Source organism: Protomyctophum bolini (genome assembly GCF_963924005.1).
Source record: "Protomyctophum bolini genome assembly, chromosome: 17".
Taxonomy (NCBI): Eukaryota; Metazoa; Chordata; class Actinopteri; order Myctophiformes; family Myctophidae; genus Protomyctophum; species Protomyctophum bolini.
In genome coordinates, this window is record NC_137878.1 from 17,415,898 (window position 1) to 17,540,532 (window position 124,635).

Genomic DNA, 124,635 nt, shown 5'->3' on the forward strand with positions numbered 1-124,635 from the left:
CCAGTCACTAGTTTAAAGTCTCATTTCTAATGTCATAATATTCTTTTTGGAAAATTATGGTCCCATTTATAAAAAAAATGACCATAAAGTTGCGCATGTTCTGAGGGGCGTGGCTACCGTTACAGTCTATGAACGCACCCCCACCCACTCGAGTCAAAATAAAAACCAACGAAGAAGAAGGGGGGAAGTCCCGCCTCGTTGTCTGGGCCAGCCAATGGGCCAGCTGGCCTGAGCTGGGCCAAAACGGATCTTGAAAGATGGCGACTTCCATTGCAAGGACTTACAGGCTTCATTTTACATTCATGTTAGACCCGCGGAACGCTTTGTCCATATTTTTTACAGTCTATGGTCCTCACTAATAATCATGATAAAATGGCACGATTATTTTCTACTCTGTATCTCATAGGAGGTCTGTGGACAGTTTAGAAACCGTCCTCCAGTGACATCATTAGGCAGATTATTTTTAAACAAGATGTTTTTACAAAAATGTTTAGATTTTCATTATCGTGAGAACGATGGCTTCCATTTTCCTGCTGTTTCTATTAGCTTGTATTCCCCATCGATGATGTCGCTGGAGGACGGTTTCTGAACTGCCCAAATCCCTCCTGTGAGACACAGACCGAGTAATTTTTTTTTTTTTCAAGTGAGGACCTATTATATGAAGATAGGTTGAAAAGTGGTGAAGTGGTCCTTTAAAGGACAACTTGAATTTATTTCAACCAAGTATCGTGTTTTAGGTTGTTATTAGAGAAAGTAAAAGGTGAGTATTCATTTTTTTCTTTCGTTTAAGCGATTTTAGCTATTCTTTACAGGGGGGCGAGGGCATTCGAACATGGGGCAAAATATGTATTTCTTTTACAAAATTGTATCGCGATTTATTTTTTTATTATATACTATAGTCCTACTAGAGACCCCAGAAAATCTGGCCACAAAAGATCACAGGATCTATTGAATGTGAAGGGGGAGGTGACAAACTGACATATTGAGCCTACAACACAGTATGGCAGCTCCCCTAAGGTACTTCCCTTCACATTCAGTAGATCCTGTGATCTCTTGTGGCCAGATGTAATTTTGTGGGGGGACTATAGTAAATAATAATAAAAGAAAAATCGCTATAACATTTTGTAAAAAAAACATATTTAGCCCCGAATGCCCCCGCCCCCCTGTAAAAAAAACGAAGCAGCAAATGAAAAAAATTAACACTAATCTTTTACTTAAAACAACTTAAAACATTAACCTTGGTTGAAAAAAACAAAATTTGTCATTTAAGCACCTGATTGACTGACCACAATTGAATACTAATCAGACAGACTCAATATCCACTTTTAGCTATAATAGTAATAATCCATCAGTTGAGAAATGTTTTGAAAACGCACACTATGAGAATGCCTGGTGCAACAAAACAGAATTCTCGTCACTGTATTGCTCTTGTCGACAAAGACTGAGTTATTTAATGCCAAAGAAGTTCATTTGAACTTGAACTTAATGACTCTGGCCATAATATATGACAATGGGGATTGCCTGTTAATCAGGACAGTAGGCTAAAGGCTTATTATATATTACCTACCGTTAGGTATGTCCTGATGCCACATGCCATTGAGGCTTTCTTTGCAGTGGGGGCACGTTTGGCGGTTAGATGGAATTTCTACAATTTATTATTTTCAGGGAAAGGGAAGAATTACTTAAAGCAGCACTATGTAACCTTTTTATTGAATACAATGTAATTTTGTCCAATCTGTATAGAGTTAGAGTATATGTTAATCCAATACATTTATATTATGACTTTATATAAAGGCCGTCTTTGTTTCTGCATGGTGATGTATACAATACAATGTAACCTATACAATTGGGGTGGATGTATTTGGTCTCCCTGCTCTTCTATTGAGACATTAGATCGTGCCAAAGGTCATGTCTCACCTAGACACAGGATCTGACACCATTTTTTACTTGAAAAGATGAAATATGGAGATACGAGATCGATTAGTATAATACTGTATATTTACATAGTATCATATACTGTATTTCCATACTAAACTACACCTTGTTTGTACCATGTAGGCTACTATTGCCACCACTTTATTCTGTTATTCTATTAAAGCATTATTTGCTTTAATCAAATGTGGTTTTAAAATGGCAAAAAAAAACGTTTTTTTCCCCAAAGCAGGAACATTCATACACCCCTGTTTAGGTTTTAACATACATTAGGTGAGCTGACATCATTTGTTACTGGGTGAAAAAATTACATCCAATCAACTAAGCATCAGCCCCTATGTATGAACTGAATCAGTGGACTGACATGTCAAGTGGACTGTGACGTTTGGCAGAGCTGGGCAGGCGTCACTAAATCAGAGGACTTTTAGCTTGGCAAAGGAATTACGCATTTAGGGGGTTTCCAGTGCTGTAGAACTGTTCTGTATAGCATGGGTCAATGTAATTCTGGACCTGTACCACCAATCCTATTAAGACCAATTTATTGCACACTTTAACGGCGTTGCGACGCATTGTGAGCTTATAGATCTGTTGCGGTCGTACACCGGAGCATTAAGGCATTATGGTTCTGTCTTCTGTTATCATCAGCACCTTCATCCATCTTCAACCGCTTATCCGGAGTCGGGTTATGGGTCATCAGTACCTGTCACTACATTTCTGCTTGTGCGCCAATTTACAAGCTCACAACTTATGAGCTATAGTAGATCAGCCTTTTATTTCAAGCTTTCCCTATTCCCCTATTAGTTCAAAACATTTCTAACAAATGTACAATAAATATGTGGACCACTGGTTAAGAAACAGTGCTTGACATTATGAGTGAACGGACTATGAAGGACTGAAACCACCTTAATATGGGACCCACATTCTCTCTGGACTGAATGGCCTGTAAGATAAGTGTACTGTAGACAACTGAAATGTAACAAATATTGAACTGTGTTGCCCAACCTGGACCTGCCTGTTCTAAAAAATATATATGTATATGAAAAATAATGGGAAAAAAAAATATATATATACTGTATATGAAACATTGCTTGAAGTACCAATTAAATGACCAAATACCCCTTGCCTCACATCACATCCATAGCAAACCAAACTGTGAGCACAACATGAAGGGAAGAACATGTCATTAGTGTCGTGCAGGAACCTATTGTAGAAACCCTGGGGCCAAGTGGTTAGCCTATATCAGGGGCCAGGGCACACTGCAGTGGACAGAACTCATTTGGCAGAGACAGCATTGAGCCAGGTGAGGGCTCTGCGTGGGTATGAGTCACCCACATCGTTACGGAAACAGAGGATCGTCATTTGTTTACCTGCCCAAAGCTGGCTCATAAATTACTGGGTCTTAACAAATAATGTAATGCAATTGGAAGGCGTTTAGTGCAGCAACATTACACTAGCCAAACAATCACTGGAGAAGAATATCAGAATGGGAGTTTGAGATCACCTTATTTGCCAAGTACAGCAGCTGTGCAGTCTCGTTGGCATTGTTGCAGGAACATATGGACAGACTCATGCAGTGCGATATCCCAGGGGTTCTCAACCCATGGGTCGCGAGTCGCGACCCCTCATTAATAAATATATTAATATATATTAATATTAATAAAATAAAATAAATCGATTTTCAATCTACATTTTTTTAGAGGGGCTAGTGAAATGTGTGTGTGTGATATGAAATGTGAGCTATAATCATATTCCATCATATTCAAGTGCTTTTGGAGAGAAATTTGTCACTTACAGTAGTAGAGCACTGTAGAGGGGAGCTGTGTGTGGGCCCAGGTGATGGTCGTTGATGCTCATTAATACATCAAGGAAGGCAATTATGTTTCTGCACTGTCAAATAGATTTACATCTATCCTAAGATGCCATCAAAGAAAGCTTTTTGTTAACTTGAGCTAGGTTCTGTATGTGTCCATCGCAGTCGGCCACCGGCCTACTTGGGAAGTTGGGAACTCAATTGCCTCAATTGGCTGAGGCAGAGGCTGGAAATTGCACAGGTGAAAGGAGTTGGCCTCATTAGGCCCCAATGGCAGAGCCTGGCCCAGGTGAAAGGAGTTGGCCTCATTAGGCCCACTGGCAGAGCCTGACCAGAGACTTTTGTGGTGGTTCTGGAGAACCGCGGGTCCGATACCTGGCACTGCACTCTCTGTGGCGGTGTGGAACGTGTGTGTCAAATGTGAAGTCGGTGGGTCAAATGGTTCTCGAGTTACGTGCATTACAACTGTACACACAAGTACGCACGCACACACACATTGTTCAGCATTTGATCATAATGTACACTGCAACCAGGCAGCAAGCATGCAGCGGTGCATTAGGGAAGCAGCCAATTATATTGCACTGTCTTAGATGGACCTGCATGAACATCGTGTAGCGCAGACGTGCACGGATTCTGAGGTTGAGGTGGCGTAAAAACAAAAACGCAGACTGTCTCACCTCAACCTCGGCCACAAGTAAGGAGAGAAGCAGCTGTGAGAGAGAGAGACGAATGTGGTCAGCGTATTCTTGATTCCATCCACACTGCTTAACTGTGTCATTTCTCACAATGAGGTCACTGCAAGACGGATGGTAGGTGGTATACAGATGACTGTTTGAGTGAGCTCAACTAGTGCCGCGTTGAGGAGGGTGTGTGTGTGTGTGTGTGTGTGTGTGTGTGTGTGTGTGTGTGTGTGTGTGTGTGTGTGTGACAGAGAGAGAGAGAGAAGAAAGAGGATAATGGAATGAGAATACGAACAGGCAGTGAGAATAGGGGAATTGTAAAAGTAAGAGAATAAAGAGAGAAAAAGAAAGGCAGTGAGAGGTAGGGATACAGAAGGGAGAGGGAGAGCGAGAGAGAAAGAAAGAGACAGAGACTGTGTCTGGTCTCCATGGCTCCAGCTTAACCCCTAGATTCTCCGCATTCCAGCCCAAAGTCAGGCACAAGTCTCGCCGCCGGTCCGTTTAAGGTGATTGACGTTATTTGCTACCATTAGGCACTACTATGTAATTGACCTCTGACCCCTCACAAGCGACCTGTTGAAACAGCTTTAAACCAGATCGCCTAATCTCCATGGGAAAGCCCTCCATCGAGACTTAAGGCCCTAAAAGCGATCAACACCTTAAGGTGAAGGAGGTGAGTCCAGGATCACTGGTAGCAGAACAGAATTCATATCGTTGGGATTAATATCGATATATATCGATATACGATATATCGTTACATGCCTTGTCGCAACCACTGCCCTGCCGCCCCCCCCCCCCTCAACCATAGTCTATTCCTATAAGGCTTCAACATAGTTATACTGTATCTTTGTGTGTTGTAGTCCTGGTGAAGGGAGAGATAACCTCTTTATCATTTTGTTGATTGATTGATTGATTGATTGATTGATTGATTGATTGATTGATTGATTGATTGATTGATTGATTGATTGATTGATTGAATATAATACTATCCGCCAAGTGGGAAATGCAGCGTGTCACAGCAGAGTAATATTAAAAGTATAAAATGCACAGTAGACAAAGTAAATAGGAAGAATCGTCATCCAACACACTATTTGAAAACAATACTTCCATCAGTCTTTTGAGGCTTTTGTGTCCTCATTGCCACATGATAAATGATGCCTATATACTTCCAGATAGACCTCCACAAATATGGAGTTGATTGACAGCCTTATCACAGGTCAGTGTGTGAACAGGGGAACTTTATTAGACGAGTACATTCGTTGTGGGAGGTCCGCTTGCCGTGGCGTTGGTGCCAATCCACAGTGACCTCTCCCAGCTAGGCCATGTGCCTCTCAAATCCAAATATGAAAAGTGGCTTACAGGTTGAGTAGATCAAAACATGCTTTCATCATCCCCCTGTCGCACTGCGGTCGTTTCTGCCAAGTTTGGCACAGTGGAAAGCCATATATGTAAACAGTAAACATTACCATCATTGAATTAATATTAACATTAAACATTGAAGATGCGTGTCATTGCCCCCCTAGCGGCTGGCCCCCTGCCAACCCCTTTCTACCTGCACTTGATCTAGTTCCTTGTCTTTTATATTGTTGGACAACATTTGTCAGACTGGTTCTTTGTATTTCATTATTTATTTTCCTGACACAATTCTACAAAAGTCATCCAAAGATACAGGGCATATACAGTATTATGTTTTATTTTACTGTAGCTTTGAGCCATTTAGCTCTCACTATTGGTTGCTGTAAGTCATAGTGATGTACGATGTCAGTATGTTAATCTAACTCTTTTCACACTGATAGAAAAAAGGGGTCTGTTATTTCACTCATATAACTTAAAACCTCCTTTTCCAACTGCACATGGTGTATTGCAGCTGGATAAAGCCTGATTTATACTTTGTTGTACTGCTTCGCTCAAATTCATGATACATCTTTTTAGTTGAAAGTCAATTCTTCTCTGCAAGTGACATGCTTGTAAAAATAAAGTATAAATCAGCCCTAAGAGTAACAACTAACTGCTGACTATAAATGTGCTGTAAAATCCTGAATGTCTTCAGTAAAAGGCTGAATGCCGTTTTCTTTTCTGAGATAGGCTGTTGACCACAGTGACTTTACTGTTGACTGAAAAATGCCATAGGGGAAAGACCAGTTTTGTAGGTTGTGTAGTTACCTTGCCATGATGTAACTCCAAATGTGGACAAGAAATCAAAAAGAATTGCGCCAGTGTTTAGAAATTGATAATTCAAAATATGCTCCTCATTGACTTACATTGTACGCTGAAACAGCTTTCAAAGTCACTCTTTTAGTACGTAAACAAACACAAAGTTGATTCAGACAATATAGACTTAGAGCATCACCAAAACTCATGCTGTTTTATATATTTTTTAAATAAAGTTAACTTTAATAAAGTTAACTTCCTGTTGATTTTACTATTTGAAGATCTGGATCCGGATCCAGTCCGGGGTTATAAAAATGGCAAAATGAGGCCTGAGGCCGATTCTACAAATGCCTTCTAAAGTTTTCAGAAATGTGTGTGTGTGTGTGTGTGTGTGTGTGTGTGTGTGTGTATTTATGCATGCTTTCCCAGTTTGAATGGGTTAAAAAAGAAAATTTATATTTGCAAATAACAAAAAACTGCTTTTACAATCCTCGTTTACATTATTATTGCTCCTGGTGTGAATGTGTTCCTCGTATGGTTGGTTTTACGTTAACACACCCTCTGTATATATTTCTTGTGTTTATTTAGTGTTGCTTGCCTGTGTGGAAACCCCTCTCTACATACGCTGCAGTTTATTCACTCAAAGTCAGCTAAAGTAAAATTCCCTGCCATCAGAGCTACGACATGTAAAATATTTCCTCTAGGAGTTACCATACATTTGCTCAGACAGCTTAGAAGCAGTAATTGGAAACAGAGAGTGTGCGTAGTACTGAGTTACAGTAGCCTGAAATGTGTTTAAAGCTACGTTCATTTCTCTTTCGTACCAGGGGGATGAATTAGACGCATTTATGGATACATTCCTTTAATTAAGCTTTTTGTTTGATTTGCAGTCTGTTCTCTGGGAAACATCGGTGAGGATCTGTAATCCAATGAAATGTTGAATTTGATGGCCACTGTAAGAAAAATGTTTTTAAAACCCTCACTTTTATTATCATCCAAATAAAAGCCTGGGTACCAAGGCTATCCAAGTTTAAACTTTGACCCAAAGTTTATGTTTCTTGCAAGAATGCATGGGAAACATGCCCAAATGCTATGACAGACTGAATGCTATATATATATGTGTGTGTGTGTGTGTGTGTGCATTTTTGTGTCACTGTGTGTGAGTGCGTGCGTGCATGCATGGGTGCGTGCGTGTGCACACACATGTATGTGTGTGTGTGTGTGTGTGTGTGTGTGTGTGTGTGTGTGTGTGTGGCATAGCAGCGGGGGCTTTTCCGTCTTGTCAATGGAAAACATTAGTGTCACAGACCCCCACCCCCCCAGCCTTTTCCCCCTTGTTTAATTCAGTCCATCAACACTTCCTCCTCCAGCCTGTTAGTGTCACAGTGCATTTCCTCTTCGTCCTCAACCAGCCCGGCTCACCAGAAATGGTCCGGTTTTGGGTTTCCCTCAAAAGGCAAAAGGGCTTCAAAGTCAATAACAGCTTTTTGGATTTTTATTGACCCAAAGACTCATTTTTTATTTTTTTTAAACCACACAAAATACCACTTACCCACATTTTTTAAGGGGACTATATTACAGTAAGGGAAATGATTATGGTTAGGGTTCAAACCTAGCATTGCACCTGCAACTAATTCTTTTTTTACTAAGGTGCTCCAAAAATGTCCAGCCTTCAGCACCTTTGGACGATTCTTAATATGGCAAAGCCACGTTTGATCTTCACACCAATGCATAAAAGGCTCTCCAGAGGTTCAACACAAACAGAATCTCTTTTAATAAATCAGATAGGTAGTCAACAGGGGCTAACTCAGCTGACCGATGGTTATATTAATCCGGGTGTGTCGATATGTTCCCACCGCTCTCGTTGGTGGGAAAGGTGGAGAAAAGGCAGACAATCTGTTGATAATCAAATGGCCAATGAATGCCTCTGTGATGTTGTTGGGGAAATCGACTCACTAATGGTTTGCCCTGTGTCCTGTGTCATTTCCTTTTGATGCGGAGGGGCAGTGATGATCGGTGATGCGGGGCCATGTGTGGTGGTAGTACAGAGCTCACAGCAGGCACTTTTAATTACCGGGGAGGCTGATTTCACTGCGGAGCCCAACTCATCTGGTTCGCATTTCCAGCGCAGACTGACTGTAAAACAACACTACCACCGCCTGTCACCGAAAACCGAGCTTCTAATGTACAAAAGAAGTCCAGACCCCCTGATTATCATTCTGTCTCCGAGCGTGCTGAACGAGGGGTCGCCCTGTTTTTGCTTAAGAGCCCCCCCCCCCCCCCAACCCACCCTCCTCCAACTCCCCTCCTAACCACAACTGTTTAAGTATCACTCTCCACACGTAAAGAAAAAAAATCTAATGTCAAGTGCACATACTATACACAATCTTGAGGCAAAATCAGAGCCAGGTGCTTTCATATGAGAAGGTTCATAATGCAGAGCTATTACAAACATCTGTGTGTCCTGTACTGCATGTCCTCATCGCTCTGATCCCCGTATGACAGTAAAAGGCTGCTGGGCCAGGCAAGGGAACACCCTTTATAACTCTACTGGTTTGTTCTGTTGCCAGCACCGTGAGTGATGGGATGGCTCGCTCAGGGACAGGGAGCTTTCGTTCCCTCTATCACACACACACACACACAGACACATCCCGCTCTCTCTTTTTTCAATTTTTGACTCTCTATATGTCCTCTACTCTGGTTCAATCGGTCTTTGTATGTCTTCCTGTGTCAGTGTCACTCTTTGTCTTATTTGTTCCTTATTCACCATTTGTGTTTTTCTATCTTTCTTGCTCCCACCTTCCCCATTTCCCTTTCTCCTGTTCCCTGTGTGCATTCTGCTTTCTCTAGCTCGCTCTGCGTGCTCTCCCCATACCCTCAGGTGGATCAGTGAGAGCAGAGTAGGACCGAGGCCCAGCTCTATAAAACTTCACCATTATGAGGTGTTGTGGATAATGTGTGTCTTTAAGATATCGCAAAAATGTGGATACGTGCCCACTGCCCTCTCATGAAACTTTCACCTCCGGTTACAATGTGGATCCAAGAGAAAGGAAGATAAAGCATGGGAAAAATACGAGAGTAATGGAGTCAAGCTCAGATTTCTTTTTCATGGAGTTTTATAGTAAAATACATGGATGGGTTTGGATGTCTCTCTCTGTGGACACACTGAAATGAGTGGAGTTGTGCATTGCTGAGTTCACCCCAATTCATCCTTTGTGCTCAAGAAATGCTGAGGATGAAGCTTAAATCACTTCCGTGGCACCAAAATATAACAGTTATTTTTGGCAAGAGACAGGGTTGTAAATTAGTGTAAATTAGCCGTGCAGCAAGCAATTTCCTTTTGTTAAAATACGTGTTAAATAGCTATCGTGTTTGTTGTCCCCGTCTCTACAGCTCTTCAGTAAACTGAAAATTAGTTTTAAGGTTGGGATACCAATCAGGATAGAGCTAGGAACTCATACAGGGTAGCCCTACAGAATAGACATGGAATTAGAAGTGATGACACAAATTAAATGGCCGAGGTCGCGTGCACGCATTCGCGTCGTTGATGGCAGACTGCTGGGCGACCGCTGGCACTTTGGCATGGGGTTCAGATCAACAACTGGCCATATAAGGACCATGTCTTGAGTGTACAGGGTTTGATGAGGTCAGATCAACATCTGGATATGGAATGTCAGAAGAGGTCAGCTCCATATATGGAGATCTAAGGGTGGTAGCGGGGACATTCTCTTGAGTGTACAGGGTTTGATGAGGGCCAGGCCTTAATTTTCGGGCCTGTTGAGAACTCTAGTTTTCGCCGGCCTGCTCTAATAACTTTGGGGCAGGCGGCAGGCCCGTAGAGTTTGAATGGACAGATATCAGTCAAAAAGGAGACATCGAAGAGGAAGGAACAGGTTCTGACATATATCCATATATGGAAATCTAAGGGTTTGAGGTTTGAGATCAGACGTAGAGTTGCTAGCCAATATTGATGACATCAGGGATCTCCATATATGGTAAATGGTGCATTTATATAGCGCCTTTATCCAAGGTGCTTTACATAGATTGGATGCACATTCACACACCGATGCCGGAGGAAACCATGCAAGGCACCAACCTGCACATCGGGAGCAATTAGGGGTTCAGTGTCTTGCTCAAGGACACTTCGACACTAACACGAAAAACACTCCTTGGCCTAAAAACAGCTATAGCAGTCATCACAAATGTAATGAGGTCAGCACATTTGGGCAAGTGGATATGGCCAAATTCAGGCCAAGGAGTGTTTTTCGTGCAAAACTAATGCTTGGAATGGATTCAGACTCATGAAAACCCCCTAGTTTGACATGTCACATTCTACTTAAAGTATGATGAAATTTTGCCTTATATTGGTCGTCTATGGTGGGGTATACAAAAGTTTCCGGCAGAGCAGACCTCTCATTCTGTGGACCTTAACCCATTCTGACCGGGCACCCATTTTGGTGTTAGCATCATGTTATGCTTTAGCTATTGAAAAATAGCAGATCTACAAGCTCATAGCGCGCCACCGAGTGGCGCGCTACGAGCTTGTAGGTCTGCTATTTTAGAAAAATCGAAGAGCTACTGACATTTTTAGAATCTGATCTCAGGTCAGAATGGGTTAATCAGACCAGTGTGTGTCCAGTGGAAACCTCGTATGAATCTGATCTCAGGTCAGAATGGGTTAATGACCAAGTGAATAGAAAAAACACAAATAAAAAGTCACACAGGTAAATCCTTAACCGTTGAGCTTTTGGGCTTGTGCGCTCCCCGGCTATATTCTCCCCATCCCTCCCAGCAAATCAAACCCTAAAGTTTCATGTAGATTTCTCCTATTCTGGGATTCAGGTGATTTTGAATGTGATGGAGGCATGCAGGTTGGTTTAAGTCTGGGATCTGTTTGGGGATTGGGGGTGGGCTTCAAGACAACACTGTTTGCCCACTGCATTGACCCATGAAGGACACCCTTTATTCTGGGATAAGAAAGAGTGCCTCTGGCCTCTTGCTTCCAAAATAGACCTCCTCCATCTCCTCCCTCTTCATTATTGGCGTTGCCACATTTCTCACTCGGCTGTGCAGCCCCACTCTCAGTAAGAGCCAAGACGTTCTCGTCAATCTGATTTTCCTTCCCGTTCTTGGGTGCCATTTATGTTTGTGTAGCAGAGCTAAATTATGAAATGACTATACACCACCCTCACAATTAGGAGTGAGGAGCCTACAAACACATTAACCATATACTGTATACTATACTGTATGCTGGACAATGTAACTGAACAAGGTAAGGTTCCACAATTTCGTTCGGGTTCAGAATGAGCAGAACCAGAGGCTGATGTAACAAAAGTGTTTGATTGAAAATTGTATTAAGTTTGTAGAATGGGTACAGTTCAAGGAAAGTACAGGTCAATACAAAATCTGCTAAGAGGATAAGACTTGTTTACATAAGGGTCCTCTATTTTCAATTCATCAAAATATTTAAAGACATACAAATATACACTTATTAAAACAAATAAAATCATATATAGACCTTTAGAAAAAAGGTGCCAGACAGGGGCCAGTTTCATGCAGCCGCCTACTGCCCATAAGTGCTCCTTTTGAGCAGTTTTGAAGGAGTCCAGACCGGATTCACATTTCTTAACGGCTGTTGGTACTAGGGCATTCCACAATTTAGTGGCATAGGAGCGAAACGAATTTAACCCCTTGTTTGAGCCATGTCAAGTTTATTCAACATGAAGTAAAAACACAAAGGGAAGAGGGGTTATTATAGCTGAGAAATCATGATCTAAAACTGGCACTGAGCCAAAGGGCAGGACTGTAGGCCTGTAGGGTGAAGACATTAGGCCCTTTAGGCCCTACTGGGTCCTCCGAACTAAACCATTCAAAACAATACAAATACACAAAACCAAAAGCAAATAATGTAATCACAGCAAACACAATCCAAACCATGTACTTTTCATCACCACTATGGCATTATGGCCCAACAATCTGATAAAACCCAGCCTCAAGTAAAATATGGCAACGTGGGAAAACAGTGAAAGGTTGTAGGTTGCAGGGGCAGCGGGTGGCTCAGGGGTAGAGTGGCCGGATAGTAACCGCAAGATTGCCAATTCGAACCCGGGCTCCCCCAGAGTTAGTGTCCAAGTGTCTTAAATGCCTAAATTGTCCTTGAGCAAGACTCTGAACCCCCAATTGCTACTGGTGTGCTGGTTACTCTTGCATGGTTTCCACCGCCATCGGTGTATGAATGTGTGCGTGCATGTAATGCACAATCTACGTAAAGCGCCTTGGATAAAGATGCTATATAAATGCACCATTTACCGTTTTAGGTTAGGTAGGTTAGTTGTCCTCCTACAATAGAAATAATACAAATACAAATTCATTATTTAATTGAATATAATATATTTATATACACAATATAGAAAAATACCCACGTGGAGTGTGGATGTAAAAAAAACAGGGATGCCAGGTTGAAATGCTGCATAATTGCCTAAACCGATGTCCTCAAAAAAACAAATACTGGCCCATACATCTGTCTTGCTCTATACTGCATAGTGTGGCAACCCAGGGGAGAATAGGCACAGATTCACAATAAAATAAGAGGCTCAGAGTCAGATTCAACATAAACTTAAATTGTCTTTTATTAAAGAGTTAGGGAAAGGGGAAAACGGTGCAAAACGTCACAGGGTTCCTCTTGTCAGGGGCTTGGGCTTCTATTCACATGCAGTCCTGTGGGCAGAGCAGAGAGAGAGCTAGTGACTACTTTACTTTACTCATTTGGGGGAGAGTGCTGTAGGCTCTCCCTTGTGGAGTTCGGCCTAGGAGGGAGGGAGAGAGAACGAGACCAGGTGAGCCACAATACACGCACAGCACATCCAAGTGGGTCCAAAGGTTTGAGTTAAGTCTTGTACTCACTTGTGAGATCTCCCTCATACCAGCCTCCTCATGAACAGAGTGATTCCTCCTTCCTCACTCCTCCATTAGTTCAAACTGACTCATCAGACAGCTTGGGCGTCGGCTATTTAAAAGCTTCTGGTGATTGCTTTACCGGCTGCAGGTGCGTCCATGTCCAGGCTCCCATTGGCTGCAATACCTGTACAGGGTGATATACTCCCTCTATCACCTCCCCCAGCCTCATTCTGTGGGGAATAGGCCTGGCTGTTTCCCCTGGTTTGCATAGTCAACATTGCAAAAAGGTCTTGGCTTTTATCCTCTGTCCTCCACATCAGTGTCAGTTACCCGTGAAAAGTGCGGAAATATTTCTTGCAGAATTTCAAGTAGCAGTACTGGTCCTCAGGGGTTCATTTCACTTGGCACTCACAGAGGAAGAGGAGTTGTCACTCTAAATTAATCAAAAGGTAGCTCAGAAGTCAGAAATTGCTCAAGTGCTTTGTTAGTTTTGTAGGACATATCATTAATATTCTGATGCATGTCCAAAAGTCTTCCCACTCAAAAAGTAAATGCTACGTTAGTAATAATAATAATAATAATAATAATAATAATAATAATAATAATAATAATAATAATAGTAATAGTAATAGTAATAATAATAGTAATAGTAATAGTAATAATAATAATAATAATAATAATAATAATATTTTTTTTAAATAGTACCGGTAAGTACAATTATGAAATTGATATTTAGGAACGGTCCCTTGTGTTACTAAGTTTGTGAAAAGTAGAGTAAAGAAAAGAGTAGTTGTAACGAATTACTCTCCCCCTATCGGCTTTGAATCTGAGACCATTTAACTGGATTTCCCAGTCTAAAGCCCTTCAGAGGCAAGGGTTTACTAGAGCAAATAGAAAGGTCAAGATGATGGGACATCACTTTTGCCTGTGACTAGAAGCTAACAACCGAAACGCGTGTAGGAAATATACTGTGTCAATACAGTACTTGGAGTACAATACAATGGAGTTTCTTTGTGCCCAAAGGTCAGTTGAAGAAATATGTCTCAGTTTGTGGTCCACTTGACTTTAAAACTCTTCATAGACAAATTAAGAAAAGGCCTTTCATTAGCATTACAATAATGCTTGGACTTCAATAGAATCCTTCCTACAAATAGTAACTTTTTGAGCAGAAACCTTAATATCTCCATATTTCATCTTGCATGTTTTCTTTAATTCATATTTCATATTGTGAAAATGTCCCTATAATGACATGCCCAAAATTGGGACACCAGGATGAAAGTGTCTGTGGTGACCTGTATTAACAGAGCTTGTGACTAAATAATAATTGCATGGATCCATTGGAGCACAGGTTCCTTTTTTCCATTTCCCGAAAAGTAGCGGTTTATTTGGACGTACAGGAATTCCGCAGCGACAGCGACAAAATAATACCCGACCCCAATCTCGCAGTGAAACACGAGGGAGAAAGGCCTCCAGATGCCCCCATAGAGGCTGTGCATTCCAGTCTTTTGTTCCCCAGTGGCTGTTCAGGGCAGCTGTTTAAAACAGCCTCCCACCACTTTTATATCTTACCTTGTTGTATAGGGCATGGGTGTGACAGGCAACGCAGAGAGCATCACATTCCTCTCCCTTGTCCTCCCTTTTGTCCCCCACTTGATTGCTGCCGCCGTTCTATGGATATGTGTACGTTGTTGAATGTCCACAGCCCCACTGAGACAATGGTGCCACTTCACCTTTGACCCCCAGAGGAAAAGGCATGCTTAATCTGATGTTAAGATCCTCTACAGCCATTGTATGCATTGCTGGGGACCAGTGGTGGGCATTGCATCTGCCCACCAATTTGTTTGTCCCCCCTTACAGACAGACACACAAATCCAGCCCACCCATGGCTCTATCCCGTTGTCTCCTGACCCTGCTTTCACCCCAAGTGTCACTTATGTTACCCTTCCCTTTATGTGAGAAAATCACTATTTAACAACTTAAGTCCTATATATTCAAATTTTTACAAAATCTGTAGGAAAAAAAGAAGAATAAAACTTTTCCCAATTTTTTAAAAAACAATTTAAAAAGAAGGCGATCTACATGTTCAGTTGTTCACATGTATAGCAATGCGTTGTGAGGTTGTAGAGTAGATTAGTTATTTTTTAACACAAAAAAGCAACCTTCACACACTGATATTTGATATTTAACTGCAAGCTTTCTTCAGGTATAATGAAGAAGGTCTATGTTCTTGCAATAAACATAGATGTTTTTCACAGCGTTGAGTGTGCAGAGGTTGCTTTTAAAAAAAAAAAGGTTCCCTTTTGCTCCAGCACCTCACCCATGTTTAGTGGTGTGTATGAGCTTTCACTATTCTGTCAGATTGTCTATTTTCATGTGTTGTGTTGTAAGCTTTCAGTTTTGCTAATGACATGCCCAAAATAAGGACTCCAGGGTTAGGTAAGTGAATTCAAGCTCCCAAAACGCATTATAGTACAGTACATCACACACATACATAAGATAGCTAATATTCTACTCAAATTGTGCTGGACAGGAAATGTTGATGGCATTACAGTAGCTGTCGGACATGTTCCCAACACCTGTCCATAGTTTATTGGTTTGATTAAGAGTGCAGATAAAACAAGTAACAGATTTGGTTGGGTGAACTCTTAGTGGAATGCTGTTAGTGGTTTATGTATTTATGGCAATGCTGTTACAACTGCACTGTAATGGTGAAAGACAGCAGACAATTAAGGAAGTGACAACATACATTATGTTATAATGTTACACAGTAAGTTCTTGAATGTTAATTTGAATCTGAAGTGTACAAATGTATCCTTGCACATCTTTGAGAGTTAAATTAACACTGTATTTTGCTGTGTAAACCAGGGATACTCAAATAGATTTACCTGTGGGCCACATTACAAAAATGGCAAGGGGCCAGGGGCCAGTAGATAAAATTACGACATTAATGATACTTGATAACTTCTCTCTTTCAATTGCTTTATTTTTATTTCCATTTCCGCAATTTCCATTTCCGCAATTTCCTCAATTTCCATTTCCGCAATTTCCGCAATTTCCATTTCCACCATTTCCGCAATTACCATTTCCGCAATTTCCGCAATTTCCATTTCCGCATTTCCGCAATTTCCATTTCCACCATTTCCACCATTTCCGCAATTTCCGCAATTTCCGCAATTTCCATTTCCATTTCCAACTATTAATGGCAGCTGGGTTTCATCATTCAAATAAAATAGAATTCTGTCCGTTTAGCTATAAAATTATGTCAGGGAATAGGGATACACAGTATATATGTCTTTCATTTGCATTGCATCTCCCCTCCCCCAAGCTTTTATTTTCGTTCGAGTAATAGTACAAATCTAATAGTATTACTTATAATAATGTAATTAAAGATAACTTCATTCAGATTTATTTATTTTTATTTCATTTTCCAGATTTGTTTTTCTTCTTTTTTTTAGATTTTCATTGGTGGGCCAGTCATAATGGTCCCGCGGGCCTGATGTGGCCCGCGGGCCTGAGGTTGAGTATCACTGGTGTAAACTGTATATGAAGTAAAACAAACAATGAAAACACAAGTATTTACAGTATATATTTCAATTTACTTTAATTTATCTATCATACATATTACACACAACATTTCTATATTTAAATTCACTGGCATAAAAAATAGTATAATTTGGTTAAGCAATTTCATTGATTATGTAACTTGTTGGGTTATAAATGGAACATTGCTCATCTAAAAAAATAAGTAAAACTTAAGATTTACAATTTGCAAGTGTAATAGGTACAGCAATTCCTATTTACCTTGATGAAGGATGGCAATGCTGAGATTAAATTAAACATTTGACATAAAGTGGCTTTTGTCCTTTATGAGGCAGTGTGTAATATATTAGTTTCAGATTTCAGTCAAATTATGTAAAATGCACGCATAAAATACAAGAGGCTAAAATGAGATTACAAATAGTTAAACAATGGTATAGCCTGTGATCATAAAAATGTTTCGTGAATAGTTATTTCCTATTTTGTATTTGAACATTAGTGGTACTATTTCACATTGTGTGACTAGTATTTTTCATATTGTGGAGGCCTCTCATAAACATTCCCGTTAGCCGCATTTGTTCATTTGAAACTTAGAAATCAAGTGTCAAATACATGCAGTCCTGAAATTCTAAGCAATAATATTGAACCCCCAAAAAATGCAATAATTTATTTATAGAACATAAATTATAATCTTCATATCTAATATTTACATATCGTAACTATGAACATCAGTGCATTACAGAACAAAACTATTTTTTGCCTTATAAAAACAAGCAAGCTGGCCTTGGGAGATTTGTTAATGAAACATACTTGAATTAGGACTGGTGTTTCAACTGGACAGGGCCTCACATTCTGTCTAGCACTGTATAAGTAAGTATACTCCCTGAGTCACAGACCATGTCAAGTGCTTAAGATATTCTAAAACTTGGTTAGGTGAAATTACAATCCAATCAGTTAAAGTGTTATAATGTTGGCAATAAAATGCATATTACGTCAACTAATATCCTTTGCAAAGGAGGACAATTTGAGGTCTTGTGCTATCAGGTATTCTTGAGTGTGTATTCTTGTGCACATTTATAAGTGATATAAAATGGATAGTTCAAGTTTACGATTAACAGTCTGTGATCAATCTTCAATTGAATTGGTGGGAAATAACCAAAATCCATGAGGTAATAAACACGGCTTGACAACATTTTTAAGAAATTCATCAGATTGTGGGAAACTACCTGGTGTCAAGTAAAACCTTCCGACCAAACAGGCTGTGATGGACTTTGGCTTTCACTGCACTATGAGGCCATGTTTCCAAAGAGTTGGTCAGCATGAAGCATTGCTGCCTATAACCTGGCAACACTGTTACCTACAACCACATGACTCCACCACCATGTCCTCGTACTGTTTGTAGACCACGTTGTTCCCTGAGTCGATGTAGAGGATGCTGATGGGGCTGAGCTTGGACGGGGCGCAGCAGCTGGGTGGCATGTTGCTGGGGTTCATGGAGTTCATCAGGGTCTGGATGATGGCGTGGTTAGTGGGCTCCAGGTGTGACCGGAGCGGGAAGTCGCACACTCCCTCGCAGTGGTACGCCTCGTAATCCAGTGGGGCGATGATCCAATCGTCCCAACCCAGCTCCCTGAAGTTTACGTGCAGGGGCTTCTTGCTGCACCTTGACTTGGACTTCTTGCCATGCCGCTTCCCGTGCCGGTTTTTTGACCCCGAAGAGGACCCCGCTGTCCTACGTCTCCTTTTGGCTTTGCCACGCGGGACCCTCTCTTTTGCCCCTACTTCCACCTTTCTTCCCAGGCGCGACTGTGCCATCCCTTCCCTCCTCTCACCGTACAGAGTCTGCCTCTTCTTGGACCTGGTGAACACCACCAGGATGGCTTTCTTCTGCTGGGGTCGTCCATGCCTGTGCAAGCCCAGGAGGTTCAGGTCCAACTCCCTCTCAGGGTTGTCCAGCATGGCCCGGAGCTCCAGGCAGAAGTGCTTCCCCTGGCTCAGGACCTGTCGCTCCTTGAATATCTCCCACACGTCTAGCACCTCCCATCTCAGTCTGTGGGAGTCCTGGAGGTCCAGTGTCTTGGAGTCGAGCAGCTGCTGTGTACGGCAGGACAGGAGCTGGAGTTCCACAGGCTCGGTTTCCGATATCCTGAAATTCCCAGACACTTTGGTGTATATCCTGAGCTCGGCTCCCAGCACTTCGGCTTTTTCGGAAAGGGTTGACACGTCGAACAGATACTGCTGTCTTCGCAGAGGAGAGAGTGGGAGGTCATCTGTGGAAGGCATTATAAGCATTCTTGGTCAGATGGATTCTCAAGGAAGATAATGCACATGCCATCAAAACTTGATTGAAACCTCACAAATGATTAAATTGTTTAATCCAGTTTAATGTCAAACTGAAGTTTGATTTGTATATTTATGGAATCAATGATAAGCAGTCCTACCTGTGTGCATGCAGTGCAGAGTAGACAGGACACAGACAAGACAGACAGACACACGCACACACGCACGCACGCACACACACACACACGAGCGAAATTATCAAGGTCGTCCGACAGGGCTATCTATGAGAATTATACATGTACATACCTTGTCCATTGTCCACAAAACTTGAGATAGTGTTGGCAGCTTTTGATGACCGAAAAAAACTTGCATTCAGTCCCAATTTCTCTGCCGTGGAGAATGTCTTATAAATAGAGAGCATGTAGTCATGAGGCTCAATAACGTCTTTAGGGCTTCCTTTGTTATGCCCCTCGCTGGACGAAGGTGTGTAAAGCTCTTTAAAATATTTTGACGCGCCCTGCCCATCAAGCAGCTTCGTAACTTTGCTGCTCCTTGGGGCAGACGGGAGGAAAATGGCAAGTGTATGAAAGCATGGGCTTGCCCATGCAAATATAAGAGCCGCATAGAGTGTAGTTATATGGTGGAAATCCATCATCTGGCTCCACCGGCAACTTCACTGTTGCAGCAAGAGATGCCGAGTGGTGGCCGGAGGGACCACGCGGGCAAGGTTGAAGCTGGACTCTACATCCACTCGCAGCAAGTGCTCTGCAAAGTATGCACCGCTTCGACCAGACAGTCTGAAGTTAAATGGGGGCAAGAACACGCCCACCATGTACTGTTCTTGTAGACCTAAATGGCGGGACCAAATGAAGCCTGTAAAACTAATTGTCCCATTGTTACTCACTCTCACTGTCATTCTTCTCACTATAGGTAGGGAGGGGCAGATGTTCAGACGATGACAGGACGGAGAATGCTGTGAAAAGGGGGCACGTCAAAGCTCAGTTTAACATGCCCAGCCCACCTCCTTGTCTTGGCTCGTTGTGGTCGTTTACGTTTATACAAGACGAATATCAAAATTAGATGCTGTGACTTTTTTTCTTCTTTTCGCTTTTCTGTAACAAATTCCATTCAAATGCAGCTCACGCTTCATAATGTCATGTCATGGCATTTAATTGTAGCCTGCTGCTTGCAAAGTTAGAAGACCAGCCCAAGGAGTGGTGCGCCCTCTAGCGACCCTCGTCCAAAAAAGCAAGCGTTTGACAACATTCGCCAATCACGTCGCCTTCATTCAGCACCCTGGACAGAGACTTCACCCCACATGCAAAACGTGCTCTTGAAATGAAAACACAACGAAAACATTTACTTGAATTTATTAAAAATAGAATTTATTTAAAAGATAATCATTTTATTTGCAATCAACAAGATTGATTAAAAAAAAACAATCTTCTTTGACACAGATTTTAAACTGACACTATCGCACAAAGAGGTGGTAGGCCAATATGCTATGTCAGAAATAATTTAACCCATTTGCAATCCATCTATACATTCCAGGAATCTCTGTCTGTCTGTCTGTCCTTCGTATATCTCGAGCACTGTTCATCCAATCGAACTCACACTTGGTGGGTGTATTGCTGAGGAAGCAAGTAAGTGCAGTGCTGAGTGTGAAGTTGATTAGATGTGCTCTTCTCAACAAAGTTCAACACATCATTCAGGCCAAGCTATCTGCCCGCTCCAAACAGGCACACATTCCGAATGGCCACATGCTTCGAACAGGCATATCCCTTTATAATGCTGAAAGCAGCAATATCGGGGGCCAACCTATCAGCCCATTCCGAATGAGCACATGTTCTGAATGGGCATCCCAGTATAATATAAAATAGAGTTCAGCATCATGAAACATTGAAACAGAAACAGGAACTCCAAGATTGACTAGAAAAGAAACCAACAACAATGTGCGTATCCGTATAACTCCATAGAATATACAATCCTTCATTTGGAAGAAGACTTGTTTTTAATTGCCAAAACCCTTCATCCCTCATGGCCCTAGAACAGGGATGTCAAACTAAAATACACGGTGGGCCAAAATAAAGAAATTGGTAGAAGTCAGACTGTGTTTCAACACACGGGCACCGCGGTCAGGAGGACGTCCCAGGTAAATGGCAAAAAAGTAAATGCATTTAAAACTGAAAATGCATTATTATTAAGCTCAGTTTCCAGTTCTATGATCCTCACAAAGCAGGACTTGTAGTATTATGGTGGTCCATGCAATATACCAGAGGGCCAGTTCTTTTTTTTGTTTTTTAATTTTATCCCACGATTTTACAACCCAGTTTTTTCACCCAGTGCCAATTATCTAATGTAATCCTGGGCGCTACACCAACCTGGGGGGGCAGCGGACTGACCTCATGCCTCCTTCTATGCATGAGGAGTCCAAGCTGCTTCTTTTCACCTGACAGGGGGGGATTTCCGAATGGAAGGTAGTTTTAGAGACCAGGATTACTGCATGTTTTTGTGAGGGTACCTACCCTAGGGGACACGGGGAGAACATGCAAACTCCACACAGAAAGGTCAGAGGGCCAGTTCTAATACTAATTAAATATCATCCCACGGGCCAAAGATAATTCATTCACAGGCCTGATGTGGCCACCGGGCCTTGAGTTTGACATATGTAATAATTTCTTACAGGCCTCTTAAAAAGAAGCTCAGAACATAGATAATGCTAATCAAACATAGAGCACCGGAGGAGAGATTAGTGCTCGAATTAAAGATGCTGTCGTCATCTGTGGTCGACTCTGTAGTGAGTGTAGTCCAAGAGATGGTGGTGGTGCCCATGGTGGTGCCCATGGTGGTATCAGTCATAGGTGACGCGGTGGTCGGTGTCTGAGTGGAGGTGCTGTTGGGAGTGGTGGTAGGGGCCAGAGTGGTCGGGAGATCTCTGACGCTGAAGGCTCGCGACTGAGCACCCCAGTCTTTCAGAGTAAAAGCCATGGTCAGATCCTCACCTACAGGGAAGGGAAACAGTAGTTATCTTAGGAAAGAAGGACTATGCTAGGAATAACGCTATGGTATAGTGTAGCTAAATCTCAAATTTTCACTTCTCCTTTGGGAAACTAACAAACTAATAATCTATCATATTAACCACTTGAACCTCATCGTCCATATTCTTGAGGAAACATTAGCCAAGAATAGCAGATCTACAAGCTCACAATGCCAATGGTCAAAGCGACTCATTGTGAGGTCGTGGATCGGCTATTTTTGGCGTAGATGGATGGGGGGGTGACGGGGGGTGACATCAGTAAAGGTGGAAAACCTACCACTGTTGAGGATGGCCAAATCTGTGAAGTTGGCCCAGCAGTCACTGAAGAGGATGGTGGTGTTTCCAGTTAGGCCGTTAACAGGGTTTCCACTGGAGTCTTTCAGGGACGCTGTTGCCATGAGGGAGGTGACTCCCACAGAAACACATTTACCCTGCAGACAGAGACCATAGCCATAATATTATATTTGTTTTAAAAATATCTTGCAGATTCATTCAATTCATTCAGATTTCACAAAACCCCTATTCATATAGTGAATATAGACATAACCTTTAAGATACAATACTGTATGTTGTGTGCAGGAAAATGCAGAATTTGATACATGGGAAGCCAATTGCATAGTAGTAGTGCAGGCCTTACCTCCTCATCCACAGCCATGAGGCTTGGTTGCTGGTACAGAGGACCAACATATTGCCCTGCAATGGGCTCCATCATGAGCAGTAGGTCAGACACACTGGACACAAAGCTCACTGTAGGCTCTTCCCTTGTTACCTCTTCCATGGCCACCTAAGCAGAGTAGAAGCAAGAAAAGAAATGTCATGAGAAATTCCTCCTGTATGAGCTGAGCATTCGCTGTTGAACAAGAAACAGTACTTCGTCACAGGTGATGTAGTGTAGAATAAGCCTAATTAATAGCCTACAACATAGTTGCTGTATGCCAATTCCCAAAATGTCATGTAAATTGGTAGTGGAAAGAGGCATGAAAGCTGCTCGGTTATTTAACCCATTCTGAACGGGAACCCCTTTTGGTGTTAGCATCATGTTGTGCTTTAGCTATTGAAAAATAGAAGATCTACAAGCTCATAGCGCGCCACCGAGTGGCGCGCTACGAGCTTGTAGGTCTGCTATTTTTGAAAAATCGAAGAACGACTGACATTTTTAGAACCTGATCTCAGGTCAGAATGGGTTCATCAGACCAGTGTGTGTCCAGTGGAAACCTCGTATGAATCTGATCTCAGGTCAGAATGGGTTAAGCACTTAAACTCTATATACCTCACTGGGTCCCCCAAGTTTACTTGGTCTCTTCCTTTATTTACCTCGCTTGTAGAACCTTTATTTTTGCTGAATGTTCTACTATTATGACATGTTCAGAATAGAGACACTAGTGCCCATGGGGTTAATGTATTATATTTTCAAATACAACAGGGTCTTGAGATAGAGCTCACCTCATTCCAGGCAGGGTCAGATGATGATGGAGGAGGTGCAACGACTCCCATGGAGGACACGTTTAAGCCAGTGGCCATAGACAGATTGCCAGAAACTGCTGCCTGTCCAAGGTCATTAGCAATGTTCTTCAAAAGAGCAAAGTCCTCCTCATCTGGAAATAAAATAGGATATAGAGTGATTCTGTAGTAGGTGGAGCTACTGTAGCAAGTCCATATTTCCTGTATGCTGTAAGGCAGACTGATACTTTGTCGATATATCAGTTATTATTTAGACGGTAGCGGTATCAGCAATTATGCAGCCTATGGATCTGGATTTTAACCACTTCCCTATTTTGAAAAGTTTAAAAGGTTTTCAGAATCAAAATGTTTTGTATGTTTTATTGTTTTTGTATGTGAGCTTACCACTCCCAGCATCACAACACAACGTGAACTTGTAGATCTGAAATTTCTGATTTTCTATTTTTTAATAGGACTGTGGTCAATTAAAATCAATTCCAGTTTATCCGTGTATTTTAAATTTACTTCGGTCAAAAACATTGGTAATCGGTGGACTAGGATTGGAATCTAAAAATTCAGGATCAAACCCAACAATCTGGCATCGGTCGGACTCTATACATTAGAAGTGTCTCTACTAACCATTAGTGGTGTTCGTGGTCTGCTGTACAGGGGGCTTTTTAATCTCCACCTCCACTGTCATTCCGCTGGACCTCCTCCTCCTGCGCTTTGAGCTGTCCTCGCGGACAATGTTGGTGATACGGATCATGTTGGGTGGGACCTTGAGGAACACTGCCAGGTTCTGGACCAGGTTCGCCCCGAAGAACTCGTCCACAGTCATGGCCGGCAGCTCGAAGGAGATGAAGAGAACCGGGGAGGTTCGGATTTCCACGGGTGTGGAGCCTCTCAACAGAACCTTCATCATCTTGAAGTCCGGGTCAAAGTAATTTGACCCCACAGTGGCGTTCAGGTGAGGAACATATTGTCCTTGGGGTGTGCCAAGACAGATGGGTGTTAAGTATATCAGTTGAGAAACAAATTGCTCAAATTGTAAATACTAAAATAAATAGATTTCTTTTTAAACATTTTGATGATGAAGAAACCACAGTGAAACCAAACTAAAGATGCCAAATAGAGACAAAATGAGCAGTTGAGACAAATGACCATCTAATCGAAGTCCATAATTTATTCTGACCCCTCCCCAAAAAGGTCTATCTGTCCTGAATCCTAATCCTAATCATAATTTATAGTTATACATTATGGATAATTAATATGGATTTAGATGGTTATTCTTCTCAACTGCTCAGCAAAATACATATCAGTAATGCTGGGATTAGGTTGTAGATGTAATAATGATATGTATCAAGTAATGGGCTACAACAGATTATTATTTGTTGATACTTTTTTTGTTGCTAAGAAACACAAGTGAATTCATAACAGGCTAATGTTACAGTAGCAGGGTGACAGAAAATGCAGTGCTGTTATACTGTATAATCAGAACTCATGTAATGCCTCTTGTCCAATTAAATTACTTAACCAGAACTAAGCATAAACCTCTAAAATCAGTTTAGAATGCATTCTACCTGGAGATATTGGCCTTTTCAGTATATAGTCAGTGTTGTCAGAGTTCCATTCAGCATTAGTTGGAGCGACCAATGCGTTGTCAACGTACACATCCAAACGCTGGGGATTGGAGTAGAAAATCGAAACCACGACACTCTGTATGAACGAAAGCAAAAGTTTAAGTTAGATCAATAGGTGAAGGGGGAAATGCTTAAAACATACAAAAATGTGAAGGATGTGAACTACTTGTATAAAGAGCTCAAAAGAACAATTTATGAGAGTTACATTATATCTGGCCCTTAGAGACACAAAATGTGTCATTTTCAATGTCTGACCACATTCAAAATATTGAAAGAAGATTGTGTTAGCTTTTCCTGTTGGCACCTGTACTCTTTCAGGGCAGAGCAGTTCAATACACACATACTGTACCTCAGAGGGTTCACCATTGATCATCATGAGGCGTAGTTTCTGAGGTGTGACGCTGCTGAAGTAGATATCGTAGGAGCGTCCGGTGGCCACGATGCTGTGGAACAGAGACACTCTCTTCTGACAGGTGTAGCCTGCACACCAGCCATGGTCCTGCGGGCCTGTGAACCAACAATGATGAGTTTTGTTAATTTCTTTGGAGGTTTGTCAGGAACACTATATTAAAAATCACCCCCAAACAAAAGAAAAAAAATGGAAATCATTTGAAAAAATTAAATACAAAATATTTCCAATGTTGCAGGGAAGGGAAGTATCTATTATATATTTGTAAAGTTGGTCACGTGGCCAAAAGATGTGCGGCCCAGCCAATGACAACATGTGCGGCCCAGCCAATGACAACATGTGCGGAAAAAGATGTGCGGCCCAGCCACTGAAATGTGGCCAGCCAATCAGAGTCACCAGCTCTCAGCCCACACCAGGCCCGCCCCCACACTAGCTTGAGAATGTCATCTCGCGCAGGAGATTGAGGAGAAGACAAACAAGAGGAATTCTAGGCTCGCGATTTTGCTTATTCCTTCTAAATCTTTGTATATAAACTATATCTCTCTCTCAGCGATCGTCTTAGTTACATCAACATTGTTGTTTGTCAATAGTTGTTTTTTGCCTAAGTTCGCCTGCCAGCCGACAGCCGAGTACACACGCACACGCACGCCTGCCTTGCACACACACACACACACAGGCGCGATTACATACAGTTTCATTCATGCAAACACGGCACTTCTGCCGCGGAGTGCGTGGCGAAGTAACTCTGGGATTGAGTACACGCGAAGCGGGCACGAAATTCTAGTATATATATATATATATATATATATATATATATATAGTTATAGTGTGTGTGTGTGTGTGTGTGTGTGTGTGTGTGTGTGTGTGTGCGCGCGCACGCATGTGTGCGTGCATGTTTGATTGAATAAACAATTAAAATTTGCAAAATGGATAAAATGACAGAAACGCCATAGGCTTGTTTCCAATGTGGCACCAAAGTGATTATATTTGCATGTGTGCATAATTGTGGTTGGACTTTGCACCAACTATGCTCACCATTAATCAGATCCAGAAAGCCATTCCCCAGTACAGCCACAGGAGACAGGCGTCTGGTCTCTGTGTCTGCATCCATACTCTCAATCGCCACCATCCTGTAGTTCAGTCCAAAGCACTTGTAGCTCTGCCAGGGGTAGACGTATGTGCAATCTCCCCTGATCACACCTGAAGAAGAAGATTAAAAGGGGTCATGATACAAAACTAAAGAACACATGGGTTACATGCATCTGTTGGTGCCTATGTCTTTGTGAATTTACTGTACAGAAAAGTAACACAAATGTGTACTGTTGCAAACATCACATTAAAAAAAATACATCAGCAACCCTAGATTGCTATGAGTGAGATACTATGAGCGAGTTGCACTGGACCTTTTGTAATACGTGAGCATTTTGTAATATGTGACCAATTGACCATGCCCTAATATTACTGTAAAAATGTTGTGTCTGTCTATAAATAAATTGAACAGGGATTGCGTTTATTCAAATTTAACCAATGTACTTCATTCACTTGATCTAAGTACTGACACATCCAGAGGAACTAAAAAGTATAGCAATGGGTAAGCTCCAATTCCTTAAATGACTTCTTGGCATCGAAGTCACAACTGACGCCATTAAGCGAGAGTTGAGAGTGTTCGTTTAACTCAGACTAAGGTTGGCTACCTTTGTGCGGAGCGATCTGATCCACAGGGATGCGGCTGCCATTGAGGAAGGTGAGCATGACACTGGGGATGCGGTAGTCACCCAACCCTCTTCTGGGATCCCCATTCCACTCATACTCTGACTGGGGGATTACAGCACCCACACTACCCAGGAAAGACCCGTCCAAATCATTCAGCATTGTCTTCTTCTTAGCATCACAGTCCATGTCCACACAGTCAGAGGGGTTGGCTTTCCTGAGAAGAAATAATGCAAATAATATTAATTTCTATTCTACTGTGTGTACGTACCATGTGTACTCGGGTAAAGAAAATAAAAACACAACTTTGGTTGGGCAACAGCTAAGGGACATCTTCAGACATAGACCATAGTATTGTCCTTTGGGCACCAGTCTAGTATTAGGCAGATATTAGCCAATTTTAATATAGGATTGCTTGGTTAAATCCCATTTATCTTTATCTATTCTAAAGTTTCCAAAGTTTCCAAAGTCAAAATGTGAAAACCTCAAAGACAAAAATAATCTAACGCCTGGGTGTAGCTCAGTGGAGCTTGCTGCATGTGTCCAAGGTTAGTGGATCAAATGCTGCTCTCAACTGCTCTCACTAAGAGGAAGTCCAAGTTCGAGAGCCATATAAATGGTAAAGTGCATGTATATATAGCGCCTTTATCTGAAGCGTTTTTACAATGTGCATTTTATTTATTTATATACATATATATTTATCCCACAATTTTGTAACCCATTTTTCACCCCTGTGCCAATCATCTACTGTGATCCTGGGCTCTACACACCCTCCGCCAACCTGGGGAGAGCAACGGACTTAACTCATGCTCCCTTCATGCCTGAGTGTCCAAGTTGCTCCTTTACACCTGACAGGGGGGAGTTTCCCTGGTTGGACATAGCGCGTGGAAGGAACACGTTATTCCAACCAGTTCCTTTATAATGTGCATTATATTAAAAATTAAAAACGTTCCTACCAGTGATCTTGATCTTTAACTAAACCACATGGTTTATAATAAATAAAGCATTACGATGTTCTCCATCCATGCCTTTAGTTACACATTAAATACATCTTAGTTGTATACTTTGCAGTCACAAGACCACACAGACATACGTGACGTCAGCCCTGTGGATGTAGATCTGGGCTCCTTCTGTGCTGTCAACCAGCTTAATGCCACGGACATGCACTGGGTGCTGCAGGTCTTCACTTTCAGGGTTGGTCATGAACATCACGCTGGTGTCACTGGAGCAGATGTTCCGGAAACCAACAAATGTGGTGTCTGGACAGGGACAACATGGAAACTGAGGTTATTTATTATATTATTTAAGTTTGTCCCACAGCAGGCAGCAAAAAGTCTGTATTTACATTGTTTTGATTTTCTTATTGGCTGCCACTGGTTTTAATTGTAGCCTACTTATGGATTTATTCCTTAAATTGATCTAATCAAAAATAGGCAGCACTCACCGATGACTCTCATCAGCCCTTTGATGGTAGTGTATGACAGGACTCCGGTAAGGCTCATTTCGGGACCGGCGTTATGTCCAGATTCAAATGTAGGCCAACAGATCCCAGACGTGCCACCTGTACAAAGAGGAGACTTGAAGTTGTTTAGTGCAACTTTGACATTGATGTTTTCAGGCATAATAGGCCTATACAGTGCACACACACACACACACACACACACACACACACACACACACACACACACACACACACACACACACACACACACACACACACACACACACACAGAATGTTTACATATGTATCAAAGTGTGTACCTGTGGTAGGTCTAGGTGCACGGTGAAATTCACTTTGTTGCATGTTCCAATCGGACATCGGCATGCTGTCTCTGGCATTACAGATGAAGTTGGGACTGCTGCCTACTATCAGTGCATTCTGGGGATAGAGAAGTTTCCATTACGTTTTTTTTTAATCATACGTATATTAAAAGAACAGATAATCTTATAAAATAATAGATCAATTATCAGGTTTTAAAATGGCTGTAGCCCAGATTAATCTGAGCCCAGATTAAGGCTGAAATAAATGAATTAGTTGTCTCACCTGGACTTCAACAGTCTTGTCGGAGTACAAATGGGCAAGTGAAGGAGGACCATAGACGTATGATATGATGCCCATGCCGTTGTCCACCAGAGTAACATTGGAAACAATTATTTCCATACTTGTCTGAAATCAAAGATAGGGGAATAATAATTACAAGTGAGACTGGCACAATGATCCTTTCTATTGTCTTCCATATAATCTATGTATCTCTACAGTATCTAACCACAGTAGCCTCACCACCAACGGATGAGATTGTTTCATCCTTAGACACTCATATCAAATGCCTTAGCTTACCTATCCCATTCTTTTCAAACGTATATCACCATATATATGAGAGAACATATTACTCCAGTTTTGGCTTCACTGCACTGGCTTCCGGTTGTTTTTAGGATTGATTTTAAAATTATTTTACTTGTGTATAAAGCTCTCAATGGTCTCGCACCTTCCTACCAACATGACTGCCTGCTTAAATATGCCCCAAACCGCCCGCCTAAGGTCTTCCACTGCTGGCCTGCTCGCTTTGCCTAAAAAAATGGCAACTAAAAAATACGGGGAAGCAGATTTTTGCTTCTACGGGCCGACGGCATGGAACAAACTCCCACTGTACCTTCGACAGGCAGCCTCTGTAGACATTTTTAAAGCACAGCTCAAGACCCACTTCTACACCATTGCTTTTAATTGATCTTTTATTTTTTGTCCTAACTGTATTGCATTACTGCTTGTTTTTTAATGTTTATGCCTTGCTTTTCTTTTTTTCTCCATTGCTCTGTAAAGCACTTTGAGCTGCATTTCATGTCATGAAAGGTGCTATACAAATAAAGTTTTTTTATTATTATTATTATATAGTGTGCCTCACTAATGCTCACTATAAGACATTTCTGTCTACTTGTTCTGTGTCTCAGAGGTGGACTGTGGAAAGCTTGAAAATATACCCGTCAGTGGCAGTGATTTCAAGCTAATGGAAAATTACATTCTTTCTCTTGCTGGAATGTTAGTATGTATAAAATAGTAAAACGTAAAAAGCTCTTGTTTGAAATCCCAACTGTTGATATCATCAAAAGGGTACGTTCTTTAGCTCTAGGTAGCCCTACTCTGAGACAGAGTTAATAGACAATGGTACTGTCCAATAGTTAATTCCATGACTCCACCTCTTGGCAGCCTAGTAATAACATGCCTCTTGATAACTTAATTTATATCCAAAATGTAGGTTGATCAAAAAGAACATAAAAAAGGACATTAACACAAAGAGGGACACAAGAGTGTTACAGTTAAAAATCTCAACCGTTTCCATACTTGGAAGTAGATGCCAAAGTCAAAGTTCCTCCAAACATTGAAGCCTTGGATAAGACTGCAGCTAGGGAGGCCGTCTTTGTTCATGAACACGCCGTAGAGACCGCCATGGGCTTCGTTCTGATGCCACCTCTCGGTGTCACTCTGAACACCTGCAAATCATGTACAAATCATGTGAAAGAGCTCCTTCCTCCAATATCAACGCTCCTCATTACATCTGTACAATAGAATAGGTACAATGCATGATACTTTACAAGATTGTTTGTATGATACTGTAATACATAATTTATTATGATACGTTGTGAGCTTGTAGATCGACGATTTTCGGTTAGCAACACCATTATATAATAAAGTATAAATCAGGCTCAATGTTTGCAAGGGTGTTCAAGAAAACAACTTCATACACAACACAACAAACAACTATTAGATAGCATATTGACAAATTATTTATTGGCTGGATTTGAACAAATTACCTGGGCACGGTTCACCATCAATGCGATATCCAACTCTCTCATAGCCTGCCACAATGTTACCCTGCAACACCACGTTTGTCCCCTCACTGACCTGAAAATAAAGTGTTTGATGGATGTATTTATATAAATGATCTTACAGTAATTGAGTAGTTACATTTCCAGATGGGAATTGAATGCCCCTGTATTAGAATTTAACATGGACAATAATTACAAACAGGCAAACACACATGCATAAAGTGAGTGGCAAATCCATTGAAAAGTGAGTTTAATGTTGTTTAATGCAATCAGATCAGACTTTTCCGTTTGCATGTATGGGCTGTCAAGGCCAGAAAGTAGTTTTTTGCCACTGAGTAGGCGGATAACTTCTAGGTACGATGATGACACACATACCCTCTATACTGGCAGGGTACACTACTACTTTTTCATTTTGCAGTGTGCTCTTCATTTGTCATGCTGTTACTGTGAGTAAGAATCTTAAAGAAAGAGTGGGTGATTCAAATCATCAAGACAGTAGACAGACCTCAATGGCAGCATCCCAGTGAAAATTGAATGTCTCTTCTCTGTCCTGATAGGATCCTGGCCACAAAGTTAGCGTCACTAGGTTCCTCCGCACTCTTATGTTGTTGCCCCACACTCTGATACCTGTAATTGGAACAATGTGACACGTTCCTTGTTGAGTGCTACTGCTCTAACATTATCACAGCCCAACCCAATCCCACGGTTCCCACCTCACCCACCATCAAAGTATGATGTGACGTAACATGTTTTCATATAATAATAGCATACAACATTTATCAGAAGAGCTTTTTAGTAGCACAAGTACACATATATTTTTGCATGATTATTGTGACGGCCCCCTAGGCCTTTAGTCAGGGTTCTCTAGTGGGAACGCCATTCCTGCCTAATCATCCCCTTTGCAGTGCTGGTTTGGAGAGTGGAGCCAGAGATGATCAGTGGAAGGAGAGACACCTAGCCATTGTCTCTCCAAACACTATTTAAGTGATCTGCTTTCACAATGCTCTCTCTTCATTCCCCCACAGGCTGCGGGAGTGGCCACAGAAGAGCACCCATGATCATTTGTTTTGGTTAAAACTTTGGGCAGCATGTTTCCCTACCTTTATTTAATTATTCAATTTTTTCAACCATTTGTTAATAAAACACTTGGCTCTGCTGTGTTCGTGCCAAGATTTAACATACTGTATACTTGCTTGGTTTCTCAACAACAAAAAAGATTATATAGATCCTATTTTTGGCAAACTATTAGTTAATTAATAATATAACAAATTAGGCAAATCTCTCAGTTGAATCATGCAAAAGAATAAAAATAAAAGAGATTGGCAGTCGAATCAGCCTCCCTCGATCGATTGGTCGACTATTCGACGTCAGGCCTACTACCCTGTATGTAGAAATTCCTTCATGATTTCCTTTACACGACAATACATAAAGGGAAATGTACATTACACAAATAAGCATCTTACCTTCTCCGACGGTGTGGTGGATGACATTGTCATCAACATCTATTCCGTTTGTCCCAAAGACCCCAATTGCAGGAGAGAAGCCATTGTGGAAAGCACAGCCCTGAACGTAGGTGTCGTCCTGTGGAACCTTTAAAAGACAGTTGAAAAGTTAATGCTATGATTGATTGAAATGTTTATTTCACAGTATGTGAAAAAACGCTCTCAAAGGGGAACTACGGATGGCTGCAATTCGAAACTGTCCCCCATGCCTGAAGAAGACTAAAAAGGCCGAAACGTTGCTAATTTGCTATGACTCTTAAATAAATAAATCTCTTGAACCAGCAAGTGGCAGTGTGCAGGCTTCTCTCCTTCTCCATACAGAAACTGGGCCCCGTAAAATCTGAATTTTAACATAAACAAATAAAATAGCATGAGATGCGATGAAAGAGTGCAGACTAGCACCGACTTGGGACTCCTGAATCACGGATCTTGGCTAAAATAACAAAGAACAACCCTAAAAACTGCTCCATAATTTTCACATGATATTCCTTGGCTTTAGAATTGGTATATTAATGTGAACGTGTTGTACTACTACAGTACCTCTTCCAGGTTGATGAAGGCCACAGAGTAGCGAGGGTCAGTGTAGTCATTCCATCCCAGCTGACCAGTGTGGTAGAACTCCACGTTCCTAATCTGGGCTTTGCCTTTATGGACAACAAAGGTGGAACAATACATTAAACCTAATTGAGAACATTATCATATCAAAATATATTTTCAAGTCATGACATACACTGTATATCATAGCATGTCATGTATTCACATCAATATCATATTATGTTATGTGATGTCATAAATCATAATCATATCATCAAATTCTGCATTTAAAAATAGTGTACCTTTGTAGTCGATTCCAGCCCATGAGTAGGTACCAACCACCACCCTGGCTCCAAATGATTCCTCAAACATGGCTGGGTAGTCTTGACCAATGATCTTAATGTTCCTGGTCAACAGACCAACATCAGCTGCAAGGGTGTAGCTCATTGGAGTACCTGAGACGCTATGGGTCTCTCCTGCAGAGAGAGAAAAGAGAGCAAGAAAGAGATAATAAGAGTTAATAACATCCATAAATCCAGGAATCTGTGTGAGCGTGTGCGTGTGCGGAATGTTTGTGCGTGTCTATCTTTCAATATTTTTCAAGCTTTGCAAATTGGCCAATTCAGGTGTTATATGTCATATATCAGGGACAAAAGGAAGGGACGAAGTATAGACCTGTGAAGGACAACACCGTATATATGGTTAAACTGACCAACATGAGTGTGTGACAGAGACTGGTTGAGGGTGAGGGTGCGGGTGTCTGATGACACAGCAGTGATCTGACGGGTCTCCGTCTCCAGGGGATTATAACCAGTGGTGGAAATGACAATGTCGTCTCCAACCTGCATGCAAAAACAAAGGAATTAATTAATATACATAATGGGAAAGTGTTCAATAGATCTTTTGTCCCTTTGACATCACATGCATCACAATGAACTGTGGAACTACTCAAGATGTTGTAAGAATACTGCATGTAAGGAAGTTAATGTTTCTGCACCAAGGTCATGAAGACAAAATACATTTATAGTGCTTGGCAATTAGAATAATTTAATAATTGAATGAAGAATAGCGAGAGAAAATAAATAAATAAATAAATAAAGACTGTAATAACTTGATATGATAATATGTGTGCGTCTACAATGGACTGAGGGTACTGTATGAAACCAGGCATACAGTCTAGTGCAGTGGTCAGTATATATTATTATTAATTCATAGTATTTAGTCATAGAAAGCCATCTGTTACTACAGGTCTTTGTGTCCAACTGGAATGTTGTAGTGCATGTATGGTGAAATCAATTTTAACCACATGAATCATAGTGTGATAGCGTCCTTATTCTGGGCATGTCCATACCTGCCAGTCCACAGACTGAGCCAAGGTGAGTGTGTTGGTGCCGGCAGAAGCAGTGCTGGCCAGCTTGGTGTGGTACACATTATGAGGGATTCCATACAGCTCCAGTGTACCAAACACACCTGTGGTAGAACAGATATTGGTCAGTGTAAATGAGTCCGTTTGATGAGGGCTAGGTGCACAGAAAAATGACATACCAAAAGATCTCCATCGTTGCCAAAGGTTTATTTCATCAAAGGTTTCCAAAAATTAAGGTTCAAAATAATTTCGCAGGAAAATATGTTTCACAAAAATAAAATATAACTTTCAAATAAAATGAAAATAACAAAATTAAATGACATGCTTAAATTCAAGCATCCAGTGTGGACATGACCAGTCCCTACACTGTCCTAGGGCAGAGCTTCCCGCATTGTGCCCCTTTTCCTCCCATGTCTCACCATGGCATGCACTGACTACATGAACTCAAACCCAGGCCTCTGACTATTGGCCCATACCATCTGTCTAGAGACAGGTTTCCCCAAAGCATTCACTTACAAATCTAGTGAACAAGCAACACAGAAAACATTTCCCAACATTTACAGTATATTTGTCGATATCAAAGTAATCAACAAACCAGGTCTTAAACAACCCGTCTCGTTGTAATCATACTAAATAGTATGTATTACCAGACCCATGCACCCCTGCAACTTGGTGCAACCCAATTGAATCCTCCACCTATAAAAGGCGCAGTGGATTGAGTATTGACTCTTTTGTGAAACTTTGACCAGGAAATGAGGATGGTGTGAGTAGTGGGAGTTATCATTACTATGTTGTCAAACTGTTGGACTTTGAAAGGAATAAAAGTATGTTTGACCAACCAATTGTCTTTGTCCGAATGATTAAATGAAATGAATGAATATATGCATATAAAACAAACGGTAGAAGTCAAGATCAACTGATTGCTAACTTAGCCTGCATAGTTAAACAGCAAACTGTTGGATAATGACTGAATACCGACATGTGGGAATAGTGAGTATGAAATGAGGTTATGCCAAACAGATGGCTCAAGAGGAAAAGTGAGAAAGCATTGTCTTTATCACAGTCAGTTATACAAAATGTCAACCAGCTCAGTGGCCTTCTGGTTAGAGTGTCCCCCCTGAGACTGGAATATCGGGGTTCAATCCCGGCCGACATACTAGCGTCATGTCCAGGGGTGTACTGTACATGAAGCTACCTCACGCTACAGAAACAGGAGATAGGCTCCTGCCCTATGGGCCTCATGGCTTGGCAAGGCTTACTTACTTACTATACAAATGTCACACACTGAACTAGCACAAATGGAAGCTTTCTACTTGAAAAGGTTGACGTTGCCCACCCTACCATACCTCACCCCCTTTCCCCCCTTACTGTAAATGTTTTTTCCATTTTTTACTTTCTTTATAAGTTTATATGATTTCCATTTTTATTAAATGTTCTGATTAATTGAAAATGGTGGACCCTGTTAACAAGTCTTTGTGCTTTATCATGGTGTCATCCACAGAGTGACAGTTTTTGTATTTGAATTGACTTAGTTTGAAATGTACCCATTCTACATAGGCCTACTGTGAAATAAAACAATCAATCAATCAATTGCATGCATTAACTGAGTGACCAACCAGCATCCAACACCACATGATATTCTTCTTACCCAGAACCTTGGATCCTTGGTTGGGGCCTTCTGGCAGAGGCCAGTCAGGGGTGTGGTGGTTCCCTCTGAGCTTGATGTGAAGCTGTCCTCTGAAGGGCTCGTCATCCCACCCGGCAATCATCCTGCCTCCCTGAAGCAACAGGAGACGGACAGATTTCAGTTTACGTAATTTCAAAGAAAACATGACTAGGCCATCATCAGAGCAAATAAGGCCCAAAGCAGTTGTATTGTATCATATTATTTTGTATTTTACTATATATTGCATTTGTTCCATCTCATCTCGTGATGTGTACTGTATGTCATTACATAACGTCATATAAAATGGTAAATGCTGCAATTAATTTAGCACCTTTCTCCTGAGCATTTCACAATGAGCATTACATTCACAGATATGACAATGAGTCTGGCCGCGTTTATATGAAGGGTGATCATTCCGAATAAATACTTCAGAATAAAATACTTCGGAAGTAATGTTTTTTGCTGTGAGTTTCCATGGGAAATGGTCCTTCCGAATGAGTGTTTATATGGATAAGTGATATAAGACATGATACGTGAAACTACGCCATCTGTTGGACACATAAAATATAGGCAGTTAATTCATTGTGACTGTCTCAACAATACAAACATTACAGACGAAAGACGATACTTTAAAATCCCATCATTTAATTCCGTAGTAGCTTTGAGGCTGCTGGTTGGATAGGGGCGGGCATATATGTTTACCGTCTTTTTTTCCCCACCCGCTGTGGCTCCCCTTCTCCGCTGGGAAGGTGATCATCTCGTTTTTATTTGTACTTTATTATCTACAGCACGGCCAGGGCACGCAACACACTGATTATTATTGTATCGGGTCGCTCGTTATTTTTGAGAGAGAGAGAGAGACCGTTGAACACACACACACACACACACACACACACACTGACACACACACACACACACACACACACACACACACACACACACACACACAGATCGGGGTATCATCATCTGCTGCTGCTCCACGTTTTTTTGTGGATTTCGGATCTTCAAAATGCACGAAATAACTCGCTCTATGTGCAAACTCCTCGGCACGCCTTGGATATGAGCACCTTGGAGCATGCTCAGAAAGACCAGAATTAACTTACATCCGAAGCAGTGTATACATGAGTCCAATTTTCTTTCAATCGCATTGAAGTTGAACATTGGAATAATCCGGCCAGTGACATCGGAATGGTTTTTAGATCGCATCAAGCATTTTCATTCGGATTTAAGTTTTTGTAGGTGTTTACATGACAACGTGTAATAGGATTGAACTTCTATTCGGAATGAAAAGGGGATTTAACTGCCCATGTAAACGTAGCCAGTGACACATCAACACGCAGTCAAGAGGACCCAGGGATTGAAACGGGAACATCCATATTCCAAGACAGCCGCTCTAGCTCCTGAATCACCGCCACACACCCATGTCGTAGATCAATATAGATCGGATCAGATCATATCAGGGTTGTTCTTGAAAACGCACCTGGATAGAGATGTAAGTAGCATCCAGGACCACTGTCCGGTACTGGGCAGTAGACCGTCTCCTTCTGCTGGAGCTGGAGGTCTCATTCATGGTGTCTGGAATCTCCAGAACGCCAATGACCGTCAGTTTGTTGAGGGGAGGGGTTTGGCTATCCAGGACAACCCACAACCCTGTGGTTGGAAAAGATTTGATTTATCACAGGATTAAACTCCAGGAGCAAATGACAGCGTAATTTTAATCAAAACATTAAATATCATAATAAGAAGGAACCACCCATCAATAAATGTCTTATTGAATTATATAATCAAACAACTAGCTAATATGAACAATACAAAACAATCAAATAATAATTAACTGTGAGCTCTCATCTTGATATAACTTGTTTGCACTGTTGAGATCATTACCTGGTGGAATGACCACATCAGCTCCTGCTGCTGGTGCAGTGAAGTTATTCTCAGCAGAGCCTTCCCAGAAAGAAGCATCGGACCAAAGACTGGAAACACAAGGGAATCCCATATTAAGACCTTTTTACAGTCTATGATTAAGACTTACAATACAGTCATAACTAATGTAACTCAACTCAAGATGTTATATTATCACTCATAACAACTACATGAATAGCTGTGGTAGGGCTAAAACTATACTAATACTTTGTCAAATGAGAAATTAACTGTTATACAGCAAATAATATGCATATTCAACAGAGAAATGAATGAATGAATGAACGAACGAACGAACAAATGAACGAACGAACGAACGAACGAACGAATGAATGAATAGTTGAATACATGCTCTCATAACAGACTGTTGTATTTGAGTATCATCACTTTGTCTGGCAGAAACTGTGGGTATTAATATTATTAACAAGAACGTATTGACAAATAAATAATTACATTGGATCTATTGGACAGTTATTTTGTTTTTTCATTTAATGAAAAGCAACGGTTTTGGACATGCCTGGTTTCCACCCAACATCTACGATATACTCTTTTTTTGTCATACAGCATGGTGGTCATTTGACACACCATGAAGTACAGTATATGAGCCAAAGCAGTCATGTCAAAATTGTGTGGAGAATGTGTGCAGACATACATGAAGTCGTCTGGTCGTCGGCTGGGAATGGGGGGCAGGGTAGCCGGAGGAGGAGGAGTTGGTTCGATACAGTTGGGGAAGAAGCAGCGATACACCTCGAAATTCACCGCCACATCCGCCATGGAACGGTCAGCACTGTCACGCCGTTTGCGTGAAGTTGTCTTACCAGACACTAAAGAAGAAGGACAGGGCAAGGTCAATGAAGATTCTGATACATGGAGACTTCAGCTTCATTTGTACTGCACATTGCAGGCTGGTGTTGTCTGCTGAAAATAAAACATTTACAAGCTCACGACTCGCCGCAACATGTTGTGAGTTTCTAGATATGCTATTTTCAGTGCATGACACCTTCATACAACAGAGTGTAGGATACCGTTGTGAAATGTGATGTCAAACGCACTGTAATATTGAACTAAATGAGCTGAAGGTGCTGCCTGTGTTCTATTTGCATAGTAAGTTGATTAAAGAACTTAATTGCCCAAAGTGGCACAGTTACAGTACTCGGTACTGCGGTACTAACCGAGGTAGTAGAGGTCATTTGTGTTGTCATTGAAGTACCAGTCTCCGTTGTTGTTGTTGCTGTATGTTAGTAGCTCTGTGGAGCTGTTCCTCACATCCACTATACGGAACTTGTCTGGACTCTGAGTGAAGTTGTGGTTTATGATCACATATTGATTTTGCTGTAAGGGACAAATAATATGCAAAATAAATTAAAGTTTGATTAGTGTTTGAAAGGGGGTTGAAAATCAGTTTTGTAATTATAGATTATTGGCACACTGGCGTGCCTTGATTGGTCAGCTACAGCCCCTGTTCCTAATAGTTAGGATGGAGAAATAAGGAGGACAAATTTAATGTAATATCCCCAAAGGATTGGGGACCATACCATATTATTTTATTATTATTTACTGGCACATAGTAATTATCAACACTAAGGGCTCACATCAGGTATCACCCTCTTGGTTATCTCTCCCCTCAGCCATCAGCCATGGAAAATAAACATTATTTTACCCAGATAGTGATTTCTAGATGTTAATATGAGACAAATCCATGTATGGAAAGAATCGTACCTTAAAGCCATAGAACTTTGCATTGTATGTGATGTTTGTCACATGGTCCACGTCATCAAAGTACCAGTTATATGTCTGGCGAGAGGGCAGCAGCGCCATCCACCCTTTTTTGTGAGTCATCCGTTTCTTCAAATAATTTACCATGCTGGTGCCTGCAAAAGACAGATTAAAATTCAAACAAGGCCTTCACCATGTCTGTCTAGACTAGACTGGTGCCCGGCTGTAGAGCACTGAGTTGGTAACGATGGAAGTTGGAGATCCATGCCCCACCCGGCTATGCAATACCCGTTGTACCCGTGTCAGAGTACCTGTTCCACCCATCTGTCCGTGTCCCTTTTATGCCCATATATGGAGGTCTGTGTCAGGCATGCCCAAATATGGAGTGTTGTGATGTCAGAACAGGCCATATATGGACCCTGGGCAGGGTCCCTGTCCAGAGCCCGGGCAGAGGCCTTTTGTGGTGGTTCTGGACAACCATGGGTCTGACCGACTCGACACTGGGCACTGCACTCCCTGTGGGGTGTGGAACGTGTGTGTCGAATTTGTCACATTACATTACGTACAGACAGACAGACAGAGACGTGGTGCAGCAGCTTTGATAGATAGATAGATAGATAGATAGATAGATAGATAGATAGATAGATAGATAGATAGATAGATAGATAGATAGATAGATAGATAGATAGATAGATAGATAGATAGATAGATAGATAGATAGATAGATAGATAGATAGATAATGTGTGGACTTTGTACCATGGAGTTAGTCAGAATTATGTCCTTGGCCTCCAGTGAGGACGGTGATGGATTGTTGAGTGCTAGGCGGTGGAAGTCAACTGTCTCGTCACACACAGCACCAGGGTAACCAACGCTCCACTCAGCACTCTCAGTACAGTGAGCTGGGTCTAGCAGCTGGCTCTTTGGCACCACCTTGTGGTTTATGTGTCCTATTGGAAAGGGGAGGAAAATGAGAGCATAACAGTAAGCTACATTATGTGATACATAGACATATAAAGGTAGACGCCTCTTCCGGCTCTGCGGCGTCTGTATCTCGAGGGAAAGAAACATGGAGGCAAGCTTATCCGAGATTCCGAGGAAAATACGTGCTGTGATTGGCCAGTAGTCACTTGAGTGGCAGCGACGCAGACTTCCTCCTCATGTTGGAGACAGGTCGTTCCAACGAACTGCAGTGACCAATGAGGCATCTATATGTTTTAATATCTATGGTGTCTTGGTGTGATACACATACCAAGAATTGGACACTTGCCGGTTCCTTTTCACACTTTCAGATTTAAATGAACATTCAGTATTTTACTGTACAGGCTGTATCAGTTTTGTCATGTCATGTTACAGGTATATTTTAACAGTTTGACTGCGGAATTAATTCATCGCAATGAACCGTTGACTGCCTAGATTTCACTAACTTTTTTGCGGTGATGTCATCCGAACGTGTCACCTATCCCACTCTGTAAACCCCATAAGTCTTAAAACGTATTAAAACTCCCAATTAAACAATGAAAACGTAACTCGTGTAACTCATGATTGGGAGGCCATTCACGAGTTACACAAGTTAATTGATTGTAGAACAGCTTCCCTCCCAATAACGAGTTACACAAGTTACGTTTTCATTGTTTAATTGGCGTTTTAAGTTTTAAGACTTACTGGGTTTCCATCATTGCCATTTTTATAACATTATTATTATCAACACATTTTGAGATGTGTTGACTTCAGCTTTCCAACATTAAGCTAATCCAAATGCATGACTTACCTAATTTGTAATGTATGAATGACTAATAACAATATACTGACTGGGGTGTAAAGCAACCAAATGAGGACCAAGTTGGAGTGTTCTAATATGACAGCCTGATGATCACTCACCTGTGAGTGAGCCGTCGGTGTCAATCAGCTGCACCTCATGTTCCCATCTGAAAGCGGCCTTGTTAGGAGTGTTGAAGTACTGCACACCGCCGAACCTCACTGCCCAGCCACCGCAGCCATGCGAGCAAGTCCCGCTGATCGCAGTCACGCCGATAGCTGCGCAGGACGAGCGGTCGAAGTTGATGAACTTTGTGTTGTGGATACTCATGCCGTCATCGAAAGGTGTGATGATGCCCCGATGTGTACAGTAGTTATCTCCCAAGCCCAGCTCGTCTACATGTCCCACCATGGTGGAGTTATACACGCCGGCCCCTCCTTCCTCCCCGAACCCGCTCACTGTCCTTTGTATGATGCGCTTTGCCTCGATGCCGGCCTTCTCGTTGTTGACCGCGACGAAGCCGTTGAACTGCACAGCACCCACGTTCACCCACTCTGCGCCCTTCTCGCAATTCCACACGGTGAGCGTTCGGAAGACGGCCGGCTCGGGCGTGGTAAGGCGACAGCCTCCACCCCTCATTGGGAAATACGTCTGGAAGATCCAGATGCCGAACCAGCCTTGGGAGTGGACTGTGTTGTTGGTGAACTCCCCCAGGGGTTCCTTCTGCTGGCAGATGCTAGGGTCATAGGAGGGACCGTCGGGGTGTTCGTGCATGCGGTACCAGAACCCAAAGTGGGTCCCACCTGCAGCGGCGTTGTGGCGGATGATGTTGTTGGGGTTGGTGACCCAGTAGGCAGCCGGGGTGACGTCGTCATTCAGCAGGCTGGTGCTCTGCCTAACAAACACGGCCAGGTTGTACTGCAGAACGTTGCCCGTTTCGATGCCGTCTTCGATAAAGAAAGCACCACCCATGATGTTATAGATGACGTTGTGCTCCACCAGCAGGCGGTGGGTGTTGTGGATGGTCACGGCCCTGTTATAGGTCTGGTGGATGGCACAGCCCCGAACGTAGGACTTGAAGTTAATGTCACCCATCAGATGCCAGTGGATGGGGTAGCGACCCAGCCTAAAAGCTTGCCCTGCGTGGAATAGCTGTAGGGTAAAAACAACCGTTAAGAGTTCATCTTTTTGCAATGTGCGGTTGATATGAGCACCAACACAAGTAGTATACATCACTTTTAAAACGACAGTTTGACTGATAAAACATTATTAAAGCTTGGCAATGCTCATTCATACTGTTCAATTGCAGCTTTAATGCAATTTTGCTCTACAAATTCTTGCATTATTATGACAAGTGTGAAACCATTTCTTACCTCAATATATTCCAGTCTTCCGATTGCCAGGTTCTCATTGGGCCTGGGTGCATGGAACATGATGCAGCCTCCAAACTGGTCACTGCCCGTCTCCTCACCAAACCTTCCCTGGAAACAGGTCTGGGTGGCAAACTCACCTACAACACACAAAAGAACGAAGATGTAAATGTAACACACGACAGGAACAAAGGAGATATGGAGCGTCCATTTGGTATCTAACTATCAATCATTAAGCTGGGGACCGGCAGGAACTCTGTGAGTTTATAAATGGAACCAATTCCATTTATAGTAATATTGTGGATTTTGCTATTTTTCCCCACACTAATCTTCTGGGGAGTCTCTGGCACAAAACAAATTCAAATGGAGACCTGCAGCAGTCCGCCGGAAAGAGTTTGAGAACTACTGATTTAGAAGGCCTTTGTAGAATCGGCCAATGGGTTAATCTAAGCCTCAGTTCATGGATTAACCCTTTCACAAAATATGCGATTGTTGTACCATACCTGTGTCGAAGCCATCAGGACAGGCCTCAATCGGGTCCTGCCATTCTTCGTGTTGAGAACCTCGCACCACAATGTTCCTGGTGAGAAGTCCCACCTCTGCTCGTCCCTCAAACATGGTGCCATCAGGCAGCGTGACAGACACCCCCAGATGAGTGTACTCTAGCGCTTCAGTGAGGGTGAGTGTCCTTCCATCAGACGACACAGAGGCGATCCTTCTCACTTCATTCTCTCTCTGGCTGTGCCTGGAAAAATGTGCGTTCAGGAATTAGTAGGATACATTTTCACTTCCTTTTTTCTTTTCTTTTTTCTTGTTTCTTTGTACAATTTCCCATATGTATTGAGCTTAGATGTTTTCATAAGGTGCCTGGTTGTTGTATTGTTGTTGTTTTATCTCTATAGCACAAATTATTAACTTGTTTCCTTAATGTTGAAAACAGAAAATGCATCACATAATACAAAAGTCATTACCCAATACACAATTACTGTATTATGAACAAATGCATCATGCTTGTATCCACACAGGTTCTTAATGATGTACAATCAATATAAATGGTAAATGGTGCATTTATATAGGGCCTTCATCCAAGACGCTTTACAGAGATTGTGCATTACTTTCACCCATTCACACACATTCACACACCGATGCCGGAGGAAACCATGCAAGGCACCAACCTGCACATTGGGAGCAAATGAGCAATTAGGGGTTCAGAGTTTGGCTCAAGGACACTTCGACACTAACTCTGGGTGAGCTCGGGTTCGAACTGGGAACCTTGCGATTCCCATCCTGTCACACCGCCATCGCCGCCCCACAAATTAAAATAAAACATTTTTGATTGTGGGGGCCTTTTGTCTATGGTCAAAATGTGCTATGTGGTCAGTCATGATGTTACTGTTGAAACAGTAACGAACCTCACTGGAGGTATTTAATTAATTAACCAGGTCCAATTGTTTAGTTAATTTACCTATGGCCTGTGGATGCGATGACGATCTCATCGCCGGCCTTCCATGTGACCTCCTTCATCAGGGTCAGTGTTGTGGACCCATTGGAGGCTGTCTGAGCAAGGTGGGTCCAGGGAACAGGAACTGGGATACCTGGAGAAACATGTTCACAGCAATGACTTGCACCTTGCGGACAGGTGAGAACTGGAAAAGGATTGCTAATGGTTGCATGTCCCTGCAGACACATGCCTTAAGAGAAACATATTCATAACTATGACATTGTCACCTCCTTAAAATAAAGGCCATGTTTTGAGGATAATACTTTTTACCTAAATCAGCTCTTCGTGACACTTAACATCTCTGGTAAAATCACCTATCCTAATTGAAAAACATCATACTGTATCGCAAGAGTGACATAATGTACCTGAAAACTTGAGTTTTGTAAGTCAGTTACTCCACTACTAATTTGGCCTAAGTCAGGTTTATAATTAGTCAAAATACAAATTGGCAAGTCATTTAATCCTCTCTTCCTCTTAATGATTAAGAAATATCCTATAGTTTGTCTTGGTTCAGTTTCTTAAAAACTTAGACATATGCCATTCTTTTAAGAAGGTGACGACATGGGTGGGGTCTGAACAACTACTAAAGCCTGATTTATACTTAGTTGAACTCTTGTGTCGCACACCAAACACTGCAGCTCTACAAGCTTGCACCCATACTATCTATTTTGGTGCACCACTACACAGCATGCAACCAACTATAAGGTTACATTACAACCTGCAGGACACAGAAACAGGTTCACAATTTTGACAGGCACGTCAAGGACTCTATGATCTAAGTATTATGTCACAGGACAGGGGTTTTCCTAGACTATTTGGGTCATGTTAATTTTCCCGATCTGTTACATAATGCTTTTTTGTGGTAAATGACAGTTGACGCCATTATCTGAAGTACACATAAACAGACGATTACAATACAATGACATACATTGCCGTGGGCACGGTAATAAATATGAACCCTGTGTGTGAGTGTGTATATCCATTTTGACTGTTTTTCCGACTATCCTTGGGATTGTGGGTGGGGGTGGGTGGGATAAGGGATTGAGTTTTATTTTTTATTTTTATATTTGATATGTCTGTTTAATACTTGCCCCTGGGCTTGTCACAAAAACTTGAATAAAAAGATTTTGAAAAGAAAAGAAAAGAGTGTGTATATCCATACCATGCAGATCCAGTACTCCCTCTCTGACGGCCAGAGTCTTGGTTCCATAGACAGGGAGCTCTGGGGAGCGGAGGTTTCCATGGAGTGTGATAATAGCTTTGTGCTGGAACGGTGCCCCCTCTTCGCCAATCTGGAGATGCCCACCATCTGTGATCAGGATGTTCTCTGCCTGTAGCTCGATATCCGCCTCATCAAACACCAATGTCCCTCCTGAACGCAAAGAAAGGCTAGGTAACACATGGAAACTGGTGTACTTGTGCGTGCATGTGCATGTGCATGTGCATGTGCATGTGCATGTGCATGTGCATGTGCATGTGCATGTGCATGTGCATGTGCATGTGCATGTGCATGTGCATGTGCATGTGCATGTGCATGTGCATGTGCATGTGCATGTGCATGTGCATGTAAGATGGAGTCCCATCTTCCTTACATGCACACACTATGTTGGACAATAATTGACATTGCCGTACAAGACAAATCCTGGTGCCATTACTGCACTTGGAGACTGTAGTGTAGTGAGTGGTTACAAGTGGTTTGGGTATACTGTACCTTGAATGAGGAGCAATTTGAGCACTGGGGTGTTGGTGTCCAATAGGATGTACTGTCCTTTAGTGATGACAGCTAACGTGCCCCTCTCTGGAGGAGACAGTCCTCCCCAGGTGTACCTCGATGACCACACATCGATATAGAAGAAGTCAGCATTGTCCTGAGAGAAGAGAACCATTGACATTAGGCAATAGGCACACACCATGCACTCATGGTCATGATAGGTCATGATATATATATATATATACTAGAATTTCGGCCCCCTTCGGGGGCCTCATCCCAGTGTCGTTGCAGCGCAATATGGGAAGAAAGAAATTGCGGGAGTTGACAGATTCCACTTCATGTTTCAGCTGTGTTTTTAAACTCAGTAGTGTGCCCTGCACACAGCGCACACTCGCAATTGCAGCTGGAGGGCGACGCGACACACACACACGCCCACACACACACAGAGCGATGTGTGGATAAATCACTGAGATTTGGGAAATGTGTTCTGAATGGGCCTGAATATATGTGTGTAGGCTGCAACAATGATTTCATTAAAAATGATTTAATCCAGACAACAGTCTTGTCAAAACTTGACTATTGTAACTCCCTCCTTACTGGCCTACCAGCATGTGCACTTAAGCCTCTCCAGCTGATCCAAAATGCTGCAGCTCGCTTGGTCTTCAACCAGCCAAAATGCTCACATGTCTCCCCCCTGCTCCGCTCCCTCCACTGGCTCCCGGTCGCTGCCCGCACAGAATACAAAACTCTGATGCTGGCATTCAAAGCAACCAAAGGTATGGCTCCCCCATATCTTGCAAGTATGATCGAACCCTACAAACCCTCCCGCTCACTCAGATCAGCCAACGCAGGGAAGCTGGAAGTACCCTCACTAAAAACGCCGGGACAACACTCCACACGTCCCAAACTCTTCTCCCTTCTGGCTCCAAAACTGTGGAATGCACTTCCCATTGCAGTCAGAACTGCAGCATCACTCCCAATCTTCCGCCGTAGTCTGAAAACCCACCTTTTCAGACTCCATCATGGCCCATAGTACTTACCCCACCCCCTTAGATAGCAATTCTGTAGACTTAGATAGCATTTGATACAGACTTATAGCATGTTATGTAGACAGCATAAGTGCATTGTATGTAGTCATAGCACGTCATAGTACATATGTGTAGCATAGTAGTATAGATGTATAGCTTATATGTATAGTTTCATTATAGATATTCCACTGTTACTTTCTTAGCTTACGCATGTTTCATGATAAATGTCTTTATGTGATGTATTCCCATGCTTTTTTGTTCTTGCTTAATGTAAGTCGCTCTGGATTAAGAGCGTCTGCTAAATGCCTAAATTGTAAATTGTATAAAGTGTAGTTTAGTTTTGAACAGGCAACTAATGTAGTGATAGATTAATTGAATGGGCCTGAATAGATAGATAGATAGATGTCTTTATTTTAATGTGTGTTTACAATAACTGTAATGTAACAATAATACAAATAATGTAATGTAATAAATATTTAATTAACGAATTAAATAACCTTATTTTATTCTGAAGGCAACCGGATGTCTTAAATTAGCTAGCTCTCAAACAGGAAGTTCTAAATTTGCTTATTAGACGGAGCCAACTCGCAGGCAGTGCCTCCCTCAGCCCAGATGCAAGAGGATCGTTCGGTTACAGGTTTCTATAGGACACCAGTTTTGGTGTGACACACACGGCTTCCACATTTTGCTTCATACTGGGTGAAAGTGTCATTCCAAAAATTATTTTTTCGCTCGAAATTGTTATTCACAATGACATTGAGTTGAGGTGCTTGTGTTTTAGGGTAATTGTTGCATAAGCGCTATATCGCACTCGAGTCATCTCCCTCCCCTCCCCTGTGTCTGGAGCAGCTAGCATGGATTGTGGAACCTTTCCCTCCGATTGCACACAACCATGCCGTTAACCCGTTATCCACGCGTCCATCCGATTGCTGTAATGTAAATGTCCCATCCACTGAGCAAAAGCGATATACCGGTAAGCGCCTTATTCATTCACACACACACACACACACACACACACACACACACACACACACACACACACACACACACACACACACACACACACATGCACGCACGCACACACACGGCCGCCTCAGACCCAGCTCCCAGCGAGTGCTGCTGCTGCAAGCAGTGAGTATAGAGTAGGCGTGGCGCAGAATTAGAAGGGCGCAGCAAATACGACATTGAGGGGTAGAAACCATCCCGGGCGCGTGGTTCATGTAACATGTGTGTCACTGTGAAAGCCTGGCCCCATTAAGTGAACATGGTTGGCGTAGTAGACGCCAACATGACGATTTTGACGTAGGCTGTTGGAGGTTGAGCAAGAATAGCGTGTTTCAGAAAAGTAATATTTAAACAGTAAATAAGACATTTTTGGCGAATGCAATGTAGTCTATGTTCTTTGTGGGAGTGTGCAGGTTTTATTTGGCATAGAGAGATGTGTGGTAAAAGTGTGGTTCGGTCGGAGATAGAGCACAAAGAAACTCACATGTGCTCATGTACCCCTGTCTATTAGGGTAGCAGGATATATATATACACACACACACACACACACACACACACACACACACACACACACACACACACACACACACAATGAATTGTACAACTAATCATTAGTAATCAGAATAATATTTGTCGACAATATTGATGTAAATTTAATTTAGAAACCCCTTCAAAAGATATCATTAGAAAAGGGTAAAGACTTGGTTTCTCACCATCTTGGCGATCCCTCTGTCTCCGATGCTAACTCGGACCTTGGTTTTCTGGGACCTGGGCTGAGCGTTGGTCACACAGATGATGTGTGTGCTGTTAGTCGACTGGATGTCACAGACTGATCCCGCAATGGTCACGTCGATGTCATTACTGTTGGTACTGCAAAACGAGAGAGTAAATGAATGAAGAATCAAACGAAGTGCTGCCATGAGTTACAATGTTGTAGAGAAGAGGAAATAGACTCTAGAGGGAGGATGACACTGTAAACGGTTTCTTCTTTCTGCACTGATAAGTAATGCCTTATTTACAGTATACTAACTTTTTGACAATTATTATTATATGTTTTTAAATATGTGCTTACAAGCTTCATCTAAAAAAGCCAATTCAGTGTGTTTAGAACTACATTCATATGAAGAACATGTATTTCAGTATTTCATTTAATGGCAAGATTCGTTGTAATGAAATCATGTTTCATCTAATCACCTTCATCTCAGGCACCGACTAGTGTGAGCGCTGTGACCTACAATGCTTTTATGAAATAAACTTTATTTGCATACGTAACTGTCTTGATTGAATCACCACATGTGGTCACGCCAAATGTGTCAGGAGAAATGCATTTGTATTGTATTTATTAATATTTATTATATTTGTATTGCCTTTGTATTGGTTGTCAACAAAAGAGACTCACATAAAGAAAGGAAATGTAAGCCAGGGAAAATAGTACATTGTGCTGGAGTAAAGTGAGCATTTAATTAATAGTCGTTAGCCCATAATCTGGGCGTGCTGCATTGTGCCATAAGCACACTATGTGGTTACCAGCATGGCCTTTTCCTAAAAAAGAAAACGTACCTGAAACCTGAGCCAGTGATTGTGAGTGTGGTGCCTCCAGCGGTGCCTCCTCGGCGTGGGGACACGTCAGAGATCACTGGGGTTAGTGTGGTTTTGTAAGTGAAGCCATTTGATAGGTTTGCAGCACTGAGCCAGTTATGGATCATTACCTCACAGCTCACCTCTGACTCAATGCCTGGAGACAGAGAGGAAACCAGACGCAACACGGACAGACACAAACAGAAAATTAGATGCAAGCACGCAAAACACACAAAACGACAACCACACCCACAGCCACTCACGCACAACGTGGGAAACACATGGGGCTGTCACCATCTGACATGCTCAGAACATTCCACAGAATATATAAAAGATACTTCAGCAGTTCACACCATGACAGGACTGGTTGGATTTAAAAGGTCAGTCTTAAAAATAAACTGGTAAACAGAATACCTTCTTTCCAGACAAAAAGATAAGGCAACTCCCCCTAATTGGACATTTAAAAACAGTACATTCATCACACTGACATGATCCTCACCATTGTTGAATGAAGACTGACAGCAGACTTGTTGCAGACTTAACAAAGAAGATCTACTGTAAAAGCTCACAACGTGTCGTGAGCTTATAGAGTAGCTATTTTCCATTGTTGAATGGAGACTAGTACATTCATCAATAAGTGACAACTTGAACATTGATACACTCACCATTGTTGAATGGAGACTGACAGTAGAGACGTGCCGATGTGGACATATTTCTGTCAACCTCACATTCCTCCCCACAGATGCTCACAGTGGAGGAGTGAGGATCAAACCCAGAGCCCATGACAGTCAGCCGAGCACCGCCACCGAAGCCCCCTATATCACACAGGAGACACTTTATGTACCGCGTCTCTGGACATTAGCATCACCATTACAGAATTTGTGCTAGAACACTATTACAAATATTATTATTAGTATTGTATGTCACCCTTACAAAGAAAAATCTGGATTGTGAGTTTAACTCTGATGGTCCATTTATACACTCACCCATTAAACGAACACTCCGGATTGCATGCTAAATAAACCCAGTTTTTGAGCGGCGCTAGCCACTCCTTTTTTTTAAATATATCCCACGATTTTGTAACCCATTTTTCACCCCTGTGCCAATCATCTACTGTGATCCTGGGCTCTACACACCCTCCGCCAACCTGGGGAGAGCAACGGACTTAACTCATGCTCCCTTCATGCCTGAGTGTCCAAGTTGCTCCTTTACACCTGACAGGGGGGAGTTTCCCTGGTTGGACGTAGCGCGTGGAAGGAACACGTTATTCCAACCAGTTCCTTTCCTCTCCATCAGGCGCCCCGGCTGGCCAGGGGGAGGCAGTTTAGAGACCAGGATTACTGCATGTTTTTGTGAGGGTACCTCTACCTACCCTAGGGGACACAGGGAGAACATGCAAACTCCACACAGAAAGGCCCTTTCGCCAACCCCGCCTTCGGGTATGGGCACTGATGACGCGGAGGAGGAAACACGCCGCCAGCACCCACAGTGCCCCGAGCGGGAATCGAACCCAGGACCTTCTAGCTGTGAGGTGACAGCAATACCAACTGTGCCACCGTGCCCCTTGGCGCTAGCCACTCCTATATGCACAGCTTTGTCTGTCCGTCTGTCTGTCCGTTTAACCCATTTTGAGTGGGAACCCCTTTTGGTGGTTACATACATTATGTTAGAATTTAGCTATTGAAAAATAGCAGATCTACAAGCTCATAGCGCGCCACTCGCTATGAGCTTGTAGGTCTGCTATTTTTTTTAAATCGTTAAAATGTGCCTCAAATCTTTCAGAAAATTGTCATGATTCTTTTAATTTCGACGTCAGGCCTGAATGGGTTAAGAACTGAATGTGCTCAGCTGATTGGCTGAGCACGGAATGTGATGTATGATGACGTTCTCATCATCATGAGGTGAAAGGCGTCGCTCACTACACGTACAAGTATGAAATCAAGACATCAAGTATCCCACTTGATTACACTATGTCTGCCTATACTAACATTGCCATATTGACTGTTAACTATAATAACTACCGACTACTTACCCTGGTTGGGCTGGACCTCAGTGAGAAGCAACTGGTAGGTGAAGACGGCCTCAGACTGTGCAAGGCCCTTGACCTGGTGACCGAGGACTACTGGGTATGATCCACCTGGGTTTTCACCCACGATGCACTGGACCTCTGTGTCCGTGATTGAGGACACATTGCAGGGCACCTGGTTGATGGTCACCCAAATGTTTTGAGCATCTGTGCCAAACCCTGCTCCAGTTATTGTGATCACTGAACCACTTGGACCTATAAATACAGATGAGAAGAGCAGGTACGGTAAGGGACTAGAACTAGACCAACGAGTGTGATGATCATTATAACAATCTACAGATCCTCTTGCTTACCATTGTCGGGCGTGACGGAGTTGACATTAGGAGTCAGGGCCTGGGAGTAGGTGAAGTTCAAAGGTTCATACTCCACAGAATAGACCTGGACCATAACCACCACAAGGCCCTCATCCCCGGGCGGGGTCAAGCAGCGCAGCATACCTGGGGTTGCCTCCAGGATCTTGCAGCGTGAGCTGCCCACCATCACACTGGTGTTCCCTGGGGCGAAGCCGTTCCCTGTGAGGACCAGAGGTGTGCCACCCGCCGTGCTGCCTGCGGCCGGGCTGCGGCTTGCCTGGGCGAGGCTGTTCAGGGTAGCGGAGCCGGATGCCAGGCCTTTTGTCCTCACCACCACTTGAACCTGGTGGTCCCCGGCGGGCAGAGCGCCGACCCACAAGGTAACGTTTGCGTCAGTGACAGCGGTGACCTCCAGCTCCCAGGGGCCAGCGAAAGCCACCACGTGGCCGATCTGCGTGCCGAAACCTGTTCCAGAGATTATCACAGCAGTGCTGCTGCCTTCAATGGTGTTGGGGGAAATTCCGGTGACTGTCGGGGTGACAGAGGAAGAATACTGGAAGGAGCAGCTTGAGTGGCATGAGGCTTGGATGCCGGTGCCCGTCTGGAAAGTGACCTCGCCCGTGTGTGACTGGGAGGGAGCGGTGTCACAGGTGATGTGGGTGTAGTTGACTGACAGGACGGTGCAGAGCACGCCGGCCACTGACACCAGGCCCTCCGAGAAGCCGGAGCCGCTGATCAGAAGCCTGGTGTGGCCGGTGGGGCTGCCGACAGGGGGCACCACTGAGTCCACCACGGGGAGAACCACAAAGCGACGGCCAAAGTTGGCCGCCACAGCGACGATGGCGCTGCCCAGGTTGTTGACGCGGAGCTCCACGAGATGGGCGATGCCAACGGGTGCACCGCTGTCTGGGCTCAGCATACAGTTGATCTCTGTCGTTGTGCTATTGATGGTGTGGCAGGGCAGACCTCCAACTGTGACCTGTACAGAACAGTTAAATTTCATTTGCAGTTTATTTGCATAGAGGGAAAAATCTGGGGGGGGTTGTTAAAAAGTTAAAGCTTTATTCAGATAGTAATCATTGCTATAAGTGTTTGTGCACTAACAGAGGTCTCTCTGTTTCCACCACTACATTTCCTTAGTAAAAAGAAAAAGAGAATTTTATAGTGTTCCAGTTTCAATATTGTCTGCTCGTTTTAAATCATGTAACCCGTATGAGTTCTCTCTTCTGATTGGATCAAATTGGTATCCCGACCTGAAAATGTATTTTCTGTTTACTACAGAGCTGGAACTATGAACAAACGCTTTATAGCAATGATTGCTATCGGAATATACAGTGATTAAACATTATTTTAATGAGACAATATCCCTTATAGTACACCTTAAGAGTCTTACAATTACAACACATGATAAAAACATATCCACAAACGTAAGAAGATGGAAAACATATCTATCAGGAATTCATTCAGTAAGTCATTTAGAGCAATGCCTCAAATGCCTCTAACCTCATTGGCACAGGCTGTGCTGCTGAAGCCCATTCCCTGCAAGGTGATGACCTGATGTGTGGTTCCCTGGTTGGGGGAGATGGAGTGGACCATGGGCGTGGCACAGGAGGAGAAGCTGACGGAGAGGTTGTCAGAGGTCTGGTTGGCGGGCTGGATGCACCCAGACACCGAGGCAACACACTCCGAGGCTGCCCTTCTACCCCGATGTGGACCTATGTTGGAAATAAATAACATCAGAATCAGACACAGAAGATGTTTTGTTTTGTAAACTTCTGCCAAACATGAGATCTGCGGGGGGAAAAAATGACACAAATGCTTTCTTGTTTTTAATCTTATCTCTGTCGATAGAATGGAGATATACATTCCCCCTGGACATTCAACACCACCTGCATAAAAATGGCAGATCTCCGAACTCTCTATCCCTCCATGTTGGCTATATGATGGCAATTTATTAAATAGTAAGAACACTGTTTATTTGAATAATACAGCACATATTTACCACCAGACATGTGTTTGGCTTCCATGCCTCCCACACTGACAGAGACTTTGTTGCTGCTCTCTTCCAAGGGCTTGACCTTCACAACCCCCTGCAGCATCCTGTTAGCCGCATTTATGTAGCCACTGCTGTAATAGTACACCCCAGGAGCAGTGAAACGATAGCTGAAAAAGCCTAAAGGAAAGATATACAATGCACAAAGAAAACAGCAACAAGTTTGTTACATGGACTGTTGCGTTCTATTCTTTCTCATTCATTGGGATGTACAAACACACACTCATCACATCTGTCCTATTGACAGACTGGTAGCATCAAAATTAAAATTTATTTTACACTTTTACAGAATTTGCTATCTACAAATTGTATCGACCCGAGTACCTTCAGGCGTCTTGGAGTCTCCGCTGTTAAAAGGTCCCCCTTCGTACGTGGTATCACTGGGGAGTGACACACTGAATACCCTGTAGGCCACATCCTGGAAGGGTGGGGCCTCCCAACGCCAAAACACGGTGTCTCCAACAGACACAGTCAGTGATACAGGACTCCACGCATAGCCGTCTCCAAGATCTGCGCTCACACACACACACACACACACACACACACACACACACACACACGCACGCACGCATGCACACGCACGCAGACAGAGAGACGGTCATAGATACAGATTAAAACACACATGAAAGAGGGTATTGTATTCCTACATGATGATTGATGACACGTGAGCACTAGGTGAAAACATTCACAAATGAAGTTGGCTACTAGACACATTTTAAGTACACTTCAACGCTGCTACACAATAACTACCTGTCACTTGTGATTTAATTGGGCTGTTGAAAAGTAACAAATGTGCACTCAACGACATACTGTATGTCACAGGTCAATCACGTCGCTTACGGCAAGTGCATTGTGGTGTGACAGGTTAACAATGACACCTACCATGATCGGAGCCTTGGTTGGTGACTTTGTGGGTCTTCTCCTCTGACTGGATGACACATTGCAGCTCACTCTCCGAGGCAGTCATCACCTCACACTCTGCGCCTCCTGTAGAAACCCCACCCGAGATTCATGAGCTCATATAGAATACCTAGAGCGGTTTATAATATTGCCATGACATAACCTGCCTCATGTTCCATCCCTGTGGACTCAGGGTGGGAAATAAGCAGCCGCCACCAGGCAAAACGTAACTGCATCCATGTCTGGTAAGTTTATCTACTCTACCAGCCACGTTTGGCAGGCGCCAACCACTTGTTCAATTCTAAAACTTGTATAGCTGGTAAAAAAGGTTGTGGCTGTTGATGATGATTAGGCTAGATAAGAGTGGCTGGTGCATATATTAATATTGGCGTCATTTGGGCCTACTTTATGAGAATATTAACAAATTAAACCCTACACAGTATAGGCCTATACCGTACTTCATTGAGTAAGGGGTCTGTACTTGGCCGCATCCTTTTTTCCCTCCAGACTAAATCTCTTTACCGAAAATAGCTGATGTACAAGCTTACACTGTGTTGCAATGCGACACATTGTGAGCTTGTAGATGTTTTATTTTTGCCAAATGTTTGCCTATTATTACATGCCCAGAATAGTGATGCTAGGTGTTCATGTGGAATAAGCCTGACAGGTTTATGTGACCAGGGGACAATTACTTGACAAATAGATCTGGATCATGTTGCTTACCAATGGTGACTTTGTTGTCTGAGGTGTCTGTGCTGAAGCCAGAACCATCGACGGTCACTCGACTTCCTCCCAGCAGGGAGGCCAACACGGGAGAAATGCTGTAGATCTCTAGGATATATTTGATGGTGGCATTCACGCCACTGCTATGGATGAAATGGCAGGAAAGATGTGTTTTAATTTTTTATCACTGAAGGAAACATTCATCTCTATTTTCTAGTTCATATAGAAATTAAAAAATTATTAACAATGGAACAATGGCACGTACACTACTACAATGGCTACTGTGAACGTGAAAACAAATGTGTCACTTTTCACAGTTATTGGTTGACATGAAAAGTAAATGAAAAGTAAATATTGTTTTTTGTTAATTCCATTAACAAAAAAATAACCAGAATCACCAGAATGCTTTAGAAGCAGTGTTATAACACAGTTGATTTGGAACTCCCTATTGTTTGTAATGCACTGAATTTATATGTTGTATAATAACAACACATTTTCTTCATTGTTCAATTTGAAACAATCAGTGCAGTTACCGAGTGTGTCGATTGGCTGGGGCAACATATGTACACTAGTATATGTCTACTGTCTAGTATAGAGCGTCGCAGTCCCTCCCCCTTTCAGAACAACGAGTGGCCCAGGAAATAAATCCCAATGCATTTTTCCCATAGGCCTTTCTTAAAGTATTTATTTAAAGACGGTTACGCCGCGGACAAAGCCAACTCGGATCGTGACAAATCATGACAATGAACACAATGTTTTGGGCCGATCAAATAATTTATAAGAAGAAAAACAAAACAAATAGTATTGTCTCCTGCCTTTATTTTCTTCTTTCTAATGATTTGATCGGCCCAAAATATTGTGTTCATTGTCATGATTTGTCACGATCCGAGTTGGCTTTGTCCACGGCGTAACCGTCTTTAAATAAATACTTTAAGAAATGCCTATGAGGAAAATGAACGGCGATTTATTTTCCGGGTCTCTCGAGGGGGCGGGACTGCGACGCTCTATAGAGTCTAAACCTTCCCACCAGTTTTGTGAGGTTTATAGTACCTTGTCCTAGGGTAACCACTGTTGCCGACTTGCACATCCACGTCATACATGCCAGGTGGAAGCACAGGAAGACTACATGTGACATTAGAAGTTGTCCAAACCACTATGGGACATTTCTTGCTGCCGACAAACACGACACTGTCGTTGGCTTGGCTGCCGAAGTTTGAACCCAAGATGGTGAGGATTCTGTGTCCTAGAGAACAGACAAACAAAAAACCCAATGTCATTAAATCTATCATCAGCCTGTTTCTATGATGACGTTCCTGCCATTGAGGTGTCAAATGTATTCAATGCTTTTCAAATGCTTTGACAATGGCCACCCATACTGTATAACAGCTAAAGTATGTTTATTTTGTCATTTCGTTTGTCTTGGGAGAGCCACACTGTAATTAGGAAACATGACACGCATGATTTTGTTTTCAGTCTCCAGCTCAGTTTCGAGGCGAAACCAGCAGGTCAACATTACAGTCGCATGGAGAACATGTTCTCTACTACATGTAAATGCTACTCTTCTGGTTGGACATATATGTAATTACACACTAAAGAGATAATACAATGTATGTACGATTGTACGTTCATAGAGAATTGTAAATGCAGAAGAAAAAATATTTCCCCAGTGTTTATGAAAGATGACATGGTGACAATAGGTCTTTGACTAACTGGCTTTGTAAGAGAAATAGGCTGGGGAACATCAGTGCATTAACTGAACATAAAGTGAACCAATATTTAATTATCTTGTTTTCATCTACAATGGAGTTATATTCCAGGTGGTCCAGGTGGACAATGGATTCTGTCATCCTGTCAATCCTTGTATTGGATTTCAATTGACCTTTGGAGAGAACAGTCCTACTGCATTAGGTTGGACGCTTTACAATACATGTACAGTAGCTACATCAAAGAGCGTAATAATCCAAGCTGCTTTTTCTTGCTCAAAAGAACATCCTCTCAGTTTACGCATCTCAGTCATAATGGCTGAATGGTTTTCAGTGTAACAAATGCATGTCACAAACCCACAGATTAGAATGTAATTCAAGAAACATATGTTGCCTTTAGTGTTGAAACTTTGACGTATCTATTGATCTAATGCTGTGAAATAATAATTCCCACATAGCCTACAGTTCTGTTAGTTGGAGCACAGATCTTTGTTTTCCTAATGTGAATTTTAGGATGTCATTGTAAAAGGCTGTTCTGCACTCACCAGTCACAGTGGTGGTGTGTGGACTCATGCTTGTGATTAGTGGTGTAAAAGCTTCATCATAGGTGAAGGAGCTGGATGCTGTCTCAGTCATTGTTCCAACTGTAACTGTGACTGTCTCGGATCCTGCAGTTCCCTGAAAAGAAAATATAAATAAGCATTACTAATAAATAAAAAATACAAATATTCTTAAACTTTCAGGGCAGAGAAGCCTATGTGTGTGCGTGCGTGCGTAAATGTTGTCCCCCCCAATCATATAATTCCTGTCGGTGGGCCTGCCTGGTACTGTATCTACCTAGTACAACCACCTGAGTATGTTTCCCCTGTTAGTACAGGTTCATGATGCTCTGTTCATTAGTCCATAAGCTAATCAGGCAATAAAATACTTAATTTAATAAGACACTTTCTTTGCTTAAACTACTTACTGTATATAAACAATATACAACTCGCTTGACAGACATTTTTCTTCCAGTACAGTAGTTTTGCACAGTATATATATATGTACAGTGTATGTACAATATATACATTTAGTTTTGTATTACTTACAGCTGGGGTCCTGCATTCCAGTTCACTGTCACTTTCATGAACCACAGTACATTCCTGACTGCCAATCATAACAGTAGCATCCTGGCTGAAGCCAAACCCTGTTACTGTCAGCAGTGTTCCTCCTGCACGGGCAGAACAACAGAAAACACAATGTATAATATATTTTACTATTGATTGACTTTGGTCAATGATGTTTTTTTGGGTGCATATGGTACAGTACCTGCCACGCTCCCAGAGCTGGGCGAGAACCCAGACACAATCAGCTGGTAGGTGAAGTTGAGGACATTTCCCCCAGAATAGCGGGCGTGGCCCAGAGATGGGAAGGTGACAGACACTGGATAAGTGCCAGTGCTAGCATTGGTCAATCTGCACACCTGAGTGGTCACTGAACAGAACAGAAAACAAAAACAAAAATGTCTTAAAGAAAATAAACAAAATCATGTTAACACTTTGTTAACACTGGAAACTAAGTAAACAGCAAATTTCAGCATTTACAGTACTGTTTGTTGTGCTTGTAAGTGGATTATTTATTAGGGTGATTTTCAAGTATTGCACGATATTATTGTGCATTTACAATACTGTAACTGTGTAACATACTGTACTGTAGATATAAAAAGGCCAATAAGTCTTTAGTAAAACTTTACAATTATTTATTTTGGTGAGCAGTGGTGGTACTGTATAGTTTGATACCTCGTGCCTCATACTCTCATAATATGAGAGTATGAGACTCATATTATCAGTGAATGATGAATGGCAATAGACACATGCAAATGAAACAGTTCACTATTCCACCTTGGCAACTACTTTCACTTACAGTTGAACTGCTGAACTTCACATCTTGCGGGTCCCACCATGACAGAGGCATTTTCGTTGCTGAATCCAGTTCCCATTATGGTCAGAAGAGTCTGCAGACCATGTGACCCTGAAATATCCAGTCAGTCACATTAATCCATTCCAACAATATCCCATGACTTTAATTGTATCCACAAAAAAATGTATCCACATTTTACAAATATTTACCATTATTAAACGTCAAAAATTTTGTTATTCTTTTTCTAATAATTTATTGTAAATTAAATTAGAATTTGTTGAAAGAACCAAAGATGTCTCAATAAGGTACCTTGGGATGGAGTGATTCCAGTTACAACGGGAGTCCTCTCTTCCTTCCACTCAAAGCCACAGTTTCCAGAACACTTAGATGGAATGCCATTAATATGAACCTCCACCTGCAGACAGCATTGCAACATTTAGACACTTATGCCAAATGTATAGTTCATTGTAAGGCTCACAAAAAAAAAATGTGGATATGCATTGTGAAAGGGTTTTGCAATACAAAGGCGTGTGGAATTACTACTGTCAGAGTTATGTCATTAGGAGAACAGAGGACTCTGCATGTCTGCTTACTCCTATCGCTTGCACACACAAAGCACTTTAGTCAAATGCAAACATGAAACCTTTAGCTACTAGACCACAGACCAGACATGAAAGGAGATGTACTGGGTAGACAATGGAATGGATGGATATGCATGGAAACAATAGCTTAAAAACATTCAGTACCTGAGGTTTGGGTTCCCACACACGTAAGAAATCTCCTGTCACACTTCGTATGAACATCCCTCCCTGCTTTTTCTCTTTGGCTTCCATGCTAGGGTTGTTGCCCACAACAGATGAGAAATCGATCTGTAAGAGTGAAAAGTATAACTTGTTACCAACATTTTGTCTATTTAAGTGCAGATAATGTCCCCTAATGTTTTATTACATGTTATTATCCATCGAACGGAAACACAACACAACAAACCTTCAAAACCACCCTCAAGACCCACCTTTTCAACATTGCCTTCCCTAGCTAACCCATTTCACTGTCTTTTAATGTTTTTATAGCTTTTAGTGTTTATTTCTTTTTTTCTAATAAAGTTGTTTTTATTTGTGTTGTTACCTCTGTAAAGCCCCCCCATGTAAAGCGTCTTTGGGTACTCAGAAAAACGCTATATAAGTTTGAGATATTATTATTAACATATCATATGATAGTATAACATGTAGCTTATCAGTAAAAAAGAAAAAAGAAACAAATAAGAATCTGTCTTGAGAGATTAGAGTCTGACCTGCATGAGAGGCTGGTCTCCAGGTACGGTGAGCCACTTGACTATCCATCTCGGGCGTCTGCAGGTCCCTACATTATTGACCGTCACTTGTCCCATGCCTGGGATGCCCTCCAGGGCATACTTTAGGTCATCCCCACCGATGTCCACCGACAGACCTGACAAAGGACACTGGTCACTCGCTATACTTGCTTCTACAGCCGTAACCACATTCTCATTTAATAAGAACACGTGTATAAAGTCAAAATAATTATTTAGGGTGTGACAATACTCTGTTAGCATCACGTTAACGAACATGATGTAATTCCAGAGACGCAAAACGAAAGCGCTTTCAAGGGTCGAGCATGCATGGGTCAGTCGGAGCTTAGTTGATTTTATCTCTGGAACAGCTGATGCAAATCACCAAGTGTGGCACAGCAGCCTCTCACATCTACAATACCTTCAGCGCGTCCTCCATAAATCTCCACATCAAAGGATCCAGTCAGGGGCGGGGTCGCCCTGTCCTGGCGAGTGACAGTGAGAGTTGCTGCTCCCTCCGTATACTCGGCCATGTCCTCGGTGTGGTTTGACATCTTATTCACAGAGAAAAAGAGTGGGACACGTTACAAAGTTACTGACTGTTCCCTGTGTTGCCATTTGGGGAAGGTGTTCAAAAGCAGCACACATACTATTAGCTGGCACTGTTTTGGCTGTTTATTAAGTACAGAATGTGAGTTGGCAGCATTAGTACAAAAGATATGACATTCACTAACAATAATGTGTGCAGTTTTTTTTGTTTTACAACACATGGATTGTCAACATAGCACAGAAACAAAGATGCAAATAGTATGTAATTCTCAACCATTTAAAGCTGTTGGAAAGGCTATAACATAGGCAAACAAGAGTGACTCGGCAATCAATCATTTTGGTATTCCATTAAAACAATAACTCCACCTGTGTTTGGCAGAATCATAGACATTAAGGACATGCTGTATAGAATACGCTAACAAGCGGAAAAGATCCCCTGAGGGTGATGCTACCATCTCTGAATACAATGTAATATGCTGTATTCTACATAATTATGATGACACAAAGTTGTGTATTTGAACAATTATTTACAGAGATTGTTTTACAGATTATTTACACAATTGAGACGATTGAAAGGATCAGTTACCTGTAGAAAGCCAATGTCTAGCAGAGGAAACCCAAAGGCACAGTCTTGGGGTGTGGCTGTGATCTCATAGATGACCTGGGATGTGTCTGATTTATGCACAGTGATGCTCTCAAAGAAACGACCAGAGCTTCCAAAGGGCTGGGGCTTTCTCTTTTGTACGACACCTATGAGAAAGAACACAAGGAAAGAAATCAATAAACCATTTGTACTGTATATTGTGCAAGGTCACTACTGCTGAGAGGTAACAAACATTCCTTTGTCCCTGTCTCTATTTGCACAGTAAATGCTGCTGTGGGTAGATCTAGGAGATAAGCACTTTTACTTACTTACTTACAAACTTTTTTACTTACTTTATTTGTCTCGTGCCTAATGCCTATGCACACGCACTTTTTATGACTATCGCATAGCACTTTAAACGCCTGCACTTTAATGGTTATGTGCACCTTTGTACTTGTATCAGTATCTGCTATGTGAACTGTTTGTTTATTTGTACTGTCTCAGTGTTTTAATGTACTGCAACCCAATTTGCCCTTCGGGGACACTAAATAAACTTGAACCTTGAACCTTGAAGGTACCTTCAAAAAGCTGGATGCATTTCATTGAGTAAATAAACTTAAGATGGTCTGATTCTATTCAATCAATCATCGGTATGCATGAATGTAATGCAGAAAACATGTTATTCAGTTACATAATGAAATAGGCAACACCAATATTAATCAAAGAAAGGTATCAAAACATACATTATTTTGTTTTAAACATTATCCAGTACTTCTCCAACAATATTACATTTGATTTTGAAAAGAGAACCAAAACTAAAGTATATTACCATTTTCATCCCGCGTGGTGCGGCTCTTTCCGAGCTGAATGGCATCCACAAAGAAATCTGCACCAGAGTCATCTTTTTCCAGATAGAGTTCCAACAACTTGTGTTTGCTTCCAATGAATTGAGCTGTTTCCAGTGAACTCAGCAGGTCAACACACTTGTAGCTCCAGCTGTCAACAAAGAGACACATTTAAGTGCCTAGTCTTAGTACTTAGTTGGTTCATTATCACTGGTTCCACAATGTGATTTGGTGTTGGCCATGAACACAGGCCAGACATATATTAAACATAAAACAAAGTTGTGGACCCATATGTCTACTACATAGCAATGGAGCAATTATGTACACTATACACATGATCCATTCCTATCAGAAGAATAAGCAGTACACCTGCACTGACCAAGACACCTTGTGGCGCTTGTTGGTGTGTCTCTCCAAACCTATGCATTGGAAAGCGACATGGATGAGCAGCACTCTTTTAACTAGTTTAACTATTTTCTACTTGAGGCGCCCAGGGCAACGTTGAGAGCACTGAAACACAATGCTCGGTGCTAGGAATAGGAGCACTCCTCCAGCACCATAAAAATGCATGTCACAAAAGCACTGGCCTGCTTTCTGGGTGCACGGCCCCTTAAAGGGCATTGAAGTGCTTATACTCACTTCACTTTGGGTTAAGTTGGCATATTGAAATCATAGTGAATGATCACTTACTTGTGCTCTTTGTTGAATTGTTGTAGAATTGTTGTTGTCTCTGTATTGGTTTGGCCCTGGTTGGTGAGGTAAGTGAATTTGATCCTAATTCCATCATTCAATGCTCCTTTGTATGCAAAACAAAGCTGGAAAGAAAATAATTGAAGAATGTTTCAGATTCTTATCATTACCATCATACATTTAAAAATCTATCTAATGCTACCCATCTCTGCAGACGGAAAAGGGCCAAATAAGTCAGGACAATATCTTACCATCGAATACTGCTGCAATGAAATTGCTCCGTAATCGCCACCAGATTCGGTGGTATAATCTTCCTTGAAAAGGACCTCAGGATTCTTCAGTGACCAAAGGCCACAGAAAGCCTCTGTATCCTTCACAGGTTTCCCTCGATTATCACCGTTGTACTAATGGTCAGTTGGGTACAAGACGTCAGAACATAGTGAGAAATCAAAGTCTAAACACAATGACTTCCCATGAGATCACTTGGTGAGATAACAGCAACAATAATATTCCATTATAAACTACCTGCCAAATACATATATTTTCCTAGAAGAGTGAGAGTCAGCCATATTTCATTTTTTTATGGGTTTGCATCCACAAAGACCACCTTGTCCACCTGCATGCATGGTTTCCCATAGCAGTGGCTTTTCGGTGTCCCCCGAGTCATTGGTAAATAGTCCAGTTCCCACCTGTTCCCGAGATTCGTCGTCTTCAAAGTCTCTGGAGTATTTGACATTAGAGCTCTCCTCTGCCGTAATTCCACTGGGGCACTCAGCCTTTAACATGTCCTCCAGAGCGGATTGCACCTGTTCCCACAAAAACATTTACTGTCTAGTATCACATTTATTCAGGGAGATTTTTGACACATTAGCTTTTACAGAAATCAAACCTGTGATCTATCAGAATGTAGTCTCTCTCATCTTACCACTTTATCACTTGATATTTAGTGTCTTTTGTTTATGCTTCATCTAATTCCATTATGCACATGCTAATTAATATTAAACCTTTTATTCAAGAGAACAGACCTCAGACTGAGATGCATTGAAGGCGATGGGCTTTGTAGGTACTCCACCCCAGAGCAGAGTGAAGGTAGCCATGTTGCCTTTGCCTTTGGTCACCTCCATGACAGTGATGTTGGTGTCAGATCCAAAAACCTCATACTGAAGAGGCTCAAAATCACCTGTAGTCAATGCACAAAAAAATTTTAGTTAGGGAAAGTTAGCAAAAAAATTACAAAATAAATGCTTAGTAATGGTTTCTTCACATTCACGTTCATATACGTGTCTACTAACACCTATCATTCACTGTGTTCCAACCCAACTCCCATGGAAATCTTTGTGGGACCCTATCAAAGTTGGGTACCCTGATGGCCTGGGCAAACAACTGGACATTTTTTAATTAATTGGCAAATATGAACTATGGGTAGTCTAATTGACGCCGTCCAGGCTGCCAGGCCGCCCGGACGGCGTGCCACGGGTTCGACCCCCGAGCCCGACGGCCTTTGCCGCGTGTCACTCCGCATCTCTCTCCTCCTTTCCTGTCTGACTACTGTTCCCTATCAATAAAGGCATAAAAAGCCCCAAAAATAAATCTTAAAAAAATAAACATTGTGGGTTTTGGGGGTCCTGGATCTACAATAATGATAAGATAATAACACAGTGACATAATGTGATTTTGGAAAATAGACTTTAAGTGTTTAAATTGTGTCACCTACCCCTTAGAGAGTTGAACGTCACAGTGAAGTGAGTGTCTTTAGTGACCTGTACTGTGTCCGGCTTAATGGACCAGAGATCATTCAAAGCTGCCTCTACCATGTCTGCTGTGGCTGTGACGGGGATGGGTCCTGTATAAGACAAAGCAGGTTTGTTATGTGGGAGCCAGTGTCCTGAGCACCCATAAAGAGGGTTAGAGCTACTCTGTGGGAGTAGCTAATACATATACCATTATTATGGTTCATAATCAATAAATGGTTCAATAATCATAATAATAATGCATGATGAGAAATACTTACAGTACATCAATAATGAGATAAGAAAAATAAACATATTTTCCAAAAGTACTAAATGCACCATAGTTTGTTGTGTAGTCATTCACCTAATCCAGGCTCTGGGTTGGCATATATTTCATGGACGGACACGCACGCACGCACGCACGCACGCACGCACGCACGCAGTCACGCACGCACGCACGCACGCACGCACGCACGCACGCACGCACGCACGCACGCACGCACGTGTGCTCAGGTTATCATTGATCGTATTTATGAGTATGATGACAGAAGGCTTTACCAGTCTTTGTGCCCCCGTAGCCCAGGCTGAAGTATGTGCTTCCGCAGAGATGGCTAGCACAGTTGCTGTTCACGGTGACCTTCTGGACCTCACTGACTGGAGCAGCAGAGGCAGGCCAGGACGCGAAGCTGACAACCTGGACAATGGTGAAAGAAGAGACGCAAAGGTTATAGGTGACACTGCTGACACATGTGGAGTAGAGAGTACAGAGAGTATAAGAGTATTTGCGAAAAGGAGGCACTGGAGCAGCTCAGACAATTTAGGCCCTTAGTTTAATAACAGGGTGCAAGTGAAAAGTGACAACGTTTCGATGTTTCAGTTACATCTTCGTCAGGTCATGTTAGTATAAGAGTATTGTCTGATTTGCTTGCGCGCCGTGTTGCGCATCGAAAATACTTGATCCCCTTTCTTTTTTCTTTCCTTTTTTAAATAGGAGACACTGGTATATTCAACTAAAGGGCAACACAAACAGGCTGCAAACGGCGCGTGACAAAACAGCCACCTCCATTATTTTCAATTGACCTATCCCACATTGCGCGTTCACACCTCACCGGTGCTCCGATGCGCAGTTACTACAAATGTGGCAGCCGCGTGGCAACGCACCACGTCCTGTGGGTGGCACTTCACGCGCGTCGATACTGTGCTGCCGCGCTGCGCAGCCTGTGTGTGTTGCCCTTCCGTATAAATCAGGCATATGTTGTTGAGCAATGGCCAGGAAAGAGACAGCTTCTAATATAATGTATGCTGGTTTCACTAAGGTATTCCTGTACTCATACTGCATACTGCTGAATGGGAATGAACACCTAAATCTTCCTGATTTTTATACTTGCCGGGGTAAGGGGTTGCATAAAATTAGCAAAAACTGCTGATCATGCAAACAATGCACGATCATGCTGCTTTTTGTCTTTTGAAAAAATAAAATAAAAAAATAAAAAAGGAGATATATCAGTTTTATACACTGGAAGTGGTGAGAAACACTGGGACTAGTTCTACTGTGAAAATCATTCTTTAGCCCTGAACACGTACACTAATAGGTTACAATAGGATTACATACTTGTTTCTCGTTGTACAAGTCATAATATGCCACAATGTACTGCTGCTCATTGACAGCATCATCTGTCTGATCCTCTGTGAAGGCACTTGTTCCTCGGAAGACAGCCATGTTGATGAAGGCAATTCCACCATACTCTTGCATCAGGATTTCCATGTAGTAGCTAAGAAAATTATTATTATTATTATTTTACTTAATACACACAATAAATAAATAAAATCGTAATATTCTCATCAATCTCTAATACAGTCGTACTACTTTTCGTATCATATTTTTTCAAGTGTATAAAAGTACTATTGGCTAACTGTTGCCTATACTGTTGGTTACACAAGTTGAGTAAAAGTCCTCCACTCACGCCTTTCCTTTCTCCAGAAACATGGTTGTAGTCTTTTGGGAATCCTGGGAGAAGTAGCTATTCACATAATGAGTCTGGAAAGCAACCTTGACCTGAAATAGATTTTGTGAAATATTATGTACTGTAACTACAAAATGAATAAGTGCATGTGATAACTAAAATTCCAGAGTAATAAAACTAAAGTTTATCTAGCCTAACTAAAAAGCGATTATTTCACTCAATATCAATGAAATATGGTGGTGTTAACCACCACAAAGAAAGAAAGAAAGAAATTAAAAGAAAGAAAGAAAGAAAGAAAGAAAGAAAGAAAGAAAGAAAGAAAGAAAGAAAGAAAGAAAGAAAGAAAGAAAGAAAGAAAGAAAGAAAAGAAATGGCTTACATTTCTTGGCTTATGGTAATATGTTTTTGACATGGCTAATATCTTTACACAGAAGATAACATTGGCATGTTTTGGTTGTAGACCTCAGTGATTTTGATTCTAGTGTTGACTTTGATTCTATTGTACTGGTGACAATGCCTAATTACCTTGTCCTCTGGCCGGCTGCTGTTGCTGAAGTAGAGGTCACAGCGGTCATCGCAGTTTAGATACAGGGTATAATTGTCAGTTGTTGGAGGCACAAAGAAGCCTGACGAGCGCGTGGTAAACTGATCGAATGGTCGGGGGAAGTAGTGAGGCATGGAGTCAATCCATTTCATCCAGTATCCAGTTGTGTTCTCGTTGTAGGACTGTATGTCAGCCAGTGACCTTGGTCTTGTGTCATTAAAGACCTCCATCTTCAACCCCCTGCCGCCTGTATGCAAATTTAGATAAAGTGGTAGGGTAAGTAGAGTGAAGGCACAAGGAAGATTGTCTTGTTTTAATTTAACCACATTGTTGCATATCAAATTGCAAAAATAACCAACCTACAAACAAGCAGCTGACAATGGGTTAATGTGATAAATATTATACAGTACATTTCTACAGCAGATCAAAAGTTAATTGACACTTGAAGAAAAAAGAACCAAACTTGCAAATGCAAAACTAGTATATTTATGTTTTAATACTCAGTAAAATAATGAATTGTTAAACACACCACTCTGCTGAATAATCTTGATCGTGATGACAGACACTTTGATGCAATAGTAGAAGAAGTAGACTGTGCTGTTTTCACAGAGCTTAGTGACGCAGTATTTTGCATAATGCTATACTTTAAAATAATGAAGTATTCTTATCACAATGACATGGTACATTATCGCATCCTGATAGTAATAACATCAAAGTCACCTACTCTTTATGCATTGTGATAAGAAGCGATGGGTACATGTGTTTGCACAACCTGTTCAGAGATACTTTACAATGGCAGACGCCTGAGATTCTTCTGCCATTCAGTCAAGGGTTGTAACATTTGTTTGTTGAACTTGTGACCAATCTTGAGATAACCAAGTTAACATTGAACAAAGCTTGGAGACAGATCATATGGAATGTACAATGTCACATACAAAGACAACGGCAGAGAAAGAGAAAGACAGGGAGTGTTCTCACCGGGATAGGTTGTTGTCATGCTCTTTGGTTGTCTCGGAGTCATGCATGTAATTTTCTCATCAGACACAGTCTGGATTTTGCAAGGCCTGCCTTTAGACAATCAGAGAAAAGCCACTGTAAGCATTTCGTGACTTGTAACATTTCAACAACACAAATAAAGGTTACACAATAATGGAGGAATTATTACTCATTTAAAACTCCTTTAAAAGGTGTATCAAGCTGGAAAAATGTGACTTAAATTGCCACAAAATCAAATGTATGTATTGAATTCTGATCGCTAAATGGCCCATATTAATACAAGTAAAGTTGATGCAGTAACCAATATTCTAACAAAAGTATTGCTGACATGAAATGAAAAGTCATTATAATGCATTGATTGATTGATTGATTGATTGATTGATTGATTGATTGATTGAATACTTTAGTCAGATATGTAGACAGCAAGGAGGTACAGTAATTGTGGTCCTATGTATTCAAGGGAAAAAGGAGAAAAATTAGAAAATAAATAGAAGTGAAATAACACGTCCTTTGGTGGGAATTAAAATCTTTCGTGCTTTTGCCGGGTGTGACACTGTATCTGCGTTCACTGGCAGAGGAAAGAAGACTGCCTGGTAAACATTAGTGAACTCCTATCATGCATGCCAAGTAAAGTAAGTGAAGGATAAATGTTCCTGCTAGAGCAGTTTGTGGTGCTCATGTATGACCGAACCAGTGAGTGTATGGAGGTGAATGATGCCAGGAAAACAGTTCTTCACACAGAAGTCAAGAACACTAGAGACTTCCTCCAACCAAGGCACCACTCAAGCAACACATCAGGCGCACAGGCGAGCTGTTGGAACCAGGCATTGGTCCTGGAACCACAGATGCCAGAGCCATCTGACAGCGGCTGGACAAAGGAAACAACTAGGTGGCAACCGGTTTGGACTCTCTCTGAAGCATCAAAATTGTGCCATGCAAAGTTATTAGGTATGCCAGGCAGGCCGGCATCATTTGCGGTTTAACCTGAGAGCACACGATTACACATACTTTTAGAGTGAGTCATTCAAGTGTACAGTGATGTATCTTCAGCATCATCTCTCACTCTCTAGATAGACACCAGTATTTCAAGTCATTTCATCCAGAGACAACAAACCTTAACCCATTTCGGCCTGATGTCGAAATGGGTTCAATTTAATCTTCAAAATCCTGACAAACCATATGTTTCTGTATCAGTGGTGCTCAATATTTCATGTCAAGGACCCCAAAAATTATATGTAATATGCCTCGACCCCGCCATCTGAAAATGTGTTGTTCCAGGGACCCCCAGAAGCAAAGATTTGAGTTAAAATGTTCACTTTGTAATTCTGTAATAATATATATTCAATGATTTGAGGCACATTTTCACGATTTTTCATAAAATAGCAGACCTACAAGAGCTTGTAGATCTGCTATTTTTCAATAGCTAAAGCATAACATAATGCTTAAAACACCAACAGGGGTTCCCGCCCAAAATGGGTTAAAAGCTGTTAAAAGCTTGTGAAACACTATTGTGTGTAATAGATATTTTGTCATTGTCTGCTAATACCGGTAGTATGCTCCTATGGCTTCTGAAATGTCATTCTTCTTTGTAATCCCAGGTTGGCATTTACGTGTCTTCTACGGTTGAGTAGAACTATGGATGCATAGTCATTATGGGCCCTCATAACATATTCTGGAATGTTCAGTCTGTCATGGGCATGGCATGTGATGTGATTGATGTCTATTCATGATAAACACCTGCGTCATTTGTCAAACAAAAATATAGTACCACTGGAACAAACACAGCCAGTATAGGAATAAAAAACAAGTATTCATGTCATCTCATGCGGTAAAAAATGCACAGCAACACCTCTTTCACAGCGGGTGGCATAAGAAGTTCAACATTGGTACAAAGATTCTATTGGCCTTCAGAGATACTGAGCATCCTGACTGGATGCACCACCATGATTGGGAACATTGGGAACTGAACTGCACTGAAATGCTTTCTGTTCCGAAAGCATTGCAGAGGGCTGTGTGGACAGCCCAGAGCATCAGAGGATGTGAGCTTGGCACCATCCAGGATCCAGGATATGTACTAGATTTTGTGTCAGTAAAGCCCACAGGATTATTAAAGACCCCAATAACTCCAATCATGAACTGGTCAGCTTCTACCTTTTGTCAAGCAATACATCAGCCTCATGGACTGGACCAGCAGGTTCAAGGACAGTTTTTCTCACCAGGCAACCAGGCTTATGAACAATGGACAATAATGGGCTGTCTGCCTATTATTACACACATACACATGAATGCGCACATACATAAGTAACGCACACATGCACTGATGCACACATACAACATCCAGAGGATCAGACTCTTCCTCACAAAGGAGTCTGCAGCTCCTTATCCAAGTCTCAGTCATCTCCAAGCTTGCTGGTCTGCCAAAATGCACACTAAAACCTCTTAAACTGACTGGCATGCACACCTGGTCTTGAACATCCCAAAGTTTTCATATGTTGCGTTCACACAGGCAGACGGAAAGACAAATGGGAGTATCATTTGGAGCAGCTACATGCATCATTGCGTCTTTGCATCATCATGTCGCTGGCTTCCATTGACAATGAATGGTAGACTGTGTCTTTGTGTCTGCCCGTGTGAACACACCAATAATCTCTTATGCATTCTCTTCACTGGCTTCCGGTTATTGTCTGCACATAAAACACCTGCTCAATTAGATCAGCTAAGTCTGTTCGTGAGTTCGTCTTCCCTAAGACACCCTGGTCATATTGCAATCTTTCTTGTTGCTGCAATGTCAAGGAGGAGCCAAGAATTGTACTCTATCATATTTATAATGAATCTTGAATCTCTTGTAACAATCCGTAGCCTTTTGCATAGTTTTACAACACAACGTAATACCTTATCACTATTCATGAATAACAGGAGGAGAGGATTCCAAATCTATCAACTGGTTTCAAGGATTCCGATTTACCAGTCAGATTAGAATAGAACAAAATAGAACAAAACAAAACAACAAGTGTCAGCCACAGGCATAACCTACTAGTGGCTGGTGGTATACATTCCCTCCCTGGCTGTGTCTGTCAATGTTGAAATGGTTAAGACGTTTGCCTCCAGGCCCACATACTGTAGGTATAACCTAAGCTGGACTTGGTACTTTTGCTTTGCCTTCCTTCCCTACACTGTTGCACCAATAGGTCTAAATAAAATAAAGATCACCTGCAAATTAACATTGATAATTACCTCCTACGAGGACTTGTGCTGGATGATCTGTTTCATCAAAGAAACGTCCATGGATGGAAAGCAGAGTCCCACCTAGCACACCGCCGTTTGATGGAGAGACTCCTGTCACCTCTGGGAAAATAAACATACACGACACATGCTAAGCATGAATGATACAGAATAAGAGTCTAAGAACACGATTCATATTTGTCTTGATTGAGTTTGACTACTCATCAGCATTTAACTTTTTTACCTGCATAGGTCTGAAACATGGAGAGCTTGTTTGCAGCTGAGACCCTATATAGGTTCTTTTCTGTTAGGCTCCTGATATAAAAAGAAAGATTAAGAATGATAAACAAACTTCTCTTTATAAGAAAGATACACCAATGTTGTGATAGGGAGATCAACAACAATTAATTCACAACGTAAGTTCACAATGGTGAGCTTCCATATGGACTATTTTCGCTATTTCTGCACGTCATTTCTGAAAATATAATCAATAGAATAATTGTCTAACAAAATAATCGATTGTTGCAACCCTAGCGATTGTTTTTTACCTTCCATAATCAGCATCCAGAATGTAACTCAAGTTATGGTGCCCTATGATGAAAAAGGTGTGTTTTAATAACAACTTCGAACATAAAAAACTGTATTCCATAATTATCAGTTGTATTGTATATTGTATAAATCATCAAAAAAATTGTCTTACCAACATATGTGGAAGTCATTCTGCAGCTCATGTATCCCCAGTAAGAACTTTCACTGTCCAAAGTTATACCATAGCTTTGGAACACAATGTGTATTTATTAGTGTAAATAAGAATTATTCATAATTAATAACTATATACATGTCATGCATCATACTGTATACTACTCAACATACAGAATGCCTCCCAGATTAGAATGCATGGGTGAGCAACTCAATACAAGTGGATGAGAGGAGAAATCCGGTGACGTCTCTATTATATATAACTCTACGTATGTTTGGGACCTGCCCAGAGCCCGGGCAGAGGCTTTTGTGCTGGTTCTGGACAACGGTGTATCTGACGGACTCGACACCGGGCACTGCACTCCCTGTGGTGGTGTGGAACGCGTGTGTCAAATTTGAAGTGGTGGTGTGGAATGTGTGTGTCAATTTTCAAGTCACTCTGTGGGGTGAACTTCCTGAGTTATACGTGGATTACAAGCGTACACACGTAGGTATGTATGTACACACAGAGACTTGGTGCATTTATAGATAGATAATATGTTAATCACAATCAGAATCACTTTAATCATAGACTTCACCCAACAAAAACTGACTTACAGTTCATCAGAGTTTGGCTTCAGGAGATCACAAGGCATTCCTCCCATGTATGCTCTGCAATGAACAAGGCAATATGGTACTGAATTGACAAATTAACTTCTATGTGAGCAAACAGGGTGCAATTGCGTTTATCTATGGTCATAATCATTTATAATGATTCTTACCTCAGAAATCTGACGTTGCGACCATTTGTGCTCACGGCAGTATTGCTTCCATACACATCACTCCATATCCTACCTCGTATTTTTACCACGGTACCTGTGTGTTGGCAATGGGATTCAGAATTAAGTATAGTACACACTACACGGTAAAATCCTAAATGTTAATGTATTAATTTGAAACTCAAAAAGTGTGCAAATGCATGCTTAAAGGTCAATTTGGTTTCATATGTACACTCTCTGAGTTAAATTAACACTCAGGATTTTAGAATATAGAGACAAATAAAGTGTATGGAAGAACTATACTGTACCTGGGGGACCAGAGGCTGGAGTTAGACTGTAGATGGTGGGAGTGCGGTACCAGCGGGTCTATATTAACATCATAGAAGCACCATTAGGAAGTAAAACACACCATCAAACAAATCACATCCTAAAACACTCTACATAGAACACACCACACCACAGTATGATTCACCTGCCAAATTCAACAAATAATAAATATACCATAAGAAAAGATATTAAAGTACATGGATGTCAAAAAATGAAAGCCCTTGTCTTAAACTGTGATTCCTGTTATTGAAACATCTGAAAAGACCTGCAGTCTGCACACACTGGCTTGCACTTAAAACAATTTTACATTTATGACCCTTTTTGTGCATGCAGCCTATAATAAAAAATAAAGTCTTACATGGAAACTGCACCAGCTGCATATCTTGTTCCTAGGAATGGGAACACCATCCACACTAACATGGACCACAAAGGATTCATATCCCAAGGATCTGTCATGGAGGGAAAAAAAGGGTAAACGTTTTTACATGCATGTAGTTACTCATTGAGTTAAGCCTATACTTTGCCCGCCGTATCACAAAGTAGGCTACATTCGTTTTGATCCATTATTACAGTTTTCTCTTCTATCTTCTATCCAATATTTGTGATTATTACTATAGAGTATATATATATATCTTTTCAGTTGTAGCTAAACATCAGTCAGGAGTCACACCTTGAACTTGTTGTAGGCCTACTGTTCAATGACAAAGTGTATTTATACTTATACAACACATAAAGGTAATGTATTAAAGTACCGGTAGTCTAATATTTTTGGGGTTAAAACAAAACGGTTTGTGTTAATAGGTTAAAGCACTATATTTCATAGTAGGCCTATTCAATGCTAGAGTGTTTGTTCGGTACTAACAAGACAGTCTTCCTCATGTCTCTCCAGCCTTTCAATCATCAGGCATTTATCAGCTTCAATTTGATAGTGTTTCAGTTTCTAAACACTATCCCTATTTATTTACAGCCAGGTTGGCTCTAATAGCCCACTCTTCATTCTTCACAGATACTCTAGGGCTAGGCTAATATAATAATGATTATGTCCATGCTGCATCAGCTTTGGTGTACCAAACCATACCTGGTATAACACATGATCTGATTGCCATGTGTTGAGTCTCTCTCCACATCACAGGGAATTGAGCGGGTGCCTGACACCAGAGTCACACGGTTGCCGAAATTGTCGTCTGTAGGACTCAACTGGAACTGGTTTTCTTGAGCAAAGCCTGCAGAGAAGACGTATAGACTTAGACTATAGAGGCTATACTGTAACGCCGCACTAAGATAGTTTATGATGCGAAGGTGCGAAGCGAAGGTGTCGCCTGCCGAACGGATCTCATCTAACTAACATAAACATAGGCCTATAGCTGCATCGGTTCTTTTTTGCAAAAGACATCATCGCGCGATAAGCTTTATAATTTGAATTAAGATGCATATATAAAGTGACAGCTGACAGACAGGTGATAACTGCATGGGTGCATGGTTGTTGTTGCAGTTGAGTGACATGTGTGCGCAATGCGCATGGATAGATCGCTCTCATGTTTGTTGTTGCATAGTTAGTACTAGTAGTTTTACTTCTTAATTCTTATACCGTAATCTTACCTTCTCCTGTAATTGTAAGTCGTGTCGCTCCGTTTGCACTCCCAGTCCTTGGCGATATTCTGGTGACTCTCTGAGCATCTGAAAGAGTAGATTTATTTTTAACGGCAGTAATTGTAACACTGGTCTATGCTAAAAAATAAAATAAAAGGAAAAGGAAAAAAAACTTTGTTGTTTAGATTTGTACTTACTACAGCAGCACCAAAGTATGCCTACGAAGAAGAGAGCGACTGGCAAGTGCAGATGCCACCGCGCGTGCTCCATCCTCGGATGTGCCCTGGATGTCCCCGGCACACGCGACTTCAACTTGGCCTACTTGCTACTTCTGACACCAAAGCTTGTGACAGGATAGGTGGCAGGTGCAGCTGGAGTTTCGCTTTTTCTCTGTTGATAGCCCGGCCCGGTCTCTTCGTTGTTCAGAAAATAAAACAAAACAAAACAGGAGATTAGCCTATGAACACATTTTAATGAATAACGCGAAATGGGTTCCGTACGCGTGCGCGCACGCCGCACATCAAATGAAATTAAATGAAAATAAATCAAATTCATTTATATAGCACATTTACACAAAAGGAAAGGTGCAAGATCATGTCGGTGGTGCAAAGGCTAGTGAATATAAAAATGTTTTAAGTTGTGATTTAAGACTCAACGGAGGGCGCAGACCTATAAGCGAGGGGAATTCTGTTCCACAGATATATAGCCTAGGCCTACACTCCACATAAGACATAACATCTTATAAATGTCTAAAAGAATAACACACAAATGTTCCATGCCTATAGCTAGTTAGTAGACCCAACAAAGTATCGAATTTCAAATTTGGTGTATATCGAGTGTATATCTACCTGTAAATCCAGAGAGCTGCACTCAAGAATATTGGCTACACTGGCGTTTTATAACTAATGTAAGCCGAGCGTGTGACGTCTGTCACCTGAAAATGGGAGGAGAAATGTTTATCTGATTTTTGTTGGCTACTATAGGCCCGGCCTATACCTGTTATCCTAGTTATTAACATAACTTATATTTCAGGAATCAATTTGCTTGAATTGACAACAAATTACACAATGATCAGGGATGCTGTGTGAACATTATAGGGCCTACCCAAAGAAACGTCTTGTTATGCAATGTCCATGAGAGCAGACTCAGCAGAGCACTATATGTCTGTTATCCTTTTAACTTTTGTTCAAAAAGTTCACTTTTTTGTTTTGTTTGAAAGAACAATTCAGTCATTCTTCATCCTCAAGTGTCTCATCATATAATCACTTGCTGAGGGAGAAAAGAAAAGTATTAAAATGTTCTTAAAACTTTCCCCCTCAGCAAGTGATTATGAACATTGACAAACACAAGCATGTCAGACATATTGGACATCATGTTGTCATGTCAGGATTTCCTTCTTTCAAGTCTCCTAATATCTGTCTTCTTCCTCTCTTGACGTTTGTCATCAATACTAGGACATTTTGTTTCCCCTTTTATGGATTCAGATAATACACTTTTCCTGATTTTAATTAGACTGATCTTGTGACCCTGTACCTTTCTGTTTATATTTTCATCCATGTGATTTTTGTGCATGTGTCCTCTCATGACGCATATAATTATTGAGAAATCCCTTTGGTATAGGGATTCAAATGGTCTCTAAAAGACATTATTGCCAATGTCTATTTCCAGTTTGGAGTATCCAATAGTATATTCTTGTTAATTGATAAAATGTGAGACATAATCTTGTCTAAACAGCTCCTGTAGTACTGACTTACATGTGTTGTTCATTCATCACTATACTAATTGTCATGGGATTGTTTTATATGTTGTACTGCAGTATCACCAATTATTGAATGGTATGAATCCAGCACATTTTTTGCCTTTTATATAAGTTGACTCTTTGTGCACACCCAATTTCCCTGTTTAAATCTCTGATGAAGATCCCATGAGCTTAATTCCAATAACCAAAATATTGGCCACTCTCTCACTCACACTCCATCAGTCCAGCATGTCAGTGGTGAAATTGGTGACCTGCTGAAATATTTTTTTTTTTAATGTTTCTTTTGTGTCTTTTATATTTTTTATATAGGAATAGACAGTATATAGGCTGACAGGAAATGGGGAGAGATGGGGGGTGCATGCCGTAAAGGCCGTCGGGATCGGGAGTCGAACCCGCTGCCTGCTGAAATATACAATGGTGTATAGATATTACACAAGTGTCCGAAAGTGAATCATTGCGGTCTGTTTATTATAGCAGAGTACAACCTGCAAATCTGCATTTAGGCCATTATCTGCATTTAAAGACCTCCATGTATGATATGTGTGAAGTCCACAAGATGGTCACTTTTGGCAGGTCACCAATTTCACAGTAACACCATCATGCTGTTGTGAGCGGCTGAAATTTGGGGTATTGGAATTTGGCTATAGGATCAAAAGGTTGATCAGCAATAAAACTAAGTGGAGCTGCTAACCAGTGTGCAGACTTAGATTTTTACTGTCGATTTATTTGTCAAGCACCTAATTCCAGGTGCTTGACAAAGCATACATCAAGACTTTTTAGTCAATAAATCTTGATGTCTTTTGTGATTGACATGTCTTTTGCTGTACTCCTGCACACGCCCTCCAGTGAATGTGTATCATATACACACACACACACACACACACACACACAAAGATTCTACTCAGGTTCAACATCACTAATTAGTAGAAAAACAGAACAGGAATTGCAATGACCAAAATAGCCACAGCTTCATTTAATTCCAAAACTGTTGCATAACAATAAATGAACTCAATATCAAAACAAATGATAAAATATAAACATAACACTCAGTGCTTCCCACAATAAGAACAAAAATCTGTACTTGAACTTTAATTGCTGACCTACAGTGAGTAAAAAAAATGCTTGAAGTGGAATGTTTTCATTCACAAAGTTGCATGTTGAGCTAGAAACGCTCTGATTCTCTGTAGCAGTTCTTTCTTCACACTGTCAGGAACAAGGGCTGCAAGAAATGTAGGGGGCAGAAAGATAAGGAAACTCATACAAAACAAAATAAGCAAATCATAGATTAGATCTAAAAGACAATGCATTGCAATGTGAGATGCTGGTAGCTTGTAAATCGGTTTTTTGATGGCAAGCAACACTGTTGTGTGATGTATAGAATCCATTCTACACTTTTTTTTTTACATAACAATGTATAGAATCCATTCTACACTTTTTTAACGTATCAATGTTTCAATCCCTCTCTGATCTTCGTCAGGTTAAAAAGTCGCTTTTAAACCCGATGAAGATCTGAGAGGTATCTGAACATTGTTATGCAAGTACATTTGTACAGAGTAGTATAATCTTGACATTTATTGGTGCATGGTGAAGACAAGAATAGTTTTTATTTTTCCCCAATCACTATGTTGTAATTTGTACCATACCTCTGCCTTTTGGTGTCACTTCTGTGACCAGGTCCTCTACTGTGACATGTTCCAGGCCCTTTTCTCTAATGACATCTAGACACAAAAATTAAGAGATCCATCAGATATCTACACAATGGTGACGACGAGACAACCAGTTGAAGTTGAAACAAGTCCGGGCAAACCGGGGGGCGTCTGGTGTCTGGACAATAATCCCGTCTCTTTCAGGAACAAGTACTAATTGTTCGATTATGCGGGTGCATGGTGCAACAAACCTTTGCAATGTGCCTTCAGCTGGTCCTTCCACCCACATTCCACCAGCTTTGCCCTGAGCAATTCTTTCAACCTGTGGGAAACAATGTATTGTTTGAAATGTACCGGATATTCAAACCCTCATATCTTAACATGCGTCAAGACTCAAGACAGGACAGACAGACAAGGCAGTCAGACAGGATTTACTTACCGCTCCCGTTCTCCCATTTCTATTAACTTCTGGTTTATTGCGGCCCTCATTTGTGAATCTTTGCTCATGTTCTAGCTGAAATATAATATAAAGAAAACCGATAGTGATTTACACGTGTAATCATGTATTGAAGCAATGAAGTGAGTTAAAGACAAAAGGTTTTGATACACAAGCTATTATACCTTCACAGACACAGAGATGTTTGTGGGGGAAGCAGTCCCTTCACATAACAGTACCGCCGCCACACTACACAAGCTTGAACGTTCCGGTTGCACAGTACCATTATTATGTTAAGAAAGTCTGCTATGAGCTGGGCTCGCAAAATGAGTTCCACTAGTAATAAAACAATTGACAGCTGAAAAGTTGTTTGAAAAACTTAAATACTGAGCTAATGTTTTCCCAGATCGACTGAAAACTGTGAATAGTTCATGTGTCCGTCCTAAAATAGAACCGTGGCGTAAGCTACAAACAGGAAGCACATGTCCCCATCATCATCGTATCTCTGCACATATTTTTTAATTTGTGGTCAGGTAACTATAAGTAATTAATATTCGCGACGCCATGACCGCAAATTATTCGTTAAAGGTCAACAGGGACCTTTTGGATCCAAACTTTGAAAGTTACAGATTGTCGCTGGACTCAATTCCCACATACAACGTTCAACTGGATGCTGGTAAGAATCTACAGTGCATAGCAGTAGCTACTGGACTGGTTATCTTATTACTATGGTAACAGGGAGAACTGGACAAACGCGATAACACGTTTTTTGGGAGATAATCTCCCTAAGAAATATAGTGCCCATATAGTGCCCATGGGCACTATATTTCTTTGGGAGATTATTTTAGCCCTGAAACATGACTGCCATGACGAGAGTCATGAATCATGGCTAGATTATCTCTGCCTTAAGGACTTCTCCTTAAGATTCTTGTCTGTGGCAAGAATACATAATGGCAGGCAACAGGATATATATATTTTTTACCAAAAGCAGTTATGAAACAGTAGATACAACAGTTTCAGGGCTAATACAACACAGTCTTCAAGCCTTTGTTGTATCTCGAGTCTCGACCAGTCCACAACAAAATAAAAACATTAAATACCTTAAAGAAAAGATAACTCCATTAGCTCTAGGCCAAGCTTGAATTATCCTCTTTCAATCTGCCAAACTTTTGTTTCATAAAAAATCCACCGTAGACATATACTTTCTGTCAAGAAATTCAGTGCAGGTGATTCTTTTTCTAAGTGTTGGAGTTTGGAACCACTCCAATGCTCTGTCAGTGAGGAGACAGGCGAGTTTAGCCAATAACTAAACTCACCTGTACAGGATTTGCGGCACACGCACGTCCCACACAGACATTTTTTCCTGTCTCTGCTAAAGTGACGTGGAGCATTTTTCAATGATCTTATAATTTTAATATTGGACAGGAGAGAGAATGACCACTCCCCTTTGCAATTTCTGATAGAGGTAGAATAGAATCAGAAATACTAAATAGCACAACATTTGCAAACATAATTTGCAGCTTGTGGGAGAAAATAACCAAAAGATAATAACCAACTTCTTTATGCCTGCAAACCTTACAATAAAGTTGAAGATGAAACTACTGTATATAGTGTTGATGGCAACATTGGCAACATCTGAATTTTGTGTCTTTCATCAAGCTCAATATCCGGTCTTGTCTGCAGTCTGCACAATTCTTGAAGGGCCCATACCGTAGATAAACTGAAGGAATACATACTTAAGGTATCACCAGGGCTTCTTTCTTGATATCTTGAAAGTGAATGTTAGGTCATTCCTTCAGTTTTTCAGTAGTAGATTCTGGAGGTCTGTTATTTTATTGCTTCACTTAAAGCATATGTTTGTTGAAGAGAACACGTTTCGGTCAAACTGACCTTCATCAGGTATCCCTCCCTACCTGAAGAAGGTCAGTTTTCCCAAAACAGTGTGCTCTGTTCTCTTCAATAAACTCTGCTGTAAGTGAAGACACTGTGCCTGATTGTTTTCCCTTTCCTACTTTGAGTTGGCTGTTCACTCCTATGCACCTGTCCTACTCCTAAGTAGGTGTGCAAAAGGACGAATAAGCCCTTTCTTTTTTGACTATGCAACAAGAAATGCAAAGTTAATAACAGCGACAGCGGGCTTAGGGGCCTATGGGTCTGGTGTAGTAGGCCTGTTCAGTAATCAGAAGAGCAAGGATTATCACTCTTTGGTATTTGACTTTAGCAGGAATGGAAAGGAAATTCATTTTTGCACAACACATCTATTAATTTCTTTTTCGCCTTTTGTTTTAGCTGTGGAAGAGATTAAACTGAAGGATAGTCACTACACTTTGGATCATGTGCGTGCTTTTGGCATGTACAATTACCTGCACTTAGATCCCTGGTATGAGGACAGTGTCTTCTTTGTGGACTGCAAAGGACGAGTTCTGAATCTCACTGTGAATCTGGTAAGTTTAATCTAAAAGCTTGCTGATCAGCTTGGTGACTTGCTGAGGTGGCTGTCTTGTACTGTGTGTCCATACTGTATGTACTATTATTAGGTCAAAAGAATCAGTTCTACACTACCTTGCCTTCCTGTTTCTTTTGATTCATTTGATCTTAAAGTCCTTTTATTCCACACACTTATAAACTCACAAACAGCGGTAAAATAGGAGTATGAATCAGCCCTAACCTCCCACGGGGCAGCACACCTAAACACTCTCCCAACCCTTAAAGGAGAATGCCATGCTAGAAGGCTTTCTTACCTTTATTTTTTATTTGTTACTTCCCCACCAAAGAGGTCCAGGTGTTATTTTGTGCAAAAGTGCATTATTGGCTATTTTCCCTAATATAAGCCTGCAATAGGGGTTGGGTTTTTGTGCGAATTCGCTTTTTTCCATCGAAATAAGTAGTAAAGTGTGCTGCTTGGGATACTATTTACATTAAAGAGAGGATATGCAAACACCCCATAGCCCCATTCAATTCAATGCAATTCAATTCAATTCATTGAGGGCTTATGGTAGGGGAAATAGCCAATAATGCGCTTTTGCACAAAATAACACCTGGGGTCCTGGACCTCTTTGGTGGGGATGTAACAACTACACATAAAGGTAAGAAAGCCTTTGTTTTTTGTTTTGTCTAAATAAATGTCTCTTTAAAAGTTTTAAACAAAGCCTTCCTAAATGATAAACTGCAGTTCATCGTGTCAATTCTGTGTTGGAGAAACAGAGGGCTGAGGGAACATAGGCATGACCCCCTGGGGGGAAAGTACATTTTGCATGTATGTATCTATTATGAAATGGGTGAAATCTCTTTTCATTCACCTAGTCCACCCAGTAGGTGGCAGCAGATACATCAGTAATGGCAAGCTCAGTATTATTTCTTCCTATACATTGCACCCTTTCCTGCTCAGGATGTAAGTAGAGGGAGAATGAGACAATTAATGAAGACACATGTTAATGAGCGGGTCAGTGTGAGCGAAGAAAGAACAGAGAAACACAGTCCTTAAACAGATTACTCTTGGGTTCAATTATTTTTTAGATATTTTTTTATCCCACGATTTTGCAACCCATTTCTTCACCCAGTGTCAATTATCTAATGTACACTTCTTCTGCCAACCTGGGGGGGGCAGCGGACTGACTTCATGCTTCCTTCTATGCAGGAGGAGTCCAAGCTGCTCAATTCTAATATTTGTTTGCGTCTGAAGATCTGATAAGAAACTTGCTTGCTACACTGACACGCAAGGAGCAAAACCAGAGCAATGAATTTGATCTTAGTGGAGACTGCTTTTTCAGACAGCATTGACTATAATTAAGGATAATGGCTAATGGCCTTTTCATTTTCTGTCAGCCAGCCTGAATGATAGTCATTGCAGACAGTATTATTGGCTTTCACTGGCATCATTATGACTCTTTATGCAAACGTGTTGTTAAAAATCTAATTACAATGATCCCTTGATAATTATCCTTGCTTTGTGTACGATTGGAGGGAAGTGGTGGTTGGTTATTGTATACAGCCGGCCCTAGGACAATTAATTCGTTCTGTACATTTAGCACCACTGACACTTGAGAAAATGATCTGAAAGGTGCATTATACTGTAGGCCTATGCACAGTATCATGCACCATGGCAACGAAAGAGCAGCTATTTGCCTCGTCCTTTTCAATACGTGTTACTTGGTGTGGCGAATAATTGATGCTCATGTAACATCATGTCTCTATACAAGCAAGGAACTGACAGTACAGCTGTGAGTGTGAATCATTCACGATCACGTGTGTTCTCATGGCGAGAGGAAGGGGGCAAGGAACTACAATACCTCTGTTTCTTTTCCCCTTTGGTTCAACAATCTTTTTTTCTCACTCCCTGCCTTATTGATTAACTGATCTTCCGGCCTGTGAAATGAATGCTGTTTCTGTTTACATGACGTTTCTATGTCAAGTTGTGCGTGTCAGAGTCGATGCTGGAGGCTGTTCTTAAGGGATTACTGTGGTCAGTTCGATACAAAAAGCATTAACCTTTTCACTTTGTACTTCAAACACTACAGTCACCGAGTCCTGCCATTTGATTGTTTGTATTAAAGACATGTCTGGAGTATGACACAGAATATAATTGGCCAGGTTGTCCAGAATGCCCACACTGATAATGGACTATATTAAAGGGATTTATGACCTTTTTTAATGTATTGATTGCTACAAGGTCAATCCATATTGTAGAACAGTATTGACAAAATCCACTGTCTACTATTTCCATGCTTAGCAGTTAGACTCTTTGGAGCTGTGCATTGCTTCTCTGTGTCTTGTCTGCTTCTTGACTCATGTTGTTTTGTCAATCCAGGATACAGCTCTCGGGAAGCCCACGGAGGTCTATCATATGACCCCTGATCCCAGCAAGAGTGAGGATCGCCTGGGGGCCTCTCTGAGTCTCACCTCGGCCACCTGGGCAGCCCTCTCCGACGGCACCGGCAGACTCTACCTCCTCCGCACCAGCAAGAGGGGAGAGAGTTCCCACTTAAAGTGGGAGGTAAGACGAAGTGGTCATTGAATAGTAATTTAAGAACGAACCCCCAGTGGTCCGGATTGCGCAGGGGTTAAGTTCCTGCTCACCACGGTGGACAAGGTTTAAATTCCTCCTTGGTGCCTTCGGCTTGGCCAGCCACACTAATGATCAGGGTGGGAAGCAGGCAGGGGAGGAAGTTCTATGTCGCTTGGTCACTTGTTCAGCAGAGAGTGTGAATGGGAGGGATAGCGTGTTCCTCTGAATGTGTCCTGGTGAAACTCCTCAGATGAAATGAAGTGTCTGGTGTTATTTCACTTTCAATCATGTTTGTGGTAATTTTAACGTAGATATTTGATATTCACTTTATCAGACACAAACCCAACCATGATGGATTAATCGATAACACCCATCCTTGGTTTTGGTGACTGATATTGTTGTCCTAAAAAAATATGAACTACCGGTAGGTCTCCACCAGGCCAGATCAGGTTGTGGTCTCCTGGTGACACTATAATAGGGCAATGTGAAAAGGGTGCCATTTCTTCTGGATGACAATTGGATGATTTGAGGCATTTTGTTCCAAAAGTGTTTGGAAAAATCCACATGTTGGTGGTGCTATAACAGGCCAATCTGGAAAGTTTGGGGCAGAGGTTCATCGTTAGCATCCAGGGAGTGTGTGCAAAACATACTCTCCCCATGCCTTCGACCTGGTGGAGACAAAAAAACAAATAAATGGTAGGGGTCGTCAGTGACGGGGACTATACAAACGGTCATTAACATGTCCAACTCCCCAAGAAGAAAAGAGAAGAAGAAAGCACTCCGTCGTCGCGGTCTAAAACGATACTTTATCTGCCAAAAAGATTCCGGTTGGCGGAAAAATAGTGGCACAAGCGGGCTTCGATCCAAGGAGGTATGGGTTGGGAATCGGATAACGATATTGATAACGAGGCAAACCACTGAGGCTGGTGCTGAGATTGGGTATTCAGTCTGACCCTTTATTAGAATGTGATGCCCAACTCCTCTAAAAAAAACTCTGCCAGAACGTCTTGACGGCTGATTTCTCCATTCTGTTAATCCTATTCTCTTTATTCTATTCCTCCCCTTGGTCAGCCTGGTGGCACGGGTGAAAAATGGGTTACAAATCGTGGGATAAAAATTATAGATTTTTATATATAATAATAGGTCTTTGATCTGAAAGTATCGACCTGGTAAAATAAAGGTGGGGTCCGGGGGATTGGCAACAAGTACATTGGGGAGAAAAAGAATGGAAGAATCTGTACCATTGGACCCGCAGTATCGTTTTCTCCATGACCTTGTTTAAAAATGTAAATGCTTTATGCAAAACACAGGTATAAAAATGTCAAACTTTTGGTACATACCTAATTTTGCATCATCATATAATTTTTCTTTCTTTATAATGTGAAAAGCTGTTAAGAGCTTTAATATGATGGAAAAGGTATTTGCACCTGCATTTTCTTACTGTTAATAAAGAATCAATTTAATAGGTTCTACCACTCTTTAGGACAAACAAATGAGGTGTGAAAATGTTAAACAGACAATAATCTGTCAGTACTAACTAACCAGATTTTCTAAACCAGTGAGGAAGGGAATCTTTGTTCATGTTATCTCAGTAATATCCACAATAGAGGGTATGCGTGTGACATCCTCATCAAACCAGGAAGTTATGCGGGAACGTCTACTGAGTGCCAAAATTTTCTTTCTAGCATTGACAGCTCATACATCCAAACAGAAAAGTCCAATATGATTGCATTAAACGACGTTAAACAACATTAAACTCACTTTGCCACTCGATTTGCCATTGACTTTATGCATGCGCATACCCTCTATATCTGCTTTTGCTTGCAAATTAATTTTCTTTCTGCCTGGGCCGTGGCTCAGCCCGAGTCTGGCAGTGTGCCGCGGGTTCGACTCCCGATCCCGACGGCCTTTACGGCATATCTTTCCCCCATTTCCTGTCAGCCTACTGTCTGTCCCTCTATAAAACATATTTAAAAAATAAAGGTGAAAGCCGCAAAAAAACTAATAATACTAATTTGCTTTCTGTCCATGAAACACCATGCACAGTTCAAGAGTAGAATTTGTTGAATGTAGATGTAGAAGGATTATGCTGCTGAAACCTTTTGAAGTGAAGACTTTCCAATGTTATAATGTCAGCACTAAAGAACCAGAGCCAAACTGCTACTGAATATTTCTCTTTTTTCCTTTTATTCCATTAATCATAATATGAAGTATCCCTATTCTGGGGCGAACATTCCCTGGAACTAGTAGATTTACAGATTAGCTATTTGGTGTAGGAAAAAAAGTAATTTTGGAAAGCTAGTAAACCACATTCATTTATTCCATTACATGATTAAAAGTATTATGCCAGATACACTCATTACTCTAGATCATTGGTTCCCACCTTCCCAAGTACCACCTCCAGAAAATATTTGGCCAACATAATAACTGGATGCATTGCTGATGTATCTTGAATCCTTGATAGCAGCTGGCAGTGTGGTCAGGGCAACCTTTCTGTAACTCACATGATTGATCCCTCGGGTTTGGCTTCTGCAGTGTCCATCAGAATAATGCAATGTTCTGATGATGTACAAGTATGTTTAACGTCAACTGAAGGCTTACACTATAAATATATATACGAAATGAATATATAATTTCATACATCCCGGATGTATGTTCATCATGTGCACATTTGTGTTTCTTTTAGCCAGTATTCAATGAAGAGCTGGGGGAGCCCTTCACCATCCTCCACAGTGTGTCTCATGTGCATGCTGGTGTCCATACCATGGAGGTCCTGATGCTCCGCATCCAGAAAGACTCGGAGGAAACCAAGGGAAGTGGATACTCTGTATCCCTGGAATGGATCACAGTCACCAACACAGCAGGACAAGGTGAGCAGTACGGCTGGGAAATTTAATCCAAATATATCCTAATTGACATTTCAAACCAATAACCTCATATCACCCAGCCCCAGTGAGTATATTCCAGAATTTGGGTAATTGGGTATGTATGTAGTAAGATTAGAACTGTATGTAATATACAGTATAATCAAGCTTGGATTGAGATCTTAATTTATTTATCCTTGTAATTTTAGGGTAAGGTTTGTAATCTCAACAAGGAAATTCAGTGGCCAGCCAATATGATTGCTGATTAGGTCACACTGTGAAGTTAAATAGGCATAACGGGTAATTAATTGAGTTTAATTATTTTGTCCCACATGAGCACCACATTAGCATGGAAGTAAACACAATTTGGCTCCTGACATTTGCCACAGGCCCAAAATTATAAAAAAAAAAAAAAAAGAATGGTTGAACTTGGACCTGTGATGTCATGGCGTACTTTTTATTTCTGTTCTATTAATTTGGTCATTAAGGTCCACAGAATGAGAGGCCCGCTCTGCCGGAAACATTGCCCAAAACAGTTATATGGCCATTTTTGTATAATGAAGCCTTCATTTTTTGATTTTTTCGCTTTTTTACTTTGATATAAATCAACTTTTCCATGGATTATGATGATTATCAGCCAATGTTTCATTCTTTTCAGCAATCTGTATAGTCATTCCACGCAAAGTATTATTAAAATCAATTATCAAACCCAAATCAATGGATCTGAAGATTTTGATGATCCCAGATCCCAAAGTGCGTTTTTTACAATTACAATTACAATGTTTTATGCGACTATCAGACCTGTGGGATTCTGTGTATCTTGCTTAGTTTGAACCTACGGTATACAGCACTTGAGTTGATTTGAGATACACTTCAGTGGTTTTTAAGACATACAGTACAGTGATCAATATATGTAGTTACAGTACAATAGTACTGTAACTACAGTGGTTTACAATACAGTGGTTTACAATACAGTGGTTTACAATATAGTATAATGGTCTCTAGATACAGTACAGTGGTCTCATAAAGCCATAGATAGAGGACAGTTTTCTGGTGATGGCCGTTTTTCCCTCGCCAAAATGTTGTATAACTTTTATGACGTTGTTCACTTCATCTGGGAATCATTTGACAGTCTACACTCTACTACACAACCTACTGAGCACTTTAAGGTCGCCTTCACACCAGAAAGCTTTACTGCGATTAAAACGAATCCTGCTGCAAATTGTCGGAAAGTGCGCTTCATTTGGCAGGTGTGAAGCCTCATTCGAATTCTAATGCGCATCAAAGAACCGCATTCTACTCCGCCAAAAAACTGGGGTTTCGCTTCCAATCGCATTTGATTTCGATTTGGTGCAGGTGGGAATGCAATCCGCAGCAAATAAAGGAAATTAAGCTAAACACAGTTGGAGACGGAGAAGGGATATTAATTTTACGCAGCGCAGTGTGAAGGCAAACCGCAGCAAATGATATATGCAAGAATCCCAACTTCTCCGCCCATTCACATCGAGTCTACCGAAGTATTAGGTGTGCATGTGACATAAGAAAATAAACCTAGTTCACATCACATGGTCAAAAAAGGAAGGCATCATTATGCAAAACATTTCTTTTGCAATGTTTCTGGCAGAGCAGGCCTCTCATTCTGTGCACCTTAATGACCAAATTAATAGAAAAAACACAAATAAAAAGTACGGCATGACATCACAGGTCTGCTCATATTTTGGGTGACTGGCTCTCTGACTATGACTGAAAGAGCCTGCTTATAAGATAGACAATGGCAGAATGGCATGAAAAGAATACACAACATTTTGAGAGCCTTGTGAATGATTCATAGATGAAGCCTTTTGATATTTGCTAGCTGCAGCCTCATCTTTTTTGCTATTAGCTTTGTGTGTTGGAGAAAGACTCCCCATATTATTTGTGCCAATTAGCCATACTGCGTTTTCACTTCTATATCTTGTTTTTTCAGCCAGAATTCAGCTTTTTCATTAAACAGAATTTAAATAGAGTTATTGATCACATTCTTTGCCAGCAAAGATTATATAATAAAGTCATTGTATAAGCTACATTAATCTATGACTCAGATATGATGTTGATGATATTATGAATGATCAAACATAAACACCAAAATGATTCAGGTGCAGTATAGCATTTTAGAAATGAAACCACCACCGCTGTGAATTTATTTTCAGGGTAAATGTTTACCTTTTATCGTTCCAATTTCAGGTCAGGAGAAGACCTACAAGGTGATGAAGAGGAGGGTGTTGATGGGGAAGTCGGTACCTCATTACGCAGCGTTGGAGCCAAAGGGGAAGGGGCTGATGTTGGCGTCAGAGAAACCTTTTGTCTTCACACATGTGGATGGGCTGCCCATTGAGCAGCATCCTGCAGAACCCATGGAGGCGGACACAACAGGTGCGTCACTAATTCAAGTCCCACAGTGTCTGTAGACCAGGGTTATTAATAATGAGCCTTGACACCAGCCAACCGCTAGTAAATCATTTTGACGTGTAACCAATCACTTTTTGAAGGTTGTTCACTATTCCAAGTGTCTTGTAGGCAGAAAATAAAGTGTGTAGTAAATTAAGTCATAGATTCAATCACCCACAAGATGTTCAATCACCCACAAGAAAATGTTGCTTGTGTGCTTCTTTTCCAACGCACATCTTTATACTTGTGCGGTTAATTGCATATTTGGGATCTGGCCTGTCAAAAAGTTACGATTGTTGCACCAGCCATAGTTTTGTCATTGCTAACTGAGTATTTTCTGAAAGCTTAGTCAAAACACTACAATATTTGTTTTTACCGCCAAACCCATTTAGACCTGGAAAGCTATGTAGCAATGGGTTAAGCCCTATATGCTATGATAGCCAATGTACTGTACAGGCTTACGATATGTTTAGACTTTTGAGCTTATAGATCTGCCTGTTTTCACTATTTTTTGAAAAATCGGAAAATATGTATTTACGGTACATACAGTGTCTGACACAGTGTGAAACAATTTGCATATAATGACCTGCCCAGAATATCGATGCCAAAGTGGATAAGGCTATTAATACATGTCATTATACAGTGGCTTCCGTTCTCAATCCTTTTCTGTAGTTTGTCATCCCACAATCTCCTTTATGCCTGAGACTCTAAAAAGACAGTATTTTTGCTCTAGAGTAGACATTCACATTTGATCTGTCACAGAGTTGAAGCAAATGAAATAGAAGTCTGTTCTGGTTCCCCCTGAACACTATTTCTCTTTGTGTACTCCATTGACATGGCATTCACTTTTTTAAATGTAGTATGAAGTCGCTGTTTGTCACTTCTCCCTCCATGCAGTTCCTGTACTCATTACCCTGAAAAGCAGGTTGAACACACCAGCTGATACAAAGTGGCCCACCGGAATGTAGTCTTAGAAACGATGAACGAGACTGTTATACTGTAAATGCTTTCAGACTTTGGCGATCTATGTCTGTGACTGTGTACATTGTAGTATAAACACAGTAACACACACTGCAGAACATTCATTTCAATGTCTTGGCTGATGCTGTGTCCATGTGTGTATGTAGCTGATGAACACTATAACAAGGTTGTTTTCTTAGTGTCTCGTAGGCTAAGTGTCTGTCTGTTTGTCTGTCACCATTGGCCTGTGTTTGGGGGGAGGGAAGCCGGGCGGGCAAGGTGATTATTGGCACTGCACGTAATCCTACAGGCTGAGGCAGCACCTGTCAGCAGTTAGTGTTTGGCGCGAGGAGTGTAGGACTGAGGTTGTACGTCCTCACTGGTAGGTGAGTCCGTAGGAAGGTTGTACGTCCTCACTGGTAGGTGAGTCCATAGGATACAACAGTGAGTCCAGTCCGTAGGATACAACAGCAGTGAAGACACAGACATGTGTGCGAGGAGGAATTAATTGGCATAACAAAGTTACTTGGGTAAAATGTGTTAAAAAAAAGAAAGGAAAAAAGTAGACCAATCACAGTTCATGCTACATGATTGACATGGATAGGTGTCAATGTAAGACATTACACCATAATCCTATCTATAGATAGATAAATCAATAGCATTAACTATTGAAACCAAGTGTGCACTGCAGTGTAGTGTACCCCTCATCATTTTCTTTGGTTAAGCAAACCAACAATTACAAAGAGGTCTTGATACCATTACCTCCCATACCTTCTATAATACAGCACGTCTGGGTTTTTTGTTTCTGACATATCGGTCCAGTTTAAAACTATTACACATTGGCAACACTCTGTTATAACTGCCTGTGCTCTCATTGCTCTGTATTTGTTGGCAGATAGGTCTGTATGTGAGATCACAGGGTTTTGTAGATACGGTATGAGCGTTGGACCTTTGGCTCTCTGTACATTGTAGTCTTTCCATTGCTCTGGTTAGATTAACCATATGGTGGGACTGAGACTGTCCTGCATTTTATTATATGCTATTGTGGAATATACCAATATATATTAATATACCAATACACAGAATGTGTCACGACAGCACATCTATTTAGAACATCAGATGTATTTGCGTCTCTATCCTGAGATTCATTTCATAATTGGCCACGGCGGCATTGCCTCAAATATAGATTGCATCGGTGGCGGTGCAATCTTATTGTTATTAATCTACATTACACAAAAGCTCTCACACTCTAACCTTTCCAACATATAAGATCCATGTTAAAACGTTACCGTGCACGTTGCGTGGATACAGGGATATCATCATTTGCTGAGAACACAATGGCACAATTTTCTGTGTTCCTTTTCTTGGATAGGCTTAAAGTAAGTAAGCTTTAAAGGAAACTTTATATTGGAAATACTTTTCTGATGATAGAAAAAGCATGAATTGGGCAAACGGGTCAGGTAATTCCGAAAAAGGAAAATGGTGCGGACAGCCCAGCGCAATGTGGGAGCTGGGAGGTGAGTTCACTGTGATCCATAGCTGTTGCACTGCTCTAATGAACTGCACCTTAAGAGCACTGCACCTGCTGCTACCTTTTAATCTCGCTTCATGGTGGCATTTTTATGTACAAATCTGCATCAGATGCTAATGTTCTAAACATCATGTACATGCTCAAACACGGCCATGCAAGATTTAAATAAAATGTTCTGCCTCATCAGTGAGACTCGCCAAGTGGTCAGCCAATTCCATGATCAGATATACGTGTATTAGAGACCTGCGGATGGCGGATTTAGGCGGATTCCAGTTTCTGGAGAAAATGGAATTACTTTGGCCGCAAAAGCCTTGAAACTACATATGAAAGCAATGTCGCTGCTATCACACCCAGTTGTCAACACATTGCGTTCCTGAGATTCCTCGCTGACGTAAGCTCAGCTGGCGGTGACTCGACTCGTACTAACCACGAAACATTAAATATGAATAAAAAAAATGTAATTAATTTCGAATTTCTGTCGACGGGCAGCTACCCAGAAATGTAGTCTCTGGGTTGTTTGATTCGTTTCTAGCTCTTATTGTGTTACTCTTTGGGTATATTTGTACATTTCCACCTTCAGTCGATGCTTCATATCCATATGAGTGAAAAGGTTGGGATGATCGGTTTATTTTTCAAACACCAATCGGTTTATTTTTCAAACACAGGTTTGTGTTTTTCAAACACAAACCTGTGGACTGGCGCCCTCTACTGACAGTGACGTCAGGTGCTCTATCTATGGCATCTATAGGCTTATTATAGCTTTTAAAACATACAAAATCTTGGCAAAATCTCGCAATCCACAACCACCCACAATCCGCCGATGGTTGCGGATTGATAAATTGGAATAATTAATTAATGCGGTCGGATAACGGGCGGATTATGAATATCCGCACGCGGATTCGGGTGACAAAAAAGCTCATCCGCAGGTCTCTAACCGTCTAACGTGTATACTGTAGACCAAAAGATATGTATGAAGATTGAAGATGCATTTACCTGCCAATGTCAATTTTGAATGTGAGTGAGAATGTAACTTGCGTGTGCATGGTTGCGTCCGTGTGTGTATCCTTCCGTCTGTCCGCTCTTTCCTTCCTTGCTTCCCGTAGAAAAAGTCAAAAGCCAGTGCCTTGCTTAATTTGGTCCTTTAAAGTCTGTGCTTAAATTGGTCTTTTAAAACCTGTTCCACAATCACAACATGTCATCCTTTGTGTACTCGTAATTCATCACACCCCATAGCACTGCTCTGGCTATTACCGCCTTAATAAATGACACATTCATTTGTTCTCCACCAGGCCGAATGCATGGGGAGAGAGTATGTTTTGCTGTGTGTGTGTGTGTGTGTGTGTGTGTGTGTGTGTGTGTGTGTGTGTGTGTGTGTGTGTGTGTGTGTGTGTGTGTGTGTGTGTGTGTGTGTGTGTGTGAGTGTGTGAGTGTGTGAGTCTGCCCCTGTGTGTGTGTGTGAGTCTGTGTATGTGTGAGTCAGTCCGTCCGTGTGTGAGTGTGTGTGTCCGTCTGTGTACAGCTCATCTCCGGCACCGTTAATCCGGTCGATGCCAAATTTTGCACACACACACTCTCTGGATGCCAACGATGAACCTCTGCCCCAAATTTTCCAGAACGGCCTGTTATAGCGCCACCAGGAGGCTGACTTTTGTAAAACATATTTTTTATTACTCCCAGATTCTGTCCAAAAATCGCTCAAATCGTTACACAGTATCTCTATAGCCATGTGTTCAAGACGAATCTATCCGATATTTCATATTCCATCCCAATTGGCTAACATTGGCTTTCAAAGTTTGCAGGATTGGCCTGTTTTGAACAAAAAGCCTCAAATCATCATCAACACAGCGTGCAATTTACGCGAAATCTTTCACGCACTTTCCTACTAGGCTGAGGAATATATCCCACCCTTTTCACATTGGCCTGTTATAGCACCACACACAGGTGGATTTTTGCAAAACACATATTTGGAACAAAATGCCTCAAATCATCCATTTTGCCATCCAAGGCGTAAGAAGAAATGGCACAAGTTTCACATTGGCCTATTACACACACGTCCCGACGTCACCTCATTCTTTAAGCAGAGCAACAGAGACACAGCAATAGCAGCACCTGAGAAAGAAAAAAGTTGTTCCAGGCCAGGGTAAACTTATTTTAGATGCGAGGACGCAAAAAACTGCTTACATCGGCTGACGGGCAGCAATCACACCAGCCCCGCTCACCACCACCACCCGCGCTGGGGAAGAACCAGAGGTCTGTCCTTGGTTGCCTGTCGGTCTCTACAGAGACAATCGGGTTTCTATCGGCTATGGAGGAGCTACCAACAACAACACGGCTAACACAATTTCTAGCTGCTGAAATCAATTAGAAATTAATATGAAATTACGCGCATAACGAGCGGCTCATACGGTATCTTGCTTCAATATAGCTCTGTTTTGACGCTTTCCCCCCCCTTTTTCTATCATGTAGGCTCCATTATATCTGGTGCAGTGCTTGTGGTTCATGAAAGTACAAAATAAAAGTTTATGTTGTCATCATTTAGCTATCATCGAACTGTCTATTGTAGGCATGTGTAGCCTATAAGAATATAAGCTACAGCTACAACATAAATATACATTGTATTTCGGACTTTCGGTAACTTCTGTCTATCAATCTGGGGGGGGGGGGGCGGGGGAGAAAAATCTCAAAAAGAACAGTCACAATGTATTATGTTGGAATGTGCTGAGTTTATAGATGAACTTTTTATTATTATTATTATATTTCTTAAATTTTTGAATAGGGCTTAAAGGTGTAGTTCACCCCCAAAAAGACTTATTTTCTATCGATTACACACCTGCAAGAATCCTTGAATTCATAGGTTTTGTTGTTTTTGTTGCATTCCTAAGACAATCATTTGATAACTGGCTGCGCAGAGGCCTATCAATGAATTCAAGTCTCCATGTTGTGAGTAATCGATAGAAAAAAAGTCATTTTGGAATGTGGTTAAATAAAATAAACGTTGGTTTATCTGGGTGTTATATTTACTTGTTTGCTTGTTTATTGTATAATAAAAGTAAAATGTTTTTTCATATTGAAGTTGAAATACATATACTTAATTACATTTTTGTAACAAAACATCGTTAATCAGTGGTCTAGGCCGGCTTCTCAAGAAATACAAATCAATATCGGACCCAAAAATCGGCCATTACTCGAGCTCTAGTCATAATAGGTCCTGAGATAATGAACTCTTGAGTGTCACTTTCACGAAAAGCTCAAAATATGTTGAAATGGACTGAAAGTGTTTGATGGTTAATCAGAGTTAAATATTCCATGTTCCAACTTCTGGCACTGAAATATGCTGAAGAGGCAAGTCGTTCCTCAACCACGGCAGTTGAATTTGGGTTGATAAGCTTAACTGTGAGCCAGGGACCTTGGAAACTAAATTAAATTATGATAATTCGTTCTCCAATATTCTCACATTCACCATGTTTCTTTATTTATTATTTATTTTATTTATTCGCGGATTGTATTGCATGTTTTATGTATGACCCTGCAACAGATGGTGAGCTATAAAACAAGAATGTCATTAACGTTATTGCCATGCATTCCCCCCTCTCACGTTCCCATTCAGATCCCATTTATTTCTGGCAGCAGACGGCCGAGGATGTCATAGTGTCTGTACGCATGCCGCAGGGCATCACCAAAGACCAGGTGCAGTTCAAGCTGACCGCAGAGAGACTGAGGGTGGGAGTGCAGGGATTTCCCCTCTTGCTAGAGGGCCAGCTTCACGCACCCGTGGACATGGAGGCCAGCACTTGGATTATCAAAGATGATAAAAGGTTGGCGACTTTACCATCCCTCCCCCACTTAGTGGGTTGTTCTCCTGTTTCTGTTGTGCTTTTGAGCACCCTGAGAAGGCGAGAAGGCGAGGTGGTACAGTCACTTAATTGCCAAACATACACTTTGCCTCTCCCAGAGAGTGGTTGGGTTTAGGAAATGTTTAGAAAGCCTTGCATGGGAACCCACAATGGAGCAATCCAGAAAAAACGTTTTCCGTATGATCAGTGAATGTGGTTCCAAGTGATACAGAATCCAAGCTGCAAGGTTAGATTGATTGAATACTTACCGTTTGCAAAAAACCACAGGAATGTACAATTGAATACAAGGTCTGCTAAGAGGATTTTATGCCCAAGAAAGCCTATGGTTTGTTTCCATTGGGGTCCTTTTGTACTACATTCATCGAACAAAATGTGGCCCTTCAATCCATACCTCATTCATATAATAATTCATTTATCTGTATATTTATTCATGCCCTCGTAGAAAGCACTCTTATCTCCCACGCTGTCCAGTCCTCACTGCCGTGCTTCTACTCAGACAATTAGGTTTGTTCCGAATCCTTAATATAAAAACATGTTGCATAACATGTTTTCACACTACGTTTCTAAGACAACTTGTCGTGGCAATAAGCTCTTGCCAATTATGTGTATATGATTCTGTATATCTGCATTTGAATAGAGTTGAGCCTCGCACGATGGTGTCACTCACTGAAAATAACTTGAAAATCAGTTTTCAGTGAGCAAAGGTTTTAAATTTGGCTTACAGTTCAAACTTCCTTCCTTTTTTATTGGTCTGTCTGTCTGTCTGTCTGTCTGTCTGTCTGTCTGTCTGTCTGTCTGTCTGTCTGTCTGTCTGTCTGTCTGTCTGTCTGTCTGTCTGTCTGTCTGTCTGTGGTATGTGCATCTATCCTTCTGTCTGCCTCTTCTCTGGTTCTCTGGGACTTAAAATGTCTCTTTCTCTCCAGCCTGGAGGTGACTCTTCAGAAGCGTGACGAAGGGCCCATGTGGACCGAGCTGGTGTTGGGAGACAGGAGAGGAGAGTACTTGGTGAGCGAGGAACAGGCGGCCCTCATCCAGGAGAGACTGACTCACCTCACCACAGAAGACCTGGTGAGATTTGTTGTCTTTTTTTGTTTTGCACTTTTCCCAATTTTCTCCCCAATTTAGTAAATTCCCCATGTGTACAGTGGTTCTGGTTACGCCAAAGCTCCACTGCAGCCATCGGGCATGTGTCAGCGTTTCGTCGTTGTCAATGTAGGGAATGTTTCCATTTTAATCAATGAAGGGTGCTCCAATGTCGATGGTTGCGTCTGGACGGCATCACCTATTCGCCCGGTTCATTTTCTGATGCCGTCCAAACGCAACACAACACACTCAGTGGCGCCCCAACCTTGCTGGACCAAAAAATATATATATTTTAATATTTTGGCTAGATGCACTAGATCTGCTATTTTTGGAAAGAACAGTGAAAATGTGTGCAAATCTTTGAATATATTTACCCTGTATATTTCTTTTCACTTAATAATATTTATTGATGAAAAGACAGACAAGAAAAAGACAATACGAAAAAAGAAAAAGGCTGAAAGAAGAGATCCCACTTTTCCCACTTTTTATAGAACTTATCCTCTTGTAGTCTAAGTATGAATGATAGTGTTTCCATAACATACAGTTCCTCAGTAATGTCCATCCATTGATCTTTCGTTGGTGGGTCCTGTTGGTACCAGCGTCGTGTGATCACTTTCTTACTTGTTGCTAAGAGGATCTTGATTTAAATATTTATCATGTATTAGAAACTCTTCAGGGATATTTCCCAGCAATACAAAGGAACAAGTCTGAGGTATCTTAAAACACAGAATGGTCTCCAAGGTGGAGTGGATATCCTGCCAGTATTTCTGAATTTTAGGACAAGTCCAGAATATATGAGTGTGGCCCGCCTACCCGGTATATATTTTTAAGCCAAATTCATATCATTTTCGGGGTCGTTTGAGCACTACTGACATAGCAACTAACTCAGAATACTGTTAGGATTAGGATATAGAAGACATTTATAGAATCAGCCTCAGGTCAAATCAAGCCTCTCCTCTCCTCTCCTCTCCTCTCCTCTCCTCTCCTCTCCTCTCCTCTCCTCTCCTCTCCTCTCCTCTCCTCTCCTCTCCTCTCCTCTCCTCTCCTCTCCTCTCCTCTCCTCTGTGTATCCAGAATAGTAACCCGGACAAAGACAAGCCCCCCTGTAACTCCCAGGAGCTGGAGGACTGTGATGGCTTCCCTGAGGACGGCTCCAGCCTCGCTTACTTTGACGGAGAATCACTGAAGCCCACTCAAGTGGTGAGTAAGATAACCTTGTACAGCACCGTGCATCCATCACCATCCATTGACCAAGACCCTTCTTGCAGCTAATGCCGCCTCTCAATGTACAAACCTACAGTACGTACATTCGTACAGACATGCCATGGTGAATGAAACATTTGGGTTTTAGAGATTTGCTATAATTATACATTAAAGTTGTAACTTGTTATAAACAGCCTTGTCCTTTCACCACCCACTCAACTAATAAGCCATGCAGAAGTGACCAAACGCCTTCAGAATTTAGTAATAATAGTAGTAGTAGTACTAGTAAGTAAGTAGTAATAGTATATACACTAATAATAATAATAATAATAATAATAATAATAATTACTTGCGCAAGCAGAGTGCGCAATAATCATGTGTAATTATTATTATTATTATTATTATTATTATACACTAGAAAGAGAGTTTTGTGTGACATGCTCATTCAACAAAGTATTAAAAAAATATGCTTGTCCCATTGTGGCTCGCAAATATGTAGTCTCTTTAGATCCAGGATCCAGGGATATGTCTCTTTCCAGATGGGTTGATATTTTCGGGTATATTTGCGCGACTTGCGCCCCTCGGCTGCTGACTGCTTGCTGCTATTAGCTCTTAAAAGAGCCGTTGTGTTGGTGCTGATAGTGCTGTCAGCCTCGGCAGCTACGTTGTCTGGCACCGGGATCTTGTCAGTAGGCGCCAGAGTCGGTGCTTCATCGTAGATTCGTAGTCAAATGGAAATAAAGCTGTACTGTACTGTATGCAACATTTATACTCTCTACCTGGCAGCAGAACAAAAGCCACCTTATTAGCATTTGAATGCCCAAGTTGGGCGGCCCAACACCTCTTGCCCAAGCGCCCCCCACCCCCGTAAAGGTGTGTGACTACGTGACATTTTGAGCAGGGGGAGTCTTCATAATACGTGGGTGCATATTGGCTTATTATTTTAACCGTGGGTGTTTCAGCTACCAGGCACCCCCGGAGTCTCCGCGCCTGACTCAAGCATAGTCTGAGAGGATCATTTTTTACGAATTTCAACCTGGCATTCCAATTTGTCATATTTTGAAAATGGTCAAAAATAGCAAAGATAACAGATCGACAAACTCACAACATATTATAAATATATATAGGGCAAATAATCGTATTTCCTTTTTTTTTTAAACTTATAAATATACGTATATTAGTATATGGTTAATACCTCATCCGCATGACAGATTGTCTCAAGTGTGAGTCATTGAGTGGGTGAACTGGGTGTCAAATCTACTCCAAGTCCAGATTCTCATTTTTCTTTTGAACGTTGACAGTTCCAGATTTGTGTCGTATTACTCATGCAGCACAGCTTACTCACGTCACCTCACTTTGGGTTTGACAGGAGAGGGAAACAGATTTGTGGACTGGCTGCCAGAGATGATGCCACCACATGATCTCATAAAACCCTGTTGAGACGGGTTTGTCATTTGTCATTGTTTTGCTGAAATATTGGATATCTCTCCTTACAAAAGAAACAATCTGTTGAGGTTTCAATGTGTGTTACACAATGCTTTGGCTCTGGGGGCTTCTAGGGTCAAGTTCTAAGCAGTAGTTTTGGTCTTTTCTTTTTTGAGGTATTAAAAAGGTCTTACAAGTCCTTAAATTGTCTTTTCACCCCCAAAAATAAATATGTGGGGACTTGAACCACATTATGAGAACCACTGTGTTATACTACATTCACAAGGGCAGACGCAAAGACGCAGTCTGCCATTCATTGTCAATGTAAGCCAGCGACGTGAAGCTACGAAGAAAATCCGGCACTTGTAGCTATTGCAAAAGCTACAACAGCTACAAATACACTATGTAGCTTTGCATCTTTTGCATCTGCCCGTGTGAACACAGCATTAGAGGGTGGGAAGCTTGGCAGAGGAGTGTTCTCTGTCGCTGCACTATAGCAACACCTACAAGGGTTAAAAGTGTGTAAAAAAAAGTTTTAGCTACTCCAGGGGGAGGGCCCCCTGTATTAGTACCTCTGAGGACCCCATGTTGAAGACCAAGTCTCTACAGCTGCACTCTTCTTCCTGTTTTGTTCATTCACTCAAAACATTCAACCACTTTTTAGTTACTTGATGGAGAATTTCTCATCGCAATGTTGAAGCATCGCATGGCTTTGCACAACGACAGGCTGATAATGACCCATGTACAATGTCTCAGCCCATGGCCTAAAACGTTGGCTTGGTGTACCTGCAACGTTTTGTACCTCCCTCTTTCCTTTCACAGATAATTAAGACCAATTACGCCAAGCAGCCACTCAGATGTGCACTCAGAACATGTATGTTTGCACACATACTGTAGTCAGTGTGCACACTGCACAGTTTATTATCCCACTTTCTAATTCCGTCTCCCACTTAGGAAAATGGCATATCCACAAGGACGTTATCTTGACCTTTCTTAAAAGCACTCAGAGACCTTGTGATCTGCTCTTCTCAGCTTCCTGTCCGAAGTGGCGAAATGGAACATTTTCTTTGTGATCCTCAGAGAAACGACACGATGACTCAGATCCCCACTGACTGTATCTGTAATGGCCTTACAATTACTCACAGATGTATACAGGTGAAAATTGTCACATTGACGATGAGATGACAATATCTATGTGGGGGATAAATTACTACATCTTTTACAAACTGATAGTATAAAATTAACAGTTCAGGGTAAGGGAAAAGCCAGACAACTCTGTCTGCTTTTGAATAGATTATTTTGTGATTGATTGAATACTTTATACTTTCATTTAGGTCGCTTTCCTGTGATTAAAACGAATCCTTCTGCACATTGTCGGAAAGTGCGCTTCGTTTGGCAGGTGTGAAGCCTTATTCGAATCCTAATGCGCATCAAAGATCCGCATTCTACAAAAAAATGGGGGTTTCACTTCGCTTCCAATCGCACTTGATTTAGATTCGGTGCAGGTGTGAATGCAATCCGCAGAAAATAAAGGAAATGAAGCAAACAATGTGGCGGGTGAGGAGCTAAACATAGTTGTCTGTGCGTAAACATGGAGTGCTTTCACTGTGGGGGGAGTAGGGACTTTCTTCATCCCGATAAACTTGTAAACATTTTGCTCAGTGCGCTCCGCATGCTCAGCGCTGTGCCTCCATGCCCAAAAGAACAGTGCATGGAGAGAGCGAGAGAGAGAGGAGTTCACTGTGTAGACTAGTTTATGAATTGAACACATTGATAAAGGTCCCTCTTGTGTTTCCAATTGCTCCGGATGAAGGCAAATGCAGCAAATTAAATATGCAAGAATCCCAACTTCTCTGCCCGAAGTATTAGGTGTGAATGCGACCTTAGTTCTTAATAGTTTGTTATTAGTATGGCCATTTTCCTCTTGAACCCATGCGTCCCTAATAAGCTCACAAATAAATCTGATGGCAAGGAAAGAGAGCAGCTGTCACTGGCGACCTGAGGGAAGTGCTGAATCTAATGACAAGCTGGGATACAGGGTTATTCAGGGTATTTCGGCTGTTTCATCACTGACATCTAGCCGCTGTCTATCGATGTATCTGTTTTCGCTTCCCTCTAATGCCTGCCTCTCTTCCCATCACACATTCTACATGCACACAAATTCACACACACGCATGTACGGAGCATACATGTGCACACACAGACACTTGCCCCTTCTCTGATAAGAATGTTCAGTTGCTTAAGAACATTGTGCCTTTGCACAACTACTATATGCCCTATTGTATGTGAAGAATGAGAAGGAACCATGATATTCTGGTTTCTGCAGATGAACCCAATTCTGTTCCGTTACTTCCTTTCTTTAGTGGTTACCCCTTGCCTTTTTGCTTGTTAGATAAAATTCCTCTACTTCTCTGTCAAAACTCTCTGGAGACTCCCTGGGAAATATTTTCACTATGTTTAGGCACCCATTATTCTCAAGCCACAGAATTTCTGGGATTCATGATCTAATGATCTAATTTTCCGAGACCCACGTCAGTAGTGATAGTACATTTGCACGGGGCTGGCAGTGGCTCGTGGGTGGAGTAGCCGGTAGAGCAGCCGGATAGGAACCATGAGGTTCCCAGTTCGATCCCGGGCTCCCCCAGATTTTGTGTCAAAGTGTCCTTTAGAAAGACACTGAACCCCTAATTGCTCTCGATGGTGCATGGTTTCCTCTGTATAATTAATATTTGCATTATTGATTAATGAATTGATATCTCCTTAACCACTTGAACCCCAACGTACCTATTCTGGCCATTGTACATAAACATTCAGCGAAAATATCAGAATGCTATTGTCATTGAAGAGATTTGTTGTAGAGTGAAAAAGGAGAGTTCCTGGCAGACCGTGGTTAACAAAGTACAGTATAGGGTTTAAGTGGTTAATGTATTGCATTTGTACTACCGAATTCATCATCGGGATGCTGTGGTTTTGGTTAAACTTTAACCAATTCTGACCATTCTGAGTTCTGACAAATCCTTTAACGGTTAAAGGATTTGTCAGAACTCAGAATGGTCACCATTAGATTCTCAATGATCCTCCGATATTCACTCCAAATGACTCGATCAGTGATCCGCAATTTACCTGATCTGGAGAAACCTATCTTTTATACCATTTAAGTGTTATAAGGTCAATCAGATATATAGTATAATATCGTTTTGCATCTTTGTGACAGGCCTAAACATTCTCCCCTTCCTCCCCACACACAGGAACAGTTTTGACATAATAATTTAGAAATATTAAAAATTTCCACTTCACACAAGATCGGTATCGGCCAATCGTGAGAAAAACAATCGGTGATCGGGATCAGTCCCTAAACACCCGATCGGAGCACCTCTAATTGCCTCAACAAAAATCAAATCATTTAAAAATATTCTACTTTATTAAGTTGATCGGGGTAAGCACAAGCTGAATGCCTAAAATGCTACATGGAGAAAGTCAATTATACGTTTCTTTTTCTATCTTTTTTTATCCTACGAGTTTGCAACCCATTTTTTCACCCCGTATGTATGAGGAGTCCAAGCTGCTTCTTTCTACCTGACAGGGGGGAGTTTCTCCCGTTTGATGTAGCGCGTGGAAGGAACACGTTATTCCGACCAGTTCATTTCCTCTCCATCAGGCGCGGAGGTACTTTAGAGACCAGGATTACTGCATGTTTTTGTGAGGGTACCTACCCTAGGGGACACAGGGAGAACATGCAAACTCCACATAGAAAGGCTCTTTCGCCAACCTTCCAGTTAGAACAGCGTGTTGGCCCAGCTCATTTAAGGAACCTCTTTCATCGCCATGGCAACACATAACGGCAACGGATAACATGAGAGTTTGTTTTTATTTGATTCTGTTTCTCACTGGTTTTTCGTTGGTCTGGGAGATTATGATAGTTCAGATTTTAGATCATTTTACCATACAATATCCCTGATACTCATACGTGTTATTTATTGGGTTATTTGTGGCTCATCACAAAATATTGACCATAGCAATCATGTGCAACTTTGGCACTCTCGTGAGCATGAGAGTAGCTGGAGGGATGGCTTGTTAAATGCTTGTCAGCATGCAGAACAATGTCTGCCTGAAGCCTGATAGATGTTGAATACCTGTCAAGGACTTGTTGTGAGGGAATACAATAGAGCTGTCTCAAGCAAAAAAAATAGATTCAGCGATTGTTGGATTGGATGTGGGCTGCTTTCAAGTAGTCTTGGTGGTTGATCGCCTTGCTGATTTGAGGTTGATGATGAAGAGATGCTCAACATGGAGAGATATACGTACATCTCTGTGTGTGTCCCTAACAGTACCTGTGTGGGAGCCGGAATACAATCCGAATTCATTGTCACATCACAGGTTTGGGTGAAATTAGTTTTCGTGCCAGTTCTATTATATTGTTATTTCCATAGAAGGAAAAAAGAGAAGGAAGAAGAAGGGGGAAAAGAGATCAATCAAAGAAAACAAATGATCTACATATTTACACATACTGTTACTATAGTAGCTACCTGAGATAGGAGGTACATGGAATTAAGGTGCAAAATAGCAGCGCGTGTGGGAAATTGCATTTGTGTTCAATCTCTGTTGGAACGTGGAGTGCATCCACTATTGTTTGTGTTCAAGAAACTTCTTGTAAAATGTTCAACCAATTATATATCAGGAATTATTAGTTCAATAATTATTCTGAATCCTCAAGGTGAACCTGGGGAGTCACCAGTACCTGTTCACAGTCGACGTGAACCCGCCAGAAATGCCTTGCCTCTGCCTCAGGCATGATGTGGATGCCTTGCTTTGGCAGCCGCGACCCGACCAACCCAGCAACATGTGGGACCACGTTGCCACATTCAATGCCCTAGGTAAGAACTCAAGTGTCTCGCATTACTGATGCTTGTGATTCTTGAGGTAAAGTGTCTTGACTGCTACGCTACCTAGAGCTTGATGATGAGAATGATGGAGGGAGTGGGGGGTGACTTGAAGTTAGCTGACGTAGTCTATGTACTGTCTTCTTCTTTTTCTTTCCGGCTGTTCCCTTCAGGGGTCGCCACAGCGAATCATCTGTCTCCATATCACCCTGTCCTCTGCCTCCTCTTCTTTTATACCAACTATCTTCATGTATTTATGGATGTAGTCTTATACTACATCCATAAATATCCGCTTTGGTCTACTAACTCTAGGCCGGCAGTTCCAACCTCGGCATCCTTCTACCAATTTATTCGCTATCCCTCCTCTACATTTCCAAAACCATCTCAGTCTGGCCTCTCTGGCTTTATCTCCAAAACACCTGGTAACAAGTAGTCTTGTTAACGAACGGTTCATGAGCCTTGTGGACATTTCTTAGCATGAAGCAGCTTGATGTACAAGTACACCCCCTGGACATTAGTACACAGTAGTGTCACTCACAGGCATTGGCTGCCTCCAATCCAACCCTTGATGTGGCAAGTAGGGAATCAATTATTGCACGACTATGTGTTCAGTGTTGAGTCTGATTCATAATAATGTTTAGTGCCTCAGCATGTTTGCTGACAATCCATTCAGCCTTGGCCACGCATCATCTCTTCCCTGGAGGGATATACGAATACGATCATATGAACGCTACACAAATTCAATTATCTACAAGTCTTACCATCTGATGAAGCAGCCTGAATGAAGTCTGTGTCTGATGTAGTGATCATAATGTTTTCCATAATCTATATCTGATAGCAGCGTTTCAGTATGCCCTGAATTGTTTATTATAAAAAGGGTTATATCCTGTTCTGCTATATTAGCATATTATTTTATCCTGTGATGTTAAACTTTGTACGTTTCTTTTAAAGAGATTCATGTTGTGTAAGCGAGTCACTTGCTATAATACACTGATCTAGATCAAGCTATAAACTTCTGTGCTGTAAGCTTGCAGATTTAGTTTTTTCTTTTTTTTTAAACAAGTGAAGACGTTGAACTTATACTAGGAGTTCTCACCACGGTGAGATTCGCTTCATGTTGGATGTTCCAGTTGCCTTTTGTGGTGTTAAATGGGACATGGAACAATGTAAATGAGGCATAATGTACTTAAAAGCGACACTAAAATATAGTAGGACATTTACAAACGGCTTTGTCAATAATTGTGCACTGTTCTCCAGATGAAACTGAACTTCACAATTACCGGTAGTGAAAGTTAGTTAATGAAAGTTAACCGTTTCCGGCTCCACACGTCCTAGGGAACCCAATCGACGCGTACAAAGGACGTGTGTACACGTCTTAGCGCATCCTCAATGATATCGGGCGAGAGAAGAATATTCTGAATTTATTCCTTTAAAAGAATTTGACGGAGACTATCAGGCACCCGTCGCTTCGCTCTGCCTTCATATTAGCCTACCGTTCGATTAGCTATCGCGGCAGAAAGAATGCCTCGTCTCTCCTAATCCAGGGCGCTCTCCGTGGTTTTGATATGATGGATATACTACGCGCTTCATTTCTGACTTCAACATGCCTCGTTCAAAATATGAATGCTTTGGAGCTGGGGGGGGGGCTTCAGAGTAAAAGCGGCCATGTCTTTCCGGCACCCCAGAGCTCCTATTTTGAAGGCATCCCGGGAACCAATCAGAAGAAGAAGACCCCATATTCCCCCATCAGACATTGTGGCTCTTTGTGCCTTTTTAGTTTCCAGTTCAAATTCCCTTGTGTGTGGACACTGAAGGTTCTATTCTGGTCTGTTCATTGTAGGCTATGTCCAGGCATCGAAACGTGACAAGAAGTTTGCGACCTGCGCCCCGAACTTCTCCTATGCGACCCTGGGGGAGTGCCTTCGCCGTGTGTTCATCTACAGACAGCCGGCACCCGTTGACACGGTTCTGTTTAACAGGAAGCAGGGCCGGCAGGTGGGACAGGTCGCCAAGCAGCAGGTGACCAGCCTGGACACCAATGAGCCAATCCTGGGCTTCCGTGCGACCAACGAGAGACTTTTCACACTGACCTCCAACAACCTCTTTGTCCTGAAGATCAATAATAATTAGATTAATGGAGAGTATTTTTAGAATTTTACCTCCTCTTGCCGTGCAGGAGCTCTGAGCATTCCAATGTCATTATTTACTGTGGAACAACAAATATTGGCGCTCTTCCATTTAATTGGAAAACCTTGAATAATAATGTATGAGTTTATGTACTCATTGCCCATGTCATCATTCAAGTGCCCTCTCTATAATGTTGGCAGTCTTCTGTGTATTGTGACAGAGATGTGTAAATAAATGTCATACAGTACTGTATACTAACAGATTATAATAACCAGTCGTCATTTGTGAAGAATCCTCTCAGACAATCTAAAATAAAACCAATCCTCTTGACCTCAGCTTACATGCATGTGGGGGGCGGGATGGTAAATGGTGCATTTATATAGCGCCTTTATCCAAGGCGCTTTACATAGATTGTGCATTACATTCACCCTTTCACACACACACATTCATACACCGATGGCGACGGAAACCATGCAAGGTACCAACCAGCACATCAGGAGCAATTAGTTAGCAATTCAGTGTCTTGCTCAAGGACACTTCGACACTAACTCTGGGGGAGCCGGGTTCAAACTGGCAACCTTGCGGTTACCATCCAGCCACTCTACCCCTGAGCCACTGCCACCCCATCCAGTTTCCCTATTGAACGTGCTTGGAGCACACTCAAGAAAGTTGCAGGACCCACATGCTCAGGTGCCAGTCACACACCTGCTAGCTCTTCACAAGAGTGAATACCAACAGAAGAATATTGCAGGGGACTTTGGCACATTTCTGGGGAGCGCTACCCACACTGTAATCGTTTTTTATTTTCTTTGAGTTGATTAATTTCTTCTAGCATCAAACATGTGAACCGCAACATTTCACTTTCAAGATTTACTAAGTCAATATTTTCTTTCACTGTTCGGACACTGTATAAATTCATTAAGCAGCTTTTGAATTTCCAGTACCATATATGCTCAGTGTTGTCTATAGACGTTTGGCAGTATGACAGTATACAAGTGGAACCCCTGAAGCAGGATAATTGTTTTATTTGAGTCTAATTGGTGCTTTTGATTGTCCTGACTGCTCAGTATTTTTCCTCAGCAGGCCTGTTTTGTCTGCCTTCTATTCATGCTCTTATTCCTCCCCTGTCTTTGTCCTAAAACATTTGAGACATAATTTGCTTTCCCTGTGCCAAGCCAAGCTATTGGTGAGGGGTAATCACTTTCTTTTCTTGGTGGTCATTGTTTCGCAGAGGGTAATCTAGTTTCACCCTCTGTTCTTATGTAATTACTGGTTCGCAATTGAATTAGCTTACACCGCTTGTTTTCATTAGCTATACCACCATCCCTAGATTACTTGTACTGGGCCTGTCACATGCACTAATGTCTCTGGGAATTGTTTCACTTATTGCTCAGACACAAAAACAGCACATTGTCAAACCACCTTACCACCGAGAACTGCATAATTGAAAATTGTTATTGCTTGGGCTTTACATTTCCCTGCTCTGTCATATTGAAGACCATCGATCTTCTTTCTACCAGCCCTTTAGGCTTTTTAGAAAAAGACACGGACAGCCAATTTTTAATTATGCATGGGTTTTCAGTGAGTTTCATAGGTCCTATCAAGATGTGAAACTTGCTCTAGTCTACCATTAATGGAACCAAAAGTTTTTATATGAGTGTTGGGCTGGCTGGTACTCCTCCATTAATCATTTGTGTCCCGTTAATTGTGATGAGAATTGAGTGGCAGTCTTGTTATTTGCCCAGACTAAACACATTTCTTGGTAATTATATTTCCGTTTTAAAATGACAGGATGAGCCTCCCCTTTTGTTCAGACAAAAGCAATTGCTAGGGTGAAAATAGGTCCTGTAAAATAATCACGTGTGTACTTGAGACTGATTGATCGTTCTTCACGTGAAACATGACCTCATCCCCTCTGTGGATTGAGTAATTGTAAATACAGATGATGAGCAGCATTTGCTTTGCAAGGACAGTCGATAATAATCGTATATAATAATGAAGTATGATCTTTGTCAGCACAGATAGCAATTAAATTAATTTCTGTCACGCGTGTTTAGCCTTGTTGCGGTTTTAAAGGTATGTACTGTACAAAGGTACTAAATCCAAAATAAAAGCTAGGTCTGATACTCTGATACTCTTGATTGTACAGGCAGTCACTGAATATTTGTAACAAATCAGACTACCCAGATAAAAATCTGATTGATTTTATCAAGTCAAAGTAAAAAAAAACACTCATGAATACAAATACAATTTGAACCGAAGGTGGTTTGCCATGTGATACAAATCTGCCTAAAGTTGTGTCAGTCTGGACACGGGGACACTAAAGCCTGATTTATAATAATAATGGATTGCATTTTATAGCGCTTTTCTATGCACAACATGCTTACTCAAAGCGCTTTTCAATGGTCCATTCATACACATTCACACACCAATGGTGGCAACTACTGGAGGCAAGGTTGGATTCAGTGTCTTGCCCAAGGACACTTCGACATGTGGACAGGAGGAGCCGGGATTCTAACCGCCGACCCACAGATCATTGGATGACCTGCTCTACCTCCTGAGCCACAGCCGCCCGTTTTATAGTTCTTTGGATGACTGTGTCGCTTGCCGAAAACAGCCGATCTCTACAAGCTCACAGTGTTTCACATTGTCATGCATTGTGAGCTTATAGCTCGAATTGTGCAACAGAGTATGATACCTTTGTAGTTATGTCATTGCCACAGAAACTAATGCAGATTATATGTTGACGATATCTGATCGTATCGCATCTGATCACTTGCATATAACAGTGTGTACAGATTTGAGATCTAATTTGAGAAACAAATCGGATTTGCCTACAGTCTGAACAAAGCCTTTAGAGATTCAAACTTCCTTTCATGGGAAAATCTGTCACTCCCTCTCCCGGGGCCAGGGGATGCATTATTCCATTGGTTTAGTCCTCTAATAAAAAATAACCTTGGTCATTTAAGTTGAGGAGAGCTGCATGCTAATAGAAACTGCAGCTTTCTATTCCTGACAAGTTACCATTGCGATAATTGAAGCCATCGATAATAAAAATCGAAATACTTTCCTACTAGGCTGAGGAATATATCCCACCCTTTTCACATAGGCCTGTTATTTAAAAAAAAAAAATCACTCGAGCTGACGCTTGACTTGACTGTCATTATAAAGGCAGACTGTGTGTGACCGAGAAATGCAAGTTTTAAATTTAATGTAGGCTATTTATGGTGAATTGAGGAGTGAACGTAAAACCAATTACCGTATACAGCTTACTGCATGGTCAAGTCAATTGAGGTTAAGGGGGTCCTTCAAGCATACTGGGGACCATGGTAAAAGTATTTTACATCATGGACTTGCTGGAGGGGGCAGAAACATGCTTCAGGTGGAGAAAAAGCGGTCTGGCCTCATGCTGTCAATTCATCATCATCGTAACCTCTTGCAGCAATTAAGTAGCAGATTGCCACGTTTTTCCAGATGAAATTCGATTGCAGTGACAATGTGATGGTGCATGTTCCTCCTTGCATAATTACACGCCAAAGATGTTCCCTTGCTGCAGGAAAGCTGTCATTATAGCCCATACTCATCTTTGTTTCTCACTTGAACCGTGGTGACCATAATGAGGATCTTTACCATAGAGCAAGGAGGTCTTTTGGGGGGGAGGTAAGAAACATACGCAAGCTGACGGTAATATACTCCCATTATCATATCTGACTGCACCTCTGTTCCCATTCTCCCATTCTCCTTTCTCATTCTTTCTATGAGAACTGTCTGTCAAACAGTCAGTCTCTCTCTCTCTCTCTCTCTCTCTCTCTCTCTCTCTCTCTCTCTCTCAACCTAACTATTAGTAAAACATAGCAACTTTGCACCCTCTCTTTTAACCACATATTTTTTGTGGCCTGTGGCTTCTTACCTAAAATGTATATGTGGCCCGCTGGTATATACAGGTATATGGTATATATACCATATATAGCTGGTGTTTTTTTCATTCTCAAGATTTGAAAGTGCATTTTTATTTTATTAAAATGTTTGCTTACATTTGGCTACACTTCCATTTGAACAAAGGATATTTATTGGAGTCTGCAAAATATAAAGCCAATGCAGTGCATCCATGTGAATTGTTTTTGTTTTGTTCACTGCACAGAGATGAATGATGAATTTTGCTACACTGCCTAGTGCCTACAGTAGACTATTCATATTGCACTGTAGTTTAATAAAGGTAAAGGACACCTATTTGTGTCGAATGTTCCCCTATGATGACATGTCCAAAACAGACACTAAGGTTCATGTGGTTAATGCATTCTCACACACTTTCTCCGTCCCTGTCTGCAGAAAGAAGCCCACATTAACTGTCTTTCTATATTTATTCATAGCAAATACATTCTAGTAAATAAATAAATGAGCTGCCAGAGATTGATTACACTCACTGTAACTAATAGCTTAGATACTTTATTGTCAGGAACTAGAGCCTCATAACAGTCGAGGTGATGCATCTCCCATGCAGGCTTTTGCTCATTTGGGCTGCATAATTGAAATGAAGCGTATAATTTCAGACGGGTTGGCACTTCACCTCCGACCGAGTTGGAATAAGAAAACAGCCATTGGGCTATTGAGCCCTCAGCATTCCATATCTACAGAGCAAGAGTTATTATTTACCTTGAGGACAGCTATGTAGGGAGAAACGTGGCTGGGGAATATCATATCACTTGAACTAGCTTCCTTATTCTGGGGAAAACATTCAGTGAAAATTGTTGATCATCTAATTTCGATAAAGAGCTTTGGTGTAGGGGGGACCCCGGTTGATGAAGTATTGGGTGCATGTGGTTAACCACTTAACTTACTGTATACTTTGCAACTCATGCAAGCTTGCATCACATCACTTGTAAGCTCACAAGTGATGTGATGCTGAAATGTGGGAATGTGGGAAATTCAGACATAAAAATAATCTTCCTATAATAATGACATGCCCTAGGCTAAATACCGGGATGTCAGGTTGAAAGTGCTTATTATGGTGCAACACATTGTCATTTGTGGGTGTGTGCATGCGTGTGCATGCGTGTGTGTCCTATGTTATCTATATGTGGAACAGAACCTCAGTGGCCTTTGCTGTCAACCGGCTGAACAAAGATCGATAGCACTTTATCACAGAACACACCAGAACAGTTTCTGTGCCATTAACGCTCATCAGAAAACACGTATTGACTTATACAGGCATGTACTGTGTATGTTGGTAGGGTTGCTAAGAGTTCAAATATAGATGAATAAAAGCAGTACAGTCAAGTCAAGACAAAAATAGCAGATCTATAATCTCAACGGGTCTTGTAGATCTGCTATTTTTGGCATCTGACACCCTCGTACAATAAGTATAATTCGTATAATTTACTTGTGGCTGTGCTCTTTATCTATTTGTTTTTTGATAAGCAATCTTTATTATACGGGCTAAATAGGCCTGTTTCTGACATGGCATCCTGTCAGATGAACTTTATAGTAGGCAGGGAGAAGGAAATCGATGGCTGATTATACCTGTGACGTTCAGTTTAGATTATTTGCATGGTGATAAAACATGAAATGCGAAGGGATAAAAACAGGGATGACACAAGATCATAGCTGTAAGGAAACACGGAAAGTCTTGTGAAGACATCTCACCTCATAAGCTAAGTAGAAAGGTGTGCTATTCGAGCACGCCCGAATAAAAGTGTGTGTGTGTGTGTGTGTGTGTGTGCGTGTGTGCGTGCGTGCGTGCGTGTGTGCATTTCTGGGGGTCCCCGGCCAAAAACGTTGAGAACCCCTGAGTTAGGGTACAACAGCAGTGGCAACACACAGAAATGAGTGTGGGGAGGCTGACGCTAGTATGTCGCAGGGACTTTCCCCAATCGAACCTTTTTGCTGAGTGCCACCCATCTGTCAGTGAGTCGGTCGACCTGCCTGCCTGCCTGTCTATCTGTGTTTCAGCCAATTTTCACATCTAAGAGCTGAGTTAAGAGCAGAATGTTATTCAGCATAGATACAGGAAGCGAAGGCTATGTTGTACACCATTATTTACACTCCCGAGGACTTCTGTAGACATTTGTATTACTGGAATTAAATTAGACACTACCTAGACTACCTGACAGAGTTTACAATCTTTAGCTACATTTATAGTGAATAGTGAAAACACTTAGTCCAAGTAAATTCTATAGGAGAAGTTATTTGATTTGCATGCAGCATGAGCACTGCTGTTGGACTAATGTGACAATCACATTTACATAGTAAATACCAGCTAATTTACATATAGTATATACGGCAGGCGGTGTATAGCCATAATAGATTATCAAGGACACTTAAACCACAGCTTGGTCATCAGGATGCTGTTCCTGGGAATAGCCTACACATAAACAGTGAACTGGACTCATCTGAGGGAGTCCCTCTAGAGGCAGATAAGCTCAGGTCCTTCAATGTGTGCAACAGGCTTCTAGATGTTCTACCAGACGGTAGAAGCCAGTGTCCTTTTCTCATGTTGTCTGTGAGACTGTGACATCAACACAAGGGACACTAACAAACTGAACAAACTGGTGAGATGGCTAGTTCCAGTGGGTGACAATCTAGAGGTTGTTGCAGAGGGGAGGATGAGGAGGATCACTATCCTGATGAACCTATAGGACCTCTCCCACCCTTTCTATGATGAACTAGTGCAGATGACGAGCACTTTCATTTTGGTCAGTCCTTTGTAGCAGTACTAGCCACCAAGCTCCTCAGCCAAGCCTCCATACTGTATGGCATGCCCTATTCATTGTGTGTGGGTGTGCTTGTGAGAAAGTATGTGAGTGTGTGAGAGTGAGTATAGTCTATCTAATTAATGTATCTAAGTAATGTTAAGAATAATATGGTTGCAATGAAAATGGCAGAGAATTCTTTCTTGGCACGGTCACATCATTTGAATTGTATAAGCCTCAGTCTGCTTCTGCTACCTTACGTTTGCATTGTAAAGAAAAAATCACACCTGTGTGAACCGAGTGGTGCAACTCCCCTCTCTCCCCCCCTCCTCTCTCTCTCTCTCTCTCTCTCTCTCTCTGCTCCGTCAGATTAGCTTTATTATGGATATCAATCCGCGTTGCTGAGAACTATTTTTTCATTATTATTTTGGCTCGGCCTTTCCTTCTTTAGCGAACCTAGACAGTCAGAAGTTTTGATTTGCGTCCAGCAGGTGGCAGCCATGTCACATACTTCTCTCGTTCCAATTTCACGCATGCGCACACCACTCGTGCTCATGATACACACAGACATTGCTGGTTGTAGGAGTGGTTGCACCACTCAAAAATGACTACCGGTACATTACGAATGCATTGTGATAATCTGGACTGTAGGCTATGCAGTAACTTAATAAGAACGTCATATGAGCCACCAGCATTGACTGAAGGGCACTGAGAGGCTGATCTTTTTAAGGTCAACTTGACTTTACCATATTGCATTGGCTTTCTTCCTCCTGTGCTATATCTAATCTCATAGGGAATTGCTATGTATACATGTACATGTGTTTCTATGTACATTCAAGTCAGTGTGTGTTTCTATATCCCCAGAATGTCAAATGTACCGTATTTAATTTAAGGTACATGAGATGTGTCCTTTCTCTTTTTTGCCCTCTGCCATTTGGTTTGACATTTGTTACATGACAGTCCAGCTAGGCATGTGTGGTCGATGGGGAGTAATTAGGAAACAAAAAGCCAATCTAAATGGAATGGATCAGGTAGTGTAATGAAGAATGTGAAAAAGCTTTATTTTTGTATTTAAAGAATGCATACCGGTAATTATTTTCAAAAGCATATGTGGGTTTTTTATACCTTCATGAGATTTATATTGGGAATGTTTGCTAATATTTGCTACACTATACATTGTCATTTTTGACAGTGCACATTTTTGCTAATAAAAATATGAAAATTGCAGGCCATTGCAGTTTTTAAAAACCTTTATTTGAACCATAATAACAAATTCACAACTCACTCAATACTGTCTAAATATCAATCAAAAACATGCATGTAGACCAGTAAAATATGTTTAAAAGTAAGACTATGTCACCAAGAGTACTCACAAAATAATGTTTTCTTTTCTTTTTCCATGGGCAAAACAGCAGCTGCAGGTAAAAAATATACAAACATCGACCTATCTATTGCACATGACACAAAACATTTACCATTACCATTATTTATTTAATGTAGCCCGATAATCTATGACACAACTCATTGTACTCAAGGTGTACAATGGCACAATCTTGCACAGTAAAATCATCAGTTTCTGTGAAACCCTGGCAGAGTACAGTTTGCTGAAGCCTGATTTATAGGCCTACTTGTCACATGCCAAAACAGCAGATGTACAAGCGCACAGGTGTCTTGAAAGTGAAGCATTGTGAGCTTGTAGATCTGCTATTTTCATCACAAGTCACTAGTACACCGGTATAAATCAGGCATAATCAGGCACCAGAGATTTATCTTATCTTGTTTATGGCCACCTCACAATTATGACCCCTTGTGTGGTAGGTTGCTGGTCAGAGATTCATGTGTAGCCATTGATCTGGCAATAAATCCCCTAAAATAACAGCATAAATATAAACATATAGCATCTTTATGTAGCCACGTTCTACCGCCTCATTCACATCACAGTAAATTGTGCACGACTAATAAGCGGACAAGCACAAAACGATGCTCTGATAAATGTATAGTTCAAACACATAGTTCACTGACCAGCCAAAATCACCACTGCCAAATTACTCACATTTCTCATCTCACAAGATGGAGGTAGCTACAATACTATGAGTGATTTGGGGGAACTCATGGTTTGTCACATTGCATTATATACAGTATAACCTTTATACTGTAGTGGGTTATATCATCCTCTGTCACCTTTATATGAAATTCAGTTGTGTCTTCTTGCAAAACAGATTAGATATGTACGTCTCTAAAGCGCAAAGAAAATAGAACACAAGTGAGGGAAATAAATTCATTTAAGGAACTGAGACGCAGCCATTGTAACATTAAGCAACCAATTAAGCTTTCAGTTAGTTTTCACGTACAGTTACATTGTTTCCAGAGCATGCACAGCACAAATTTCAATTTTACTTTTGCATCTCCTTCACAGAGGACTATTTCACTGGATTCAGCTTTGCCCCAACACTTTCTGTTCACACAAATATACGCCTGCCTGACTCTTTGTTAGGGAAAATGACAACCAATCATTTTTATTTAGCTTTAATGATGCATCCGTGCACATCTGCATTTTTCTTTCTACTCATATGCAATGTCTTATTGATGCTTTTCAGGCAAAATACCAAATTCGTCAACACACTGTGCCCTATATCTGTGGTTATACAGATAATGTGTTTAAATGCATTGTTATTGACAAAGAGCGATGCTTGCCATTGTGACACAGCAACAACATTTCCATGTGATGCATCAGTAGCAGTATAGGCTTTTTTTTTAAAGACAGCACAGCTGGATGGGAATTAGCCCCATCTGTGACCTCCCCTTTCGTTGCTTCAATGAAAGGGGGGGGGGGGTCATAGATGGGGCTAAATGGGAATAAAAAATAATAAATAAATGTACCATTTCGCTAGCATTCCACCTGCACAGTTCAGAAGAACTCTTCAATTCACAGTATAGTTCACTACTTCACTCATAACCACTGTTGTTTGTCTGGCCTTAACAGACCTGACCTGAATTCCCCTTGCAGATGCTCAGGCATCACTGAATGGCACTTTGTCATAGCTACAGCCTACAGGTGTTTTCTTTGTGCATAATGGTCTTCTCGGGCAGTAGGTCTTCTGTTACCGTGAGCTCCTCCATCTCCGTAGTGAAATGATCGGTGCTCTCTATCACAGACGTATCCTTGACAACACTATAGGTCAGTGCCACGCTGTGTGCTGCGGGCCTCTGGGAGCGCTTCTGTGCGCAGCGGCAGATCTTGCGGAACGCTGCACGGAACTTCTGCGACATGGCATTGTAGATGAGCGGGTTTATGGCGCTGTTGAGGTAGATGCAGCTCCGACAGAAAAACACAAACCAGGTGTCCACGTAGGCCCTCTCCAAGAAGGAGTTGACCACTACTAAGGTGCGGTAGGGCATCCACAGCATGGCGAACAGAATCACCACCACCGCTAGCATCTTGGTCACCTATAGCAGGCCCCAGGTGGAAGAGCGAATATAGTTACAGTATATGAGCTGTCATAGTAAAAATTACAAAATAAACTAGTATAACAACATATAATCTCTGAGTACACAACCACACCATTTTACATCACATGGTCTTAAGGGCTATAGATTTAAAATGGCATTATATACAATATAGAATAATAATTAGTTGCTGTCTGGAAGAAACCACCTAACTCCATTTTTTAGGTTCATGATTTTGTCTGTGTGTTGGTTAAAACATATTTAACCAATGGAAAGTATTAAAAAGTGCTCTGGGAAAACTTCCTAACTCCATTGGATCCTCAAACTATCTGCCAAACCGCATAACACAACCCATTTATCTTTTTTGCTTTGACAGTGACACAAACCTCCTAACTACAGAGCAAATGGATTTAGGTGTGTGTGTGTGTGTGTGTGTGTGTGTGTGTGTGTGTGTGTGTGTGTGTGTGTGTGTGTGTGTGTGTGTGTGCGTGTGTGTGTGTGTGTGTGTGTGTGTGTGTGTGTGTGTGTGTGTGTGTGTGTGTGTGTGTGTGTGTGCAGGGCCGGTTCTAGGCATAGGCGAACTAGGCGGTCGCCTAGGGCCTCAACCACTGAGGGGGCCTCGTCACAGGGAGAAGATTTTTTTTTTTTTCATGTATCCCTTACATGGGCTACTGGCCACATGTGGCCCCCACCTAGCTTCTTAATTTTGATCTCAAAGTGCACCAGATTGAAGCATTTTCATGGCAAATTTACAATTTTTATCCGGCGTGGCAAAGCAGGAGGGGGGGGGCCTCTGTATAATATGTTGCCTAGGGCCTCAAAAGGCCTAGAACCGGCACTACCGTAGGACCACTACCAGTTGACCTGTAGTAAGTCTCATGGTCGGGGGGGTAGGACCAAGGGATTTGGGATTTGTTTATAAACATTTTGGTATTTGTTTATAAACATTTGTGATTTGTTTATAAACATTTGTGATTTGTTTATAAACATTTGTGATTTGTTTATAAACATTTTGGGATTAGTTTATAAACATTTGGGATTTGTTTACAAACATTTGGGATTTGTTTACAAACATTTGGGATTTCTAAGTCTCATGGGGGGGGGGTAGGACCACTACCAGTTGGCCTGTAGTAAGTCTCATGGTCGGGGGGGGTAGGACCAAGGGATTTGGGATTTGTTTATAAACATTTTGGTATTTGTTTATAAACATTTGTGATTTGTTTATAAACATTTGTGATTTGTTTATAAACATTTTGGGATTTGTTTATAAACATTTGGGATTTGTTTACAAACATTTGGGATTTGTTTACAAACATTTGGGATTTGTTTATACACATTTGGGATTTGTAAATCTCATGGGGGGGGTAGGACCACTACCAGTTGACCTGCAGTAAGTCTCATGGTCGGGGGGGTAGGACCAAGTCTCATGGGTTTTGGGATTTGTTTATAAACATTTTGGTATTTGTTTATAAACATTTGGGATTTGTTTATAAACATTTGTGATTTGTTTATAAACATTTTGGGATTTGTTTATAAACATTTGGGATTTGTTTACAAACATTTGGGATTTGTTTATAAACATTTGGGATTTGTAAGTCTCATGGGGGGGGGGGGTAGGACCACTACTACTGGCCACATGAGGCCCCCACCTAGCTTCTTAATTTTGATCTCAAAGTGCACCAGATTGAAGCATTTTCATGGCAAATTTACAATTTTTATCCGGCGTGGCAAAGCAGGAGGGGGGGGGGCTCTGTATAATATGTTGCCTAGGGCCTCAAAAGGCCTAGAACCGGCACTGTGTGTGTGTGTGTGTGTGTGTGTGTGTGTGTGTGTGTGTGTGTGTGTGTGTGTGTGTGTGTGTGTGTGTCACACACAAACACCAATGTGTCCGAATATTAAATATTTGTGAATTGTGCGAAATATTTTGTGATATGATTATCATTTGGCGCATGCGTAACGTACCTGTCTGCGGGAGGTGGCAGTTGAGGTAGAGTGGCGGGAGTTCTTACAGTGTCCATTCTTATTCTTATGGTCGGATGGCAACGGGTTCAGGAAGAGGATTCTTGCAATGAGTCCATACAAGATTGCAGAGAGCAGAAGTGGCAAAACAAAAAAGATGCCAAAATCAATAAAGTAAATTGGTAAATAGGATCTTCTTGAAACTTTGTAGCCACAGATCAGGATGGTTACGTTGTCATATTTGAGCTCTTGAACACTTGAGAGGTAGAACCACATGATGCAGTAGATGGAGGTGAAAGCCCACACACACAAGATTATCTTCTTTGCTCGGGATAGAGTACACAGAAACTGAGCTTTTATGGGGTGGCAAATAGCGATATATCTTTCTATGGTGAAAGCGGTTATGGAGCAAGACGACGCATTGATTCCAAGGTACTGAAAGTAGGTGATACAAAGACACCCATAATGTCCGAATACCCACGATTCAAAGATGCTGTCGGTTATACACGGTAAACCAGCCGATGTCAGTACCATCAGATCGGCCACCGCCAAACTCACCAGGTAGCAGTTAGTGGGTGTCCTCATATGTTTCGTGGTCAGAACCACTAAGATGACCATAACGTTACCAATGAGTCCAAAGGCGCATATTGCAAAAACCAATAAACTGCTTACCACCTTGTATTGAATGCTGTGCTCAATCCAAGTCCCAAAAGTGTTGTTCACTTCTTGGATTTCGGTAAAGTTTTCCATTTTAATCAGTCCGAAAATGGTGCGCGAGAGAGCAGTGACTTTATGGTGAGCCTTCCAATGATCGCTCCGAGTTTTACGCGCGGAATCAGCTGCGCAAACAATGTGGCCTTACCAAAGACCTCGAGACCGAGACCTTTACTGTGCATTAAATTGACTACGAATGCCAAATATCGCCGCACACCAATAATGAATATCCTTTAAGATCATTGTCATGTTGCGTAAAAGGTGATAGTCGCCTAGCCGCCCAGGTCCATCTTGCTCATGTGGAAGCGACGTGTGTGCATATATGTCTTGCCGTGCGTGTTTTTCTCAGAATAGCCTAGATGTGAATGGAAAAGAGACGGATTTTTGGAACGGTGTCTTCCCAGAACCGCTCATTGCGCGCATGCGTTATTACGCATGCAATAAGAGGCGTCCGTGCAGGGCAAGCTCATCCGACACATGCAGTTTGTTGAAAGAAGCTGATTTGTTTGGACTGTTTTTAAGTTGCATATGGCGCAGGAAAAAAAGTTGCACATATTAAAAAAGGTAACATGATTATTAATGGTTGCAACTAGCCTATTATTTTTCTTATACCAGAACGTTGTCCATTATACCTTTGAACTATATGAATTAAAGGAAAACATCGCTTAAAATTTGACATGCCAGGCGTGATTTCAGCCCATTGGGATTCATTTATTATTTATTTTAGGCTCATCTTTACAGGTTTAGACCGTTTAGTACAGTGGCTGGGCATGCACGATGCAAGCATTTTAACCCACCGAGCACTTCCACACATTTTATATTTATTTATTTAACCTTTATTTAACCATATTGAGACTGAAGTCAATTGTGTGAACTGGCCAAGAGAAGAGGCAAAATAAGTGACACAGCTCTGCCAGTAAAAATAAATAGGCCTACACTGCACGTAGTACACGACAATTCATTATGAACTTAATAAAACTTTCATATAGGTCTACGGACAATATGGGACGTCAGTATTTCTTGTCGAGTGCTTTGGGGACATAAACCTAAACAATGTCGGTGTTTTTATCAATCGTAGGCCTGCAATCTCACTAAAAGCAGGGAATATTTGATCAACAAGGTGAATGCAGAATTAAATTAGAATTTATAGAATTGAAATAGAAGACAGTATAGGCTAGACTGACGTCTTTGTTTTAATGAATTAATTTTATTCTCAATGTAGGCTATTGATTAGCCCGTTGACTCAGGTATACGTGTCACCTGTGATATAGAGTTGGCAATTTGGGGACGTCATATAAACATTTCTCACAAGACAGCGAGACAATTTGTCTTTTACGGACCTTAATGAACCTAAAAAAAATGTGACCATTTGTGACATTTTGATTTTAACTACAGCAGGCCACATGCCCAAAATGAAATAAGAGAAACCAGTGTTAAAGCGATTAACTGTCAAGCTGTCCCTATATACAGTAGCCTATAGCTCTCGTGATTCGACTGTTCTCTATAACACACTGCGGACTGTGCGGAGGTTGAGTAGCCCACATATCTCTCTCCCCCTCACCAACTGTGCATGTTTAAAATAAACTGATGAAAATGGTCATGATCATTTCCAACATTAGACTTGTGGTCTCGTGTAAGTTGCCATAGCAGTCCTTTCCGAGTGGCAAGTGGATCAAAGCTTCAGGGGATTACATAACAATAACGCCTTTCTTCGGCATCCTTCTATAATAAAGAATATGTGTGAGGACTTGACTATGTGACGAAGTCAGTGTTCCATTTGGCAAAGTCATATCTTTATATAACTCCGTCCTGACCCGACCGTGCCTAATGTATATAGCAATCTGATCTCTACAAGGCCATAGCCTAAGCCTTGTTTTAAGCAGCGGGAATCGGGATCGGTCGGTGTGGTTATACCATTTACGAATATCTATATATTTTTAGAGTAAGATAGCCACATACATGTAAACACGCGCGCGCGCGCGCACACACACACACACACACACACACACACACACACACACACACACTATGGCGCTCACACACACACAATTCAATTCAATTCAAAGGGCTTTATTGGCATGAGAAAACATACGTTTACATTGCCAAAGCAGAAAGAACAAAACAACAATACAGCAATACAATCAAAACAAAAATTATGTAGCTACTTTGAAGGTCAGAATCTTCAATAGATCAACTTCTGTGTTCCAAGATAACTCGATGCAGGTATAGTGCAGGGATATACACAATGATTAGTCTTTAGGGTGGTTGTGTTCCATTTGATATCCTTCTCCTATCACAGCAACTCACAAATCTTGCTGCTGTGTTTGCACATTGTTGTACTTCGCCCAGCAGATATGGGAGTTTTTTGTCATTGGTCATGTTTTCAAAATCTCTGTGTGTGGTTGTAATCTGTGGGAAGTATGTGTCTCTGATGTCTTGGTACAATGGACAGATGGTTAGGAAGTGTAGCTCGGTTTCCACTTCGTTTAGTGTGCAGTGGGTGCATAGTCTGTCTTCTCTCGGGATACAGGTCTGCCTATGACGGCCTTTCTCGATCGCGAGACTGTGCTCACTGAGTCTGTACCTAGTTAAGATTTTTCTTTGTTTTGGGTCGGTCACGGTGCTCAGGTATTCTGCCACTGTGTATTCTCTGTTTAGGGCAAGATAGCATTCTAGTTTACTCTGCTTTTGTGTTGCTTCTTTCCAATGTGTCAGATAGTTTTCCCTTTGCTGTTTTATAATTTGGTTTAGTCCAATGGGTTTTCTATCTCGTGGCTCTGTTTGTGTTTGTGCCCGGAGTTCCAGGGCCAGCTGGCTGAGGGGGCATTTCTCTAGAGTTTCACTGTGTGTGAGTGCCTTGTTATGGAGTGCATCTAGGTCACTTTCTTTTAGGTGGTTGTAGAACTTAAGTGCTCTCTTTTTTATTTTGATTATGAGTGGGTATCGTCCTAATTCTGCCCTGCATGCATTATTTGGTGTTTTTCGCTGGGTACGGAGAATGGATTTGCAGAATTCTGTGTGTAGGGTCTCGGTTTGGTGTTTATCCCATTTTTCCAGGTCATGGTTTGCTAATGGTCCCCAGATCTCGCAACCATAGAGGGAAATTGGTTCTATCACAGAGTCCAGTATTTTAAGCCAGGTTTTAATTGGGATGTCTATTTTGATGTTTCTTTTGATGGCATAGAATGCCCTTCTTGCCTTGTCTCTCAGGTCCACACACACACACACACACACACACACACACACACACACACACACACACACACACACACACACACACACACACACACACACACACACACCTGCTACTGAGAATGTATAAACATTATAATTTCTGGAATCTTTTATATAAGACTGGGGTTTATGAATGCAAATTCATTTTGTTGCAGGTCACAAGGACTGCATGGCGCCTATTAGTCTTCTTTGATACAATACAACATTTCGGTTGTTTTCACTCACGCCTGAAAGAAAGAGTTTTACTGCCACCCTATGGAGAAACATTAGAATTACCAAAACATGTATAACAAACTGAGAAAGAGATGGGTTCTCAGATTGGGGAAAGAGAACAAATTATGCATTAGTATCTTGGAGACATTATACACATTATTATTTATGATAGTATTTATTACATATACATGTATACATACATATACCATACCATACCATCTTTATTTCTATAGCACATTTAAATAACAACAAGTTGTACCAAAGTGCTTTACAATAAAATAATAAAAATCACAATCATTTAAAAAAACAAACAACATAAAGTACACAGTGTCACTTTCAACATCAGAAACAGCTCATACTATGCTTGGAAAAGCCAAAGAATAAAAATTCTATCTAAGTGATAGAGTATACATATAGGCCTACATAGCTTTCATCAGACATAGGTCACCAGCTTCATCCTTATATATATACCACCTGTAGCCTCGCGTAGCAATACTAATACGTGGATATTAGTCTTGTCCCTCTCAGTGTACATTTCTTTCCCGCCCCATATTTGCATACTGGGCCCTGGTTGGTTATAGCCTGGTTCCAGCAGGAATTGCCCATGCAGGCCGGCCTCCAACAAGAGGCCGCTACCCTCGCACTTGCAAGGAAAGCCCATAGAGCATGCATGACATATCCTTCATGAAACAACTAAGGCAGTGCCCCCAAGTGGACTCAAGTCCTGCTGCCCCTACAACAGGACAGCACACAAGAGCACACCCTGAGGACCTGTCTACAAGGGCATGGCTGGCAACTTCCTGGAAGCAGGACTGGGAGTATAGGCTCAGTCCACACATCTGCACCATTACATCCAAGATCCGGGAGATGGAGTCGAAGGAGAACATCTAGCATGCCGCCATTGGACCCTGCATGCTGAACCGCCTCCGTACTGGAATTGGTCGCTTCAAATTGTCCATGAAGGAGTGGGGTCTGGTAGACATGCAGTATGCGAAAGTGGCGAGCCTGCGCAGACTGCTGAGCACATAATCACCACCTGTCCTCTGTACAGACCTCCTTCAGAGGCTGGCCTCTTCTTCTCTTCCATGTGGGACCAGAGAGAGCGTGGCTTTGCGACACTGAGCTGGACATATGACGACAATACACGAAAGAAGAATCATATAGGTCCAAGTCACTAAATAAATCAGATAAATAAATCTGAATGAAGTTATCTTTAATTACATTATTATAAGTAATACTATTAGAGTTGTACTATTACTCGAACGAAAATAAAAGCTTGGGGGGGGGGGGGGAGATGCAATGCAAATGAAAGACATATACTGTGTATCCCTATTCCCTGACATAATTTTATAGCTAAACGGACAGAATTCTATTTTATTTGAATGATGAAACCCAGCTGCCATTAATAGTTGGAAATGGAAATGGAAATTGCGGAAATTGCGGAAATGGAAATTGCGGAAATGGCGGAAATTGTGGAAATGGTGGAAATGGAAATTGCGGAAATTGCGGAAATGCGGAAATGGAAATTGCGGAAATGGTAATTGCGGAAATTGCGGAAATGGTGGAAATGGAAATTGCGGAAATTGCGGAAATGGAAATTGAGGAAATTGCGGAAATGGTAATTGCGGAAATGGTAATTGCGGAAATTGCTCTTCACTTATAGCTATCTATTTTCAGGTAGATTGTTTTATTTTACTCAGTCAGCCATATCACTACTCAT

The 124,635-nt window shown here is 41.5% G+C and overlaps 5 protein-coding genes across 5 annotated transcripts; 1 reads left to right on the plus strand and 4 right to left on the minus strand.

The window, feature by feature from the left end:
• Window positions 1-18,360: 18,360 nt before the first annotated feature.
• Window positions 18,361-19,958, minus strand: gdf6b (growth differentiation factor 6b; the record flags this gene model as incomplete). The annotated part of the gene is made up of 2 exons (XM_080787872.1): window positions 19,594-19,958; window positions 18,361-19,277 (listed from the first exon to the last, which is right to left on the minus strand). The coding sequence occupies exons 1-2, from the start codon at window positions 19,940-19,942 to the stop codon at window positions 18,361-18,363; spliced, it is 1,266 nt and encodes a 421-aa protein (XP_080643998.1). The 5' UTR covers window positions 19,943-19,958.
• A 689-nt stretch (window positions 19,959-20,647) lies between these two features.
• Window positions 20,648-75,768, minus strand: pkhd1l1.1 (PKHD1 like 1, tandem duplicate 1). Its single transcript, XM_080787875.1, is given in 77 exon segments — window positions 20,648-22,289; window positions 22,602-22,755; window positions 22,962-23,108; window positions 23,768-23,919; window positions 24,404-24,748; window positions 25,345-25,480; window positions 25,754-25,911; window positions 26,849-27,013; window positions 27,508-27,740; window positions 28,617-28,782; window positions 28,968-29,084; window positions 29,285-29,402; window positions 29,568-29,690; window positions 30,861-31,009; window positions 31,331-31,421; window positions 31,851-31,972; window positions 32,809-32,935; window positions 33,388-33,491; window positions 33,684-33,857; window positions 34,094-34,223; window positions 34,733-34,851; window positions 36,396-36,525; window positions 37,894-38,063; window positions 38,298-38,386; window positions 38,986-39,157; window positions 39,506-39,665; window positions 40,053-40,204; window positions 40,807-40,812; window positions 40,815-40,997; window positions 41,929-42,958; window positions 43,180-43,316; window positions 43,680-43,921; window positions 44,642-44,771; window positions 45,840-46,049; window positions 46,389-46,545; window positions 49,135-49,291; window positions 49,982-50,156; window positions 50,665-50,814; window positions 52,032-52,280; window positions 52,379-53,357; window positions 53,882-54,093; window positions 54,381-54,551; window positions 54,756-54,941; window positions 55,314-55,418; window positions 56,055-56,197; window positions 57,105-57,297; window positions 58,303-58,435; window positions 58,846-58,967; window positions 59,066-59,230; window positions 59,660-59,767; window positions 59,966-60,071; window positions 60,403-60,525; window positions 60,948-61,102; window positions 61,384-61,516; window positions 62,098-62,261; window positions 62,924-63,090; window positions 63,630-63,754; window positions 63,881-64,033; window positions 64,319-64,435; window positions 64,655-64,809; window positions 65,344-65,472; window positions 65,918-66,053; window positions 66,972-67,131; window positions 67,324-67,415; window positions 67,849-68,114; window positions 68,846-68,935; window positions 72,098-72,208; window positions 72,330-72,400; window positions 72,634-72,676; window positions 72,786-72,859; window positions 73,382-73,435; window positions 73,546-73,639; window positions 73,851-73,908; window positions 74,228-74,318; window positions 74,948-75,092; window positions 75,469-75,546; window positions 75,657-75,768. Coding segments are annotated over 77 exon segments (12,732 nt in total). The 5' UTR covers window positions 75,730-75,768; the 3' UTR covers window positions 20,648-21,966.
• Window positions 75,769-78,291: 2,523 nt separating this feature from the next.
• Window positions 78,292-79,504, minus strand: LOC308332178 (transcription and mRNA export factor ENY2-2-like). Its single transcript, XM_080787874.1, has 4 exons — window positions 79,304-79,504; window positions 79,116-79,186; window positions 78,862-78,936; window positions 78,292-78,437 (listed from the first exon to the last, which is right to left on the minus strand). Exons 1-4 carry the CDS (start codon window positions 79,369-79,371, stop codon window positions 78,361-78,363), a joined length of 291 nt encoding a protein of 96 aa, XP_080644000.1. The 5' UTR covers window positions 79,372-79,504; the 3' UTR covers window positions 78,292-78,360.
• A 280-nt stretch (window positions 79,505-79,784) lies between these two features.
• On the plus strand, window positions 79,785-107,631 carry nudcd1 (NudC domain containing 1). The gene is made up of 10 exons (XM_080787868.1): window positions 79,785-79,976; window positions 81,590-81,744; window positions 84,108-84,293; window positions 86,992-87,175; window positions 89,393-89,581; window positions 95,695-95,902; window positions 96,865-97,009; window positions 98,099-98,224; window positions 104,367-104,526; window positions 106,373-107,631. Exons 1-10 carry the CDS (start codon window positions 79,865-79,867, stop codon window positions 106,660-106,662), a joined length of 1,755 nt encoding a protein of 584 aa, XP_080643994.1. The 5' UTR covers window positions 79,785-79,864; the 3' UTR covers window positions 106,663-107,631.
• An 8,759-nt stretch (window positions 107,632-116,390) lies between these two features.
• Window positions 116,391-119,504, minus strand: trhrb (thyrotropin-releasing hormone receptor b; the record flags this gene model as incomplete). The annotated part of the gene is made up of 2 exons (XM_080787114.1): window positions 116,391-116,795; window positions 118,758-119,504. The coding sequence occupies 2 exons, from the start codon at window positions 119,502-119,504 to the stop codon at window positions 116,391-116,393; spliced, it is 1,152 nt and encodes a 383-aa protein (XP_080643240.1).
• Between the last annotated feature and the right edge of the window lie 5,131 nt (window positions 119,505-124,635).

Bases quoted from the DNA above. Each gene is read 5' to 3' on its own strand.
- nudcd1 (XM_080787868.1), top strand. From the start codon at position 79,865: ATGACCGCAAATTATTCGTTAAAGGTCAACAGGGACCTTTTGGATCCA. The intron at 98,225-104,366 runs GTGAGTAAGATA...TGAATCCTCAAG, and splicing joins CACTGAAGCCCACTCAAGTG to GTGAACCTGGGGAGTCACCA. The intron at 104,527-106,372 runs GTAAGAACTCAA...TGTTCATTGTAG, and splicing joins TGCCACATTCAATGCCCTAG to GCTATGTCCAGGCATCGAAA.
- LOC308332178 (XM_080787874.1), bottom strand. From the start codon at position 79,371: ATGAGCAAAGATTCACAAATGAGGGCCGCAATAAACCAGAAGTTAATA. The intron at 79,187-79,303 runs GTAAGTAAATCC...TGTTTCCCACAG, and splicing joins GAAATGGGAGAACGGGAGCG to GTTGAAAGAATTGCTCAGGG. The intron at 78,937-79,115 runs GTTTGTTGCACC...TTTTGTGTCTAG, and splicing joins GCTGAAGGCACATTGCAAAG to ATGTCATTAGAGAAAAGGGC.